General features: G+C 37.4%; 1 protein-coding gene, 5 long non-coding RNA genes and 1 pseudogene across 6 annotated transcripts in view; all 7 read right to left on the bottom strand.

The window, feature by feature from the left end:
• Positions 1 to 4,862: 4,862 nt before the first annotated feature.
• On the bottom strand, positions 4,863 to 90,475 carry LOC115012151 (nuclear GTPase SLIP-GC-like; annotated as a pseudogene).
• Positions 11,633 to 11,918, bottom strand: LOC115012165 (uncharacterized). Its single transcript, XR_003832649.1, has 2 exons — positions 11,873 to 11,918; positions 11,633 to 11,724 (listed from the first exon to the last, which is right to left on the bottom strand). It is a non-coding gene; the product is annotated as an uncharacterized LOC115012165 (long non-coding RNA).
• Positions 13,112 to 13,608, bottom strand: LOC115012164 (uncharacterized). Its single transcript, XR_003832648.1, has 2 exons — positions 13,579 to 13,608; positions 13,112 to 13,225 (listed from the first exon to the last, which is right to left on the bottom strand). It is a non-coding gene; the product is annotated as an uncharacterized LOC115012164 (long non-coding RNA).
• Positions 22,054 to 22,890, bottom strand: LOC115012159 (uncharacterized). The gene is made up of 3 exons (XR_003832643.1): positions 22,880 to 22,890; positions 22,568 to 22,691; positions 22,054 to 22,095 (listed from the first exon to the last, which is right to left on the bottom strand). It is a non-coding gene; the product is annotated as an uncharacterized LOC115012159 (long non-coding RNA).
• On the bottom strand, positions 27,908 to 28,468 carry LOC115012161 (uncharacterized). Its single transcript, XR_003832645.1, has 2 exons — positions 28,385 to 28,468; positions 27,908 to 28,021 (listed from the first exon to the last, which is right to left on the bottom strand). It is a non-coding gene; the product is annotated as an uncharacterized LOC115012161 (long non-coding RNA).
• Positions 51,780 to 52,291, bottom strand: LOC115012163 (uncharacterized). The gene is made up of 3 exons (XR_003832647.1): positions 52,200 to 52,291; positions 51,931 to 51,978; positions 51,780 to 51,809 (listed from the first exon to the last, which is right to left on the bottom strand). It is a non-coding gene; the product is annotated as an uncharacterized LOC115012163 (long non-coding RNA).
• Positions 90,476 to 102,885: 12,410 nt separating the features above from the next.
• LOC115011781 (nuclear GTPase SLIP-GC-like) overlaps positions 102,886 to 113,331 on the bottom strand; it is a 16,279-nt gene continuing 5,833 nt past the window's right edge. The window contains exons 8-21 of the mRNA XM_029437021.1: positions 108,975 to 109,191; positions 108,595 to 108,846; positions 107,821 to 108,027; positions 107,549 to 107,724; positions 107,036 to 107,129; positions 106,864 to 106,951; positions 105,489 to 105,610; positions 105,010 to 105,183; positions 104,765 to 104,919; positions 104,450 to 104,576; positions 103,867 to 103,975; positions 103,627 to 103,760; positions 103,157 to 103,238; positions 102,886 to 103,029 (exon numbers count right to left, since the gene is read on the bottom strand). Of these exons, the coding sequence (XP_029292881.1) occupies positions 102,947 to 103,029; positions 103,157 to 103,238; positions 103,627 to 103,760; positions 103,867 to 103,975; positions 104,450 to 104,576; positions 104,765 to 104,919; positions 105,010 to 105,183; positions 105,489 to 105,610; positions 106,864 to 106,951; positions 107,036 to 107,129; positions 107,549 to 107,724; positions 107,821 to 108,027; positions 108,595 to 108,846; positions 108,975 to 109,191 (2,020 nt within the window). The 3' untranslated portion in view covers positions 102,886 to 102,946. The remainder of the gene's footprint in view (positions 103,030 to 103,156; positions 103,239 to 103,626; positions 103,761 to 103,866; positions 103,976 to 104,449; positions 104,577 to 104,764; positions 104,920 to 105,009; positions 105,184 to 105,488; positions 105,611 to 106,863; positions 106,952 to 107,035; positions 107,130 to 107,548; positions 107,725 to 107,820; positions 108,028 to 108,594; positions 108,847 to 108,974; positions 109,192 to 113,331) is intronic.

The raw sequence follows: 113,331 nt of genomic DNA, 5'->3' as shown, positions 1-113,331 counted from the left end.
CTAAAGTCTATGGTCTTTGTTTGCTATGTAGTGTGTGCGGAACGTGACTCCTCCCACACTCAATTTCTCTTGTCTTAATTATTTATTTTATTCTTTCTTTTATAAAACGACTTATTATTATACTATTATTTTCAGTGTTATCTGTTTTGTAAGTTAAAGCAACATTTAAAAAAACGTTTTATTGAAGTGCTTTGAATTGCCTTTCAAAGTTCTGCAAAACAAATTTGTATTTGTATGTACTTTGTATGTATGAACAACTCATAGACATCTGAAACATAACAATCGAGGCACAGTTTCGTAACTGGACAAAAGCCAAATATGCTGGGAGCCACTGTTTGCATATCAAACCTCACATTTTTTATGAGTTTATCATGTTTTAATAAAAAAAACCTTAATCCAAAAAGTAACTAGTAGCTTTCAGAAAAGTGTGCTGGAGCAAGAAGTGCAACATTACCCTCTGTAATGTAGTGGAGTTTAAGTATAAAGTATGATTAAAAGGTAATAGTAAGTACCCTCAAAACTGTACCTAAGTGCTATACTTGAGTAAATGCACCTTTGTATGTGTGGAATTATAAGCTCAAAGAAGCATACACAATCTTTCAATTTGACTGTGATGTGAGAATGTGCTGACATACCCTTACAACTGATTATATGATGAGCTGGAGAGTTCTTGAAAAACACCATTTTATTATGTGATATATTGTCTAATGTAGGCTACTGCTAATGCAACTTCTGCAGTGTGTATTTTACCCATGGGTGTATTTGATACTGCTTTGAAGCTTGTACATGCATGGGGACTGTGGACACCATTTTTGCCCTCTGTGCTTTCTTGCTGTCAACACCAGAGGACAGTAGAAGTCAACGTGTTGCTGAACAGATGTTTTCATTTAAACCCAAAGTATGAATGTAACATTTGAACATGGAATATTCAGTGATTAAAGATATACAGTAATGTTCATAAAGATGAGAGTGCCATTGTTTGACTGTAAGGATAACATTTTCCACTTGCTAGTTTTGTTTTGTTTTCAGCACAAAGCGGCTACACTTGCTTGATAAGAGTGTGGCTCCACACAACCACATTTGCTCTTTTATAATATGGGAGTTATCTAAACAATTATAAAAATAGTTTGGGGCTGATTGCTTCAGTCATTGTGGGGATGATTGTCTTTAATAATGTCTTTAGATATGGTTCATATGAAGTTTGAAAATAATAATGAAAAACAAGCTTTATTTAACAAATCTTAAAATACAAAAAGGTATAAAGCAAAGACTGAGTGAACAAACCAGGACGGAACACCAGGATTCATTGACACAAAATGAATAACCACACCAGGTAACATGAAACAAGACGAACCGACAAGGAACAATGGGACAGTACACACACACACACACACACACACACACACACACACACACACACACACACACACACACACACACACACACACACACACACACACAGCTGGAGGAGGCAGGCAAAGAACACAAGGGCAGCAGGGTGATTGGACACAGGAGCATCAAATCAAATCAGGGCAGGGCAAACATATCACAGAAAGCGGGAAACACAGACAGGAACTAAGATTAGACCTGACACAAGGAGAGTGTACTTTACAAAATAAAACAGGAAACTGGAAAAACAAAGCCAGAATCATGATATTGAAGACAACTTCATCTATGCATCAGACCATTATGTATCTGTAAGAAAGCTTGTTGAGGACTGAGCTTTTTGACCAGTGCTCATAACAATGGTTGTAACTTGAGTTTTTAAAATTCTTTAAAGTTCTTCTCTAGCGGCTTTGAGGTCTTGAAAAATAAATAAATAATAATAATAATAATAATAATTATTATTATTATTATTATTATTATTATTATTATTATTATTATTATTATTATTATTATTATTATTATTATTATTATTATTATTATTATTATTATTATTCTGTTTTGTCTACTTTCATATTGAAATACTGCATGTAAGTGTTACAATCATAAGCTCACAAATTATTGGAGTACCATTCAAGAATGTAGTTGTTCTTTCTTCAGTAAAGCTGTGTGTGTTGGAATTGTTCCTAACTTCAGTACACATCATTTTCAACTTCCTGGTCTGAAGGGCAGCTTACTTACCAATTCAAACACACCAAAAACAGACAAACCCATGCAAAAACAATACTAACTATTTATCCTACGATCCTACTGTAATATAATTTGCGTGTGGGTGCCTGGTATCATACAACTGGTATTATTTTTCAGTCTCTCTAACGTTACTTTTCTTTCTTTTTTTCTCTAGTATAGTGACTTACATTTGATAAATGTATTACTGCTGTAGATAGTTATCTTACGCTCAAGGATAATTTTGTTTAGTTTTGTCTTCATTTTTTCATCCTTATGAAGAGTATATGAAGTATAAATCAATAAGACGTGTACCATGGAACACAATCCCCCCCCCCTCCCCCACACACACACACACACATTTTCTGTCGCCTTTCATCGTTAATCACTGAAAAGCAAAAATGTTCTACCAGTAATAGAAAACTTAAATCCCTCTGTGTGTAATTCAAAACAAGCAAACATAAAGTAAATATGAAAACAAAACTCAAAAAAGAACACAGATAAAAACTTGACAAAAATGGTTGAGACCAAAGAGATCAGTGTGCTGCAGGGACCCTCAGTGGGTTATCAGGCCTCTGCTGTTACTCTGCACTGAGCAAACCTGAATCGTCCACCAGAGAGATAAACAGAAAGGTTGTGACATATTAATGACAAAAATCATCTGTTTGGATTATCATGCTCACTAAAATAGCAGTCCCCAACCTTTTTGCAGCACGGACCGGTTTCATGCAAGACAATTTTTATATGGACCGAGAGGGTTCTTAGAAAGTTAAAAGGGATTAAATGCTCACAGCAAATTACCTTAGTTGAATACCTGAATTACCTAATTACCTGAATAAAACACAGTTAATGACCTTGTCAAATGCATGCTAAATTCTCTGAAGTTTTCCCTTATTGTCCACTGCTCAAGAATAAGGGTCAGACTCTGAATAAAATAATATTTATGTGCACAAATAATCTAACCTCATGTTAAAAGATTGGTACACCCACTTGTTCACTGCAATACCACATTGACTTGCTTGTCAGTAGTATTCAGTTTGTTGATGTTGTTTGCTGACATTGCTATACTCTCTTAAAAAAAAAGTTGTTTTGTTTGTTTTTTAAATGCCAAATTGTCATGTTTTCTATGACCAGAATAAATTCTGAAATTATTAGATTTTTCTGGACTCTGATTCACTATAAAATGGAAAGATGTTTACACTGAAACTGGCTTGGACACATTTTTTGTGGCCTTCCCTATCTTCAAAGTTGCCCATCCCTGCCTTAAGGCATACAAGATAGGCCGCTTGCTAAACACAGGGTGTTTTATTGCAACATAATTTGTGTGTGATGCCTGATATTATTGTTCTTTCTCTCTCTGATCCCAAATGTCTTTCTAACTTTTACTGTCATATTGTATCCCACATTCACGATTCCCACAAACTTGAGTGAGGAAGTCACTTCATGTATCTGAGAGCTATTAGTGAGTTTACAGAGTGATGTTACTGCTTCAGAAAATAGAAGTAAATGTACATAAGTACTAAGTGGTGATAAAAAGCTGTATTAAACAAGATGCCATGTTCCATGTTCTTGCATCAGTAAGTAACACTTTGCTAACATGAACGAGCATAAAACCTTCCATTAACATTAATCCTCAATGAAAAACACACTTCTACTGAACCTGTTGGACAAGAAGAGCAATCATTATTGCTGTCACCTGACGAGGGAATGTTTAAACAAGTACACAGAACAACTTGCATACACTTTCTAAACTCGATTTTAAGAAACAACTTTTAGGAGTTTTCAGTAAGAAGTCAAGAACAAGGCTGAAAATCATTTGTTTATCTTACAATAGAAACTGATGTAAGAGAGAACTGTAATGGTACATTTCATGATATGCTTTGCTTATACTTATATGCGTACATTGTAGATGTGTTTGTCTTAGTTTCACACGGTACCAGTTAGATACATTCCACTGTTTACTCAGGAGGTATTTCTCTTATCACTCTCTTTGGGGAGTAGAGGACTAGGGGTAATGGCATTTCATTAGGGTCATATACTTTAGGGGACCCAACCAAATGGGGCACAGGGTCTGGTCTATGTCATGTGTTTATAAGCTTTACGACTCTTCCAAACCTCCCCTTTGTTTACCTTTAAAATATATGAACACATCGATACACGTTTTCATTCTTCCTCACCCAGACTGCTTGCACTCTGTGGGACAATTGAACCTTCTTTGCAAAGAATAAAGAGCTCTAAGACTACTTATTTCCTCAGGTACCTTTATTGCAATATAAAATATTTACTTCTCACAACTCTTTAGTTTAGTTGGCATCGGCTGAATTCCACGACAGAACCTAGAGCAGCTTTTAATAATAATAATAATAATAATAATAATAATAATAATACATTTGATTTAGAGGCGCCTTTCAAGACACCCAAGGACACCGTACAAAATACAAGAAATAAAAAGAGCAGGACATTGGAAGGGAGAGCAGACAAACAAAACCAGAGATAAGGTGGAGACACATGAAGAAAGCAAGAAAGAGAAGAGGGGGAGAGGACACAGGATGATGGAGACTACAGAGAGTAGGCCAACTTGAATAAGTGAGTTTTGAGGTGGGACTTGAATGTTGTAATAGTTTTGGACTGTCAGATGTGTGGAGGGACATAATTCCAGAGCCTGTGAGCAGTGCAGCTGAAGGCCCTGGCCACCCATGGTGAGTTTTAAGTCCTATAACAAAACCATAAAGAAGACAAACTACATGTGGCACTTTGACTCAAACGTGTATTTTATTGAGGTTTATTGGACAGTACACCATATCAAATACATTGCATGCATTTAGAATCAGCGTAGATTAAAACAAAACAATTGTTGAGTAAATAACAAGAAACCAGTTAAGCCAAGTTATTACTATCATCTAGATCTCTACATTTCTCATATATGAATGAACACAAACAGAAACAATTGTGTTGCACTAAGCAACAGTTTTGTCATTGAATATGATAGATAAAAGATCAAGTTGATTCTTTCAGAAGCATAAAGTCAAATCCATCCTACAGTTTGTGCTGTCACCAAGGTTCAGCATTTAATTAGACACCCACAAAATCATTGATATTTCAGCCTATACTAACCAACCAATACCACACTAATGTAATAAAAACAGATTACAAAAAAGATTAAAAACAGATCAATCAAAAAGAAGAAAGATTGTAAGACCTGAAAGACTGAATGAAATACACCATCACCTTGTTTAAATTATGTATTTCTCTAGGTTTTAAAATAGTAGGAAACATGTTGGAGAACATAAGTACACGACTCAACACAACACATAACACAGTTCTAGTTGTTTTTAGACATATTAATGTGGAAAAGTTACATATTATATCTTTAGGTTCAGCTGTCTTTTAATATTGACAAAGACATGTTCCTTGAAACACAGTATAAACTAAGGCTTTGATCAAACTGCTTTTTTAAATGACATGAATCAGGGAGCTACATGATGTAAATGTCATTGAGGACACTCCCCTTGATAGAGCACACCTGTGTCTTATTAAATGTCTGTGTTTTCGTCCCTCAACACCCTAAAGAAGACTGTCATGTCGAAACGTTGGAAAGTTATCAAATATTTGTTTTATATCTTGGTTAAGAGTGTGTCACTATTTTCCTTCACACCTAGGACTCCTACCATGAAAACAACAATGTCCCTGGTTTGAATCAGACTGAGGAAATGTGCTGCATGTCATCCCCCTCCTCATTTTCTGTTTGCCTCTGATCTTTTATCAATTAAAAGCAAAGATGTCATACCAAAAATAGAAAATCTGAAAACTGTCTGCGTGTAATTCACAACAAACAAACACTCAAAGAGAACAGGGATAAGTACTTTGAGTCACGAGACTCTAACCAGCGTGCTTCAGGGACCCTCAGTGGGTTATGAGGCCTCCTGAAACCTGAAACGTCCACCAGAGAGATAAACAGTGAGGTTGTGACATTAAATATTAATGACAAACGGTAGATGTCATATAATCTATTCGGATCATCATATTGACTAAAACATACCTGTGCACGTCATGGACGCAGTGCAGCTGCTTGGCCGGGTGAATCAGGCCTAGTGTAATAAGAAGCACTGTTAGCGTTATTCAGAAGTGCTCATAATCAGAGCATTATGTATATTTTAACAAAGGTTTTACCAGAGAAGTGATTCTGTATCTGGGCTTCTCATCAGTTCATTGTAGTAGTTCTTCACTTCATCAAGCTCCTCTGTCACATCTAAAAAACAAAAAACATATCGTTTGAAACAAGTGCACTATTTATTACACGTTTGGAAATGTATTGACTTCTTAATGAAAAATAAATATCTACAGTATTATTTGTGATTTTGTTAGGTTCCCTTTACCTGGGATCGAGACACGCTCTGTCTTGAGCGACAGCTCGATTGATTCCATCATGGTTTTCTTCAGTGTCTCCAGGATCTTAAACTAAATTAGGATGAAAATATTTATCACTTATCACTCACACTGTCAAATATTGTGTCATAATATTCAAGATGAACTGAATCCTACATGAAATCAGTGATAAGATGTGTTCACAGGGCGGCTCAGAGTTGGCATTAAAGTTAAAAGCTATAATCCTTTGTATGTTTCTGTCTAAGATTAAAATAGTTGAATGTTTGTGAAAGTGTCTGCTGGGTTTTCAGTTGGAAAAGCAGCTTTAAGAATGAATCATATTCCCCTTCAATATAGAAAAATCCTTTATGTAAATGAAGACCTAGAATCATGGATAAAGATAAAGATGTGCAGCACAACATGTTTTACTATATCATCATCACTGCGTGACATAATATAAAATGTGACAAACCTTCAAGTCTCTGAGCTGGTTCAACATAACATCTTTAGCCAGCTCAAACATGATGTTCTTTGAATCCTGTACGTGCTTCACAATCGTGTCCCTCATGTTTTTCTGTGAGCCCACTCCACTGAATTTCTTTGCTTCTACAATAAAACAGAAAAAAATTCAATTAAAATGTTCTGCACAATCATCATGAATGTGTATTTTTATTGTGTCAGGTTTCATATGTCATGATCTTTTATCTTACTTTCATAGCATACTTCCATGGTGTTCTCGATTGTTGTCGTCAGACTCCTGTAGATAATTTTCTTATCCTCACGGATGATTTCGTTGAGTTTTGTCTTCATTTTTTCTTCCTTAGAGAGAAAATATGAAGCATAAATAAACCTATTTTAATAATAATCAAAGTAGTACAAATATGGCTCATATTTTACTTTATTTTTCTTTCCTTCCAGATTTTACGTGACAAAGCAGTACATTATTCAAAGTGACTTTAAAATGGGAGCTGTTTTCCACCATGTGGAAGTGCAGGTCAGACTACGCCTCATCTTTAACTCAATGTCTGTGCACACAGCTGTGTTCATGTCAGCCTCAAACCAAACAAAACCCCATTAGTTATTTATTCTCCAGTTCTATCTAACTTCTAACTTCTTCATTTACAGTGTATATAAATATGTTGACAGCTAAAAATATCTATTTTGTTTGCATTTAATTCTTTAATGTTCAGTCATCAGTTACCAACTTGATGTTTGTGCTCAAGTCTCCATGACCTGGACAAACAGCTTTGATAATGGACTAATGAATAGCACGGTACTGTTCTCATCTTTTACCTCTGTCCTGAGAAAGATCAGCTGCAGAATGACATCTTTGTACTCTCTCTTCTCTCTCATCCTCTTTATGCCAAGTGAAAACTTATTGATGACTCCTTTGAATGGTCCACATTTTCCTTCATTTCTGAAACATGTTAACAGGAAGAAATGTTTCATAAACATGAAGCATTGACAAGTTTGTATTTCAATCATGTAATTTAATGTATTGTAATACATCATTTGTATAACTATATAATGTAGAATCAATAATCCCCCATAATTTGTAAACTTAGCCAACACAGGGTTTTATGTCTTAGTTAAGTCATTTCTTACGGGAAGGTCTCCTTGAATTTCTCATCAATGCTGTCAGTCAGGCATGAAGTTAACTTCATGTTGAGATTTATTTGCTTCCCTTTTTTTGTTTTGTGGATGCCATTGTTCTCAACTATACGCTTCAATGTACTGTGAAAACCACGACTTTTCTTAGCCTGAAACAAAATAAACATTTTAAAGACATATTCACAGGAAGTGCAAAATCAGTAGTTTTGATGTAATAACAACTAAAGTACGTACAGGATGTATGACCGACTTCAAGACTTTTTCACATGAACTCTTAGATTTTTCAACCCCCTCACTGAGGCATTTTTCAAAAGCCTGAAAAGTCTCTTCTATTGGTTTCCTGACTTTTTCCAGCTCCTGCTTCAGCTTTTCTTCAAGGTCTTTGCACACAGCTGTCTTTATGTCAGCCTGAAACCAAACACAACACATTCAGTATTTAAAGCAATACAACTATAATGCTCCCTGATTCTGTTGGTCTCGAGTACGACCAGCCTTTAATTACTCTGGTTATGCATCTTCTCTGAAGCAACAGAAACTCATGAAATCAACTACCTTGGTGGCTAAAACGTCTGCAGGGGTGACATTACATGTAAGCGGTCTGTCTCTGACTTTCCCATGTTTACACCGTATCCTTCAGCTTACATTTTTGCCATGAAAATGATTAGACAAAGACAACATGAGAGGTTTTATTACTTGATCTTACCCCTTCTCTACGGCTCGCCCCGTGCATCAGAGAGAGAATCCCTCGAGCTCTAGACACATAGTTTAATGTCTCCTGAGTGTCGGTCATTGAGACCTTTCAGGAATTCCTGAAGTTTTGGTATTTCTGTAAAACATTTATTGATATATTGACATTACATTACATATTTGAATTTGAGCTATATATTTCTGTTATCCAGGGCTCATATATGGAGACTTCACTCACCAGTGTCATCTTGCTCTAGACGTTTCTTTTCTAGAAACTCTTTGGAGCTCACTGTGAACACTTTGAAACATTCATCACTGAAATGTTTCTGAAAAAACAAGATTGAATTCAATAGACTTGCAGTTGTAGACAATCTCTATGTTGGATTTTCTGTCAGTCTATAAAACTCACCTTAACCTTGTGTAGTTTGATGAATTCTTCCTTCACTTTTTTCTTGACTTGCGTTTTTTTAGCTATGAAAGCACGAACACCATCTGCTGAACTATAACAAAAGATTTGTATCAAGTGGAACAGCTCACAGTATTTAGTGTCTACATTGAATGTTCAATTCAAATATCTACTTTTGGCATCTTAAATCACTCACAGATCATCTGAACCTTTAATAAGATCAGATTTGGTGCAGATGAAGTGAATGTTCTGACACTCGCCACCATTTCCCATGTGGCTACTGGCATCTTTCAGGATGTCCCAGGGTTCCTTCTCTGATGCTGCTCGATTACAGTCGGTCACAATCCACACTGTAGAACAACTTTCAACAACCTGGAAGTTCATTATGATTACTGAATGTCAGAGCTTTGTCACAGTTCCCAGACAACACTAATACACAATAAGCAGAATTGAACGTGAATAAATTACCCTTTTCCACATCTGGTCTCTGCTCTTGTTACGGTCCCCATTTCCAGGCAGATCCACAAGTGTGACATGCTGGAGAAGTTTATTATTGGGTACCTTGACAGTCACGCACTTCACCAGTGGCCAATACCACCTCTTCACATCTTTAGCGTCTCCGTCTTCTGAGTCACTTCTTGTGTATTTGACTAATTCAGTAGAAAGCTTTTCAGCCTGAAATACATAATAAAGTAAGATTAAGACAATATAAGGGAATTTCATTTTGATGAACAAACAAAATAAAAAAGTCTCAATTTAATTAGTAAGTAGCAAACATTAAGTTGAAAGACATTTTCTTTGGCGATAGTGAATAATTAGGTTTTAAATTTAAACATGATAGTGCCTAGAATTATCCAGGAGCTTCTTGCAAGTAAGTTAGTAACTTGTAGACGATGTTTGTTGTGATTTTCTGATGAAGGATAAATTAGATAGATAAAGTCCTTTTTTAAGTACTTTTCACAAACTGAATTTACTTTTACATTTGTTGATCTACCGTTAATCTACACCAACCTGGAATGGCTAGAGGGAAAGCAGATTACATAAACCTTCATATTTGACAGACAAGTAAGAATGTTTTCTATGAAGTCATATAATATTTCTAGCCTCACTTACTGATTCACATGTCAGAATCTTCTTCTTGGACATGGAGAAATTCTGGAATTTCTTTGAAATGCTTGAAATCCATGAGTTCTTCAGAGGATTTGTTTTTCCATCCTTCTCCATACAGCGCTGAGAGCTTTTCCTCAGTGTCCTGATAATCATCGTCATCTTCCTGATCTTCTTCCTGATCATTTTCCTGATCTTCTTCCTGATCATTTTCCTGATCCGTTTTATGCTGAAGGAAATACCACAACTCATCTCTCCAGTCCTGAATGAAAAACATAAAAACTTAGTTCAATTAGATGGCATGTTGTGTAATTAGCACCTGCATTATTTTCTGCAGCTACATTATAACTTTTAAAATAGCTTCAAGTTAACAAACATATTCAGCTCATTTTACCTCTTTTGTGATGAAGTCAATGTGTGCCTCATACTTTGAGTTCTGCATGTTAGCCTCCACTTTAGTCATGACTGTGGTACATGCACTGATATCTCCAGAGGGCAAGAGATTCTTCTCTCCAATGACGGCATTTATCAAAGAGCTCTTTCCAGCCCCCGTTTTACCAAAGACACCGACCACCTCCCTCTTGTCTGTCTCCAAATCTTTGATTTTTTTCCTGTTGTACAAGAGGTTAAATATGGTTCATGGGTTAGTTTGAAAAATATACACCAAAATACTAAAGATTGTTTCAAAAAATACGACTAATACTATCTTCAGACTAAATTAATATAAATTCTGTTAAATTATGACTTTTTTCAAACAAAAAAAACTTGTCTGACAAAGCAACGTTATCAAACTGCTATGCTTCTGTCACTTCTGCAGAAAACATTTGCTTTCTGAAAGAGAGTTAAATAGTAACAAGGACGTTTTGCAGTGTAAATTCAGTGAAGAGTGCAACAACACAAGAATCTTCCAGAGCTTAAAATGTCATCGCAGTGCAGACCTGCTGAGATGCTGCAGCTTCATAATGTGGCAGGGCTCAGTCCTACTGTCTACTGTCAGTCAGGCTTAGGATAGTTTCTGCATGAAAACTACTGACGATGTCCTCAACAGGTTTACTACAGTCTCTAAAACTATGAACATGTTTTCTTCTTTACTTTTTATTGGTGACTCTTGTCAGCAGGTGTCACAGGCGGTTACCATGGCAACGCAGCTCTTAGTTCTGAGTCGGCCTGGAGGTAAGGTGGCTAAGTTTTTTTTTTAAAAATAAGTCAGTATGTATTTGCATTACACTAATCTAAGAGCAAAATTAAGACCTGTCTAAAATATCTAAGTGAAACTGGCCTCTGGTCAGAACTGGAACAAGGCCCATATAACAAAGAATATGGAAAGTTTAATAAACGTAATACTCACTTCAGGAAATTATTGAGCTTGTTGTCTTCGTTAGGCAGTTTCTGTTTGACACATCTCATGATGTTTTTCACATCAGACAGAATGATTTCTTCTGTCAGAGTAAAAGTAAAGAACTATTCAGGAACCATGAACCAGTGTATCCAGTAAGCTGCACAATGAAGCACTTTCTCTGCCAATGCAATTTAGGATGCCTCAGAGTGTATCATCAGACATAATTGTTTAGAAAGTAATATAAATACCTTGTATATCGTCACGTGGCTGTTGTGTTGGTGGTTGACATTGTCTGGGTTCACCCTGAAGATCCATCTTTCTCTTTCCTTATTTTATTAATTAAAAAAAGGGAAAAAGAAGTTTGTTGTATGAGCCTCTCACAATATTAAAACGTAATCTCGTTATAGTTGTCAAAGCAAGATATAACCGCCTTGAAAGAACACTACATGTAATCAATACGATGCTGTGTATCTTACCTTCATTACTTGTGTTGCTGGTGGACGGACAAACCTGAGGATGAACATGAATATTTGACTCTTAACAGTAACAGTATTTGATCAAGAAATGATATTCACACAGGCTGTGTCCATCCTGTCTAAGATGAGCCTTGCAAAATGTTATTTCATGTGATCCTTAACTGAGCATAAATAGCTTGTTCTTCATATTCCTTCATAACACTGCAGATACAACTCTGTATAATTGTAATTAACGCCTTAGATGATACATAAGTGTAGGAAACTCCTAGTGACAAAGGAAAATAATTGCAAATCTATAATAGTAAAGAATATTTTACTATTTGTCCTCTAACAGGGTTTTACATGCTTGAACATACAACTTTACAATTCTCACAGTGAAATTTGTATTTATGTTCTCAGCTAATCTGGGATGAGCCTGGAAAAACTCTGGAAAGTTTTGAAGAACGCAGAAAAGAGCCAACAAGTGATCACGGTCTTCAGTTAAAGAGGACTTTGTCTCAGGGCACTTCAGATGATTATGCATGAAGAATAGAGGCTCGTTCACTGATTACATGCCTGTTAAATTCAATGTGATCCTAACCTGAGCAGAAACATCTTCTTCTTCATACTCCTGTTTACACTGTAGATAAAAGTGATACTCTAAGTGTCCATGTAAAGTGTTTAGCAGACAATTACAAATATAATCTGTCTGATTGTAATTAATGCCTTAGATTAGATGATACATACAGTGTAGGAAACTTACTTGAGCAGAAGATTCAACTGTTTCCAGGATTTGTTGTGTTTTGTTCTTCCTAGTGACAAAAGAAAATAGTTGCAAATTCATAACAATAAAGACATTCTAATAAATGCTGTCATTAACAATGAGATATTATTTATCCTTTATTTTTAGACGTCATTAAAACTTTTCACAGAACTTTGTGTTTCTGTAAATTCTAAATATATCTACACAAATGAGATGTATGAGACTAAATACAGTATTTGTGTAAATTGTCTTCCCAGTGCAGAATATTACCTTTAACAACTTGAGTCTCTTCTTGAATTTTGACCTTGGTCCCACTGTTGGGATCAATTCAGCAATTTCTTGATCACCCAGACAGTAAAGACTTTCCTTGTCAATGCATTGATCTGTAATTAATTTTTCATGGAAAATTGAGAATTAATTTCAATAACCCAACATATGCCACAGAACAGCAGTTACTGTCAAGTTAATTAACGTGTCCCTTCTGTGTGAAAATATACAAGAACTTTACCAATAGTGCTTTTGTACTCTCTGAACACAGACACAAATTGTCAGGATTTGTCAACGCTGATCTCTCTCCATGTTCTTAAAACTATATAGTTTAAGCATTGTACTACAGAACAATGTTTGATCATTGTGTATGTGTGTATGACTAGATGCTCAAATGTTTCAGTATTGGTAGGTTATATCAACAGTGTAGAATATATGTGCTCGATGAAGAAGCATGGTAAGACTTTACCTTTGAATGTTTCTATCCAGTCGCTGAGATTCCACTCAGTTAATTTGTTGCGAACAAAATCATCCATGACCAAGAACAGCAACTGGAGGATAAACAAATAATTATGTTTAAATCAACCACTACAACTCAGGACAGTTCTGATCACTTAGGTTAATTAGAGGTTATTAAACTGATTATGGCAGACTCAAGGAAGTGTCAAAAGATATTTTTGCTCACAAGTTACGTCACAACTAACTGACTAATCTGTCATTTATTTCGCACAGATGCTGCTCTGCTGTTTACTTGCCTCCAGTGCTTGAAGTGGAAGAAAATAAATGCCGGTTGGGTTAGGGTCAGCGATATGGAGAAGTAAGGTCTTACAGTGTTCGAGTATATTATAAGCACAAATGTTTAATGTAAACATTGAAAACATAGCTTTAGCATGAGCTCTTACCAGATATAAAGTGGACGAATTGTGCTTTTTCTTCTGTTAAATCCTCACGAGTTATGTTGCTAAACCACAGCTGACGGCGTTCGGTAGACAGCAATTCATCCCTCTTTTGTGGATCGTTGTTTTTGATGATTTTAGGAAATCTAAAGAAGCGTTTCTCTGGGTCACGAGTAGCGTTATGACCAGTTATACACTGCACACACGATTGGCATTTTCTTTCAATCTTAGACGTTTAAATACAAAGAAAATTGCGAAGCGTTGCAGCAACTCCCACGTGAACGGGCGCTGTCTTGGTTGTGTATATCATCCAACATGGCTGATTTACGGGTTGGGACGTAAGCGTGACGTCACATGCACACGATCTATACCAAACCTCACTTCACCAAACTACCACAGTAAATTCCTGCTTTTAATCTAATAATAATCTAATGTTACAGTATAAAGGTAACAGTCAGAAGGGACATTTTTCTGCATTGAGCTGTCTTTGTCAATGAAGGGAGATATATCTGTATGTGTTCTATTAGTCTCAAAACCCTGCACATAAAAACCAGGCAAGTGCACGTGATGCTCGTGCACAGAACTGTATCCACGTATACAGTATTCTCGAGAGGGAGCGCTCCTGCTCTTAAAAAGCACAAAACAAGAGCATGGAAACACTTTGCCTTACAAAGTTATGTAACACCCACCACGAATAGACAAAAACAAAAGAATAGGAGTCATTCTTAAACGTACTTGTAGCGTGTTGCGCGCCTACATAGATTAATGCCCCTCCTGCAGATGAAACCCAACCCAAAAATGAAACCTAAAGTCTATGGTCTTTGTTTGCTATGTAGTGTGTGCGGAACGTGACTCCTCCCACACTCAATTTCTCTTGTCTTAATTATTTATTTTATTCTTTCTTTTATAAAACGACTTATTATTATACTATTATTTTCAGTGTTATCTGTTTTGTAAGTTAAAGCAACATTTAAAAAAACGTTTTTATTGAAGTGCTTTGAATTGCCTTTCAAAGTTCTGCAAAACAAATTTGTATTTGTATGTACTTTGTATGTATGAACAACTCATAGACATCTGAAACATAACAATCGAGGCACAGTTTCGTAACTGGACAAAAGCCAAATATGCTGGGAGCCACTGTTTGCATATCAAACCTCACATTTTTTATGAGTTTATCATGTTTTAATAAAAAAAACCTTAATCCAAAAAGTAACTAGTAGCTTTCAGAAAAGTGTGCTGGAGCAAGAAGTGCAACATTACCCTCTGTAATGTAGTGGAGTTTAAGTATAAAGTATGATTAAAAGGTAATAGTAAGTACCTCAAAACTGTACCTAAGTGCTATACTTGAGTAAATGCACCTTTGTATGTGTGGAATTATAAGCTCAAAGAAGCATACACAATCTTTCAATTTGACTGTGATGTGAGAATGTGCTGACATACCCTTACAACTGATTATATGATGAGCTGGAGAGTTCTTGAAAAACACCATTTTATTATGTGATATATTGTCTAATGTAGGCTACTGCTAATGCAACTTCTGCAGTGTGTATTTTACCCATGGGTGTATTTGATACTGCTTTGAAGCTTGTACATGCATGGGGACTGTGGACACCATTTTTGCCCTCTGTGCTTTCTTGCTGTCAACACCAGAGGACAGTAGAAGTCAACGTGTTGCTGAACAGATGTTTTCATTTAAACCCAAAGTATGAATGTAACATTTGAACATGGAATATTCAGTGATTAAAGATATACAGTAATGTTCATAAAGATGAGAGTGCCATTGTTTGACTGTAAGGATAACATTTTCCACTTGCTAGTTTTGTTTTGTTTTCAGCACAAAGCGGCTACACTTGCTTGATAAGAGTGTGGCTCCACACAACCACATTTGCTCTTTTATAATATGGGAGTTATCTAAACAATTATAAAAATAGTTTGGGGCTGATTGCTTCAGTCATTGTGGGGATGATTGTCTTTAATAATGTCTTTAGATATGGTTCATATGAAGTTTGAAAATAATAATGAAAAACAAGCTTTATTTAACAAATCTTAAAATACAAAAAGGTATAAAGCAAAGACTGAGTGAACAAACCAGGACGGAACACCAGGATTCATTGACACAAAATGAATAACCACACCAGGTAACATGAAACAAGACGAACCGACAAGGAACAATGGGACAGTACACACACACACACACACACACACACACACACACACACACACACACACACACACACACACACACACACACACACACACACACACACACACACACACACACACACACACACACAGCTGGAGGAGGCAGGCAAAGAACACAAGGGCAGCAGGGTGATTGGACACAGGAGCATCAAATCAAATCAGGGCAGGGCAAACATATCACAGAAAGCGGGAAACACAGACAGGAACTAAGATTAGACCTGACACAAGGAGAGTGTACTTTACAAAATAAAACAGGAAACTGGAAAAACAAAGCCAGAATCATGATATTGAAGACAACTTCATCTATGCATCAGACCATTATGTATCTGTAAGAAAGCTTGTTGAGGACTGAGCTTTTTGACCAGTGCTCATAACAATGGTTGTAACTTGAGTTTTTAAAATTCTTTAAAGTTCTTCTCTAGCGGCTTTGAGGTCTTGAAAAATAAATAAATAAATTCAATTTATTATTATTATTATTATTATTATTATTATTATTATTATTATTATTATTATTATTATTATTATTATTATTATTATTATTATTATGTTTTGTCTACTTTCATATTGAAATACTGCATGTAAGTGTTACAATCATAAGCTCACAAATTATTGGAGTACCATTCAAGAATGTAGTTGTTCTTTCTTCAGTAAAGCTGTGTGTGTTGGAATTGTTCCTAACTTCAGTACACATCATTTTCAGCTTCCTGGTCTGAAGGGCAGCTTACTTACCAATTCAAACACACCAAAAACAGACAAACCCATGCAAAAACAATACTAACTATTTATCCTACGATCCTACTGTAATATAATTTGCGTGTGGGTGCCTGGTATCATACAACTGGTATTATTTTTCAGTCTCTCTAACGTTAATTTTCTTTCTTTTTTTCTCTAGTATAGTGACTTACATTTGATAAATGTATTACTGCTGTAGATAGTTATCTTACGCTCAAGGATAATTTTGTTTAGTTTTGTCTTCATTTTTTCATCCTTATGAAGAGTATATGAAGTATAAATCAATAAGACGTGTACCATGGAACACAATCCCCCCCCCTCCCCCACACACACACACACACATTTTCTGTCGCCTTTCATCGTTAATCACTGAAAAGCAAAAATGTTCTACCAGTAATAGAAAACTTAAATCCCTCTGTGTGTAATTCAAAACAAGCAAACATAAAGTAAATATGAAAACAAAACTCAAAAAAGAACACAGATAAAAACTTGACAAAAATGGTTGAGACCAAAGAGATCAGTGTGCTGCAGGGACCCTCAGTGGGTTATCAGGCCTCTGCTGTTACTCTGCACTGAGCAAACCTGAATCGTCCACCAGAGAGATAAACAGAAAGGTTGTGACATATTAATGACAAAAATCATCTGTTTGGATTATCATGCTCACTAAAATAGCAGTCCCCAACCTTTTTGCAGCACGGACCGGTTTCATGCAAGACAATTTTTATATGGACCGAGAGGGTTCTTAGAAAGTTAAAAGGGATTAAATGCTCACAGCAAATTACCTTAGTTGAATACCTGAATTACCTAATTACCTGAATAAAACACAGTTAATGACCTTGTCAAATGCATGCTAAATTCTCTGAAGTTTTCCCTTATTGTCCACTGCTCAAGAATAAGGGTCAGACTCTGAATAAAATAATATTTATGTGCACAAATAATCTAACCTCATGTTAAAAGATTGGTACACCCACTTGTTCACTGCAATACCACATTGACTTGCTTGTCAGTAGTATTCAGTTTGTTGATGTTGTTTGCTGACATTGCTATACTCTCTTAAAAAAAAAGTTGTTTTGTTTGTTTTTTAAATGCCAAATTGTCATGTTTTCTATGACCAGAATAAATTCTGAAATTATTAGATTTTTCTGGACTCTGATTCACTCTAAAATGGAAAGATGTTTACACTGAAACTGGCTTGGACACATTTTTTGTGGCCTTCCCTATCGTCAAAGTTGCCCATCCCTGCCTTAAGGCATACAAGATAGGCCGCTTGCTAAACACAGAGTGTTTTATTGCAACATAATTTGTGTGTGATGCCTGATATTATTGTTCTTTCTCTCTCTGATCCCAAATGTCTTTCTAACTTTTACTGTCATATTGTATCCCACATTCACGATTCCCACAAACTTGAGTGAGGAAGTCACTTCATGTATCTGAGAGCTATTAGTGAGTTTACAGAGTGATGTTACTGCTTCAGAAAATAGAAGTAAATGTACATAAGTACTAAGTGGTGATAAAAAGCTGTATTAAACAAGATGCCATGTTCCATGTTCTTGCATCAGTAAGTAGCACTTTGCTAACATGAACGAGCATAAAACCTTCCATTAACATTAATCCTCAATGAAAAACACACTTTGGACAAGAAGAGCAATCATTATTGCTGTCACCTGACGAGGAAATGTTTAAACAAGTACACAGAACAACTTGCATACACTTTCTAAACTCGATTTTAAGAAACAACTTTTAGGAGTTTTCAGTAAGAAGTCAAGAACAAGGCTGAAAATCATTTGTTTATCTTACAATAGAAACTGATGTAAGAGAGAACTGTAATGGTACATTTCATGATATGCTTTGCTTATACTTATAGGCGTACATTGTAGATGTGTTTGTCTTAGTTTCACACGGTACCAGTTAGATACATTCCACTGTTTACTCAGGAGGTATTTCTCTTATCACTCTCTTTGGGGAGTAGAGGACTAGGGGTAATGGCATTTCATTAGGGTCATATACTTTAGGGGACCCAACCAAATGGGGCACAGGGTCTGGTCTATGTCATGTGTTTATAAGCTTTACGACTCTTCCAAACCTCCCCTTTGTTTACCTTTAAAAAATATTAACACATTGATGCATGTTTTCATTCTTCCTCACCCAGACTGCTTGCACTCTGTGGGACAATTGAACCTTCTTTGCAAAGAATAAAGAGCTCTAAGACTACTTATTTCCTCAGGTACCTTTATTTCAGTATAAAAGATTTACTTCTCACAACTCTTTAGTTTAGTTGGCATCGGCTGAATTCCACGACAGAACCTAGAGCAGCTTTAATAATAATAATAATAATAATAATAATAATAATATACATTTGATTTAGAGGCGCCTTTCAAGACACCCAAGGACACCGTACAAAATACAAGAAATAAAAAGAGCAGGACATTGGAAGGGAGAGCAGACAAACAAAACCAGAGATAAGGTGGAGACACATGAAGAAAGCAAGAAAGAGAAGATGGGGGGAGGACACAGGATGATGGAGACTACAGAGAGTAGGCCAACTTGAATAAGTGAGATTTTGAGGTGGGACTTGAATGTTGTAATAGTTTTGGACTGTCAGATGTGTGGAGGGACATAATTCCAGAGCCTGTGAGCAGTGCAGCTGAAGGCCCTGGCACCCATGGTGAGTTTTAAGTCCTATAACAAAACCATAAAGAAGACAAACTACATGTGGCACTTTGACTCAAACGTGTATTTTATTGAGGTTTATTGGACAGTACACCATATCAAATACATTGCATGCATTTAGAATCAGCGTAGATTAAAACAAAACAATTGTTGAGTAAATAACAAGAAACCAGTTAAGCCAAGTTATTACTATCATCTAGATCTCTATATTTCTCATATATGAATGAACACAAACAGAAACAATTGTGTTGCACTAAGCAACAGTTTTGTCATTGAATATGATAGATAAAAGATCAAGTTGATTCTTTCAGAAGCATAAAGTCAAATCCATCCTACAGTTTGTGCTGTCACCAAGGTTCAGCATTTAATTAGACACCCACAAAATCATTGATATTTCAGCCTATACTAACCAACCAATACCACACTAATGTAATAAAAACAGATTACAAAAAAGATTAAAAACAGATCAATCAAAAAGAAGAAAGATTGTAAGACCTGAAAGACTGAATGAAATACACCATCACCTTGTTTAAATTATGTATTTCTCTAGGTTTTAAAATAGTAGGAAACATGTTGGAGAACATAAGTACACGACTCAACACAACACATAACACAGTTCTAGTTGTTTTAGACATATTAATGTGGAAAAGTTACATATTATATCTTTAGGTTCAGCTGTCTTTTAATATTGACAAAGACATGTTCCTTGAAACACAGTATAAACTAAGGCTTTGATCAAACTGCTTTTTTAAATGACATGAATCAGGGAGCTACATGATGTAAATGTCATTGAGGACACTCCCCTTGATAGAGCACACCTGTGTCTTATTAAATGTCTGTGTTTTCGTCCCTCAACACCCTAAAGAAGACTGTCATGTCGAAACGTTGGAAAGTTATCAAATATTTGTTTTATATCTTGGTTAAGAGTGTGTCACTATTTTCCTTCACACCTAGGACTCCTACCATGAAAACAACAATGTCCCTGGTTTGAATCAGACTGAGGAAATGTGCTGCATGTCATCCCCCTCCTCATTTTCTGTTTGCCTCTGATCTTTTATCAATTAAAAGCAAAGATGTCATACCAAAAATAGAAAATCTGAAAACTGTCTGCGTGTAATTCACAACAAACAAACACTCAAAGAGAACAGGGATAAGTACTTTGAGTCACGAGACTCTAACCAGCGTGCTGCAGGGACCCTCAGTGGGTTATGAGGCCTCCTGAAACCTGAAACGTCCACCAGAGAGATAAACAGTGAGGTTGTGACATTAAATATTAATGACAAACGGTAGATGTCATATAATCTATTCGGATCATCATATTGACTAAAACGTACCTGTGCACGTCATGGACGCAGTGCAGCTACTTGGCCGGGTGAATCAGCCCTAGTGTAATAAGAAGCACTGTTAGCGTTATTCAGAAGTGCTCATAATCAGAGCATTATGTATATTTTAACAAAGGTTTTACCAGAGAAGTGATTCTGTATCTGGGCTTCCCATCAGTTCATTGTAGTAGTTCTTCACCATCTCAAGCTCCACTGTAACATCTAAAAAACAAAAAACATATTGTTTGAAACAAGTGCACTATTTATTACACGTTTGGAAATGTATTGACTTCTTAATGAAAAATAAATATCTACAGTATTATTTGTGATTTTGTTAGGTTCCCTTTACCTGGGATCGAGACACGCTCTGTCTTGAGCGACAGCTCGATTGATTCCTGCATGGTTTTCCTCCAGTTTCTGCCAGGATCTTAAACTAAATTAGGATGAAAATATTTATCACTTGTCACTGACACTGTCAAATATTGTGTCATAATATTCAAGATGAACTGAATCCTACATGAAATCAGTGATAAGATGTGTTCACAGGGCGGCTCAGAGTTGGCATTAATGTTAAAAGCTATAATCCTTTGTATGTTTCTGTCTAAGATTAATATAGTTGAATGTTTGTGAAAGTGTCTGCAGGGTTTTCAGTGGGAAAAGCAGCTTTAAGAATGAATCATATTCCCCTTCAATATAGAAAAATCCTTTATGTAAATGAAGACCTAGAATCATGGATAAAGATAAAGATGTGCAGCACAACATGTTTTACTATATCATCATCACTGTGTGACAGTATTATAAAATGTGACAAACCATTCAAGTCTCTGAGCTGCTTCAACATATCATCTTTAGCCTGCTGAAACATGATGTTCTTTGAATCATGTACGTGCTTCACAATCATGTCCCTCATGTTTTTCAGCATGTCCCGTCCTTTGATTTCTTTTGCTTCTACAATAAAACAGAAAAAAAATTCAATTAAAATGTTCTGCACAATCATCATGAATGTGTATTTTTATTGTGTCAGGTTTCATATGTCATGATCTTTTATCTTACTTCATAGCATACTTTCCATGGTGTTCTCGATTGTTGTCGTCAGACTGCCTGTAGATAATTTTCTTATCGCTCACGGATGATTTTGTTGAGTTTTGTCTTCATTTTTTCTTCCTTAGAGAAAATATGAAGCATAAATAAACCTATTTTAATAATAAATCAAAGTAGTACAAATATGGCTCATATTTTACTTTATTTCTTTCCTTCCAGATTTTACGTGACAAAGCAGTACATTATTCAAAGTGACTTTAAAATGGGAGCTGTTTTCCACCATGTGGAAGTGCAGGTCAGACTACGCCTCATCTTTAACTCAATGTCTGTGCACACAGCTGTGTTCATGTCAGCCTCAAACCAAACAAAACCCCATTAGTTATTTTTTCTCCAGTTCTATCTAACTTCTAACTTCTTCATTTACAGTGTATATAAATATGTTGACAGCTAAAAATATCTATTTTGTTTGCATTTAATTCTTGTATGTTCAGTCATCAGTTACCAACTTGATGTTTGTGCCTCAAGTCTCCATGACCTGGACAAACAGTTTTGATAATGGACTAATGAATAGCACGGTACTGTTCTCATCTTTTACCTCTGTCATGAGAAAGATCAGCTGCAGTGTGACATCTTTGTACTCTCTCTTCTCTCTCATCCTCTTTATGCCAAGTGAAAACGTATTGATGACTCCTTTGAATGGTCCACGTTTTCCTTCATTTCTGAAACATGTTAACAGGAAGAAATGTTTCATAAACATGAAGCATTGACAAGTTTGTATTTCAATCATGTAATTTAATGTATTGTAATACATCATTTGTATAACTATATAATGTAGAATCAATAATCCCCCATAATTTGTAAACTTAGCCAACACAGGGTTTTATGTCTTAGTTAAGTCATTTCTTACGGGAAGGTCTCCTTGAATTTCTCATCAATGCTGTCAGTCAGGCATGAAGTTAACTTCATGTTGAGATTTATTTGCTTCCCTTTTTTTGTTTTGTGGATGCCATAGTTCTCAACTATACGCTTCAATGTACTGTGAAAACCACGACTTTTCTTAGCCTGAAACAAAATAAACATTTTAAAGACATATTCACAGGAAGTGCAAAATCAGTAGTTTTGATGTAATAACAACTAAAGTACGTACAGGATGTATGACCGACTGCAAGACTGTTTCACATGAACTCTTAGATTTTTCAACCCCCTCACTGAGGCATTTTTCAAAAGCCTGAAAAGTCTCTTCTATTGGTTCCCTGACTTTTTCCAGCTCCTGCTTCAGCTTTTCTTCAAGGTCTTTGCACACAGCTGTCTTTATGTCAGCCTGAAACCAAACACAACACATTCAGTATTTAAAGCAATACAACTATAATGCTCCCTGATTCTGTTGGTCTCGAGTACGACCAGCCTTTAATTACTCTGGTTATGCATCTTCTCTGAAGCAACAGAAACTCATGAAATCAACTACCTTGGTGGCTAAAACGTCTGCAGGGGTGACATTACATGTAAGCGGTCTGTCTCTGACTTTCCCATGTTTACACTGAATTTGAGCGTATCCTTCAGCTTACATTTTTGCCATGAAAATGATTAGACAAAGACAACATGAGAGGTTTTATTACTTGATCTTACCCCTTCTCTACGGCTCGCCCCGTGCATCAGAGAGAGAATCCCTCGAGCTCTAGACACATAGTTTAATGTCTCTGAGTGTCGGTCATTGAGACCTTTCAGGAATTCCTGAAGTTTTGGTATTTCTGTAAAACATTTATTGATATATTGACATTACATTACATATTTGAATTTGAGCTATATATTTCTGTTATCCAGGGCTCATATATGGAGACTTCACTCACCAGTGTCATCTTGCTCTAGACGTTTCTTTTCTAGAAACTCTTTGGAGCTCACTGTGAACACTTTGAAACATTCATCACTGAAATGTTTCTGAAAAAAAAGATTGAATTCAATAGACTTGCAGTTGTAGACAATCTCTATGTTGGATTTTCTGTCAGTCTATAAAACTCACCTTAACCTTGTGTAGTTTGATGAATTCTTCCTTCACTTTTTTCTTGACTTGCGTTTTTTTATCTGTGAAAGCACGAACACCATCTGCTGAACTATAACAAAAGATTTGTATCAAGTGGAACAGCTCACAGTATTTAGTGTCTACATTGAATGTTCAATTCAAATATCTACTTTTGGCATCTTAAATCACTCACAGATCATCTGAATATATAAGATCAGATTTGGTGCAGATGAAGTGAATGTTCTGACACTCGCCACCATTTCCCATGTGGCTACTGGCATCTTTCAGGATGTCCCAGGGTTCCCTCTCTGATGCTGGTCGATTACAGTCGGTCACAATCCACACTGTAGAACAACTTCCAACAACCTGGAAGTTCATTATGATTACTGAATGTCAGAGCTTTGTCACAGTTCCCAGACAACACTAATACACAATAAGCAGAATTGAACGTGAATAAATTACCCTTTTCCACATCTGGTCTCTGCTCTTGTTACGGTCCCCATTTCCAGGCAGATCCACAAGTGTGACATGCTGGAGAAGAGTATTATTGGGCACCTTGACAGTCACGCACTTCACCAGTGGCCAATACCACCTCTTCACATCTTTAGCGTCTCCGTCTTCTGAGTCACTTCTTGTGTATTTGACTAATTCAGTAGAAAGCTTTTCAGCCTGAAATACATAATAAAGTAAGATTAAGACAATATAAGGGAATTTCATTTTGATGAACAAACAAAATAAAAAAGTCTCAATTTAATTAGTAAGTAGCAAACCTTAAGTTGAAAGACATTTTCTTTGGCGATAGTGAATAATTAGGTTTTAAATTTAAACATGATAGTGCCTAGAATTATCCAGGAGCTTCTTGCAAGTAAGTTAGTAACTTGTAGACGATGTTTGTTGTGATTTTCTGATGAAGGATAAATTAGATAGATAAAGTCCTTTTTTAAGTACTTTTCACAAACTGAATTTACTTTTACATTTGTTGATCTACCGTTAATCTACACCAACCTGGAATGGCTAGAGGGAAAGCAGATTACATAAACCTTCATATTTGACAGACAAGTAAGAATGTTTTCTATGAAGTCATATAATATTTCTAGCCTCACTTACTGATTCACATGTCAGAATCTTCTTCTTGGACTGGAGAAATTCTGGAATTTCTTTGAAATACTTGTTATCCATGAGGTCTTCAGAGGATTTGTTTTTCCATCCTTCTCCATACAGCGCTGAGAGCTTTTCCTCAGTGTCCTGATAATCATCGTCATCTTCCTGATCTTCTTCCTGATCATTTTCCTGATCTTCTTCCTGATCATTTTCCTGATCCGTTTTATGCTGAAGGAAATACCACAACTCATCTCTCCACTCCTGAATGAAAAACATAAAAACTTAGTTCAATTAGATGGCATGTTGTGTAATTAGCACCTGCATTATTTTCTGCAGCTACATTATAACTTTCAAAATAGCTTCAAGTTAACAAACATATTCAGCTCATTTTACCTCTTTAGTGATGAACTCAATGTGTGCCTCATACTTTGAGTTCTCCATGTTAGCCTCCACTTTAATCATGACTGTGGTACATGCACTGATACTTCCAGAGGGCAAGAGATTCTTCACTCCAATGACGGCATTTATCAAAGAGCTCTTTCCAGCCCCCGTTTTACCAAAGACACCGACCACCTCCCTCTTGTCTGTCTTCAAATCCTTGATTTTATTCCTGTTGTACAAGAGGTTAAATATGGTTCATGGGTTAGTTTGAAAAATATACACCAAAATACTAAAGATTGTTTCAAAAATACGACTAATACTATCTTCAGACTAAATTAATATAAATTCTGTTAAATTATGACTTTTTTCAAACAAAAAAAACTTGTCTGACAAAGCAACGTTATCAAACTGCTATGCTTCTGTCACTTCTGCAGAAAACATTTGCTTTCTGAAAGAGAGTTAAATAGTAACAAGGACGTTTTGCAGTGTAAATTCAGTGAAGAGTGCAACAACACAAGAATCTTCCAGAGCTTAAAATGTCATCGCAGTGCAGACCTGCTGAGATGCTGCAGCTTCATAATGTGGCAGGGCTCAGTCCTACTGTCTACTGTCAGTCAGGCTTAGGATAGTTTCTGCATGAAAACTACTGACGATGTCCTCAACAGGTTTACTACAGTCTCTAAAACTATGAACATGTTTTCTTCTTTACTTTTTATTGGTGACTCTTGTCAGCAGGTGTCACAGGCGGTTACCATGGCAACGCAGCTCTTAGTTCTGAGTCGGCCTGGAGGTAAGGTGGCTAAGTTTTTTTTTAAAAAATAAGTCAGTATGTATTTGCATTACACTAATCTAAGAGCAAAATTAAGACCTGTCTAAAATATCTAAGTGAAACTGGCCTCTGGTCAGAACTGGAACAAGGCCCATATAACAAAGAATATGGAAAGTTTAATAAACGTAATACTCACTTCAGGAAATTATTGAGCTTGTTGTCTTCGTTAGGCAGTTTCTGTTTGACACATCTCATGATGTTTTTCACATCAGTCAGAATGATTTCTTCTGTCAGAGTAAAAGTAAAGAACTATTCAGGAACCATGAACCAGTGTATCCAGTAAGCTGCACAATGAAGCACTTTCTCTGCCAATCCAATTTAGGATGCCTCAGAGTGTATCATCAGACATAATTGTTTAGAAAGTAATATAAATACCTTGTATATCATCACGTGGCTGTTGTGTTGGTGGTTGACATTGTCTGGGTTCACCCTGAAGATCCATCTTTCTCTTTCCTTATTTTATTAATTAAAAAAAGGGAAAAAGAAGTTTGTTGTATGAGCCTCTCACAATATTAAAACGTAATCTCGTTATAGTTGTCAAAGCAAGATATAACCGCCTTGAAAGAACACTACATGTAATCAATACGATGCTGTGTATCTTACCTTCATTACTTGTGTTGCTGGTGGACGGACAAACCTGAGGATGAACATGAATATTTGACTCTTAAAACAGTATTTGATCAAGAAATGATATTCACACAGGCTGTGTCCATCCTGTCTAAGATGAGCCTTGCAAAATGTTATTTCATGTGATCCTTACCTGAGCATAAATAGCTTGTTCTTCATATTCCTTCATAACACTGCAGATACAACTCTGTATAATTGTAATTAACGCCTTAGATGATACATAAGTGTAGGAAACTCCTAGTGACAAAGGAAAATAATTGCAAATCTATAATAGTAAAGAATATTTTACTATTTGTCCTCTAACAGGGTTTTACATGCTTGAACATACAACTTTACAATTCTCACAGTGAAATTTGTATTTATGTTCTCAGCTAATCTGGGATGAGCCTGGAAAAACTCTGGAAAGTTTTGAAGAACGCAGAAAAGAGCCAACAAGTGATCACGGTCTTCAGTTAAAGATGACTTTGTCTCAGGGCGCTTCAGATGATTATGCATGAAGAATAGAGGCTCGTTCACTGATTACATGCCTGTTAAATTCAATGTGATCCTAACCTGAACAGAAACATCTTCTTCTTCATACTCCTGTTTACACTGTAGATAAAAGTGATACTCTAAGTGTCCATGTAAAGTGTTTAGCAGACATTAAAAATATAATCTGTCTGATTGTAATTAATGCCTTAGATTAGATGATACATAAGTGTAGGAAACTTACTTGAGCAGAAGATTCAACTGTTTCCAGATTTGTTGTGTTTTGTTCTTCCTAGTGACAAAAGAAAATAGTTGCAAATTCATAACAATAAAGACATTCTAATAAATGCTGTCATTAACAATGAGATATTATTTATCCTTTATTTTTAGACGTCATTAAAACTTTTCACAGAACTTTGTGCTTCTGTAAATTCTAAATATATCTACACAAATGAGATGTATGAGACTAAATACAGTATTTGTGTAAATTGTCTTCCCAGTGCAGAACATTACCTTTAACAACTTGAGTCTCTTCTTGAATTTTGACCTTGGTCCCACTGTTGGGATCAATTCAGCAATTTCTTGATCACCCAGACAGTAAAGACTTTCCTTGTCAATGCATTGATCTGTAATTAATTTTTCATGGAAAATTGAGAATTAATTTCAATAACCCAACATATGCCACAGAACAGCAGTTACTGTCAAGTTAATTAACGTGTCCCTTCTGTGTGAAAATATACAAGGTCTTTACCAATAGTGCTTTTGTACTCTCTGAACACAGACACAAATTGTCAGGATTTGTCAACGCTGATCTCTCTCCATGTTCTTAAAACTATATAGTTTAAGCATATGTAAGCATTGTACTACAGAACAATGTTTGATCATTGTGTATGTGTGTATGACTAGATGCTCAAATGTTTCAGTATTGATAGGTCATAGCAACAGTGTAGAATATATGTGCTCGATGAAGAAGCATGGTAAGACTTTACCTTTGAATGTTTCTATCCAGTCGCTGAGATTCCACTCAGTTAATTTGTTGCGAACAAAATCATCCATGACCAAGAACAGCAACTGGAGGATAAACAAATAATTATGTTTAAATCAACCACTACAACTCAGGACAGTTCTGATCACTTAGGTTAATTAGAGGTTATTAAACTGATTATGGCAGACTCAAGAAAGTGTCAAAAGATATTTTTGCTCACAAGTTACGTCACAACTAACTGACTAATCTGTCATTTATTTCTCACAGATGCTGCTCTGCTGTTTACTTGCCTCCAGTGCTTGAAGTGGAAGAAAATAAATGCCGGTTGGGTTAGGGTCAGCGATATGGAGAAGTAAGGTCTTACAGTGTTCGGGTATATTATAAGCACAAATGCACCCATAGACTAACTTCTGCAAAATAATGCAAACCTTTTATCTTGGAGAGATACTAACCATTAAGCCAGGGATGGGCAGCCCTCACCCTCAATTTCAAGAAATCAATCTGTCAGACACATTTTTTGTGACCTTCCTTATCTTCAAAGTTGCCCATCCCTGCCTTAAGGCATACAAGATAGGCCGCTTGCTAAACACAGGGTGTTTTATTGCAACATAATTTGTGTGTGATGCCTGATATTATTGCGCTTTCTCTCTCTGATCCCAAATGTCTTTCTAACTTTTACTGTCATATTGTATCCCACATTCACGATTCCCACAAACTTGAGTGAGGAAGTCACTTCATGTATCTGAGAGCTATTAGTGAGTTTACAGAGTGATGTTACTGCTTCAGAAAATAGAAGTAAATGTACATAAGTACTAAGTGGTGATAAAAAGCTGTATTAAACAAGATGCCATGTTCCATGTTCTTGCATCAGTAAGTAGCACTTTGCTAACATGAACGAGCATAAAACCTTCCATTAACATTAATCCTCAATGAAAAACACACTTTGGACAAGAAGAGCAATCATTATTGCTGTCACCTGACGAGGGAATGTTTAAACAAGTACACAGAACAACTTGCATACACTTTCTAAACTCGATTTTAAGAAACAACTTTTAGGAGTTTTCAGTAAGAAGTGAGAACAAGGCTGAAAATCATTTGTTTATCTTACAATAGAAACTGATGTAAGAGAGAACTGTAATGGTACATTTGATGATATGCTTTGCTTATAATTATATGCGTACATTGTAGATGTGTTTGTCTTAGTTTCACACGGTACCAGTTAGATACATTCCACTGTTTACTCAGGAGGTATTTCTCTTATCACTCTCTTTGGGGAGTAGAGGACTAGGGGTAATGGCATTTCATTAGGGTCATATACTTTAGGGGACCCAACCAAATGGGGCACAGGGTCTGGTCTATGTCATGTGTTTATAAGCTTTACGACTCTTCCAAACCTCCCCTTTGTTTACCTTTAAAATATATGAACACATCGATACACGTTTTCATTCTTCCTCACCCAGACTGCTTGCACTCTGTGGGACAATTGAACCTTCTTTGCAAAGAATAAAGAGCTCTAAGACTACTTATTTCCTCAGGTACCTTTATTTCAGTATAAAAGATTTACTTCTCACAACTCTTTAGTTTAGTTGGCATCGGCTGAATTCCACGACAGAACCTAGAGCAGCTTTTAATAATAATAATAATAATAATAATACATTTGATTTAGAGGCGCCTTTCAAGACACCCAAGGACACCGTACAAAATACAAGAAATAAAAAGAGCAGGACATTGGAAGGGAGAGCAGACAAACAAAACCAGAGATAAGGTGGAGACACATGAAGAAAGCAAGAAAGAGAAGAGGGGGAGAGGACACAGGATGATGGAGACTACAGAGAGTAGGCCAACTTGAATAAGTGAGATTTGAGGTGGGACTTGAATGTTGTAATAGTTTTGGACTGTCAGATGTGTGGAGGGACATAATTCCAGAGCCTGTGAGCAGTGCAGCTGAAGGCCCTGGCACCCATGGTGAGTTTTAAGTCCTATAACAAAACCATAAAGAAGACAAACTACATGTGGCACTTTGACTCAAACGTGTATTTTATTGAGGTTTATTGGACAGTACACCATATCAAATACATTGCATGCATTTAGAATCAGCGTAGATTAAAACAAAACAATTGTTGAGTAAATAACAAGAAACCAGTTAAGCCAAGTTATTACTATCATCTAGATCTCTATATTTCTCATATATGAATGAACACAAACAGAAACAATTGTGTTGCACTAAGCAACAGTTTTGTCATTGAATATGATAGATAAAAGATCGAGTTCATTCTTTCAGAAGCATAAAGTCAAATCCATCCTACAGTTTGTGCTGTCACCAAGGTTCAGCATTTAATTAGACACCCACAAAATCATTGATATTTCAGCCTATACTAACCAACCAATACCACACTAATGTAATAAAAACAGATTACAAAAAAGATTAAAAACAGATCAATCAAAAAGAAGAAAGATTGTAAGACCTGAAAGACTGAATGAAATACACCATCACCTTGTTTAAATTATGTATTTCTCTAGGTTTTAAAATAGTAGGAAACATGTTGGAGAACATAAGTACACGACTCAACACAACACATAACACAGTTCTAGCTGTTTTTAGACATATTAATGTGGAAAAGTTACATATTATATCTTTAGGTTCAGCTGTCTTTTAATATTGACAAAGACATGTTCCTTGAAACACAGTATAAACTAAGGCTTTGATCAAACTGCTTTTTTAAATGACATGAATCAGGGAGCTACATGATGTAAATGTCATTGAGGACACTCCCCTTGATAGAGCACACCTGTGTCTTATTAAATGTCTGTGTTTTCGTCCCTCAACACCCTAAAGAAGACTGTCATGTCGAAACGTTGGAAAGTTATCAAATATTTGTTTTATATCTTGGTTAAGAGTGTGTCACTATTTTCCTTCACACCTAGGACTCCTACCATGAAAACAACAATGTCCCTGGTTTGAATCAGACTGAGGAAATGTGCTGCATGTCATCCCCCTCCTCATTTTCTGTTTGCCTCTGATCTTTAGCAATTAAAAGCAAAGATGTCATACCAAAAATAGAAAATCTGAAATCTGTCTGCGTGTAATTCACAACAAACAAACACTCAAAGAGAACAGGGATAAGTACTTTGAGTCACGAGACTCTAACCAGCGTGCTGCAGGGACCCTCAGTGGGTTATGAGGCCTCCTGAAACCTGAAACGTCCACCAGAGAGATAAACAGTGAGGTTGTGACATTAAATATTAATGACAAACGGTAGATGTCATATAATCTATTCGGATCATCATATTGACTAAAACGTACCTGTGCACGTCATGGACGCAGTGCAGCTGCTTGGCCGGGTGAATCAGGCCTAGTGTAATAAGAAGCACTGTTAGCGTTATTCAGAAGTGCTCATAATCAGAGCATTATGTATATTTTAACAAAGGTTTTACCAGAGAAGTGATTCTGTATCTGGGCTTCTCATCAGTTCATTGTAGTAGTTCTTCACCATCTCAAGCTCCACTGTAACATCTAAAAAACAAAAAACATATTGTTTGAAACAAGTGCACTATTTATTACACGTTTGGAAATGTATTGACTTCTTAATGAAAAATAAATATCTACAGTATTATTTGTGATTTTGTTAGGTTCCCTTTACCTGGGATCGAGACACCTTCTGTCTTGAGCGACAGCTCGATTGATTCCTGCATGGTTTTCTTCAGTGTCTCCAGGATCTTAAACTAAATTAGGATGAAAATATTTATCACTTATCACTCACACTGTCAAATATTGTGTCATAATATTCAAGATGAACTGAATCCTACATGAAATCAGTGTTAAGATGTGTTCACAGGGCGGCTCAGAGTTGGCATTAAGGTTAAATATATAATTTATATAATCCTTTGTATGTTTCTGTCTAAGATTAATATAGTTGAATGTTTGTGAAAGTGTCTGCTGGGTTTTCAGTGGGAAAAGCAGCTTTAAGAATGAATCATATTCCCCTTCAATATAGAAAAATCCTTTATGTAAATGAAGACCTAGAATCATGGATAAAGATAAAGATGTGCAGCACAACATGTTTTACTATATCATCATCACTGCGTGACGTAATATAAAATGTGACAAACCTTCAATTCTGTGAGATGGTTCAACATAACATCTTTAGCCTGCTCAAACATGACGTTCTTTGAATCCTGTACGTGCTTCACAATGTTTTTCTGTGAGCCCACTCCACTGAATTTCTTTGCTTCTACAATAAAACAGAAAAACATTAAATTAAAATGTTCTGCACAATCATCATGAATGTGTATTTTTATTGTGTCAGGTTTCATATGTCATGATCTTTTATCTTACCTTTATAGCATTCTTCCATGGTGTTCTCAATTGTTGTCGTCAGACTGCTGTAGATCATTTTCTTATCCTCACGGATGATTTTGTTGAGTTTTGTCTTCATTTTTTCTTCCTTAGAGAGAAAATATGAAGCATAAATAAACCTATTTTAATAATAAATCAAAGTAGTACAAATATGGCTCATATTTTACTTTCCTTCCAGATTTTACGTGACAAAGCAGTACATTATTCAAAGTGACTTTAAAATGGGAGCTGTTTTCCACCATGTGGAAGTGCAGGTCAGACTACGCCTCATCTTTAACTCAATGTCTGTGCACACAGCTGTGTTCATGTCAGCCTCAAACCAAACAAAACCCCATTAGTTATTTTTTCTCCAGTTCTATCTAACTTCTAACTTCTTCATTTACAGTGTATATAAATATGTTGACAGCTAAAAATATCTATTTTGATTGCATTTAATTCTTTAATGTTCAGTCATCAGTTACCAACTTGATGTTTGTGCTCAAGTCTCCATGACCTGGACAAACAGCTTTGATAATGGACTAATGAATAGGACGGTACTGTTCTCATCTTTTACCTCTGTCCTGAGAAAGATCAGCTGCAGATTAACATCTTTGTACTCTCTCTTCTCTCTCTTCCTCTTTATGCCAAGTGAAAACTTATTGATGACTCCTTTGAATGGTCCACGTTTTCCTTCATTTCTGAAACATGTTAACAGGAAGAAATGTTTCATAAACATGAAGCATTGACAAGTTTGTATTTCAATCATGTAATTTAATGTATTGTAATACATCATTTGTATAACTATATAATGTAGAATCAATAATTCCCCATCATTTGTAAACTTAGCCAACACAGGGTTTTATGTCTTAGTTAAGTCATTTCTTACGGGAAGGTCTCCTTGAATTTCTCATCAATGCTGTCAGTCAGGCATGAAGTTAACTTCATATTGAGATTTATTTGCTTCCCTTTTTTTGTTTTGTGGATGCCATTGTTCTCAACTATACGCTTCAATGTACTGTGAAAAGCACGACTTTTCTTAGCCTGAAACAAAATAAACATTTTAAAGACATATTCACAGGAAGTGCAAAATCAGTAGTTTTGATGTAATAACAACTAAAGTACGTACAGGAGGATGTATGACCGACTTCAAGACTTCTTCACATGAACTCTTAGATTTTTCAACCCCCTCACTGAGGCATTTTTCAAAAGCCTGAAAAGTCTCTTCTATTGGTTTCCTGACTTTTTCCAGTTCATGCTTCAGCTCTTCTTCAAGGTCTTTGCACACAGCTGTCTTTATGTCAGCCTGAAACCAAACACAACACATTCAGTATTTAAAGCAATACAACTATAATGCTCCCTGATTCTGTTGGTCTCGAGTACGACCAGCCTTTAATTACTGTGGTTATGCATCTTCTCTGAAGCAACAGAAACTCGTGAAATCAACTACCTTGGTGGCTAAAACGTCTGCAGGGGTGACATTACATGTAAGCGGTCTGTCTCTGACTTTCCCATGTTTACACTGAATTTGAGCGTATCCTTCAGCTTACATTTTTGCCATGAAAATGATTAGACAAAGACAATGTGAGAGGTTTTATTACTTAATCTTACCCCTTCTCTACGGCTCGCCCCGTGCATCAAAGAGAGAATCCCTCGAGCTCCAGACACATAGTTTAATGTCTCCGAGTGCCGGTCATTGAGACCTTTCAGGAATTCCTGAAGTTTTGGTATTTCTGTAAAACATTTATTGATATATTGACCTTACATTACATATTTGAATTTGAGCTATATATTTCTGTTATCCAGGGCTCATATATGGAGACTTCACTCACCAGTGTCATCTTGCTGTAGACGTTTCTTTTCTAGAAACTCTGTGGAGCTCACTGTGAACACTTTGAAACATTCATCACTGAAATGTTTCTGAAAAAATGAGATTTGATTTTAATACAGACTTGCAGTTGTAGACAATCTTTGTGTTGGATTTTCTTTCAGTCTATAAAACTCACCTTAACCTTGTGTAGTTTGCTGAATTCTTGCCTCATTTTTTTCTTGACTTGCGTTTTTTTAGCTATGAAAGCACGAACACCAGCTGCTGAACTATAACAAAAGATTTGTATCAAGTGGAACAGCTCACAGTATTTAGTGTCTACATTGAATGTTCAATTCAAATATCTACTTTTGGCATCTTACATCACTTACCGATCATCTGAACCTTTAATAAGATCAGATTTGGTGCAGATGAAGTGAATGTTCTGACACTCGCCACCATTTCCCATGTGGCTACTGGCATCTTCCAGGATGTCCCAGGGTTCCTTCTCTGATGCTGCTCGATTAATGTCGGTCACAATCCACACTGTAAAACAACTTCCAACAACCGGGAAGTTCATTATGATCACTGAATGTCAGAGCTTTGTCACAGTTCCCAGACAACACCAATACACAATCGGGAGAATTAAATGAGAACAAATTACCGTTTTCCACATCTGGTCTCTGCTCTTGTTACGGTCCCCATTTCCAGGCAGATCCACAAGTGTGACATGCTGGAGAAGTTTATTATTGGGCACCTTGACAGTCACGCACTTCACCAGTGGCCAAATACCACCTCTTCACATCTTTATCTTCTCCGTCTTTTGAGTCACTTCTTGTGTATTTGACTAATTCAGTAGAAAGCTTTTCAGCCTGAAATACATAATAAAGTAAGATTAAGACAATATAAGGGAATTTCATTTTGATGAACAAACAAAATAAAAAAGTCTCAATTTAATTAGTAAGTAGCAAACCTTAAGTTGAAAGACATTTTCTTTGGCGATAGTGAATAATTAGGTTTTAAATTTAAACAGGATAGTGCCTAGAATTATCCAGGAGCTTCTTGCAAGTAAGTTAGTAACTTGTAGACGATGTTTGTTGTGATTTTCTGATGAAGGATAAATTAGATAGATAAAGTCCTTTTTTAAGTACTTTTCACAAACTGAATTTACTTTTACATTTGTTGATCTACCGTTAATCTACACCAACCTGGAATGGCTAGAGGGAAAGCAGATTACATAAACCTCCATATTTGTCAGACAAGCAAGAATGTTTTCTATGAAGTCATAAAATATTTCTAGCCTCACTTACTGATTCACATGTCAGAATCTTCTTCTTGGACTTGAGAAATTCTGGAATTTCTTTGAAATGCTCGTCATCCATGAGTTCTTCTTCTTTAGGGGATTTGTTTTCCCATCCTTCTCCATACAGCGCTGAGAGCTTTTCCTCAGTGTCCTGATAATCATCGTCTTCTTCCTGATCTTCTTCCTGATAATCTTCCTGATCCATTTTATGCTGAAGGAAATACCACAACTCATCTCTCCACTCCTGAATGAAAAACATAAAAACTTAGTTCAATTAGATGGCATGTTGTGTAATTAGCACCTGCATTATTTTCTGCAGCTATATTATAACTTTTATACTGAAATAAAGGTACCTGAGGAAATAAGTAGTCTTAGAGCTCTTTATTCTTTGCATATATTTTAAAGGTAAACAAAGGGGAGGTTTGGAAGAGTCGTAAAGCTTATAAACCCATGACATAGACCAGACCATGTGCCCCATTTGGTTGGGTCCCCTAAAGTATATGACCCTAATGAAATGCCATTACCCCTAGTCCTCTACTCCCCAAAGAGAGTGATAAGAGAAATACCTCCTGAGTAAACAGTGGAATGTATCTAACTGGTACCGTGTGAAACTAAGACAAACACATCTACAATGTACGCATATAAGTATAAGCAAAGCATATCATGAAATGTACCATTGCAGTTCTCTCTCACATCAGTTTCTATTGTAAGATAAACAAATGATTTTCAGCCTTGTTCTTGACTTCTTACTGAAAACTCCTAAAAGTTGTTTCTTAAAATCGAGTTTAGAAAGTGTATGCAAGTTGTTCTGTGTACTTGTTTAAACATTCCCTCGTCAGGTGACAGCAATAATGATTGCTCTTCTTGTCCAAACAGGTTCAGTAGAAGTGTGTTTTTCATTGAGGATTAATGTTAATGGAAGGTTTTATGCTCGTTCATGTTAGCAAAGTGCTACTTACTGATGCAAGAACATGGAACATGGCATCTTGTTTAATACAGCTTTTTATCACCACTTAGTACTTATGTACATTTACTTCTATTTTCTGAAGCAGTAACATCACTCAGTAAACTCACTAATAGCTCTCAGATACATGAAGTGACTTCCTCACTCAAGTTTGTGGGAATCGTGAATGTGGGATACAATATGACAGTAAAAGTTAGAAAGACATTTGGGATCAGAGAGAGAAAGCGCAATAATATCAGGCATCACACACAAATTATGTTGCAATAAAACACCCTGTGTTTAGCAAGCGGCCTATCTTGTATGCCTTAAGGCAGGGATGGGCAACTTTGAAGATAGGGAAGGTCAAAAAAAATGTGTCTGACAGATTGATTTCTTGAAACTGAGGGTGAGGGCTGCCCATCCCTGTCTTAAGGGTTAGTATCTCTCCAGGATAAACGGTTTGCATTATTTTGCAGAAGTTAGTCTATGGGTGTGTGCAATGGTGAGTAAGCTGCTTTTGGTTCCAGTTATACATGTCCACACCAAAATTACACATAAAACTAAGGCTTTCTTATCTTAAACAGACTTCCCTTTGAAACCACATGCAATGTGTTTCTAAAATCATGAAAACAATTGAGCGCAAATAGGTTGAACATTAATCTACATGCATGTTCTTGATGTAGATTAATGTGCTTTAAAGGCACAAAACTTAATTTAAAAGATTAAATTATATTATTACCTACAGCACTGCATCATGCAATCTTTTACCATAATTTATTCCCTTGCATGGCTTGTTGAGTCAAGCCAGTTTCAGTATAAACATCTTTCCATTTTATAGTGAATCAGAGTCCAGAAAAATCAAATAATTTCAGAATTTATTCTGGTCATAGAAAACATGACAATTTGGCATTTAAAAAACAAACAAAAAAACTTTTTTTTAAGAGAGTATAGCAATGTCAGCAAACAACATCAACAAACTGAATACTACTGACAATCAAGTCAATGTGATATTGCAGTGAACAAGTGGGTGTACCAATCTTTTAACATGAGGTTAGATTATTTGTGCACATAAATATTATTTTATTCAGAGTCTGACCCTTATTCTTGAGCAGTGGACAATAAGGGAAAACTTCAGGGAATTTAGCATGCATTTGACAAGGTCATTAACTGTGTTTTATTCAGGACAGTTCTGATCAATTAGGTTAATTAGAGGTTATTAAACTGATTATGGCAGACTCAAGAAAGTGTCAAAAGATATTTTTGCTCACAAGTTACATCACAACTAACTGACTAATCTGTCATTTCTTTCTCACAGATGCTGCGCTGCTGTTTCATTGCTTCCAGTGCTTGAAGTGGAAGAAAATAAGTGCCAGTCGGCTTATCCCCTTATTCACATGTTGGTGTGTGTATCGGTCGGTATCAGCAAATCATTAAAACATTTAGAATTTCTACAGTAAATAAAAGATACTTGGATATATTGCTGATGTTCACAACATAAATAAAGGCCCCCGAATTTACTTTACGCCCCTTTCCCACCCAACTCTTTCTCTGATTGGCTCACCACGGAGGCTGAGGCCTGTGTTCACTTTGTCATAAAAGAGAGATTAAGACAGAATCTCACTTCTTACAAAACTGTAAAAAAAACCTTTTATGGGGTTGATTTTGTAAAGATAGATAATATGTATCCTAAGTTCATCGATCTCCCCGATGCTAAAACTCTATCTATGTTGTAACAGTACGATCAAGACGGAAGGGAGGTGGGAATCAATTGCACGACACAGAGGCAGATAAATGTTGAATGGGAATTGTCTTTACTGAAAGCTTTGCAGTTGCTATGGTACACACATAGACAGTTGATCATACAAAGTATCAAGGGGTAATCCAGGAGCAGAGTCGGGTCATGGAAACAGGTTTGGTACACGGGCAGATACTCAGCGTAGCAGTACAGCAGACAAGGATCAGGCAAGGGCAGAATCGAGTCACGGAAACAAGGTCAAGGAAGCCGGGGAATCAAACGCTTGGGAAACAGGAAACAGGAAGACGGGACTAATGCTGGAACTCTTGACATCGAAGTACGAAGACGAACTGGCAACAAGAGACAAACAAAACAGACTCTATATACACACCAAGAAGTGAGAGGGAACGAAACACAGGTGAGGACACTAACGAACAGATTGGGAACACCTGGGGGTAGGAAGTAGAAACAACAGAGAACAGGTAATTAACAAAATAAAACAGGAAGTACAAACACAACACAAAACAACGAACAGGCCAAGACCTAATAGTACCCCTCCCCCCCCCTCTAGGGACGGCACCTGACATCCCAGGTGAAAATCCTGGATCAGAGTATGGTCCACAATGTTCTTGGTAGCCACCCACTGTCTCTCCTCAGGACCATACCCCTCCCAATCCACCAGGTATTGACGACCCCTGCCCCTCTCTCACCGCCGTGTAGACGTTCCCCCCTCGAAGAACCGGGGGGAGGTGGGGGTTTGGTTGTGGGAACCAAATTACTCTCCTTCACAGGTTTTATTCTAGACACATGAAAGGTGGGTTGTACTCTCATGGACCGTGGTAATTGCAGCCTCACTGCTACAGGGTTGATGACCCTGGAGATCGGGAATGGGCCCACAAACCGTGGAGCCAATTTGCGTGACTCCACCCGTAGAGGAAGGTCCTTGGTGGACAACCACACCCTCTGTCCTGGAGCATAACTGGGTGCAGGGATTCTCCTCTTATCAGCTGCCCTTTTATAGGTGGCGGAGCTGCGGAGGAGAGCTTGTTTTGCCCGACTCCACATCTGACGACAACGAAGAACCATAGCTTGGGCTGAAGGAACACTGGCCTCCAATTCCTGGTCCGGAAACAGAGGTGGCTGATATCCATACGCACACTGGAAAGGGGACAAACCAGAAGAAGAGACAGGTAAGGTATTATGGGCATACTCAACCCAGATTAGGTGCTTGCTCCAGGTTGTGGGGTTCTGGGAGATGAGACACCGTAGACAAGTCTCTAACTCCTGGTTCATCCTTTCAGACTGTCCGTTCGACTGGGGATGGTACCCAGATGTAAGGCTAACCTTGGCTCCCAAAAGTTCACAAAAATCCTTCCAAAAAAGCGAAACAAATTGAGGACCCCGATCGGAAACCACATCCCTCTGGAAACCATGGATCCGGAACACCTGAGAGAGAAGTACCTCCGCCGTCTCTTTCGCCAACGGAAGTTTGGGCAATGCAATGAAATGTGCCATTTTACTGTCAACCACGGTTAGGATAGTGGATTGTCCCTTTGAAATGGGTAGTCCAGTGACTAAATCCATAGAAATCTCTGACCAAGGACGATGTGGCACTTGAAGGGGTCGTAGAAGACCCGATGGCGGTTGACGTGAGGACTTGTTGCGTGCACATACCGAACAGGCAGCCACGTACTCCCTGACCGCCCTCTCCATGAACGGTCACCAGAACCGCTGCCGAATGACGAACAGGGTCCTCCGAACCCCGGGATGACAGGAAACGAGAGATGTATGGGCCCAATGAATCACCTGTGGGCACAACTGCTCTGGCACCAACAGACGATTATCAGACCCCCCCTCAGGAATCTGAATGTCTATATTGGCATTTCTTACTTTCTCCTCAATTCCCCGGTTACCGCTCCCACAACACGAGAAGGCGGCAACACGAATGAAGGGAGTCTGGGGGTCGGGTTGGGATCAAAAAGGCGGGATAGTGCGTCCGCCTTTATGTTCTTAGACCCCGGCCGATAGGTTAGTGTGAACTTGAAGCGGGTGAAAAACAAAGCCCATCGGGCTTGCCGGGAATTCAGTCTCTTCGCCGACTGAATGTACTGCAAGTTCTTGTGGTCCATAAGAACCAGGAATGGCTGCTCTGCTGCTTCGAGCCAGTGTCGCCACTCCTCGAGCGCCACCTTAATGGCAAGTAACTCCCTGTTGCCGACATCGTGATTTCTTTCTGCTGGTGACAGCTTCTTGGAAAAAAATGCACATGGGTGCAATTTATTGTCCGAAACTGATCGTTGGGACAGAACTGCTCCCAACCCCACATCTGACGCGTCCACCTCCACCACAAACAGTCTCTGGGGGTCTGGCAAGTTCAGGATGAGAGCAAAAACGAAGCTTGTCTTCAGTCGTTGAAATGCCTTCTCAGCCCCCTCATTCCAATAGAACTTGACAGAAAGCGAGGTCAAGGCATGTAGAGGCGCTGCGACAGTGCTGTAATTCCTAATGAATCTTCGATAAAAGTTTGAAAACCCCAGGAATCTTTGCACCAGCTTCCGACTGGTGGGGGTAGGCCACTGAGTGACTGCACTGACCTTCGCCTCATCCATTCGAATGCTATCCTCAGCGATGATAAATCCCAGAAACGAAACAGTCTTGACGTGGAACTCACATTTCTCCGCCTTGACAAGCAGCAGGTTGTCGAGAAGGCGTCGTAACACTTAACCGACGTGCTGTATGTGGGTCTCCTCATCTGATGAAAAAATGAGGATGTCATCCAGATACACGAACACAAATCGATTAAGCATATCCCGGAGAACGTCATTAACACCGCCTCCCTAGGGAGGTGTTCCAGGCACGTCCAGCTGGGAGGAGACCCCGGGGAAGACCCAGGACTCGGTGGAGAGATGATATCTCCTCACTGGCCTGGGAACGCCTCAGGATCCCCCAGTCGGAGCTGGAGGATGTGGCCCGGAGAAGGGAAGATTGGGGTTCCTTACTGGAGCTGCTGCCCCCGCGACCCGATCCCGGATAAGCGGTAGACGATGGATGGATGGATGGATAAAACACAATAATAATAAGAAAAAGACGAAGACGAAGACGAAGACGAAGACGAAGAAGAAGAAGAAGTTGTAATGCTTTCCTTGTGGATTTTGTTATGTGATGTATAATATATTGTAGCGTCAGTCAGTGTCTGTGAATTACTTGGGGTTATTACTGGGGTAATCATGTAATAATAATAATAATAATAATAATAATAATAATAATAATAATAATAATAATAATAAATTATATTTATAGGCGCATTTTTCATTTGCGTAAACAGAACTCAAAGTGCTAATGTAATAACGAGGTAGTATTTATGTTTTTATTGCATCATGCAATAAGTACAAGTATCCAGCCGACATGGACATCCAGATTCAGTGCTAAAACATTTGACATAAATGAACATAACCTCTTGGTCTTGGTCTTCGGTCCCAGACTGGACAAATAAAATCTGCCAAATGTTCCCTTCCTAAAACACATTAAAAACATTTCTAAACATAAGAACTCATCAGAAATGAAGGACATTTTACTAAAAAAAGTGTAGCCTCTAATTTAGCAAATAATTAACAAATTAAACATGAAATTAACTTAATCTCCAATCTCACCTAAATCTCGTAAAGTATTTGTTCCCTCAGTAAGACTATTAACTTTCCTGTTCCTATAGCTAATGGTCATTTGGATAGTAACACCTTGGTCTAACCTGTGTAACGACAGAAACAGAAAGTTTGTCAATTAATAGGGGAATCGGGGTCGTCCCCCTCCCGGGATACAAGCCCCAGAGCTGGGGTAGATGTTTCTAAAGTCAAGCTAACCGCCAACTGCTAACAGAAGCTCCGTCATCACCTCTTGAAGTCACACTTTTCAGGATGCTGCTATATACAGTATAGTGCAACAACACCTCTTTGACACTATATGTCAATATTAAAGAAGTATGTATTTTACTGTATTGGATTGCAGTGGATGTAGCTAACTGTACCAAATATACTGGTGACTCTGCAAATGAGTCCCTTTTCACCTGCCTCCAGTGCCAAGCCCAGCTGACCAGACCTTTCCATGACCCTGCTCAGTGGTGACAGCTGCACCCAGTCTCTGTGGAACAGCACACCATCCCAGAACTGGCCAAACAACGGCTCCTTCAAGACAGACAGGGTCTTGAGCAGCACCTGACTCGGCAAATTGTCAACCTACAGCCTGCAAACAGTTTACTCCTGCCTAGGTACATCGTGTATGCACTTTGTGTATGTACCTGTGTGTCTATGTGAAATGTGTAGCCACTTCATCTGCCCAGAAAGGGTCATTTTGAGGGCATGGTCATTAAGGTGCACTGTAAGCAGTATGAAACGAAACTTGGCATTAATTGAGACTTTTATCTAGTTAAAAATGTGTATTATTATCGCCTCATACACCACTAGACTTGTAATTAGAACCACCACACCTTAACTAATGCTACTGCATTCATCATCACCTATAAAGTATACTTCTCAAAGTCTCACCAACAGTACACCAGAGATATGAACACACTCACCACATTCATAAACTAGTTTACTAAAGCATGTGAGTTACAGTATTGTATTGACTTCCAGTTTTTGTGCTAAGACACGGGTCGGGAACCTATGGCTCGAGAGTCGCATTCAAGCGCATGTTAGGAGTTCTAGGTATTGCTCTCAAAAGTTGCCCAACCCAACCGAAAAAAAGAAACCTAAAGTCTTGTGGGTTTGTTTCCTATAGGGGCGCGTAAAGTTACTGCTCACGTACTAAATGTCGCCTGTGTAGTTATTGATTTATTTAAATATTTATTTTATAAATAGTCTTATTAATATGCTCTTACGCACGCACACACACACAAATGTATAGCGAAAGAAATAAGCAAAATATATACACAAGATTCTGCCCGTCTGTGTGTCCACATGTTCCAATTTTTCCATTCTTTGAGAAGCCTAAAGTCTGTGTAAAATCCATCCTACAGGTGGAGTTGACATGGGAGTTGTGTGTCATGGGTGTGTCTGCCTCCCTCTACAGCTCCACCTGCACACCTGGTCCTCGTTGCTATCAGCTCACCTGCCTCCTATCTAATCAGCCACTCAGCTGTATATCTCCTTCGGTTTCCCTCCACTCATCGTCAGATTGTTGTTTCCACTGCAAGTGGTAGTTGCCTTCAGACCGCTCTCACGCTATCTTTGTAGCTCTGTGTTTTTGGCCAGTTCTAACCTTTTGTCTTTGTGTGGTCAGAACCAGCCTTCTGCCTGCCTGCCAGCTCGCCTGCCTGCTTATCCCCTTCATTCTCCAGCACCTCTCACATCCCTGTCTTACTGCTATAAAATCCTCATAATTCTCATTGAATCTCTTTGTCTGTGTTCTGCGCCTGGGTCCGCTCTGTACTACCGTAATACTTTGATCTATAACAATGGTTCTGACTTGAATTGTTCAATAAGTGCTTATTACTAAATTTGCAAGCGTCCTTCTGTACAGTACACAGTATAAATACATTCTGTAAGAGTTACAAATGCAAGATCACACGTAAGTAAAAATATTTGTGTATTGTAATGTAGATTTGTTTCAGAAAACTTAATTTTAGGTAAGAAGTTTTAGGATTGTTTTAATGAAGGTTTAGACAAGAACAAGGCTGGAGAATCATCTGTTTATGTTACAATAGAAACGGATTAAAAGAGAGAACCTTTGACATGAATCTTTTAATTTATTCTTTTTCTTGGACATTAATAAGAAAGGAACCGTGAAGGATGAAAAGCAGTATTAAAATAAAATTCAGATGATACCTGTCCACATTTATGGCCCGTCTGTGTCCACATGTTCCATTCTTTCCATTCTATGAAAATTTTAAAGTCTATGTCAAATCTATCCTACAGTTTGTGCTGTAACCAAGGTTCATCATTAAAGTTAGACATCCATCAAATCATTGACATTTCAGCACGCTCATTTATAAAGTAAAATAACAAATGAAAAACATGAAAATATATTCAAGAAGAAGAAATAAATTGTTAAATCAATAAAACAAAAAGTATCTGGGACATCTTAGTGGAGTGGTGGCTAAGACCCGTACAATACAAACCACAATGTCCCTCATTTAAATCCGAGTAAGGAACCCCCCCCCCCTCACATTTTCTACCTGCCTCTAATCACTTAATAGCAAAAGTGTTCTACCAATAATAGAAATCTAAAATCTCTTTGCGTGTAATTCACAACAAGCAAACACAAAGTACACATCAAAACAACACTCAAAGAGTACACGGATAAAAACTTGACAAAAATGGTTGAGATCAAACCCAGAGGCCTAACGTCTCTAATCATCTAATCCCTGATGAGCGTTATTCAGAAGCGCTCATCATCAGAGCATTATGTATATTTTAACAAAGGTTTTACCAGAGAAGTGATTCTGTATCTGGACTTCCCATCAGCTCATTGTAGTAGTTCTTCACCATCTCAAGCTCCACTGTAACATCTAAAAAACAAAAAACATATTGTTTGAAACAAGTGCACTATTTATTACACGTTTGGAAATGTATTGACTTCTTAATTTCAGTAAAGTATCTACAGTATTTTTTGTGATTTTGTTACATTCCCTTTACCTGGGATCGAGACACCTTCTGTCTTGAGCGACAGCTCGATTGATTCCTGCATGGTTTCCTCCAGTTTCTGCAGGATCTTAAACTAAATTAGGATGAAAATATTTCTCACTTGTCACTCACACTGTCAAATATTGTGTCATAATATTCAAGATGAACTGAATCCTACATGAAATCAGTGTTAAGATGTGTTCACAGGGCTGCTCAGAGTTGGCATTAAAGTTAAAAGCTATAATCCTTTGTATGTTTCTGTCTAAGCTTAATATAGTTGAATGTTTGTGAAAGTGTCTGCTGGGTTTTCAGTGGGAAAAGCAGCTTTAAGAATGAATCATATTCCCCTTCAATATAGAAAAATCCTTTATGTAAATGAAGACCTAGAATCATGGATAAAGATAAAGATGTGCAGCACAACATGTTTTACTATATCATCATCACTGCCTGACGTAATATAAAATGTGACAAACCTTCAATTTTTTTAGCTTCTTCAACATATCATCTTTAGCCTGCTGAAACATGATGTTCTTTGAATCATGTACGTGTTTCACAATAATGTCCCTCATGTTTTTCAGCGAGTCCCGTCCTTTGATTTCTTTTGCTTCTATAATAAAACAGAAAAAACATTCAATTAAAATGTTCTGCACAATCATCATGAATATGTATTTTTATTGTGTCAGGATTTATATGTCATGATCTTTTATCTTACCTTCATAGCATTCTTTCATGAAATCAACTACCTTGGTGGCTAAAACGTCTGCAGGGGTGACATTACATGTAAGCGGTCTGTCTCTGACTTTCCCATGTTTACACTGAATTTGAGCGTATCCTTCAGCTTACATTTTTGCCATGAAAATGATTAGACAAAGACAATGTGAGAGGTTTTATTACTTGATCTTACCCCTTCTCTACGGCTCGCCCCGTGCATCAGAGAGAGAATCCCATGAGCTCTAGACACATAGTTTAATGTCTCCGAGTGCCGGTCATTGAGACCTTTCAGGAATTCCTGAAGTTTTGGTATTTCTGTAAAACATTTATTGATATATTGACATTACATATATATATATTAAAATGTCTTTTATTAGTGATTAAAGTAAACAAAATATGTATTGGAGCTATTATGGAGCTACATCCAGGCCAAAAGTTTTGATCATTGGTAAAAAAGAAAAGTTCAAGTTTTGATCTTGAACTTTCAAAAACGTTCAAATATATATATTATTTTGATTCAGTTCTGTTATTTTTTGTAATAAATATATTTTCATTTTGATTTGAGTTTTTTTCATTTGCAAATTCAATTTTTTCAGATTCAGATAGAAAAGAATTTGTCTTGAGATCGTACTTTTAGCTTCAGACTTTTGGCGCTGATCTGGTGTGGCTTCAACTGAGAGGGGTGTTGAAATGTGATTGACAGCAAAAGAAAGAAGGCTGAGGACTTTCCTCAATCACGTTGCCTTCAGGAAATGTAGGTACAAGTATGATTCAACACTTTCTATACACCATATTCCCGTGATTGGCAGTAAAATAAATCCATTAAGATCCGTGAAGCAAGCAGTCTAACTAAAACTTGAGCTGGACACTGTAAAAAGTGTAAAATTCACTAACACTATAGCAAACAGCATAAAGCTAGTTCATGCGTCCACACTGCTAAGTGGAAGTGGGAAACTTCAATCCCTGAAGTGTGACTGTTGAACTGCACAATCTGTCACTTTATTGATCTTGTACTGCTATTGGTACCGAATACGGTCTAAGACAACTTGCTTAACAGAACTTTGTGACGGCGTCAGTTTTTTTTACTGCCAATCACAGAAATATGGTGTATAGAAAGTGTTGAATCGTACTTCTCACTATACCTATGTTTCCTGAAGGCAACATGATTGAGGAAGGTCCTCAGCCTTTGTTTTGCCGTCACTCACATTTAAACACCTCTCAGTTAAAGCCAAGCCCCCCCACATCAGATCAGGACCAAAAGTCTGAAACTGAATAAAATATGATCTGAAAATAAAAAAGATCTGAAACCCCAAAAATTTGATTTGCATCTGAAAACATTTGCAAATGAAAATTTCAGCTCCATAAGTTATATACTGTATTTCTGTTATCCAGGGCTCATGCATGGAGACTTCACTCACCAGTGTCATCTTGCTGTAGACATTTCTTTCTTAGAAACTCTTTGGAGCTCACTGTGAACACTTCTAAACATTTATCACCGAAATGTTTCTGAAAAAACAAGATTTGATTTTAATACAGACTTGCAGTTGTCGACAATCTTTATGTTTATGTTATGTAGTGTATACAACTCACCTTAACCTGGTGTAGTTCGCTGAATTCTTGCCTCACTTCTTTCTTGGCTTGCTCGTTTTCCTTAAGTATGAAAGCACGAACACCATCTGCTGAACTATAAGAAAAGATTTGTGTCAAGTGGAACAGCTCACAGTATTTGGAGCAGAAAACTCAAATTCCAACATTCTTTGCATACAGTCGTCTTCTCTCCTCTTAAAATAAAAGCCAAAGTTATCTTTTGTTAAATCCATACCTGTTACTAATAACTATTTTAGTCTAGTTAGTTGTGTTAAGTTTATAATTAGTTTCTTAAGGAGTTCTCAAGTCAGCTGCGCTCAGTATGTGTGTTTCATGTGCACCTGTACTCTGGTTATGATCGGGCCATATCCTTGTTTCATGAACCTGGATATGACAGCTTCAGGACTCTGGTAAGAACCGGGATACTTACTCACTCAGGTTTCTGATCATTCTCTGCTATGTTGCAGGTGTGACATGAACTCAAATAATGTAGAATTTAATCAGAAAAACATGATGATGTAATATAATTATGATAAACAAGCTGAAATAAAAGGGAAAGTCTTACTTCTGTACTACAATGCAAATTATTTCTTATATGTATTTTCGCTATTGCTTTCCATCAACAGTGATCACATGGAGAAGCTAAATCCAGCATAGTTCAGACAGCCAGAGAACAAAATGTGTTGAGGCAACAACAATGGGACAGATATGAATGACAGAGATGTTGAGGGATCAAGACACACCTGTATGCAGACAATCATAAACTTAGATACTGTTATGATCATGTTAACAGGGACATGATACACCTGGTGTCTCATGTTTCATGTATATATCCTGAATATGATCAAAACCAGGATACTAACGTAACCAATGTTTCCAGAGATTCTCCTCTTGGCCGCCAAACTAAGCGTCTAAACTGAATGTTCAATTCAAATATCTACTTTTGGCATCTTAAATCACTCACAGATCATCTGAATCTTCAATAAGATCAGATTTGGTGCAGATGAAGTGAATGTTCTGACACTCGCCACCATTTCCCATGTGGCTACTGGCATCTCTCAGGATGTCCCAGGGTTCCCTCTCTGATGCTGCCCGATTAATGTCGGTCACAATCCACACTGTAGAACAACTTTCAACAACCTGGAAGTTCATTATGATTACTGAATGTCAGAGCTTTGTCACAGTTCCCAGACAACACTAATACACAATAAGGAGAATTGAACGTGAATAAATTACCCTTTTCCACATCTGGTCTCTGCTCTTGTTACGGTCCCCATTTCCAGGCAGATCCACAAGTGTGACATGCTGGAGAAGTTTATTATTGGGCACCTTGACAGTCACGCACTTCACCAGTGGCCAATACCACCTCTTCACATCTTTATCTTCTCCGTCTTTTGAGTCACTTCTTGTGTATTTGACTAATTTAGCAGAAAGCTCTTTAGCCTAAAATAAATAATAAAGTAACATTAAGACAATGCAAGGGAATTTCATTTTTATGAACAAACTCCAACTTTAAATTGCCTTCAAAAGTTGCGTAAAAGAGTTAGAACAGGATGAGATTAAAAAAGGAGATGCATTTAAGAAACCCAATCATTGAAACAACAAAAGCAAAAAGTCAAAATTATTATTTTTTGGCAATAGTGAACAATTAGGTTTTACATTTAAATTTAAACATGATCGTGCCTAGAATTATCCAGGAGCTTCTTGCAAGTAAGTTAGTAACTTGTAGACGATGTTTGTTGTGATTTTCCGATGAAGGATAAATTAGATAGATAAAGTCCTTTTTTAAGTACTTTTCACAAACTGAATTTACTTTTACATTTGTTGATCTACCGTTAATCTACACCAACCTGGAATGGCTAAACGGAAAGCAGATTACATAAACCTCCATATTTGACAGACAAGTAAGAATGTTTTCTATGAAGTCATATAATATTTCTAGCCTCACTTACTGATTCACATGTCAGAATCTTCTTCTTGGACTGGAGAAATTCTGGAATTTCTTTGAAATGCTTGAAATTCACGAGGTCTTCAAGGGATTTGTTTTTCCATGTTTCTCCATACAGCGCTGAGAGCTTTTCCTCAGTGTCCTGATAACCATCGTCATCTTCCTGATCTTCTTCCTGATCTTCTTCCTGATCTTCTTCCTGATCATTTTCCTGATCCACATTATGCTGAAGGAAATTAAACAAGGACCACATCTCATCTCTCCACTCCTGAATGAAAAACATAAAAACTTAGTTCAATTAGATGGCATGTTGTGTAATTAGCACCTGCATTATTTTCTGCAGCTACATTATAACTTTCAAAATAGCTTCAAGTGAACAAACATATTCAGCTCATTTTACCTCTTTTGTGATGAACTCAATGTGTGCCTCATACTTTGAGTTCTGCATGTTAGCCTCCACTTTAATCATGACTGTGGTACATGCACTGATATCTCCAGAGGGCAAGAGATCCTTCTCTCCAATGACGGCATTTATCAAAGAGCTCTTTCCAGCCCCCGTTTTACCAAAGACACCGACCACCTCCCTCTTGTCTGTCTCCAAATCTCTGATTTTATCCCTGTTGTACAAGAGGTTAAATATGGTTCATGGGTTAGTTTGAAAAATATACACCAATATACTAAAGATTGTGTTAAAAATCAGGAAGAAATCCATCAACGAACAGCCTACTCAAGCATAATACTATCTTCAGACTAAAATAATATAAATTCTGGGTAAATTATGACTTAAAAAAATAAATAAAACTTGTCTGACAAAGCAACGTTATCAAACTGCTATGCTTCTGTCACTTCTGCAGAAAACATTTGCTTTCTGAAAGAGAGTTAAATAGTAACAAGGACGTTTTGCAGTGTAAATTCAGTGAAGAGTGCAACAACACAAGAATCTTCCAGAGCTTAAAATGTCATCGCAGTGCAGACCTGCTGAGATGCTGCAGCTTCATAATGTGGCAGGGCTCAGTCCTACTGTCTACTGTCAGTCAGGCTTAGGATAGTTTCTGCATGAAAACTATTGACGATGTCCTCAACAGGTTTACTACAGTCTCTAAAACTATGAACATGTTTTCTTCTTTACTTTTTATTGGTGACTCTTGTCAGCAGGTGTCACAGATGGTTACCATGGCAACACAGCTCTTAGTTCTGAGTCGGCCAGGAGGTAAGGTGGTTAAGTTTTTATTTAAAAAATAAGTCAGTATGTATTTGTATTACACTAATCTAAGAGCAAAATTAAGACCAGTCTAAAATATAAAACAAGGCCCATATAACAAAGAATATGGAAAGTTTAATAAACGTAATACTCACTTCAGGAACTTATTGAGCTTGTTGTCTTCGTTAGGCAGTTTCTGTTTGACACATCTCATGATGTTTTTCACATCAGACAGAATGTTTTCTTCTGTCAGAGTAAAAGTAAAGAACTATTCAGGAACCATGAACCAGTGTATCCAGTAAGCTGCACAATGAAGCACTTTCTCTGCCAATCCAATTTAGGATGCCTCAGAGTGTATCATCAGACATATAATTGTTTAGAAAGTAATATAAATACCTTGTATATCATCACGTGGCTGTTGTGTTGGTGGTTGACATTGTCTGGGTTCACCCTGAAGATCCATCTTTCTCTTTCCTTATTTTATTAATTAAAAAAAGGGAAAAAGAAGTTTGTTGTATGAGCCTCTCACAATATTAAAACGTAGTCTCGTTATAGTTGCTATGTCAAAGCAAGATATAACCGCCTTGAAAGAACACTACATGTAATCAATACGATGCTGTGTATCTCACCTTCATTACTTGTGTTGCTGGTGGACGGACAAACCTGAGGATGAACATGAATATTTGACTCTTAAAACAGTATTTGATCAAGAAATGATATTCACACAGGCTGTGTCCATCCTGTCTAAGATGAGCCTTGCAAAATTTTATTTCATGTGATCCTTACCTGAGCATAAATAGCTTGTTCTTCATATTCCTTCATAACACTGCAGATACAACTCTGTATAATTGTAATTAACGCCTTAGATGATACATAAGTGTAGGAAACTCCTAGTGACAAAGGAAAATAATTGCAAATCTATAATAGTAAAGAATATTTTACTATTTGTCCTCTAACAGGGTTTTACATGCTTGAACATACAACTTTACAATTCTCATAGTGAAATTTGTATTTATGTTCTCAGCTAATCTGGGATGAGCCTGGAAAAACTCTGGAAAGTTTTGAAGAACGCAGAAAAGAGCCAACAAGTGATCACGGTCTTCAGTTAAAGAGGACTTTGTCTCAGGGCGCTTCAGATGATTATGCATGAAGAATAGAGGCTCGTTCACTGATTACATGCCTGTTAAAGTCAATGTGATCCTAACCTGAACAGAAACATCTTCTTCTTCATACTCCTGTTTACACTGTAGATAAAAGTGATACTCTAAGTGTCCATGTAAAGTGTTTAGCAGACAATACAAATATAATCTGTCTGATTGTAATTAATGCCTTAGATTAGATGATACATACATTTAGGAAACTTACTTGAGCAGAAGATTCAACTGTTTCCGGATTTGTTGTGTTTTGTTCTTCCTAGTGACAAAAGAAAATAGTTGCAAATTCATAACAATAAAGACATTCTAATAAATGCTGTCATTAACAATGAGATATTATTTATCCTTTATTTTTAGACGTCATTAAAACTTTTCACAGAACTTTGTGTTTCTGTAAATTCTAAATATATCTACACAAATGAGATGTATGAGACCAAATACAGTATTTGTGTAAATTGTCTTCCCAGTGCAGAATATTACCTTTAACAACTTGAGTCTCTTCTTGAATTTTGACCTTGGTCCCACTGTTGGGATCAATTCAGCAATTTCTTGATCACCCAGACAGTAAAGACTTTCCTTGTCAATGCATTGATCTGTAATTAATTTTTCATGGAAAATTGAGAATTAATTTCAATAACCCAACATATGCCACAGAACAGCAGTTACTGTCAAGTTAATTAACGTGTCCCTTCTGTGTGAAAATATACAAGAACTTTACCAATAGTGCTTTTGTACTCTCTGAACACAGACACAAATTGTCAGGATTTGTCAACGCTGATCTCTCTCCATGTTCTTAAAACTATATAGTTTAAGCATTGTACTACAGAACAATGTTTGATCATTGTGTATGTGTGTATGACTAGATGCTCAAATGTTTCAGTATTGGTAGGTTATATCAACAGTGTAGAATATATGTGCTCGATGAAGAAGCATGGTAAGACTTTACCTTTGAATGTTTCTATCCAGTCGCTGAGATTCCACTCAGTTAATTTGTTGCGAACAAAATCATCCATGACCAAGAACAGCAACTGGAGGATAAACAAATAATTATGTTTAAATCAACCACTACAACTCAGGACAGTTCTGATCACTTAGGTTAATTAGAGGTTATTAAACTGATTATGGCAGACTCAAGGAAGTGTCAAAAGATATTTTTGCTCACAAGTTACGTCACAACTAACTGACTAATCTGTCATTTATTTCGCACAGATGCTGCTCTGCTGTTTACTTGCCTCCAGTGCTTGAAGTGGAAGAAAATAAATGCCGGTTGGGTTAGGGTCAGCGATATGGAGAAGTAAGGTCTTACAGTGTTCGAGTATATTATAAGCACAAATGTTTAATGTAAACATTGAAAACATAGCTTTAGCATGAGCTCTTACCAGATATAAAGTGGACGAATTGTGCTTTTTCTTCTGTTAAATCCTCACGAGTTATGTTGCTAAACCACAGCTGATGGCGTTCGGTAGACAGCAATTCATCCCTCTTTTGTGGATCGTTGTTTTTGATGATTTTAGGAAATCTAAAGAAGCGTTTCTCTGGGTCACGAGTAGCGTTATGACCAGTTATACACTGCACACACGATTGGCATTTTCTTTCAATCTTAGACGTTTAAATACAAAGAAAATTGCGAAGCGTTGCAGCAACTCCCACGTGAACGGGCGCTGTCTTGGTTGTGTATATCATCCAACATGGCTGATTTACGGGTTGGGACGTAAGCGTGACGTCACATGCACACGATCTATACCAAACCTCACTTCACCAAACTACCACAGTAAATTCCTGCTTTTAATCTAATAATAATCTAATGTTACAGTATAAAGGTAACAGTCAGAAGGGACATTTTTCTGCATTGAGCTGTCTTTGTCAATGAAGGGAGATATATCTGTATGTGTTCTATTAGTCTCAAAACCCTGCACATAAAAACCAGGCAAGTGCACGTGATGCTCGTGCACAGAACTGTATCCACGTATACAGTATTCTCGAGAGGGAGCGCTCCTGCTCTTAAAAAGCACAAAACAAGAGCATGGAAACACTTTGCCTTACAAAGTTATGTAACACCCACCACGAATAGACAAAAACAAAAGAATAGGAGTCATTCTTAAACGTACTTGTAGCGTGTTGCGCGCCTACATAGATTAATGCCCCTCCTGCAGATGAAACCCAACCCAAAAATGAAACCTAAAGTCTATGGTCTTTGTTTGCTATGTAGTGTGTGCGGAACGTGACTCCTCCCACACTCAATTTCTCTTGTCTTAATTATTTATTTTATTCTTTCTTTTATAAAACGACTTATTATTATACTATTATTTTCAGTGTTATCTGTTTTGTAAGTTAAAGCAACATTTAAAAAAACGTTTTTATTGAAGTGCTTTGAATTGCCTTTCAAAGTTCTGCAAAACAAATTTGTATTTGTATGTACTTTGTATGTATGAACAACTCATAGACATCTGAAACATAACAATCGAGGCACAGTTTCGTAACTGGACAAAAGCCAAATATGCTGGGAGCCACTGTTTGCATATCAAACCTCACATTTTTTATGAGTTTATCATGTTTTAATAAAAAAAACCTTAATCCAAAAAGTAACTAGTAGCTTTCAGAAAAGTGTGCTGGAGCAAGAAGTGCAACATTACCCTCTGTAATGTAGTGGAGTTTAAGTATAAAGTATGATTAAAAGGTAATAGTAAGTACCTCAAAACTGTACCTAAGTGCTATACTTGAGTAAATGCACCTTTGTATGTGTGGAATTATAAGCTCAAAGAAGCATACACAATCTTTCAATTTGACTGTGATGTGAGAATGTGCTGACATACCCTTACAACTGATTATATGATGAGCTGGAGAGTTCTTGAAAAACACCATTTTATTATGTGATATATTGTCTAATGTAGGCTACTGCTAATGCAACTTCTGCAGTGTGTATTTTACCCATGGGTGTATTTGATACTGCTTTGAAGCTTGTACATGCATGGGGACTGTGGACACCATTTTTGCCCTCTGTGCTTTCTTGCTGTCAACACCAGAGGACAGTAGAAGTCAACGTGTTGCTGAACAGATGTTTTCATTTAAACCCAAAGTATGAATGTAACATTTGAACATGGAATATTCAGTGATTAAAGATATACAGTAATGTTCATAAAGATGAGAGTGCCATTGTTTGACTGTAAGGATAACATTTTCCACTTGCTAGTTTTGTTTTGTTTTCAGCACAAAGCGGCTACACTTGCTTGATAAGAGTGTGGCTCCACACAACCACATTTGCTCTTTTATAATATGGGAGGTATCTAAACAATTATAAAAATAGTTTGGGGCTGATTGCTTCAGTCATTGTGGGGATGATTGTCTTTAATAATGTCTTTAGATATGGTTCATATGAAGTTTGAAAATAATAATGAAAAACAAGCTTTATTTAACAAATCTTAAAATACAAAAAGGTATAAAGCAAAGACTGAGTGAACAAACCAGGACGGAACACCAGGATTCATTGACACAAAATGAATAACCACACCAGGTAACATGAAACAAGACGAACCGACAAGGAACAATGGGACAGTACACACACACACACACACACACACACACACACACACACACACACACACACACACACACACACACACACACACACACACACACACACACACACACACACACACACACAGCTGGAGGAGGCAGGCAAAGAACACAAGGGCAGCAGGGTGATTGGACACAGGAGCATCAAATCAAATCAGGGCAGGGCAAACATATCACAGAAAGCGGGAAACACAGACAGGAACTAAGATTAGACCTGACACAAGGAGAGTGTACTTTACAAAATAAAACAGGAAACTGGAAAAACAAAGCCAGAATCATGATATTGAAGACAACTTCATCTATGCATCAGACCATTATGTATCTGTAAGAAAGCTTGTTGAGGACTGAGCTTTTTGACCAGTGCTCATAACAATGGTTGTAACTTGAGTTTTTAAAATTCTTTAAAGTTCTTCTCTAGCGGCTTTGAGGTCTTGAAAAATAAATAAATAAATATCAATTATATATAATAATTATTATTATTATTATTATTATTATTATTATTATTATTATTATTATTATTATTATTATTATTATTATTATTATTATTATTATTATTATTATTCTGTTTTGTCTACTTTCATATTGAAATACTGCATGTAAGTGTTACAATCATAAGCTCACAAATTATTGGAGTACCATTCAAGAATGTAGTTGTTCTTTCTTCAGTAAAGCTGTGTGTGTTGGAATTGTTCCTAACTTCAGTACACATCATTTTCAACTTCCTGGTCTGAAGGGCAGCTTACTTACCAATTCAAACACACCAAAAACAGACAAACCCATGCAAAAACAATACTAACTATTTATCCTACGATCCTACTGTAATATAATTTGCGTGTGGGTGCCTGGTATCATACAACTGGTATTATTTTTCAGTCTCTCTAACGTTACTTTTCTTTCTTTTTTTCTCTAGTATAGTGACTTACATTTGATAAATGTATTACTGCTGTAGATAGTTATCTTACGCTCAAGGATAATTTTGTTTAGTTTTGTCTTCATTTTTTCATCCTTATGAAGAGTATATGAAGTATAAATCAATAAGACGTGTACCATGGAACACAATCCCCCCCCCTCCCCCACACACACACACACACATTTTCTGTCGCCTTTCATCGTTAATCACTGAAAAGCAAAAATGTTCTACCAGTAATAGAAAACTTAAATCCCTCTGTGTGTAATTCAAAACAAGCAAACATAAAGTAAATATGAAAACAAAACTCAAAAAAGAACACAGATAAAAACTTGACAAAAATGGTTGAGACCAAAGAGATCAGTGTGCTGCAGGGACCCTCAGTGGGTTATCAGGCCTCTGCTGTTACTCTGCACTGAGCAAACCTGAATCGTCCACCAGAGAGATAAACAGAAAGGTTGTGACATATTAATGACAAAAATCATCTGTTTGGATTATCATGCTCACTAAAATAGCAGTCCCCAACCTTTTTGCAGCACGGACCGGTTTCATGCAAGACAATTTTTATATGGACCGAGAGGGTTCTTAGAAAGTTAAAAGGGATTAAATGCTCACAGCAAATTACCTTAGTTGAATACCTGAATTACCTAATTACCTGAATAAAACACAGTTAATGACCTTGTCAAATGCATGCTAAATTCTCTGAAGTTTTCCCTTATTGTCCACTGCTCAAGAATAAGGGTCAGACTCTGAATAAAATAATATTTATGTGCACAAATAATCTAACCTCATGTTAAAAGATTGGTACACCCACTTGTTCACTGCAATACCACATTGACTTGCTTGTCAGTAGTATTCAGTTTGTTGATGTTGTTTGCTGACATTGCTATACTCTCTTAAAAAAAAGTTGTTTTGTTTGTTTTTTAAATGCCAAATTGTCATGTTTTCTATGACCAGAATAAATTCTGAAATTATTAGATTTTTCTGGACTCTGATTCACTCTAAAATGGAAAGATGTTTACACTGAAACTGGCTTGGACACATTTTTTGTGGCCTTCCCTATCGTCAAAGTTGCCCATCCCTGCCTTAAGGCATACAAGATAGGCCGCTTGCTAAACACAGAGTGTTTTATTGCAACATAATTTGTGTGTGATGCCTGATATTATTGTTCTTTCTCTCTCTGATCCCAAATGTCTTTCTAACTTTTACTCTCATATTGTATCCCACATTCACGATTCCCACAAACTTGAGTGAGGAAGTCACTTCATGTATCTGAGAGCTATTAGTGAGTTTACAGAGTGATGTTACTGCTTCAGAAAATAGAAGTAAATGTACATAAGTACTAAGTGGTGATAAAAAGCTGTATTAAACAAGATGCCATGTTCCATGTTCTTGCATCAGTAAGTAGCACTTTGCTAACATGAACGAGCATAAAACCTTCCATTAACATTAATCCTCAATGAAAAACACACTTATTGAACTGTTTGGACAAGAAGAGCAATCATTATTGCTGTCACCTGACGAGGGAAATGTTTAAACAAGTACACAGAACAACTTGCATACACTTTCTAAACTCGATTTTAAGAAACAACTTTTAGGAGTTTTCAGTAAGAAGTCAAGAACAAGGCTGAAAATCATTTGTTTATCTTACAATAGAAACTGATGTGAGAGAGAACTGTAATGGTACATTTCATGATATGCTTTGCTTATACTTATATGCGTACATTGTAGATGTGTTTGTCTTAGTTTCACACGGTACCAGTTAGATACATTCCACTGTTTACTCAGGAGGTATTTCTCTTATCACTCTCTTTGGGGAGTAGAGGACTAGGGGTAATGGCATTTCATTAGGGTCATATACTTTAGGGGACCCAACCAAATGGGGCACAGGGTCTGGTCTATGTCATGTGTTTATAAGCTTTACGACTCTTCCAAACCTCCCCTTTGTTTACCTTTAAAATATATGAACACATTGATACATGTTTTCATTCTTCCTCACCCAGACTGCTTGCACTCTGTGGGACAATTGAACCTTCTTTGCAAAGAATAAAGAGCTCTAAGACTACTTATTTCCTCAGGTACCTTTATTGCAGTATAAAAGATTTACTTCTCACAACTCTTTAGTTTAGTTGGCATCGGCTGAATTCCACGACAGAACCTAGAGCAGCTTTTAATAATAATAATAATAATAATAATAATAATAATAATAATAATAATAATAATAATAATAATACATTTGATTTAGAGGCGCCTTTCAAGACACCCAAGGACACCGTACAAAATACAAGAAATAAAAAGAGCAGGACATTGGAAGGGAGAGCAGACAAACAAAACCAGAGATAAGGTGGAGACACATGAAGAAAGCAAGAAAGAGAAGAGGGGGAGAGGACACAGGATGATGGAGACTACAGAGAGTAGGCCAACTTGAATAAGTGAGTTTTGAGGTGGGACTTGAATGTTGTAATAGTTTTGGACTGTCAGATGTGTGGAGGGACATAATTCCAGAGCCTGTGAGCAGTGCAGCTGAAGGCCCTGGCACCCATGGTGAGTTTTAAGTCCTATAACAAAACCATAAAGAAGACAAACTACATGTGGCACTTTGACTCAAACGTGTATTTTATTGAGGTTTATTGGACAGTATACCATATCAAATACATTGCATGCATTTAGAATCAGCGTAGATTAAAACAAAACAATTGTTGAGTAAATAACAAGAAACCAGTTAAGCCAAGTTATTACTATCATCTAGATCTCTACATTTCTCATATATGAATGAACACAAACAGAAACAATTGTGTTGCACTAAGCAACAGTTTTGTCATTGAATATGATAGATAAAAGATCAAGTTGATTCTTTCAGAAGCATAAAGTCAAATCCATCCTACAGTTTGTGCTGTCACCAAGGTTCAGCATTTAATTAGACACCCACAAAATCATTGATATTTCAGCCTATACTAACCAACCAATACCACACTAATGTAATAAAAACAGATTACAAAAAAGATTAAAAACAGATCAATCAAAAAGAAGAAAGATTGTAAGACCTGAAAGACTGAATGAAATACACCATCACCTTGTTTAAATTATGTATTTCTCTAGGTTTTAAAATAGTAGGAAACATGTTGGAGAACATAAGTACACGACTCAACACAACACATAACACAGTTCTAGTTGTTTTTAGACATATTAATGTGGAAAGGTTACATATTATATCTTTAGGTTCAGCTGTGTTTATATTGACAAAGACATGTTCCTTGATACACAGTATAAACTAAGGCTTTGATCAAACTGCTTTTTTAAATGACATGAATCAGGGAGCTACATGATGTAAATGTCATTGAGGACACTCCCCTTGATAGAGCACACCTGTGTCTTATTAAATGTCTGTGTTTTCGTCCCTCAACACCCTAAAGAAGACTGTCATGTCGAAACGTTGGAAAGTTATCAAATATTTGTTTTATATCTTGGTTAAGAGTGTGTCACTATTTTCCTTCACACCTAGGACTCCTACCATGAAAACAACAATGTCCCTGGTTTGAATCAGACTGAGGAAATGTGCTGCATGTCATCCCCCTCCTCATTTTCTGTTTGCCTCTGATCTTTTAGCAATTAAAAGCAAAGATGTCATACCAAAAATAGAAAATCTGAAATCTGTCTGCGTGTAATTCACAACAAACAAACACTCAAAGAGAACAGGGATAAGTACTTTGAGTCACGAGACTCTAACCAGCGTGCTGCAGGGACCCTCAGTGGGTTATGAGGCCTCCTGAAACCTGAAACGTCCACCAGAGAGATAAACAGTGAGGTTGTGACATTAAATATTAATGACAAACGGTAGATGTCATATAATCTATTCGGATCATCATATTGACTAAAACATACCTGTGCACGTCATGGACGCAGTGCAGCTGCTTGGCCGGGTGAATCAGGCCTAGTGTAATAAGAAGCACTGTTAGCGTTATTCAGAAGTGCTCATAATCAGAGCATTATGTATATTTTAACAAAGGTTTTACCAGAGAAGTGATTCTGTATCTGGGCTTCTCATCAGTTCATTGTAGTAGTTCTTCACTTCATCAAGCTCCTCTGTCACATCTAAAAAACAAAAAACATATCGTTTGAAACAAGTGCACTATTTATTACACGTTTGGAAATGTATTGACTTCTTAATGAAAAATAAATATCTACAGTATTATTTGTGATTTTGTTAGGTTCCCTTTACCTGGGATCGAGACACGCTCTGTCTTGAGCGACAGCTCGATTGATTCCATGCATGGTTTTCTTCAGTGTCTCCAGGATCTTAAACTAAATTAGGATGAAAATATTTATCACTTATCACTCACACTGTCAAATATTGTGTCATAATATTCAAGATGAACTGAATCCTACATGAAATCAGTGATAAGATGTGTTCACAGGGCGGCTCAGAGTTGGCATTAAAGTTAAAAGCTATAATCCTTTGTATGTTTCTGTCTAAGATTAAATAGTTGAATGTTTGTGAAAGTGTCTGCTGGGTTTTCAGTTGGAAAAGCAGCTTTAAGAATGAATCATATTCCCCTTCAATATAGAAAAATCCTTTATGTAAATGAAGACCTAGAATCATGGATAAAGATAAAGATGTGCAGCACAACATGTTTTACTATATCATCATCACTGCCTGACGTAATATAAAATGTGACAAACCTTCAAGTCTCTGAGCTGGTTCAACATAACATCTTTAGCCAGCTCAAACATGATGTTCTTTGAATCCTGTACGTGCTTCACAATCGTGTCCCTCATGTTTTTCTGTGAGCCCACTCCACTGAATTTCTTTGCTTCTACAATAAAACAGAAAAAAATTCAATTAAAATGTTCTGCACAATCATCATGAATGTGTATTTTTATTGTGTCAGGATTTATATGTCATGATCTTTTATCTTAACTTTATAGCATACTTCCATGGTGTACTCGATTGTTGTCGTCAGACTCCTGTAGATAACTTTTTTATCCTCACGGATGATTTCGTTGAGTTTTGTCATCATTTTTTCTTCCTTAGAGAGAAAATATGAAGCATAAATAAACCTATTTTAATAATAATCAAAGTAGTACAAATATGGCTCATATTTTACTTTATTTTTCTTTCCTTCCAGATTTTACGTGACAAAGCAGTACATTATTCAAAGTGACTTTAAAATGGGAGCTGTTTTCCACCATGTGGAAGTGCAGGTCAGACTACGCCTCATCTTTAACTCAATGTCTGTGCACACAGTTGTGTTCATGTCAGCCTCAAACCAAACAAAACCCCATTAGTTATTTTTTCTCCAGTTCTATCTAACTTCTAACTTCTTCATTTACAGTGTATATAAATATGTTGACAGCTAAAAATATCTATTTTGTTTGCATTTAATTCTTTAATGTTCAGTCATCAGTTACCAACTTGATGTTTGTGCTCAAGTCTCCATGACCTGGACAAACAGTTTTGATAATGGACTAATGAATAGCACGGTACTGTTCTCATCTTTTACCTCTGTCATGAGAAAGATCAGCTGCAGTGTGACATCTTTGTACTCTCTCTTCTCTCTCATCATCTCTTTATGCCAAGTGAAAACATATTGATGACTCCTTTGAATGGTCCACGTTTTCCTTCATTTCTAAAACATGTTAACAGGAAGAAATGTTTCATAAACATGAAGCATTGACAAGTTTGTATTTCAATCATGTAATTTAATGTATTGTAATACATCATTTGTATAACTATATAATGTAGAATCAATAATCCCCCATAATTTGTAAACTTAGCCAACACAGGGTTTTATGTCTTAGTTAAGTCATTTCTTACGGGAAGGTCTCCTTGAATTTCTCATCAATGCTGTCAGTCAGGCATGAAGTTAACTTCATGTTGAGATTTATTTGCTTCCCTTTTTTTGTTTTGTGGATGCCATTGTTCTCAACTATACGCTTCAATGTACTGTGAAAACCACGACTTTTCTTAACCTGAAACAAAATAAACATTTTAAAGACATATTCACAGGAAGTGCAAAATCAGTAGTTTTGATGTAATAACAACTAAAGTACGTACAGGATGTATGACCGACTTCAAGACTTTTTCACATGAACTCTTAGATTTTTCAACCCCCTCACTGAGGCATTTTTCAAAAGCCTGAAAAGTCTCTTCTATTGGTTTCCTGACTTTTTCCAGCTCCTGCTTCAGCTTTTCTTCAAGGTCTTTGCACACAGCTGTCTTTATGTCAGCCTGAAACCAAACACAACACATTCAGTATTTAAAGCAATACAACTATAATGCTCCCTGATTCTGTTGGTCTCGAGTACGACCAGCCTTTAATTACTCTGGTTATGCATCTTCTCTGAAGCAACAGAAACTCATGAAATCAACTACCTTGGTGGCTAAAACGTCTGCAGGGGTGACATTACATGTAAGCGGTCTGTCTCTGACTTTCCCATGTTTACACTGAATTTGAGCGTATCCTTCAGCTTACATTTTTGCCATGAAAATGATTAGACAAAGACAACATGAGAGGTTTTATTACTTGATCTTACCCCTTCTCTACGGCTCGCCCCGTGCATCAGAGAGAGAATCCCTCGAGCTCTAGACACATAGTTTAATGTCTCCGAGTGCCGGTCATTGAGACCTTTCAGGAATTCCTGAAGTTTTGGTATTTCTGTAAAACATTTATTGATATATTGACATTACATTACATATTTGAATTTGAGCTATATATTTCTGTTATCCAGGGCTCATATATGGAGACTTCACTCACCAGTGTCATCTTGCTCTAGACGTTTCTTTTCTAGAAACTCTTTGGAGCTCACTGTGAACACTTTGAAACATTCATCACTGAAATGTTTCTGAAAAAACAAGATTGAATTCAATAGACTTGCAGTTGTAGACAATCTCTATGTTGGATTTTCTGTCAGTCTATAAAACTCACCTTAACCTTGTTTAGTTTGATGAATTCTTCCTTCACTTTTTTTTTGACTTTCGTTTTTTTTTCTATGAAAGCACGAACACCAGCTGCTGAACTATAACAAAAGATTTGTATCAAGTGGAACAGCTCACAGTATTTAGTGTCTACATTGAATGTTCAATTCAAATATCTACTTTTGGCATCTTAATCACTTACAGATCATCTGAATCTTCAATAAGATCAGATTTGGTGCAGATGAAGTGAATTTTCTGACACTCGCCACCATTTCCCATGTGGCTACTGGCATCTTTCAGGATGTCCCATGGTTCTTTCTCTGCTGCTGCTCGATTAATGTCGGTCACAATCCACACTGTAGAACAACTTCCAATAACCTGGAAGTTCATTATGATTACTGAATGTCAGAGCTTTGTCACAGTTCCCAGACAACACTAATACACAATAAGCAGAATTGAACGTGAATAAATTACCCTTTTCCACATCTGGTCTCTGCTCTTGTTACGGTCCCCATTTCCAGGCAGATCCACAAGTGTGACATGCTGGAGAAGAGTATTATTGGGCACCTTGACAGTCACGCACTTCACCAGTGGCCAATACCACCTCTTCACATCTTTAGCTTCTCCACTTCTTGTGTATTTGACACATTTATCAGAAAGCTCTTTAGCCTGAAATAAATAATAAAGTAAGATTAAGACAATGCAAGGGAATTTTAAGAACAAACTCCAACTTTAAATTGCTTTCAAAAGTTGCATAAAAGAGTTAGAACAGGATAAGATCAAAAAAGGAGATGCATTTAAGAAACCCTATCATTGAAATAACAACAGCAAAAAGTCAAAATTAAATTAGTAAGTAGCAAACCTGAAGTTGAAAGACTTTTTATTAGGCGATAGTGAATAATTAGGTATTCAATTTAAATTTGAATGTAAACATGATCGTGCCTAGAATTATCTAGGAAGTTCTTGCAAGAAAATTAGTAACTGGTAGATGATGTTTGTTATGATTTTCATATGAAGGATAAATTAGATATGTGTTTGTACTTATTGAGCACAGATAGATCAAGATACTTTAAGTACTTTTCACAAACTGAATATACTTTTACATTTGTTGGTCTTCCGTTAATCTACACCAACCTTGAATGGCTAGAGGGAAAGCAGATTACATAAACCTCCATATTTGACTCTGTCAGACAAGTAAGAATGTTTTCTATGAAGTCATATAATATTTCTAGCCTCACTTACTGATTCACATGTCAGAATCTTCTTCTTGGACTGGAGAAATTCTGGAATTTCTTTGAAATACTTGAAATCCATGAGGTCTTCTTCTGAGGATTTGTTTTTCCATCCTTCTCCATACAGCGCTGAGAACTTTTCCTCAGTGTCCTGATAACCATCGTCATCTTCCTGATCTTCTTCCTGATCTTCTTCCTGATCTTCTTCCTGATAATCTTCCTGATCCCTTTTATGCCGAAGGAAATACCACAACTCATCTCTCCAGTCCTGAATGAAAAACATAAAAACTTAGTTCAATTAGATGGCATGTTGTGTAATTAGCACCTGCATTATTTTCTGCAGCTACATTATAACTTTCAAAATAGCTTCAAGTTAACAAACATATTCAGCTCATTTTACCTCTTTAGTGATGAACTCAATGTGTGCCTCATACTTTGAGTTCTCCATGTTAGCCTCCACTTTAATCATGACTGTGGTACATGCACTGATATCTCCAGAGGGCAAGAGATCCTTCTCTCCAATGACGGCATTTATCAAAGAGCTCTTTCCAGCCCCCGTTTTACCAAAGACACCGACCACCTCCCTCTTGTCTGTCTTCAAATCCTTGATTTTATTCCTGTTGTACAAGAGGTTAAATATGGTTCATGGGTTAGTTTGAAAAATATACACCAATATACTAAAGATTGTGTTAATAATCAGGAAGAAATCCATCAATGAACAGCCTACTCAAGCATAATACTATCTTCAGACTAAAATAATATAAATTCTGGGTAAATTATGACTGAGTTTCTGCATGAACACTACTGACGATGTCCTCAACAGGTTTACTACAGTCTCTAAAACTATGAACATGTTTTCTTCTTTATTTTTTATTGGTGCCTCTGTCAGCAGGTCAGATGGTTACCATGGAAACACAGCTCTTAGTTCTGAGTCGGCCTGGAGGTAAGGTGGTTAAGTTTTTATTTAAAAAATAAGTCAGTATGTATTTGTATTACACTAATCTAAGAGCAAAATTAAGACCAGTCTAAAATATAAAACAAGGCCCATATAACAAAGAATATGGAAAGTTTAATAAACGTAATACTCACTTCAGGAACTTATTGAGCTTGTTGTCTTCGTTAGGCAGTTTCTGTTGACACATCTCATGATGTTTTTCACATCAGACAGAATGATTTCTTCTGTCAGAGTAAAAGTAAAGAACTATTCAGGAACCATGAACCAGTGTATCCAGTAAGCTGCACAATGAAGCACTTTCTCTGCCAATCCAATTTAGGATGCCTCAGAGTGTATCATCAGACATATAATTGTTTAGAAAGTAATATAAATACCTTGTATATCGTCACGTGGCTGTTTTGTTGGTGGTTGACGTTGTTTGGGTTCACCCTGAAGATCCAATCTTTCTCTTTCCTTATTTTATTAATTAAAAAAAAGGGAACAAGAAGTTTGTTGTATGAGCCTCTCACAATATTAAAACGTAGTCTCGTTATAGTTGCTATGTCAAAGCAAGATATAACCGCCTTGAAAGAACACTACATGTAGTCAATACGATGCTGTGTATCTCACCTTCATTACTTGTGTTGCTGGTGGACGGACAAACCTGAGGATGAACATGAATATTTGACTCTTAAAACAGTATTTGATCAAGAAATGATATTCACACAGGCTGTGTCCATCCTGTCTAAGATGAGCCTTGCAAATTTTATTTAATGTGATCCTTACCTGAGCATAAATAGCTTGTTCTTCATATTCCTTCATAACACTGCAGATACAACTCTGTATAATTGTAATTAACGAGATGATACATAAGTGTAGGAAACTCCTAGTGACAAAAGAAAATAATTGCAAATCTATAATATTAAAGAATATTTTACTATTTGTCCTCTAACAGGGTTTTACATGCTTGAACACACAACTTTACAATTCTCATAGTGAAATTTGTATTTATGTTCTCAGCTAATCTGGGATGAGCCTGGAAAAACTCTGTAAAGTTTTGAAGAACGCAGAAAAGAGCCAACAAGTGATCACGGTCTTCAGTTAAAGATGACTTTGTCTCAGGGCACTTCAGATGATTATGCATGAAGAATAGAGGCTCGTTCACTGATTACATGCCTGTTAAATTCAATGTGATCCTAACCTGAGCAGAAACAGCTTCTTCTTCATACTCCTGTTTACACTGTAGATAAAAGTGATACTCTAAGTGTCCATGTAAAGTGTTTAGCAGACAATACAAATATAATCTGTCTGATTGTAATTAATGCCTTAGATTAGATGATACATACAGTGTAGGAAACTTACTTGAGTCAGAAGATTCAACTGTTTCCGGATTTGTTGTGTTTTGTTCTTCCTAGTGACAAAAGAAAATAGTTGCAAATTCATAATAATAAAGACATTCTAGTAAATGCTGTTATTAACAATGAGATATTATTTATCTTTTATTTTTAGACGTCATTAAAACTTTTAACAGAAGTTTGTGCTTCTGTAAATTAGAAATATATCTACACAAGTGAGGTGTATGAGACTAAATACATATATACAGAACATTACTTTTAACAACTTGAGTCTCTTCCTGAATTTTGACCTTGGTCCCAATATTGGGATCAATTCAGCAAGTTCTCGATCCTCCAGACAGTAAAGACTTTCCTCGTCAATGCGTTGATCTGTAAATTAAAAAAAGATTAATTCATGGAAAAATTTAAACCAATTTTTATTTCTGTCGAATATTTCAGCACTGTACTGCAGAATGATGTTGCAGCACTTTGTCTCTATTAGTAGATGCTTAGATGTTTCAGTATTGGTAGGTCATATCAACAGTGTATAATATATGTGGCCAACAAAGAAGCATGGTAATACTTTACCTTTAAAATTTCCAATCCATTCGCTGAGACCCCATTCAGTTAATTTGTTGAGAACAAAATCATCCATGACCAAGAACAGCAACTGGAGAATAAACAAATAATTATGTTTAAATCAACCACTACAACTCAGGACAGTTCTGATCAATTAGGTTAATTAGAGGTTATTAAACTGATTATGGCAGACTCTAAGTGTCAAAAGATATTTTTGCTCACAAGTTACGTCACAACTAACTGATTAATCTGTCATTTATTTCTCACAGATGCTGCTCTGCTGTTTACTTGCCTCCAGTGCTTGAAGTGGAAGAAAATAAGTGCCTGTCGGCTTATCCCCTTATTCACATGTTCTTGTGTGTATCGGTCGGTATCAGCAAATCATTAAAACATTGTGAATATGACATTTCGGGCTCTTTCATCTGACCAGCATCCTGTTTTGTCTTCCTTCTGTTATTGCCATTTATCAGTTAGCATCAGTGCCCATTTAGAGGTGTGTGCTGCGATGTCACTTCCCTTTTATCCCAACCGCTTGTGAAACGTGGGTCTATTGTTTATTTCCTCCATGCTGACGTCTGTGAGGGTTTCTATGTGGTTTTATGTGAGGAACTGTGATTTTGCATGTTTGCAAATGCAGATGTAGTGATGTTTATAGCGTACTTCTGTATATGTGTACGTGTGTGTGGGTGTGTGAGTTGGCTCTGTCGACTTGATTTTCCAGAGAATCCAGACTGTACACACCTTATTGCAACACATCACATTGTGACACCCAGTGCTAGGTATGGTACACGCCATGCTCACCCAGCTCTCTCCTTCCCTTTTACACTTCCCTCTTCTCTTCAACTGAGAACTTTCTTCTGTTGCTCAACACACACTTTTTTGTAGGAGGCTGCATTTTATTGGAACAACTTTCTTGAGGTGGTGTTCTTTTGCCGCAAAGCCTCAGTTTTATTTTAGGTTCTTTTTATTTTCTAGAACACAGCAAAAGGGTAATAATTTTTCCTGGTCATAAAAGCAAAATCCTTGGATAACACTGGAATGGCTCGCTGGCTTAGAGAGTGTTTTTCTTGGCAGTTTCAGGATGTCCTGTTCCATAAGGGAGCCCCCTTTTGGCATGCCTTTCTGAATGTGTGGGTGCATTTGTCTAGAAATTCTGTTTATATTTCGATGTGTAAGTGCCTTTATTTCCTGTCTAATTAATTGCTGTACCTGAGTTATTTTAAAAGTATGTATGTAGTGTTTCTTTTCATGTGCTTTCAAATATAAATAAAGTCTGTTGAAAACATTGTGAATTTCTACAGTAAATAAAAGATACTTGGATATTTTGCTGATGTTCACAACCTTAAATAAAGGCCCCCCCATTTTACTTTATGACACTTTCCCGCCCTACTCTGTCTCTGATTGGCTCACCACGGAGGCTGAAGCCTGTGTTCACTTTGTCATAAGATAGAGGTTAAGAATGAATCTCACTTCTTACTATACTGTAAAAAAAATACAAAGATTTTTTAATTGGTTCATTTTGAAAGAATTGATAATATGTATCCTGAGTTCATCGATCTCCCCGATGCTAAAACTCTCTATCTATGTGGGGAGAAAACTCAGTGCACTGTTATCATACACTGATACAAACAAGGTGTGTAGCAAATGTCCGTCTGTTTGTCACATCTCATCTGTCTATCCATCCATCTAAATTAAATTATGCTTTATTGACATGAATGCATGACACATCAGGCACCTATATTGCTAAAGCAGTACAGAAAACGACAGGTGATTAGTACTCAAATATAAACAGGCTTACAATAATATGCAAATATATTAAATACATACATCAAATACAGGATATATATTGTTTATGTTTTCAAAGAAAAACTATCTCTAATATTTCTCACAGTATAGTTAGATTCTGTATCAACCTTTTATGACAAAGTAACCTCAGCCTGGCCTCCTGCCCAGGAATGCACATTAACCTATACAACCTGCTTAAACACTATGCTTTTCTAGTAATTATTTACAGTGTATTATATTGTCTGTAAGACAGTAACTAATGCAGAGATATCTTGGATCATAGCCTATTCACCATTACCTCAGCCAGAAATGTTGGGCGTATGATCAGGGATTTAGCACGGCAACAGGTGGGTGGAAATCCACAAACACAATCTACAACAGTAAACTAATCGACAAGCTCATAACTAATTCACTAGTAGGCTAGTTTGACACTTAACCCACACAGGGTCCCTCAACTGAAGTTGCCTCCTCATCTCACATCCTAAATTCATCATAGCACACAACTACTGCAATTTATAGACCTTGTTCTTAAGGGTTGGGTTACACCTTGAAAAGAAATAAGGGTCACACAGAAATGCACAAGTTCTATTCCCAGTCAGTAATCGAAAAACAAAGACAGCGCAAGTAGACATATCTCCTTTATTAATGGACCACTTCAGGGATTTTCAAGCATGTATTATGTATTAAAATATTTGTTCAGGGTTTCTTTAGAGAACAAACGTACTGCCTGAACTGTGTAGAAACAGCCAGTATGCTACTAATATGCATTCTAATAAGCATAGTTCATGATGAATATCTGCACAGTAATATAATGTGTTGCAAGATATATTTATCCTCCTCATAATTAAGCACTTTTCCAAATTAACTTCAAATCCATAGTTCAGATACTAATAACTGGATTTTATTGACAAAACATTGTAAATCACACCAACAGGGAAAGTAAATGCCACTGCAAGATTTACAGCAGATTAAAAAAGACTCATAGTGTTTTTAGTTTAGCAGAATTTTTAACAATTCTGTAGTTTTAGAAAATGAGTCAACAAGGACAAGCTTGACCAAAGGGCAATTTGAGTTGTTGTCATATTAATATATGGTTCAAAGTTAAGGAGGTAATCGTTTTATCACAACTGACAAGTCTTGTTGAACTGAAAGCAATCCTATCACTCTTAAACCTTTCTTTTGTTATAAAGAAGAGAAGAGGGTTAATATTTACAGACACTGTGGATTAAGAAGATTTGCTAAATCAACAAAGAAAACAAATAAATAATACATCTATCTTATAAATGTCTGGGTTATAAATACAAAATAGTGACACAATAGCACAGTAGGCTTCTACATATTATCTTATTGTTTAACTTAGTGTCTCAGTGGACAGTCAAAGTGTACTTACATTTTGTCTGTTGCTCTTTAATGCACGAACATGACTCCTCTAGTGCTTATCTGAATTAAGCTCTTTCTTTTAAATGCTGTTATCTCCACCTCTTACCAGCATACTCTCTTCAAAGCCCATAGAGCAGGTTCAGCAAGATACATTCAAATTTGAACACGTTGCAGAAACTTGTTTTTGATTTGAATGTTCACCTAACAAATAAACACGCATAGCAATAAACACGCCTAGCATTGTTTAAAAGGCACTGATGGAAGAAAAATTTGGAATTATATTATTATATAATAATAATAATAATAATAATAATAATAATAATAATAATAATAATAATACATTAGACTTGTATAGCGCTTTTCAAGTAACTCAAAGATGCTAAACAGAGAGAGTGACACAAAAATAAATGTACAAACGAACAAACGAGAAAAAAAAAGGTAAGGTAATAACGAGGTAGTATTTATGTTTTTATTGCATCATGCAATAAGTACAAGTATCCAGCCGACATGGACATCCAGATTCAGTGCTAAAACATTTGACATACATGAACATAACCTCTTGGTCTTGGTCTTCGGTCCCAGACTGGACAAATAAAATCTGCCAAATGTTCCCTTCCTAAAACACATTAAAAACATTTCTTAACATCTAAACATAAGAACTCATCAGAAATTAAGGAAATTTTACTAAAAAAAAGTGTAGCCTCTAATTCAGCAAATAATGAACAAATTAAACATGAAATTAACTTAATCTCCAATCTCACCTAAATCCCGTAAAGTATTTGTTCCCTCAGTAAGACTATTAACTTTCCTGTTCCTATAGCTAATGGTTATTTGGATAGTAACACCTTGGTCTAACCTGTGTAACGACAGAAACAGAAAGTTTATCAATTAATAGGGGAATCGGGGTCGTCCCCCTCCCGGGATACGAGCCCCAGAGCTGGGGTAGATCTTTCTAAAGTTGAGCTAACCGCCAACTGCTAATAGAAGCTCCGTCATCACCTCTTGAAGTCACACTTTTCAGGATGCTGCTATATACAGTATAGTGCAACAGCGCCACAGAATAAAGCCCCACATATAACCATAGAATCAAATCAACACCTCTTTGACACTATATGTCAATATTAAAGAAGTATGTATTTTACTGTATTGGATTGCAGTGGATGTAGCTAACTGTACCAAATATACTGGTGACTCTGCAAATGAGTCCCTGTTCACCTGCCTCCAGTGCCAAGCCCAGCTGACCAGACCTTTCCATGACCCTGCTCAGTGGTGACAGCTGCACCCAGTCTCTGTGGAACAGCACACCATCCCAGAACTGGCCAAACAACGGCTCCTTCAAGACAGACAGGGTCTTGAGCAGCACCTGACTCGGCAAATTCTCAATCTGCAGCCTGCAAACAGTTTACTCCTGCCTAGGTACATCGTGTATGTACTTTGTGTATGTACCTGTGTGTCTATGTGAAATGTGTAGCCACTTCATCTGCCCATAAAGGGTCATTTTGAGGGCATGGTCATTAAGGGGCACTGTAAGCAGTACGAAACGACACTTGGCATTAATTTAGACTTTTATCTAGTTAAAACTTTGTATTATTATCGCCTCATACACCACTAGACTTGTAATTAGAACCACCACACCTTAACTAATGCTACTGCATTTATCATCACCTATAAAGTATACTTCTCAAAGTCTCACCAACAGTACACCAGAGATATGAACACACTCACCACATTCTTGTGGCTTTGTTTCCTATAGGGGCGTGAAAAGTTACTGCTCACATACTAAATGTCGCCTGTTTAATTATTGATTTATTTAAATATTTATTTTATAAATAGTCTTATTAATATGCTTTTACGCACACACACACACACACGCACACAAATGTAGAGCGAAAGAAATAAGCAAAACATATATACAAGATATAACAAGGGAGGCAATGTTATGTTAAGGGGATGAAAGCTAAAAAGGCTGGAAACCACTGGTTTAATCTTTAACAACGATTTATGAGTTTATCATACGCCTAAGTTTTAATATAAAGTCTGAAAAGTAACTAGTAACTGTCAAATAAGTGTGCTGGAGTAAGAAGTACATTATTCCCCTCTGCAATGTAGTGGAGTTGAAGTATAAGGTAACATAAAAAGGAAATAGTAAGTGCCTCAAAAATGTATGATTACTTCACATACACCTGGAGAAGAGGGCGGTGTTTCTAGTTTTGTTTTGTTTTTAGCACAAAGCAGTGACACTTGTTTGATAAGAGTGTGGCTCCACACAACCACACCTTTATAATATGAGAGTTACCAAAACAATTATAACATTTGTTTTGGGCTTATTGCTTCAGTCATCGATAAACAGGTTAGTGGACAGTACACCATATCAAATACATTGCATGTATTTAGAATCAGCGTAGATTAAAACAAAACAATTGTCAAGTCAAACTGAAGCTGTCCAGATAGTAATGGGACAAACCGGATGTGACCAATCTGCCTGAGTGTTTCCCATTTAAAAGAGCGCCGTTATGTGATGTATATATATTACAGTTTTGTTTAGTTTTCAGCACAAAGTGACTTGTTTGGTAAGAGTGTGGCTCCACACAACCTCACTTGCTCTTTTATAATATGGGAATTAAATAAACATGTATGATCAGTCAAGGGAGCCTTTTTTCTTTGGAGTACCGAGTACTTTGTGACTCTGAAGCACATTTAGCTGATAGTTTTTCTGTATTTCTACTTGAGAAGGATTTGAAATGCAGGACTTTTACTTGTAATGGAATATTCTGGAATATCATATATGTTTAACATTGTGGTAAAGCTAATAGGTATAATCCAGAGTGATGATTACCTCACCTACACCTGGAGAAGAGGGCGGTGTTTCTAGTTTTGTTTAGTTTTTAGCACAAAGCAGTGACACTTGTTTGATAAGAGTGTGGCTCCACACAACCACACCTTTATAATATGAGAGTTACTAAAACAATTATAACATTTGTTTTGGGCTTATTGCTTCAGTCATTGATAAACATGTTAGACATGGTTCATATAAAGTTGGCAATGATCTGAAATATGTTGTGACATTTAAACTGCCTGAGAGAGCTTCCAGCGATGACAAACTCATCTATCCGTCAGACCATTATGTATCTGTAAGAAAACTTGAGTTTGTGGATTCAGTTTTTCAGAACAATGGTTCTGACTTGAATTCACACTTTTTACAAAATAGATTATGGAAATACTACATTTAACAGTTACACTCACAAGATCAAACATTCCCGGAGGACATATCAAGAAGCTTTAGTTTAGTTTTTGTTTCTTTCAGTAAAGCTGTTTGTGTGTTAAAATTGTTCCTATCGTGTCTACACATCACTTTTACCTTCCTGGCATCAACAACAGCTGACTCATGTTGTGGAATTTTTCCTGCAAGACACACCAACGCACACACCCAAAACAGACAAATTCATGCAAAAATAATTCTAAACGTTTATCTGAAAGAGAAACCAAATCTGAAAGTTGCATCGTAACGTACCTGCACTGAAAACACTGCACCATATTATAAAAATGTGGTTGTGTGGAGCCACACTCTTATCAAACAAGTGTCGCTGTTTTGTGCTAAAAACAATGAAAAAACTGCCCCCTGTCCCATGCCCGTCTGTGTGTCCACATGTTCCATTTTTAGTGTTTTAGTGGGAACAATTGTTTTGTTTGAATCTACGCTGATTCTAAATACATGCAATGTATTTGATATGGGCAAATACAAATAAGTAATATTTGTAATACTTCCGCCTAAGTTTTAATATAAAGTCTGAAAAGTAACTAGTAACTGTCAAATAAGTGTGATGGAGTAAGAAGTACATTATTCCCCTCTGCAATGTAGTGGAGTTGAAGTATAAGGTAACATAAAAAGGAAATAGTAAGTGCCTCAAAAATGTACCTAACTTCTGTACTTGAGTAAATGTACTAGTACATGCGAGGTCTGCCACTTGGTTAACAATCACTTGTGTGTGGTTGCCTGATATCATACCACTGATCTCATTGTTCTTTTTCTCTGTGATCCAACTTTTCTTTCTATTTGTTTTAGTTTGTATAGTGACATGAATCTTTTGAATGTATTCTTTTTCTTGGACATTAATAAGAAAGGAACCGTTAAGAATGGTGATAAGCGTCCGGACTGAAAGGCAGTATTAAAATAAAATTAAAATGATGCCTGTCCACATTTATGGCCCGTCTTTGTGTCCACATGTTCCATTATTTCCATTCTTTGAGAATCCTAAAGTTTATGTAAAATCCAGCCTACAGGTAGAGTTGACATTGATCCATAACAAAGGTTTAGAAAAGAACAAGGCTGGAGAATCATCTGTGTATCTTACAATAGAAACAGATTAAAAGAGAGAACCTTTGAGCAGCTTTCAGGTCCTTTAATAACAAAATAAACCATAAAGAAGACAAACTACATGTGGCACTTTGACTCAAACGTGTATTTTATTGAGGTTTATTGGACAGTACACCATATAAAATACATTGCATGTATTTAGAATCAGCGTAGATTAAAACAAAACAATTGTTCAGTAAACAACTAGAAACCAGATAAGTTGAGTTATTACTATCATCTAGATCTCTATATTTCTCATATATGAATGAACACACACAGAAACAATTACTTTGCACTAAGCAACAGTTTTGTCATTGAAAATGATAGAATAAAGATCAAGTTAATTCTTTCAGATGCATAAAGTCAAATCCATCCTACAGTTTGTGCTGTCACCAAGGTTCAGCATTTAATTAGACACCCACAAAATCATTGATATTTCAGCCTATACTAACCAACCAATACCAAACTAATGTAATAAAAACAGATGAAAAAAGTTTTTTTTCTATACTAAGTTTATCATAAAAATATTATAATAATGTAATAATGTAATGAACCGTGAAGAATGGTGATAACCTCCGGACTGAAAAGCAGTATTAAAATAAAATTCAGATGATACCTGTCCACATTTATGGCCCGTCTGTGTCCACATGTTCCATTCTTTCCATCCTATGAGAATCTTAAAGTCTATGTCAAATCTATCCTACAGTTTGTGCTGTAACCAAGGTTCATCATTAAAGTTAAACATCCATCAAATCATTGACATTTCAGCACGCTCATTTATAAAGTAAAATAACAAATGAAAAACATGAAAATATATTCAAGAAGAAGAAATAAATTGTTAAATCAATAAAAAAAAAAGTATCTGGGACATCTTAGTGGAGTGGTGGCTAAGACCCGTACAATACAAACCACAATGTCCCTCATTTAAATCCGAGTAAGGAACCCCCCCCCCCCTTCACATTTTCTACCTGCCTCTAATCACTTAATAGCAAAAATGTCCTACCAATAATAGAAATCTAAAATCTCTTTGCGTGTAATTCACAACAAGCAAACACAAAGTACACATCAAAACAACACTCAAAGAGTACACGGATAAAAACTTGACAAAAATGGTTGAGATCAAACCCAGAGGCCTAACGTCTCTAATCAGCCTGATGAGCGTTATTCAGAAGTGCTCATCATCAGAGCATTATGTATATTTTAACAAAGGTTTTACCAGAGAAGTCATTCTGTATCTGGGCTTCGTTTCAGTCCATTGTAGTAGTTCTTCACCATCTCAAGCTCCACTGTAACATCTAAAAAACAAAAAACATATTGTTTGAAACAAGTGCACTATTTATTACACGTTTGGAAATGTATTGACTTCTTAATTTCAGTAAAGTATCTACAGTATTTTTTGTGATTTTGTTAGGTTCCCTTTACCTGGGATCGAGACACCTTCTGTCTTGAGCGACAGCTCGATTGATTCCTGCATGGTTTCCTCCAGTTTCTGCAGGATCTTAAACTAAATTAGGATGAAAATATTTATCACTTATCACTCACACTGTCAAATATTGTGTCATAATATTCAAGATGAACTGAATCCTACATGAAATCAGTGATAAGATGTGTTCACAGGGCTGCTCAGAGTTGGCATTAAAGTTAAAAGCTATAATCCTTTGTATGTTTCTGTCTAAGCTTAATATAGTTGAATGTTTGTGAAAGTGTCTGCTGGGTTTTCAGTGGGAAAAGCAGCTTTAAGAATGAATCATATTCCCCTTCAATATAGAAATATCCTTTATGTAAATGAAGACCTAGAATCATGGATAAAGATAAAGATGTGCAGCACAACATGTTTTACTATATCATCATCACTGCGTGACGTATTATAAAATGTGACAAACCTTCAATTTTTTTAGCTTCTTCAACATAATCATCTTTAGCCTGCTCAAACATGATGTTCTTTGAATCATGTACGTGTTTCACAATCGTGTCCCTCATGTTTTTCAGCGAGTCCCGTCCTTTGATTTCTTTTGCTTCTATAATAAAATAGAAAAAACATTCAATTAAAATGTTCTGCACAATCATCATGAATATGTATTTTTATTGTGTCAGGATTTATATGTCATGATCTTTTATCTTACTTTCGTAGCATTCTTTCATGGTGTTCTCGATTGTTGTCGTCAGACTCCTGTAGATAATTTTCTTATCCTCACGGATGATTTTGTTGAGTTTTGTCTTTATATTTTGTTCCTTAGAGAGAAAATATGAAGCATAAATAAACCTATTTTAATAATAAATCAAAGTAGTACAAATATGGCTCATATTTTACTTTATTTTTCTTTCCTTCCAGATTTTACGTGACAAAGCAGTACATTATTCAAAGTGACTTTAAAATGGGAGCTGTTTTCCACCATGTGGAAGTGCAGGTCAGACTACGCCTCATCTTTAACTCAATGTCTGTGCACACAGCTGTGTTCATGTCAGCCTCAAACCAAACAAAACCCCATTAGTTATTTTTTCTCCAGTTCTATCTAACTTCTAACTTCTTCATTTACAGTGTATATAAATATGTTGACAGCTGAAAATATCTATTTTGTTTGCATTTAATTCTTGAATGTTCAGTCATCAGTTACCAACTTGATGTTTGCGCTCAAGTCTCCATGACCTGGACAAACAGTTTTGATAATGGACTAATGAATAGGACGGTACTGTTCTCATCTTTTACCTCTGTCCTGAGAAAGATCAGCTGCAGAATGACATCTTTGTACTCTCTCTTCTCTCTCATCATCCTCTTTATGCCAAGTGAAAACTTATTGATGACTCCTTTGAATGGTCCACGTTTTCCTTCATTTCTGAAACATGTTAACAGGAAGAAATGTTTCATAAACATGAAGCATTGACAAGTTTGTATTTCAATAATGTAATTTAATGTATTGTAATACATCATTTGTATAACTATATAATGTAGAATCAATAATTCCCCATATTTGGTAAACTTAGCCAACACAGGGTTTTATGTCTTAGTTAAGTCATTTCTTACGGGAAGGTCTCCTTGAATTTCTCATCAATGCTGTCAGTCAGGCATGAAGTTAACTTCATATTGAGATTTATTTGCTTCCCTTTTTTTGTTTTGTGGATGCCATTGTTCTCAACTATACACTTCAATGTACTGTGAAAACCACGACTTTTCTTAGCCTGAAACAAAATAAACATTTTAAAGACATATTCACAGGAAGTGCACAATCAGTAGTTTTGATGTAATAACAACTAAAGTACGTACAGGATGTATGACCGACTTCAAGATCTTTTTCACATGAACTCTTAGATTTTTCAACCCCCTCACTGAGGCATTTTTCAAAAGCCTGAAAAGTCTCTTCTATTGGTTTCCTGACTTTATCAAGCTCCTGCTTCAGCTCTTCTTCAAGGTCTTTGCACACAGCTGTCTTTATGTCAGCCTGAAACCAAACACAACACATTCAGTATTTAAAGCAATACAACTATAATGCTCCCTGATTCTGTTGGTCTCGAGTACGACCAGCCTTTAATTACTCTGGTTATGCATCTTCTCTGAAGCAACAGAAACTCATGAAATCAACTACCTTGGTGGCTAAAACGTCTGCAGGGGTGACATTACATGTAAGCGGTCTGTCTCTGACTTTCCCATGTTTACACTGAATTTGAGCGTATCCTTCAGCTTACATTTTTTCCATGAAAATGATTAGACGGACAATGTGAGAGGTTTTATTACTTGATCTTACCCCTTCTCTACGGCTCGCCCCGTGCATCAGAGAGAGAATCCCATGAGCTCTAGACACATAGTTTAATGTCTCTGAGTGTTGGTCATTGAGACCTTTCAGGAATTCCTGAAGTTTTGGTATTTCTGTAAAACATTTATTGACATATTGACATTACATTACATATTTGAAAATTGAGCTATATATTTCTGTTATCCAGGGCTCATATATGGAGACTTCACTCACCAGTCTCATCTTGCTGTAGATGTTTCTTTCTTAGAAACTCTTTAGAGCTCACTGTGAACACTTTGAAACATTCATCACTGAAATGTTTCTGAAAAAACAAGATTGAATTCAATAGACTTGCACTTGTAGACAATCTCTATGTTGGATTTTCTGTCAGTCTATAAAACTCACCTTAACCTTGTGTAGTTTGATGAATTCTTCCTTCACTTTTTTTTTGACTTGCGTTTTTTTAGCTATGAAAGCACGAACATCAGCTGCTGAACTATAACAAAAGATTTGTATCAAGTGGAACAGCTCACAGTATTTAGTGTCTACATTGAATGTTCAATTCAAATATCTACTTTTGGTTTCTTAAATCACTCACAGATCATCTGAATATATAAGATCAGATTTGGTGCAGATGAAGTGAATGTTCTGACACTCGCCACCATTTCCCATGTGGCTACTGGCATCTTTCAGGATGTCCCATGGTTCTTTCTCTGCTGCTGCTCGATTAATGTCGGTCACAATCCACACTGTAGAACAACTTCCAATAACCTGGAAGTTCATTATGATTACTGAATGTCAGAGCTTTGTCACAGTTCCCAGACAACACTAATACACAATAAGCAGAATTGAACGTGACTAAATTACCCTTTTCCACATCTGGTCTCTGCTCTTGTTACGGTCCCCATTTCCAGGCAGATCCACAAGTGTGACATGCTGGAGAAGTTTATTATTGGGCACCTTGACAGTCACGCACTTCACCAGTGGCCAATACCACCTCTTCACATCTTTAGCTTCTACACTTCTTGTATATTTGACACATTTATCAGAAAGCTCTTTAGCCTGAAATAAATAATAAAGTAAGATTAAGACAATGCAAGGGAATTTTAAGAACAAACTCCAACTTTAAATTGCTTTCAAAAATTGCATAAAGGAGTTAGAACAGGATAAGATCAAAAAAGGAGATGCATTTAAGAAACCCTATCATTGAAACAACAAAAGCAAAAAGTCAAAATTAAATTAGTAAGTAGCAAACCTGAAGTTGAAAGACTTTTTATTAGGCGATAGTGAATAATTAGGTATTCAATTTAAATTTGAATGTAAACATGATCGTGCCTAGAATTATCCAGGAAGTTCTTGCAAGAAAATTAGTAACTGGTAGATGATGTTTGTTATGATTTTCATATGAAGGATAAATTAGATATGTGTTTGTAGTTATTGAGCACAGATAGATCAAGATACTTTAAGTACTTTTCACAAACTGAATATACTTTTACATTTGTTGGTCTTACCATTAATCTATACCAACCTTGAATGGCTAGAGGGAAAGCAGATTACATAAACCTCCATATTTAACTCTGTCAGACAAGTAAGAATGTTTTCTATGAAGTCATATAATATTTCTAGCCTTACTTACTGATTCACATGTCAGAATCTTCTTCTTGGACAGGAGAAATTCTGGAATTTCTTTGAAATATCTGTTATCCATGAGTTCTTCAGAGGATTTGTTTTTCCATCCTTCTCCATACAGCGCTGAGAGCTTTTCCTCAGTGTCCTCATAACCATCGTCATCTTCCTGTTCTTCTTCCTGATCTTCTTCCTGATCATTTTCCTCATCCACATTATGCTGAAGGAAATTAAACAAGGACCACATCTCATCTCTCCACTCCTGAATGAAAAACATAAAAGCTTAGTTCAATTAGATGGCATGTTGTGTAATTAGCACCTGCATTATTTTCTGCAGCTACATTATAACTTTTAAAATAGCTTCAAGTTAACAAACATATTCAGCTCATTTTACCTCTTTTGTAATGAACTCAATGTGTGCCTCATACTTTGAGTTCTGCATGTTAGCCTCCACTTTAATCATGACTGTGGTACATGCACTGATACTTCCAGAGGGCAAGAGATTCTTCACTCCAATGACAGGCATTTATCAAAGAGCTCTTTCCAGCCCCCGTTTTACCAAAGACACCGACCACCTCCCTCTTGTCTATCTCCAAATCTCTGATTTTATACCTGTTGTACAAGAGGTTAAATATGGTTCATGGGTTAGTTTGAAAAATATACGCCAATATACTAAATATTGTGTTAATAATTAGGAAGAAATCCATCAATGAACAGCTTACTCAAGCAGAATACTATCTTCAGACTAAATTGCTCACTTCACTTCTGCAGAAAACATTTGCTTTCTGAAAGAAAGGTAAATAGTAACAAGGACGTTTTGCAGAGAAAATTCAGTGAAGAGTGCAACAATACAAGAATCTCCCAGAGCTTAAAATCTCATCGCAGTGCAGAACTCCTGAGATGCTGCAGCTTCATAATGTGGCAGGTCTCAGTCCTACTGTCTACTGGTCAGTCAGGTTTAGGATAGTTTCTGCATGGTTCTGCGCCTTAATCCTCTTCCTTGTTTACGGTAAACGCGTCATTTCCAGTTGTTAATGTTTCTGTGTTGCTGGTAGCATACTTCGGCAGCTCCAGCTTGACCCAGTTAATGTTGTTATATTCTTGATCACATCGGCTAATTACCTGTCATCTATCTAAACCTATACTTGTACTTCCTAAGCACTTTCAACTCTCTCGTTATCCTCCTTCTCTTAGCGACTCTCGCTAAATCCTCAATTCTTTATGCTCCTTTCGGCTCTGCTAACGTTAGCTGCTGTAGCTCGGCATCTAGCGATGACATCTTCCTCTTCCTGTTATGCTCTCTCCTGCTCGGTGTGTTTCATGTTTAGCTATTGCTCTGCCTCATTTAGTGATAATGGTACGTCTATTAAATGTAGTTTATACGCAGAGTTGGAGGCGAGTTTTAGAGGGATAGATGAGCGGCTCCGCACCATGGTTAGTCAGCGGTTAGCAACTGTAGCTGTTAGCAAGCCCCCTATAGCCGGTGCGTGCAGACCAGTGGTATCTCCTGTTAGCTGTCCCCCGGCAGGGCCTGAGCAGCCGGGAGACTAGGTGACTGTCCGAAAGAAGTGTTATCAGAAGCCCACGGTTCACCACCAACCGCTTGCTGTTTCTAACAAATTCTCCCCACTCAGTGACACACCAGCTGAGAAGCCAACTCTGAATATCGGTAGCTCAATTTTGAGATATGTTCATGTTGAGACACCAGCGACGACAGTCACGTGCATTCCTGGGGCCAGAGCGGGCGACATAGAAACACATTTGAAACTGCTGGCTAAGGCTAAACGTAAATACAGTAAGATTGTTATTCACGTCGGCGGTAATGACACGCGATTGCGTCAATCGGAGTGTACTAAAGTTAATGTGGAGTCGGTGTGTACATTTGCCAAAACAATGTCGGACTCCGTAGTTTTATCTGGTCCTCTGCCAAATCTTTTGAATGATGACATGTTTAGCCGCATGTCATCATTCCGTCGCTGGCTCTCATGGTGGTGTCCAGATAATGATGTGGGCTTCGTAGACAATTGGCGGACTTTCTGGGGAAGACCTGGTCTGATTAGGAGTGACGGCATCCTACTTTGGCTGGAGCAGATCTCATATCCAATAATATTACAAAGTTTATTAGTAGACCTAATCCATGACAACCCAGAGTTGAGACCAGGAGAAAGAGTTGCAGTCTTACACACTTTCCGGGCAGTCACCCACTCAAATCCCCATAGTGACTGTGTCTGCCCCACGACCACTGTAATTAATCAAATCTATGGTTAACAGAAGAGGAGTTATACATGAAAACCTAATTAAAATAAACACCACCGCTGCAAAAGTGCAACTAAATCGAAAAATTAAATGTGGGCTCTTAAACATCAGATCTTTATCAACAAAAGCTGGATTGGTAAATGATTTAATATCAGATAATAAGATTGATTTATTTTGTCTCACTGAAACCTGGCTGAGACATGAAGAATATGTCAGTCTAAATGAATCCACTTCACCTGGTCATATTAATACTCACATTCCTCGAGGTACTGGCCGAGGAGGTGGAGTTGCGGCCATATTTGACTCAAACCTCTTGATCAATCCTAAGCCTAAACTAAACTATAACTCTTTTGAAAGCCTTGTTCTTACGCTCTCAAACCCAACATGGAAAACAATAAAGCCAGTTTTATTTTTTACTGTGTACCACCCTCCTGGTCCGTATTCTGAATTTCTATCTGAATTCTCAGAATTTTATCAAGTTTAGTCCTTAAAACAAATAAAATAATTATTGTAGGTGACTTTAATATTCATGTGGATGTTGATAGTGACAGCCTTAATAATGCATTTATCTCAATGTTAGATTCAATTGGGTTCAGTCAAAATGTACATGAACCAACTCACTGTTTAAACCACACTCTGGACCTTGTTCTGGGATATGGTGTTGAAATTGAAAGTTTATCAGTGTGTCCACATAATCCTCTTTTATCAGACCATTTTCTAATAACTTTTGAAGTCCTGTTACTGGACTACAAGCCAGTAGGCAAAATGACTTACGCTCGATGTCTATTTGAAAGTGCTGTGACTAAATTTAAGGAAGTGATTCCATCAACACTTATTCAATACCAGGACTCAATATCAATATAATGGAGGACTCCAATGTTAACTTTAGTCCCTCCAAAATTAATCATCTTGTTGATAGCGCTGCAGCCTCACTGCGAATAACACTCAACTCTGTCGCTCCTCTAAAGAAAAAGATCATAAAACAGAAAAAGAAAGCTCCATGGCTTAATTTACAAATCCGCAAACTAAAACAAAAGTCGAGAAATCTTGAAAGTAAATGGCGTTCCGTAATGCCAGAGCAGCTTATTACTCTTCCTTAATAGAAGAAAATAAGAACAACCCCAGGTTTTTTTTCAGCACTGTAGCCAGGCTGACAGAGAGCCACAGCTCTACAGAGCCTTCTATTCCTATATCTCTCAGTAGTGATGACTTCATGAGCTTCTTTAACGATAAAATTATAATTATTAGAGACAAAATGAATCTCCTACTGACCTCAATTGGTAATGACTTAACTTCAACCTCCGGAATTTTAAAAACATTTGTAACTCCTGAAATATATCTAGACTGTTTAACCAACTAACTTCAACAATCTCATCGTCTAAGCCATCAACCTGTCTTTTAGACCCAATTCCAACTAAACTGTTTAAAGAAGTTTTACCCTTAATGAACACCTCGTTATTAAATATGATCAACCTGTCTCTATTATCTGGCTACGTACCACAATCCTTTAAAGTAGCTGTAATAAAACCACTTCTTAAAAAGCCTAATCTTGATCCAGAGGTTTTAGCCAACTATAGGCCAATATCTAACCTTCCCTTTCTCGCTAAGATCCTTGAGAAAGCAGTCGCAAAACAGTTGTGTGACTTTTTACATAATAATAGTTTATTTGAGGTTTTTCAATCTGGATTTAGAGTTCATCATAGCACAGAGACGGCACTGGTGAAAGTTACTAATGACCTTCTATTGGCATCAGACAAAGGACTTGTCTCTGTTCTTGTCTTCTTAGACCTCAGTGCTGCTTTCGACACTGTTGATCATGACATTCTACTACAGAGACTGGAACATTGTGTTGGCATAAAAGTAACCGCATTAAGCTGGTTCAAGTCCTATTTATCTGAGCGATCTCAATTTGTACGTGTTAACGATAAATCCTCCATGACAGCCAAAGTCAGTCTTGGAGTTCCGCAGGGTTCTGTACTTGGACCGATTGTATTCACCTTATATATGCTTCCTTTGGGCAATATTATAAGGAACCACTCTATAAACTTTCATTGCTATGCGGATGATACCCAATTATATCTATCAATTAAACCAGATGAAACCAATCAATTGGCTAAACTTCAAGCATGCTTTAAGGACATAAAAACTTGGATGTTTAGCAACTTCTTGATGTTAAACACAGACAAAACTGAAGTTTTATTAGTTTATTATACTTGGCCCTAAATGCCTCCGAAACACATTTTCTAATGACATAGAAGCTCTGGATGGCATTAATTTGGCCTCTAGCACCACTGTAAGGAATCTTGGCGTCATCTTTGATCAAGATCTGTCGTTTAACTCCCACATAAAACAAATCTCAAGGATTGCCTTCTTTCATCTACGTAACATTGCAAAAATAAGACACATCCTGTCTCAAAATGACGCAGAAAAACTAGTCCATGTATTTGTTACTTCAAGGCTGGATTACTGCAACTCATTGTTATCAGGTTGTCCCAAAAAGTCGCTTAAGACTCTTCAGTTGTTCCAAAATGCAACGGCACGTGTATTGACAAGAACAAGGAAACGGGATCATATTACTCCTGTATTAGCTGCTCTGCACTGGCTCCCGGTAAAATACAGAATATAATTCAAAATCCTTCTCCTGACTTACAAAGCAATTAATGGTCAGGCTCCAGCATATCTTAAAGATCTCATAGTACCTTATAAACCAACTAGAGCATTGCGCTCCCAGACTGCAGGGCTACTTGTAGTTCCTAGAGTCTCTAAGAGTACAATGGGAGCCAGAGCCTTCAGCTATCAAGCTCCTCTCCAGTGGAACCAGCTTCCAGTTTGTGTTCGGGAGGCAGACACACTCTCCACATTTAAGAGTAGGCTAAAGACTTTCCTTTTTGATAAAGCTTATAGTTAGGGCTTGCTCAGGTTTGCCCTGGATCAGCCCCTAGTTATGCTGCTATAGGCTTAGACTGCCGGGGGACACCTCCCTGCTCTCTTCCTTCTCTTCCTCTCTCCTCCCCTCCCTCTCTTCTTCTCCCTCTCTATCTGTATGCATTTATGTAAATGTATGTTACTAACTCCTCATCCGGGGTATCATCCCCGGAGTTTCTGTGTCTCATGTGGCAGGTTGCCACTGATAAAGTTTATGTCAGGATCAGGAATCGTGGCTGCGCCTGCTGCCCTGGTCCTGCTGGACACCGGGAAGCCTTTTTGACATTTTCCTGGATTCATCCAAACTTTCTCTTTTTCAACACAACATAATTTTCTGTCAAATGTTGTATTTGTACTATATTGTTTATCCTGTACATACAACATCTATTGCACGTCTGTCCGTCCTGGGAGAGGGATCCCTCCTCAGTTACTCTCCCTGAGGTTTCTTCCATTTGTTCCCCTTTAATTTTGGGGTTTCTTTTAGGAAGTTTTTCCTTGTGCGATGCGAGGGTCTAAGGACAGAGGGTGTCGTAACCTGTACAGTCTGTAAAGCACACTGAGACAAATGTATCATTTGTGATATTGGGCTATACCAATAAATTTGTTTTGATTTGATTTGATGAAAACTACTGACAATGTACTCAACAGGTTTACTACAGTCTCTAAAACTATGAACATATTTTCTTCTTTGTTTTTTATTGTTGCCTCTTGTCAGCAGGTTTCACATACGGTTACCATGGAAACACAGCTGTTAGTTCTGAGTCGGCCTGGAGGTAAGGTGGCTAACTTTTTATTTAAAAAATAAGTCAGTATGTATTTGCATTACACTAATCTAAGAGCAAAATTAAGACCAGTCTAAAATATCTTAGTGAAACGGGCCGCTGGTCAGAACTGGAACAAGGCCCATATAACAAAGAATATGGAAAGTTTAATAAACGTAATACTCACTTCAGGAAATTATTGAGCTTGTTGTCTTCGTTAGGCAGTTTCTGTTTGACACATCTCATGATGTTTTTCACATCAGACAGAATGATTTCTTCTGTCAGAGTAAAAGTAAAGAACTATTCAGGAACCATGAACCAGTGTATCCAGTAAGCTGCACAATGAAGCACTTTCTCTGCCAATCCAATTTAGGATGCTTCTGACTGTATCATCAGACATATACTATTGCAACATAGTGAAAATGTTGCCCGGGTTTAAAACACCTTCCAGTTAAAGGCCATGGTTAATATGCATTAATGTGATATATAACATGAATGCTGTTGACTGTTTGAGGTGTCCTGATAAGGTTTTAACATACAGCCAATAAGATAGTATTTTTTGTGGCCCAGATATAGCAACAGACATGATACAAAATAAAAATGTAATTACATAGAAGTTTTAACCCTATAGTAGATTGTAATTGTTTAGAAAATAATATAAATACCTGAGTATGATCCTGGTATATCGTCATGTGGTCGTTTTCTTGCTGGTGATTGGCTGGATTCATCCTGAAGATCCAACTTTCTCTTTACTTAAAAAAGTGAAAAAGAAGAGTTTGTTGCATCAGACTCTCACAATATTAAAACATGTTCTCAATACAGTTTAGTCAAAGCAAGATATTACTGTCCATAAAACATCAACACACATACGTGTAATCAATAAGATGCTGTGTATCTCACCTTTATCACTTGTGTCGCTGGTGGACGGACAAACCTGAGGATGAATATTATTTGAATAATAATGAATATTGAATAATATTTGACTATTTGTGATCTAACAGGGTTTGACATGCTTCTCATCCAATATGGGATGAGCCTGGCAAAACCCTGAAGAACACAGAAAAGAGCTAACAAGTGATCACCGTCCGCATCCTTTTCTTCCTCAGTAAACAACACTGATCCAACGAGACAATTCTTCAGTTAAAGATGACTTTGTCTCAGGGCACTTCAGATGCTTATGCATGAAGAATAGAGGCTCGTTCACTGATTACATGCCTGTTAAAGTCAATGTGATTCTCACCTGAGCAGAAACATCTTCTTCATACTCCTGTTGACACTGTAGATGAAAGTAATATTCTAAGTGTCCATGTAAAGTGTTTAGCAGACAATAAAAATATAATCTGTCTGATTGTAATTAATGCCTTAGATTAGATAATACATACATTTAGGAAACTTACTTGAGCAGAAGATTCAACTGTTTCCAGATTTGTTGTGTTTTGTTCCTTCTAGTGACAAAAGAAAATAGTTGCAAATTCATAACAATAAAGACATTCTAATAAATGCTGTCATTAACAATGAGATATTATTTATCCTTTATTTTTAGACGTCATTAAAACTTTTCACAGAACTTTGTGCTTCTGTAAATTCTAAATATATCTACACAAATGAGATGTATGAGACTAAATACAGTATTTGTGTAAATTGTCTTCCCAGTGCAGAACATTACCTTTAACAACTTGAGTCTCTTCTTGAATTTTGACCTTGGTCCCACTGTTGGGATCAATTCAGCAATTTCTTGATCACCCAGACAGTAAAGACTTTCCTTGTCAATGCGTTGATCTGTAATTAATTGGAATTAATTTTTCATGGAAAATTGAGAAATTATTTCAATAACCCAACATATGCCACAGAACAGCAGTTACTGTCAAGTTAATTAACGTGTCCCTTCTGTGTGAAAATATACAAGGTCTTTACCAATAGTGCTTTTGTACTCTCTGAACACAGACACAAATTGTCAGGATTTGTCAACGCTGATCTCTCTCCATGTTCTTAAAACTATATATTTTAAGCATATGTAAGCATTGTACTACAGAACAATGTTTGATCATTGTGTATGTGTGTATGACTAGATGCTCAAATGTTTCAGTATTGGTAGGTTATATCAACAGTGTATAATATATGTGCTCGATGAAGAAGCATGGTAAGACTTTACCTTTGAATGTTTCTATCCACTTGCTGAGATTCCACTCAGTTAATTTGTTGCGAACAAAATCATCCATGACCAAGAACAGCAACTGGAGGATAAACAAATAATTATCTTTAAATCAACCACTACAACTCAGGACAGTTCTGATCAATTAAGTTAATTAGAGGTTATTAAATTGATTATGGCAGACTCAAGGAAGTGTCAAAAGATATTTTTGCTCACAAGTTACGTCACAACTAACTGACTAATCTGTCATTTATTTCTCACAGATGCAAGTGCAAGAAAATAAATGCCAGTAGGCTTATCCCCTTATTCACATGTTGGTGCGTGTATCGGTCGGTATCAGCAAATCATTAAAACATTGTGAATTTCTACAGTAAATAAAACATACTTGGATATTTTGCTGATGTTCACAGCATAAATAAAGGCCCCCCCATTTTACTTTATGACACTTTCCCGCCATACTCTGTCTCTGATTGGCTCACCGCGGAGGCTGAGGCCTGTGTTCACTTTGTCATAAAAGAGAGGTTAAGACAGAATCTCACTTCTTACTAAACTGTAAAAAAAAATACAAAGATTTTGGTTCATTTTGAAAGAATTGATAATATGTATCCTGAGTTCATCGATCTCCCCGATACTAAAACTCTCTATAAATGTGGGGAGAAAACTCTGTGCACTGTTATCATACACTGATACAAACAAGGTGTGTAGCAAATGTCCGTCTGTTTGTCACATCTCATCTGTCTATCCATCCATCTAAATTAAATTACGCTTTATTGACATGAATGCATGACACATCAGACACCTATATTGCTAAAGCAGTACAGAAAACGACAGGTGATTAGTACTCAAATATAAACAGGCTTACAATAATATGCAAATATATTAAATACATACATCAAATACAGGATACATATTGTTTATGTTTTCAAAGAAAAACTATCTCTAATATTTCTCACAGTATAGTTAGAAGTGAGATTCTGTATCAACCTTTTATGACGCAGTAACCTCAGCCTGGCCTCCTGCCCAGGAATGCACATTAACCTGTACAACCTGCTTAAACACTATGCTTTTCTAGTAATTATTTACAGTGTATTATATTGTCTGTAAGACAGTAACTAATGCAGAGATATCTTGGATCATAGCCTATTCACCATTACCTCAGTCAGAAATGTTGGGCGTATGATCAGGGATTTAGCACGGCAACAGGTGGGTGGAAATCTACAAACACAATCTACAACAGTAAACTAATCGACAAGCTCATAACTAATTCACTAGTAGGCTAGTTTGACACTTAACCCACACAGGGTCCCTCAACTGAAGTTGCCTCCTCATCTCACATCCTAAATTCATCATAGCACACAACTACTGCAATTTATAGACCTTGTTCTTAAGGGTTGGGTTACACCTTGAAAAGAAATAAGGGTCACACAGAAATGCACAAGTTCTATTCCCAGTCAGTGATCGAAAAACAAAGACAGCGCAAGTAGACATATCTCCTTTATTAATGGACCACTTCAGGGATTTTCAAACATGTATTATGTATTAAAATATTTGTTCAGGTTTCTTTAGAGAACAAACGTACTGCCTGAACTGTGTAGAAACAGCCAGTATGCTACTAATATGCATTCTAATAAGCATAGTTCATGATGAATATCTGCACAGTAATATAATGTGTTGCCAGATATATTTATCCTCCTCATAATTAAGCACTTTTCCAAATTAACTTCAAATCCATAGTTCAGATACTAATAACTGGATTTTATTGACAAACCATTGTAAATCACACCAACAGGGAAAGTAAATGCCACTGCAAGATTTACAGCAGATTAAAAAAGACTCATAGTATTTTTAGTTTAGCAGAATATTTAACAATTCTGTAGTTTTAGAAAATGAGTCAACAAGGACAAGCTTGACCAAAGGGCAATTTGAGTTGTTGTCATATTAATATATGGTTCAAAGTTAAGGAGGCAATCGTTTTATCACAACTGACAAGTCTTGTTGAACTGAAAGCAATCCTATCACTCTTAAACCTTTCTTTTGTTATAAAGAAGAGAAGAGGGTTAAGATTTACAGACACTGTGGATTAAGAAGATTTGCTAAATTAACAAAGAAAACAAATAAATAATACATCTATCTCATAAATGTCTGGGTTATAAATACAAAATTTAGTAGGCTTCTACATATTATCTTATTGTTTAACTTAGTGTCTCAGTGGACAGTCGAAGTGTACTTACATTTTGTCTGTTCCTCTTTAATGCACGAACATGACTCCTCTAGTGCTTATCTGAATTAAGCGCTTTCTTTTAAATGCTGTTATCTCCACCTCTTACCAGCATGCTCTCTTCAAAGCCCATAGAGCAGGTTCAGCAAGATACATTCAAATTTGAACACGTTGCAGAAACTTGTTTTTGATTTGAATGTTCACCTAACAAATAAACACGCCCAGCAATGAACACACCTAGCAATGAACACGCCTACCATTGTTTAAAAGGCACTGATGGAAGACACATTTGGAATTATATTATTTTATAATAATAATAATAATAATAACAATAATAATAATAATAATAATAATAATAATAATAATAATAATAATAATAATAATAATAACAATAATAATAATAATACATTAGACTTGTGTAGCGCTTTTCAAGTAACTCAAAGATGCTAAACAGAGAGAGTGACACAAAAATAAATGTACAAACGAACAAACGAGAAAAAAAAAGAAAAAAGCTCTTGACAACATTAAGTAGTTTGCAGAATAAGGTTTTTATAATCCAAGCTGAAGTAGAATCACTGTCCTTCAACTGCATCCTATTGTTGGTGCACTGTCGACTCCTACTGGTTGTTCGGGGTACTGCACACGGGGTGTGGTGGACAGCAGGACCTTCCCACTCTTTACACCCTCCCTGCTAATTTTGTCTTTAATTACATATTTTCTATAGTTGCTATATGTATCGTAGTAAAACACAATACAAAGAAGAAGAAGAAGAAGAAGAAGAAGAAGAAGAAGAAGAAGAAGAAGAAGAAGAAGAAGAAGAAGAAGAAGAAGTAGTAACGCTTTCCTTGTGGATTTTGTTATGTGATGTATAATATATTGTCTACACTTTTGCTTAATGTATTTTACCTAGGGTATGACTGTGAGGCTTGTGTTTTTTTATAATTAAAATTATTTGTGGTGTATCTATCAGCATGCTCGAAAAAATAAAAGCGCAATTACATTTATTTTCTTCTGCTTTTCTTTTGCTGTGAACACTAGGTCAGTAGAAGTCAAGGTTTTGCTTTATCCCCTCAGTAGATATATAGATAGATCTGTATGTATGTAACGTTTGAACATGTAGCGTCACAGTCAGTGTCTGTGAATTACTTGGGGTTATTACTGGGGTAATCATGTAATAATAATAATAATAATAATAATAATAATAATAATAAATTATATTTGTAGGCGCCCTTTTCATTTGCTTAAACAGAACTCAAAGAACTCAAGTAATGTAATAACGAGGTAGTATTTATGTTTTTATTGCATCATGCAATAAGTACAAGTATCCAGCCGACATGGACATCCAGATTCAGTGCTAAAACATTTGACATAGATGAACATAACCTCTTGGTCTTGGACTTCGGTCCCAGACTGGACAAATAAAATCTGCCAAATGTTCCCTTCCTAAAACACATTAAAAACATTTCTTAACATCTAAACATAAGAACTCATCAGAAATGAAGAACATTTTACTAAAAAAAGTGAAGCCTCTAATTCAGCAAATAATGAACAAATTAAACATGAAATTAACTTAATCTCCAATCTCACCTAAATCCCGTAAAGTATTTGTTCCCTCAGTAAGACTACCGGTATTAACTTTCCTGTTCCTATAGCTAATGGCCATTTGGATAGTAACACCTTGGTCTAACCTGTGTAACGACAGAAACAGAAAGTTTGTCAATTAATAGGGGAATCGGGGTCGTCCCCCTCCCGGGATACGAGCCCCAGGGCTGGTGTAGATCTTTCTAAAGTCGAGCTAACCGCCAACTGCTAACAGAAGCTCCGTCATCACCTCTTGAAGTCACACTTTTTAGGATGCTGCTATATACAGTATAGTGCAACCGCGCCACAGAATAAAGCCCCACATATAACCATAGAATTAAATCAACACCTCTTTGACACTATATGTAAATATTAAAGAAGTATGTATTTTACTGTATTGGATTGCAGTGGATGTAGCTAACTGTACCAAATATACTGGTGACTCTGCAAATGAGTCCCTGTTCACCTGCCTCCAGTGCCAAGCCCAGCTGACCAGACCTTTCCATGACCCTGCTCAGTGGTGACAGCTGCACCCAGTCTCTGTGGAGCACACCATCCCAGAACTGGCCAAACAACGGCTCCTTCAAGACAGACAAGGTCTTGAGCAGCACCTGACTCGGCAAATTGTCAACCTGCAGCCTGCAAACAGTTTACTCCTGCCTAGGCACATCGTGTATGTACTTTGTGTATGTACCTGTGTGTCTATGTGAAATGTGTAGCCACTTCATCTGCCCAGAAAGGGTCATTTTGAGAGCATGGTCATTAGGGGGCACTGTAAGCAGTACAAAACGAAACTTGGCATTAATTTAGACTTTTATCTAGTTAAAACTTTGTATTATTATCGCCTCATACACCACTAGACTTGTAATTAGAACCACCACACGTTAACTAATGCTATGGCATTTATCATGACCTATAAAGTATACTTCTCAAAGTCTCACCAACAGTACACCAGAGATATGAACACACTCACCACATTCATAAACTAGTTTACTAAAGCATGTGAGTTACAGTATTGTATTGTCTTCCAGTCTTTGTGCTAAGACAGGGGTCGGGAACCTATGGCTTGAGAGTTGCATTCAAGCGCGTGTTAGGAGTTCTAGGTATTGTCACAGTCTGCTCCAGTACTTCTTACCTCAGCCCAGTACTTTTCCACACCCCGCCTCCTTCTCACCTCACCAGCCAGCCACTCCCACCTCATCACCTCACCTTGGGCTCAGGCTGCTGCCAATTAATCAAGCCCTTATTTAAGCCTCTCCCAGTCACTCACTCAGTGCCAGATTGTACTCTGTATCATGCAAGTCTTTCCAGCACTCTTCCCCAAACAGATCTCTCGTTGCCGACCCTGCCTGCCCCTGACCTGCCTGCTTTGCCTGTTTCCCGACCAAGCCTGTTTTGGACCTGTCTGCCTTGCCTCTGTCCCGACCCTCCGCCCGACCCCGATTTACCCCTTGCCTGCTACCTATTGGTTGGTCTTTGTGGATTATTATCATCCCGCTGTGGATCAGTGTACTTGGCTATAACCTGCTCCTGACTACTAATAAAGGTCATTACCAATTGTCCTTTGTTTCCTGTGTGCTGCACTTGGGTCCACCCTCGACTTGTTGTGACAGAACAATCTGGCCTCTCATGGACCCAGCACACACAGCGCCACCTCTGAACCGGATGGAGCAGGTGGAGAACGCCATCCAGCATCACGAGGCGAGGCTCGCCTCGATGACGAACGAGCTACGGCAGTAGGCCATTACCCAGGAGCAAGTGATGGCTACGTTAGTTGCCCAGGTTCAGCAGCTAACGCTAGCTATAAGATCTGCAACTAGTCCTGGGCCTCCTCCAGCTCCGCTGCCGCCAGTTTCAGCTCCATGACCAGCACCGGAGCCACAGGTGGGGACCCCGGAGCGCTATGCCGGTGATACTGAGGGCTGCAACCCGTTCATTACAAACTTTTCTCTCCTGTTCGCCTTTAAGCCAGACACCTTCAATTCGGAGGGGCGCAAGGTGGCTTTCGTGATCACCCACCTGACGGGGTCGGCCGACCTACGCAAGGTCTTTGGCGGAGTTTCCATGGGCCCAGACGCTACCGGAGGTCTGATGAGTCTAAAGCAGGGAGACCGGACGGTAACTGATTATGCGATTGACTTTCGGACCAGAGCTCGCCAGAGTGATTGGAATTCTGCGGCTCAAAGTGACGCCTACCTGCTAGGGCTAGCGGATTATCTTAAAGATGAGCTGGTATCTTTTGAGTTACCATCCTCGCTAGATGGATTAATCGACGGTGCGATTGAGCTACACCCCGGCATGTCCCCTCCTCGTGGTCGCCTGTATTCCCTGTCGGCACCCGAGAGGGAGGCCATGGAAAGTTACATTAATGACTCTCTGGCTGCCGGGATTATCCGTCCCTCGTCCTCATCGGCAGGGGCGGGATTCTTCTTTGTGGAAAAGAAGGACAAGACTCTGAGGCCGTGTATTGAACCTCACTGACATCACGGTAAATAACTGATATCCTCTTCCCCTCATCTCCTCCGCTTTTGAGTTATTGCAGGGGGCTACCATCTTTACAAAGTTGGACCTTCACAATGCCTACCACTTAGTTTGGATCCGGGAGGGCCTCACAAACGCCCCAGCGGTATTCCAGGCATTGGTAAATGATGTTCTTAGAGACATGTTGAACAAGCAGGTGTTCGTATACCTAGACGACATCTTGATCTACTCCCGTACCAAGGTGGAACATGTGCATCATGTCCAGGCCGTCCTTCAATGCCAGCTTGAGAACTCGATGTTTGTAAAAACCGAGAAATGTGAGTTCCATACCACCTCTGTCTCGTTTCTGGGATACATCGTGGGACGGGGGAGCATGCAGATGGACCATGCCAAAGTCTCCGCGGTCACCTCCTGGCCGGTTCCTGTAAGCAGTTACAGCGGTTCCTGGGGTTCACAAACTTTTACCGAAGGTTCATCCACGGCTACAGCACGGTGGCTGCCCCACTCACGGCCCTCACCTCTTCAAAGGTGCTGTATCAGTGGTCATCCTTGGCTGAGGGGGCTTTCCAGAACCTCAGGTCCCGTTTCACCTCTGCTCCCATCCTGCGAGTTCCGGACCCGGAGAGACAGTTCGTGGTGGAGGTGGATGCCTCTAACGTAGGGGTAGGGGCCATCTTGTTGCAGAGGGCGGCCGATGACCAGAAGCTTCACCCCTGTGCCTTCATCTCTAAGAAATTTTCGCCGGCAGAGAGGAATTACGACATCAAGAACCGGGAGTTATTGGCCGTTAAGCTGGCGCTGGAGGAATGGCGTCACTGGCTCGAGGACTGACCACAAGAATTTGGCGTACATCCAATCAGCCAAGAGACTGAACTCCCGGCAGGCCAGGTGGTCCCTATTCTTCACCAGGTTCAAATTTTCTCTGTCCTACCGGCTTGGTTCCCACACATTAAACCAGACGCCCTGTCCCGTCTGTTTGTGAAAGGGGAGGACTCCATCACCGAGCCGGATCCCATCCTTCCAGTTCCTGCCTGCCGGACCGCCTGTTTGTTCCTCTGGATCTTAGATCTGACGTCATTCAATGGGCCCACAGTTCCCGGCCCACCTCCCACTCTGGGATCCAATGGACTAAGGAGATTCTTCTACGGAGATTCTGGTGGGCCACCCTGGAGGAGGACACTCGTGGGTTCGTCAATGCGTGTCTCATTTGTAGTCAGCACAAGCTGTCTCCTGCCGGTCTTCTGCTACCTCTACCAGTGCCCCATCGTCCCTGGTCCCACATCTCTCTAGACTTTGTAACCGGCCTATCTATGTCCAATGGTCATACCACCATCCTGACTATAGTTGACCGGTTCAGCAAGATGGCCAACTTCGTGTCGCTGCCCAAGCTCCCGTCGGCCAAGGAGACTGCGGAACTGGTTCTGCTGCATGTCTTTCGACTCCATGGACTCCCTACCGATGTGGTCTCCGACCAAGGACCCCAGTTCACGTCCATATTCTGGAGGGAGTTTTGTTTGCTCCTGGGGGCCACCGTCAGCCTATCTTCCGGATTCCACCCACAATCAAATGGGCAGACAGAACGGAAAAATCAGGAGATGGAGACAGCGCTTCGGCGCACGATTTCCAAACATCCCTCGGCCTGGCTCAGCAGCTCCTGTGGGTGGAATATGCCCACAATACCCTGGTCAGCTCAGCCACTGGACTGTCCCCATTTCAGTGTTCCTACGGGTTCCAGCCGCCACTGTTCCCCGCATTGGAGAAAGAGGTCTCCTGTCCTTCCGTCCAGGCTTTCATTAACTGCTGCCACCGAACCTGGACCCAGGCTAGAGCTACTCTCCTCCGTTCGACAATACCTGGTCGACTGGGAAGGTTATGGTCCTGAGGAAAGGTGTTGGTTCCTGCGCGACACGTCCTGGATGCCCGGTTGATCAGGGAGTTTCACGGTCCACCCTCGACTTGTTGTGACAGGTATTGCTCAAAGTTGCCCAACCCAACCGAAAAAAAGAAACCTAAAGTCTTGTGGCTTTGTTTTCTATAGGGGCGCGAAAGGTTACTGCTCATGTACTAAATGTCTCCTGTTTTAATTATTGATTTATTTAAATATTTATTTTATAAATAGTCTTATTAATATGCTCTTACGCGCACGCAAACAAATGCATAGCGAAAGAAATAAGCAAAACATATATACAAGATAGAACAAGGGAGGCAATGTTATGTTAAGGGGATGAAAGCCAGAAAGGCTGGAAACCACTGGTTTAATCTTTAACAATGATTTATGAGTTAATCATACGCCTAAGTTTTAATATAAAGTCTGAAAAGTAACTAACTGTCAAATAAGTATGCTGGAGTAAGAAGTACATTATTCCCCTCTGCAATGTAGTGGAGTTGAAGTATAAGGTAACATAAAAAGGAAATGGTAAGTGCCTCAAATGTACCTAACTTCTGTACTTGAGTAAATGTACTAGTTACCTTCCATTGGTGTTACAAAGGATAGCTCAAGAGGGGAGAGTTCTCGTCATTGTAGGTGCACTTGTGACTCCTACTGGTTGTTTGATAAATAATAAGAAATACAAAAATCTTTAAAAAGGTAATGCAAATGGAAAAGGTTTTGCGTGCCTGCACCTACAATGCCAGGTGAGACAATAACAGAAATCCACACCTGTTATCCTGCACTAAATCTGTTAAAGCAGTTTGGTTAAATGCACCTGTAGGTACTACTGTAAATATTATTTTCCTTCATCTAGAATACTTGTATCTTCTCTTGTATCCAATTAATTATCCCATAACTCCAAACTGTATATAAAGTAGTTAAAACAAGCTACACATCAAACCACTACAACAGTAAAATGCTACTTACACACCATTAAATAAATATAATATAATTATGTATATATTACAGTTTTGTTTAGTTTTCAGCATAAAGTGACTTGTTTGGTAAGAGTGTGGCTCCACACAACCTCACTTGCTCTTTTATAATATGGGAATTAAATAAACATGTATAATCAGTCAAAGGAGCCTTTTTTCACCTACACCTGGAGAAGAGGGCAGTGTTTCTAGTTTTGTTTTGTTTTTAGCACAAAGCAGTGACACTTGTTTGATAAGAGTGTGGCTCCACACAACCACACCTTTATAATATGAGAGTTACCAAAACAATTCTAACATTTGTTTTGGGCTTATTGCTTCAGTCATTGATAAACATGTTAGACATGGTTCATATAAAGTAGGCAATGATCTGAAATATGTTGTGACATTTAAACTGCCTGAGAGAGCTTCCAGCGATGACAAACTCATCTATCCGTCAGACCATTATGTATCTGTAAGAAAACTTGAGTTTGGGGATTCAGTTTTTTGATCAGTGCTCATAACGATGGTTCTGACTTGAATTTTTTAATTCACACTTTTTACAAAATGGATTATGGAAATACACTTACAGTATATCTCAAAAGTGAGTACACCCTTTAGATTTTTGCAAATATTCTGTTATATCCTTTCAGGGGATAACATTATCCTACTGAAACTTTGATATAACTTAAAGTAGTCAGTGTGCTGCTTGAATAACAGTATAGATTTATTGTCCTTTGAAAATTACTCAGTACACAGCTGTTAATGTCTAAACAGCTGGCAACAAAAGTGAGTACACCCCATAGTGAACATGTCCTAATTGTGCCCAATGATGTTGTTTTCCCGCCCTGGTGTCATGTGACTTGTTAGTGTTACAAGGATTCAGGTGTAAATGATAAGCAGGGCTGTTAAATTTGGTGTTTTGGGCACAATTCTCTCTGAATGCTGGACAACATGGCACCTCATGGCAAGGAACTCTCTGAGCGGCTGAAAAAAAGGATTATTGCGCTTCACAAAGATGGCCTTGGCTATAAGAAGATTGCCAACACCATGAAAATGAGTTGCAGCACAGTGGCTAAGATCATACAGCGGTTTTCCAGGACAGGTTCCACTCGGAACAGGCCTCGCCAGGGTCGACCAAAGAAGTTGAGTCCACGTGCTCAGCGTCATATCCAGAGGTTGGTTTCCAAAAATAGACGTGCAAGTGCTTCCAGCATTGCTGCAGAGGTTGCAGAAGTGGGATGTCAGCCTGTCAGTGCCCAGACCATACGCCGCACACTGCATCAAATCGGTTTGTATGGCCGTCGCCCCAGACAGAAGCCCCTTCTGAAACCGATGCATAAGAAAGCCCGCAAACAGTTTGCTGAAGACAATGAATCCAAGAACATGAGTTACTGGAACCATGTCCTGTGGTCTGATGAGACCAAAATAAACCTGTTTGGGTCAGATGGTGTCCGGCGTGTGTGGCGGCACCCTGGTGAGGAGTACCAAGACAAATGTGTTTTGCCTACAGTCAAGCATGGTGGTGGCAGCATCATGGTCTGGGGCTGCATGAGTGCTGCCGGCACTGGGGAGCTGCATTTCATTGAGGGACACATGAATTCCAATATATACTGTGACATCCTGCAGCAGAGCATGATCCCCTCTCTTCGGAAACTGGGCCGTAGGGCAGTTTTCCAACATGATAATGACCCTAAACACACCTCCAAGATGACAACGGCCTTGCTGAAGAAGCTGAAGGTTAAGGTGATGGACTGGCCAAGTATGTCTCCAGACCTAAACCCAATTGAGCACATGTGGGGCATCCTCAAGAGGAAGGTGGAGGAGTGCAAGGTGTCCAACATCCGTGCGCTCCGTGATGTCGTCGTGGAGGAGTGGAAGAAGATTCCAGAAGCAACCTGTGCAGCTCTGGTGAATTCCATGCCCAGGAGGGTTAAAGCAGTGCTAGATAACAATGGTGGTCACACAAAATATTGACACTTTGGGCACAATTTAGACATGTTCACTATGGGGTGTACTCACTTTTGTTGCCAGCTGTTTAGACATTAACAGCTGTGTACTGAGTAATTTTCAAAGGACAATAAATCTATACTGTTATTCAAGCAGCACACTGACTACTTTAAGTTATATCAAAGTTTCAGTAGGATAATGTTATCCCCTGAAAGGATATAACAGAATATTTGCAAAAATCTAAAGGGTGTACTCACTTTTGAGATATACTGTATATACAATGTAACAGTTACACTCACAAGATCAAACATTCCCTGAGGACATATTGTCACAACCCCGGCTCTAGGGCAGGACAAACAGACGATAAGGACACGAAATGCCAAAGTGTATATAAGGGATTTATCGGTAAACAAAGGACATAACTTTCGCAGCAAGGTATGCAAACAAAAGACAATGCCAAAAACCCGTGGTTTCCTGACTCAGGCAGGGAGAGAGAGCAGCATCGCGGATGCTGGCCTTTTATGGTCGTGAGATGCGCTGCCCCCAGGTTCTCCAGATCAGACTGACACTGCCATCAGCTCCACTGACACCTTAAAGACATACAACACAGTGACTGACACAAGACAGGTTAAGCAGGGGCCGTCACAATATCAAGAAGCTTTAGTTTAGTTTTTGTTTCAGTGAAGCTGTTTGTGTGTTAAAATTGTTCCTATTGTGTCTACACATCACTTATACCTTCCTGGCATCAACAACAGCTTACTCACCAATGCACACACCCACAAACAGACAAATTCATGCAAAAATAATTCTAAACGTTTATCTGAAAGAGAAACTAACCCTCATGGCATGCGAGGTCTGCCACTTGGTTGCCTGATATCATACCACTGATGTCATTGTTCTTTTTCTCTGTGATCCAACTTTTCTTTCTATTTGTTTTAGTTTGTATAGTGACATGAATCTTTTGAATGTATTCTTTTTCTTGGACATTAATAAGAAAGGAACCGTTAAGAATGGTGATAAGCGTCTGGACTGAAAAGCAGTAATAAAATTCAAATGATGCCCCCTGTCCCATGCCCGTCTGTGTGTCCACATGTTCCATTTTTTCCATTCTTTGAGAAGCCTAAAGTCTGTGTAAAATCCATCCTACAGGTGGAGTTGACATAGTGTTACGGCCAGAGCCGTACCTCAGTACATGTATTGTTGTCCTTCTCCTTTTGTGCCCTCTGTTTGTGTGTCTGAGGCATGGGTGTGTGTGTGTCATGGGTGTGTCTGCCTCCCTCTACAGCTCCACCTGCACACCTGGTCCTCGTTGCTATCAGCCCACCTGCCTCCTATCTAATCAGCCACTCAGCTGTATATCTCCTCCGGTTTCCCTCCACTCATCGTCAGATTGTTGTTTCCACTGCAAGTGGTAGTTGCCTTCAGACCGCTCTCACGCTATCTTTGTAGCTCTGTGTTTTTGGCCAGTTCTAACCTTTTGTCTTTGTATAGTCAGAACCAGCCTTCTGCCTGCCTGCCAGCTCGCCTGCCTGCTTATCCCCTTAATTCTCCAGCACCTCTCACATCCCTGTCTTACTGCTTTAAAATCCTCAATTCTCATTGAATCTCTTTGTCTGTGTTCTGCACCTGGGTCCACTCTGTACTACTGTAACACTTTGATCTATAACAATGGTTCTGACTTGAATTGTTTATTAAGTGCTTATTACCAAATTTGCAAGCGTTTTTCTGTACAGTACACAGTATAAATACATTCTGTAAGAGTTACAAATGCAAGATCACATGTGAGTAAAAATATTTGTGTATTGTAATGTAGATTTGTTTCAGGAAACTTAATTTTAGGTAAGAAGTTTTAGGATTGTTTTAATGAAGGTTTAGACAAGAACAAGGCTGGATAATCATCTGTTTATCTTACAATAGAAACGGATTAAAAGAGAGAACCTTTGAGCAGCTTTCAGGTCCTTTAATAACAACATAAACCATAAAGAAGACAAACTACATGTGGCACTTTGACTCAAACGTGTATTTGATTGAGGTTTGTTGGACAGTACACCATATCAAATACATTGCATGTATTTAGAATCAGCGTAGATTAAAACAAAACAATTGTTCAGTAAACAACAAGAAACCAGATAAATTGAGTTATTACTATCATCTAGATCTCTATATTTCTCATATATGAATGAACACACACAGAAACAATTACTTTGCACTAAGCAACAGTTTTGTCATTGAAAATGATAGAATAAAGATCAAGTTGATTCTTTCAGATGCATAAAGTCAAATCTATCCTACAGTTTGTTTATGATAATATATCAGTCAAAGGAGCATTCTTTCTTTGGAATGAGTACTTTTACATTTGTGACTTTGAAGTACATTTAGCTGATAGTATTTCTGTATTTCAACATAAGAAGGATTTAATTATAATTATATTATATTTAATAGGTATAATCCAGAGTGATGATCACTTCACCTACACCTGGAGAAGAGGATGATGTTTCTAGTTTTGTTTTGCTTTCAGCACAAAGCAGATACACTTGGTCTTATATAATATGGGAGTCAGTTTTTTTTACCATTGCTCATAACGATGGTTCTGACTCTGAATTCACACTTTTTACAAAATAGATTCTGGAAATACTTCATGCAACAGTTACACTCACAAGATCAAACATTCCCAGAGGACATATCAAGAAGCTTTAGTTTTTGTTTCTTTCAGTAAAGCTGTTTGTGTGTTAAAATTGTTCCTATTGTGTCTACACATCACTTATACCTTCCTGGCATCAACAACAGCTGACTCACCAATGCACACACCCAAAACAGACAAATTCATGCAAAAATAATTCTAAACGTTTATCTGAAAGAGAAACTAACCCTCATGGCATGCGAGGTCTGCCACTTGGTTAACAATCACTTGTGTGTGGTTGCCTGATATCATACCACTGATGTCATTGTTCTTTTTCTCTGTGATCCAACTTTTCTTTCTATTTGTTTTAGTTTGTATAGTGACTATATTTTTTTATATTTTTTTTATTCTTTTTCTTGGACATTAATAAGAAAGGAAACGTTAAGAATGGTGATAAGCGTTCATACTGAAAAGCAGTATTAAAATAAAATTCAGATGATACCTGTCCACATTTATGGCCCGTCTGTGTCCACATGTTCCATTCTTTCCATTCTATGAGAATCTTAAAGTCTATGTCAAATCTATCCTACAGTTTGTGCTATAACCAAGGTTCAGCATTAAAGTTAGACATCCATCAAATCATTGACATTTCAGCACGCTCATTTATAAAGTAAAATAACAAATGAAAAACATGAAAATATATTCAAGAAGAAGAAATAAATTGTTAAATCAATAAAAACAAAAAGTGTCTGGGACATCTTAGTGGAGTGGTGGCTAAGACCCGTACAATATAAACCACAATGTCCCTCATTTAAATCCGAGTAAGGAACCCCCCCCTCACATTTTCTACCTGCCTCTAATCACTTAATAGCAAAAGTGTTCTACCAATAATAGAAATCTAAAATCTCTTTGCGTGTAATTCACAACAAGCAAACACAAAGTACACATCAAAACAACACTCAAAGAGTACACGGATAAAAACTTGACAAAAATGGTTGAGATCAAACCCAGAGGCCTAACGTCTCTAATCAGCCTGATGAGCGTTATTCAGAAGTGCTCATCATCAGAGCATTATGTATATTTTAACAAAGGTTTTACCAGAGAAGTGATTCTGTATCTGGACTTCCCATCAGTTCATTGTAGTAGTTCTTCACCATCTCAAGCTCCACTGTAACATCTAAAAAACAAAAAACATATTGTTTAAAACAAGTGCACTATTTATGACACGTTTGGAAATGTATTGACTTCTTAATTTCAGTAAAGTATCTACAGTATTTTTTGTGATTTTGTTACATTCCCTTTACCTGGGATCGAGACACCTTCTGTCTTCAGCGACAGCTCGATTGATTCCTGCATGGTTTCCTCCAGTGTCTCCAGGATCTCCAACTAAATTAGGATGAAAATATTCATCACTTATCACTCACACTGTCAAATATTATGTCAAAAATATTCAAGATGAACTGAATCCTACATGAAATCAGTGTTAAGATGTGTTCACAGGGCTGCTCAGAGTTGGCATTAAGGTTAAATATATAATATATATAATCCTTTGTATGTTTCTGTCTAAGATTAAAATAGTTGAATGTTTGTGAAAGTGTCTGCTGGGTTTTCAGTGGGAAAAGCAGCTTTAAGAATGAATCACATTCCCCTTCAATATAGAAAAATCCTTTATGTAAATGAAGACCTAGAATCATGGATAAAGATAAAGATGTGCAGCACAACATGTTTTACTATATCATCATCACTGCGTGACGTATTATAAAATGTGACAAACCATCAAGTCTCTGAGCTGGTTCAACATATCATCTTTAGCCTGCTCAAACATGATGTTCTTTGAATCATGTACGTGCTTCACAATCGTGTCCCTCATGTTTTTCAGCGAGTCCCGTCCTTTGATTTCTTTTGCTTCTACAATAAAACAGAAAAGAAATTCAATTAAAATGTTCTGCACAATCATCATGAATGTGTATTTTTTATTGTTTCAGGTTTCATATGTCATGATCTTTTATCTTACCTTCATAGCATTCTTTCATGGTGTTCTCGATTGTTGTCGTCAGACTGCTGTAGATCATTTTCTTACGCTCACGGATGATTTCGTTGAGTTTTGTCTTTATTTTTTCTTCCTTAGAGAGAAAATATGAAGCATAAATAAACCTATTTATAAAATAAATCAAGTAAGTACAAATATGGCTCATATTTTACTTTATTTTTCTTTCCTTCCAGATTTTACATGACAAAGCAGTACATTATTCAAACTGACTTTAAAATGGGAGCTGTTTTCCACCATGTGGAAGTGCAGGTCAGACTACGCCTCATCTTTAACTCAATGTCTGTGCACACAGCTGTGTTCATGTCAGCCTCAAACCAAACAAAACCCCATTAGTTATTTTTTCTCCAGTTCTATCTAACTTCTAACTTCTTCATTTACAGTGTATATAAATATGTTGACAGCTAAAAATATCTATTTTTTTGCATTTAATTCTTGAATGTTCAGTCATCAGTTACCAACTTGATGTTTGTGCTCAAGTCTCCATGACCTGGACAAACAGTTTTGATAATGGACTAATGAATAGGACGGTACTGTTCTCATCTTTTACCTCTATCCTGAGAAAGATCAGCTGCAGTGTGACATCTTTGTACTCTCTCTTCTCTCTAATCATCTTCTCTATGCCAAGTGAAAACATATTGATGACTCCTTTGAATGGTCCACGTTTTCCTTCATTTCTAAAACATGTTAACAGGAAGAAATGTTTCATAAACATGAAGCATTGACAAGTTTGTATTTCAATAATGTAATTTAATGTATTGTAATATATCATTTGTATAACTATATAATGTAGAATCAATAATTCCCCATATTTTGTAAACTTAGCCAACACAGGGTTTTATGTCTTAGTTAAGTCATTTCTTACGGGAAGGTCTCCTTGAATTTCTCATCAATGCTGTCAGTCAGGCATGAAGTTAACTTCATATTGAGATTTATTTGCGTCCCTTTTTGTGTTTTGTGGATGCCATTGTTCACAACTATACACTTCAATATACTGTGAAAAGCACTACCCGACTTATTCTGAAACAAAACAGAAACATTTTAAAGACATATTCACAGGAAGTGAAAAATCAGTATCAGTTTTGATGGAATAACAACTAAAGTACATACAGGATGTATGACCGACTTCAAGTCTTTTTCACATGAACTCTTAGATTTTTCAACCCCCTCACTGAGGCATTTTTCAAAAGCCTGAAAAGTCTCTTCTATTGGTTTCCTGACTTTATCAAGCTCCTGCTTCAGCTCTTCTTCAAGGTCTTTGCACACATCTGTCTTTATGTCAGCCTGAAACCAAACACAACACATTCAGTATTTAAAGCAATACAACTATAATGCTCCCTGATTCTGTTGGTCTCGAGTACGACCAGCCTTTAATTACTCTGGTTATGCATCTTCTCTGAAGCAACAGAAACTCATGAAATCAACTACCTTGGTGACTAAAACGTCTGCAGGGGTGACATTACATGTAAGCGGTCTGTCTCTGACTTTCCCATGTTTACACTGAATTTGAGCGTATCCTTCAGCTTACATTTTTGCCATGAAAATGATTAGACAAAGACAATGTGAGAGGTTTTATTACTTGATCTTACCCCTTCTCTACGGCTCGCCCCGTGCATCAGAGAGAGAATCCCTCGAGCTCTAGACACATAGTTTAATGTCTCCGAGTGCCAGTCATTGAGATCTTGCAGGAATTCCTGAAGTTTTGGTATTTCTGTAAAACATTTAAATTATATATTGACATTACATATATAAATTAAAATTAATTTGATTCGTGATTAAAGTAAACAAAATAATGTATTGGAGTTATTACGGAGCTAAATCTAAAGCTAAACCAAAAGTTTTGATCATTGGAAAAAAGGAAAGCTTTCAAAAACTTTCAAATATATATATTATTTTGATTCAGTTCTGTTATTTTGATTTGAGTTTTTTTAATTTGCAAATTCTATTTTTTCAGATTCAGATATAAAATAAATTGCTTTCAGTTTCAGACTTTTGGCCCTGATCTGGTGTGGCTTCAACTGAGCGGGGCGTTGAAATGTGACTGACAGCAAAGCAAAGAAGGCTGAGGACTTTCCTCAATCACGTTGCCTTCAGGAAACGTAGGTACAAGTATGATTCAACACTTTCTATACACCATATTCCCGTGATTGGCAGTAAAATAAATCCATTAAGATCCGTTAAGCAATCAGTCATGGACCGTAGGCTACTCAGTACCAATATCAGTATAAGAGCAATAAAATAACTAAAACTTGAGCTGGACACTGTAAAGAGTGTAAAACTCATTAACACTATAGCTAACAGCATAAAACTAGTTCATGCAATGTGTATTTTCCATGTATGTCCCTATGTTACAAAAATGACCCATTATCATAATATTTTGGATATTTACCCTGAATATCTGTTAAAAATAGCGAGCAGGTTCTCCTGGTGGAGCAGTCACAAGCGCCGAGCGAATACTACGCTGCGTCCACACTGCTAAGTGGAAGTGGGAAACTTCAATCCCTGAAGTGTGACTGTTGAACTGCACAATCTGTCAGTTTATTGATCTTGTACTGCTATTGGTACCGAATACGGTCTAAGACAACTTGCTTAACAGAACTTTGTGACGGGCGTCAGTTTATTTACTGCCAATCACAGAAATATGGTGTATAGAAAGTGTTGAATTGTACTTCTCATGATACCTATGTTTCCTGAAGGCAACATGATTGAGGAAGGTCCTCAGACTTCTTTGTTTTGCTGTCACTCACATTTAAACACCTCTCAGTTAAAGCCAAGCCCCCCCACATCAGATCAGGACCAAAAGTCTCAAACTGAATAAAATATGATCTGAAAGTAAAAAAGATCTGAAACCCCAAAAATTGATTTGAAACTGAAAAAATAACATTTGCAAATGAAAATTTCAGCTCCATAAGTTATAGACTGTATTTCTGTTATCCAGGGCTCATGCATGGAGACTTCACTCACCAGTGTCATCTTGCTGTAGACGTTTCTTTCTTAGAAACTCTTTGGAGCTCACTGTGAACACTTTGAAACATTCATCACTGAAATGTTTCTGGAAAAACATGATTTGATTTTAATACAGACTTGCAGTTGTAGACAATCTTTATGTTTATGTTATGTAGTCTATACAACTCACCTTAACCTGGTTTAGTTTGCTGAATTCTTGCCTCACTTTTTTCTTTGCTTGCTCGTTTTTTTTAAGTATGAAAGCACGAACACCAGCTGCTGAACTATAAGAAAAGATTTGTATCAAGTGGAACAGCTCACAGTATTTGGAGCACAAAGCTCAAATGTACCTGTACTCTGGTTATGATCGGGCATTGTTTCATAAATCTGGATATGACAGCTTCAGGACTCTGGTAAGAACAGGGATACTTACTCCGGTTTCTGATCATTCTCTGCTATGTTGCAGGTGTGACATGAACTCAAATAATGTAGAATTTAATCAGAAAAACATGAAATTTGATGATGTAATATAATTATGATAAACAAGCTGAAATAATGTGAAAGTCTTACTTCTGTATTACAATGTAAATTATTTCTTATATGTATTCTCGCTCTTGCTTTTCATCACCAGTGATCACAATGAGAAGTGTCTAAACTGAATGTTCAATTCAAATATCTACTTTTGGTATCTTAAATCACTCACAGATCATCTGAATCTTCAATAAGATCAGATTTGGTGCAAATGAAGTGAATGTTCTGACACTCGCCACCATTTCCCATGTGGCTACTGGCATCTCTCAGGATGTCCCATGGTTCCTTCTCTGATGCTGCTCGATTAATGTCGGTCACAATCCACACTGTAGAACAACTTTCAACAACCTGGAAGTTCATTATGATTACTGAATGTCAGAGCTTTGTCACAGTTCCCAGACAACACTAATACACAATAAGGAGAATTGAACGTGAATAAATTACCCTTTTCCACATCTGGTCTCTGCTCTTGTTACGGTCCCCATTTCCAGGCAGATCCACAAGTGTGACATGCTGGAGAAGTTTATTATTGGGTACCTTGACAGTCACGCACTTCACCAGTGGCCAATACCACCTCTTCACATCTTTAGCGTCTTCGTCTTCTGAGTCACTTCTTGTGTATTTGACACATTTAGCAGAAAGCTCTTTAGCCTGAAATAAATAATAAAGTAAGATTAGACAATGCAAGGGAATTTCATTTTTAAGAACAAACTCCAACTTTAAATTGCTTTCAAAAGTTGCTTAAAATAGTTAGAACAGGATAAGATTAAAAAAGAAGAATGCATTTAAGAAACCCAATCATTGAAACAACAAAAGCAAAAAGTAGTAAGTAGCAAACCTGAAGTTGAAAGACTTTTTATTAGGCGATAGTGAATAATTAGGTATTCAATTTAAATTTGAATGTAAACATGATCGTGCCTAGAATTATCCAGGAAGTTCTTGCAAGAAAATTAGTAACTGGTAGATGATGTTTGTTATGATTTTCATATGAAGGATAAATTAGATATGTGTTTGTACTTATTGAGCACAGATAGATCAAGATACTTTAAGTACTTTTCACAAACTGAATATACTTTTACATTTGTTAGTCTACCATTAATCTACACCAACCTTGAATGGCTAGAGGGAAAGCAGATTACATAAACCTCCATATTTAACTCTGTCAGAGAAGTAAGAATGTTTTCTATGAAGTCATATAATATTTCTAGCCTTACTTACTGATTCACATGTCAGAATCTTCTTCTTGGACTGGAGAAATTCTGGAATTTCTTTGAAATATCTGTTATCCATGAGGTTTTCAGAGGATTTGTTTTTCCATCCTTCTCCATACAGCGCTGAGAGCTTTTCCTCAGTGTCCTCACAACCATCGTCATCTTCCTGATCTTCTTCCTGATCTTCTTCCTGATCATTTTCCTCATCCACATTACGTTGAAGGAAATTAAACAAGGACCACATCTCATCTCTCCACTCCTGAATGAAAAACATAAAAGCTTAGTTCAATTAGATGGCATGTTGTGTAATTAACACCTGCATTATTTTCTGCAGCTACATTATAACTTTTTAGCTTCAAGTTAACAAACATATTCAGCTCATTTTACCTCTTTTGTAATGAACTCAATGTGTGCCTCATACTTTGAGTTATGCATGTTAGCCTCCACTTTAATCATGACTGTGGTACATGCACTGATACTTCCAGAGGGCAAGAGGTTCTTCACTCCAATGACGGCATTTATCAAAGAGCTCTTTCCAGCCCCCGTTTTGCCAAAGACACCGACCACCTCCCTCTTGTCTGTCTCCAAATGCCTGATATTATACCTGTTGTACAAGAGGTTAAATATGGTTCATGGGTTAGTTTGAAAAATATACACCAATATACTAAAGATTATGTCAAAAATCAGGAAGAAATCCATCAATGAACAGCCTACTCAAGCATAATACTATCTTCAGACTAAATTGCTCACTTCACTTCTGCAGAAAACATTTGCTTTCTGAAAGAAAGGTAAATAGTAACAAGGACGTTTTGCAGAGAAAATTTAGTGAAGAGTGCAACAATACAAGAATCTCACAGAGCTTAAAATCTCATCGCAGTGCAGACCTGCTGAGATGCTGCAGCTTCATAATGTGGCAGGTCTCAGTCCTACTGTCTACTGGTCAGTCAGGCTTAGGATAGTTTCTGCATGGTTCTGCGCCTTAATCCTCTTCCGTGATTACGGTAAGCGCGTCATTTCCGGTTGTTAATGTTTCTGTGTTGCTGGTAGCATACTTCGGCTGCTCCAGCTTGACCCAGTTAATTTTGTTATATTCTGGATCACATCGGCTAATTACCTGTCATCTATCTAAACCTATACTTGTACTTCCTAAGCACTTACAACTCTCTCGTTATCCTCCTTCTCTTAGCGACTCTCGCTAAATCCTCAATTCTTTACGCTCCTTTCGGCTCTGCTAACGTTAGCTGCTGTAGCTCGGCAGCTAGCGATGACATCTTCCTCTTCCTGTTATGCTCTCTCCTGCTCGGTGTGTTTCATGTTTAGCTATTGCTCTGCCTCCTTTAGTGATAATGGTACGTCTATTAAATGTAGTTTATACGCAGGGTTGGAGGCGAGTTTTAGAGGGATAGATGAGCGGCTCCGCACCATGGTTAGTCAGCGGTTAGCAACTGTAGCTGTTAGCAAGCCCCCTATAGCCAGTGCGGGCCAACCAGTGGTATCTCCTGTTAGCTGTCCCCCGGCGGGGCCCGAGCAGCCGGGAGACTGGGTGACTGTCCGAAAGAAGTGTTATCAGAAGCCCACGGTTCACCACCAACCGCTTGCTGTTTTTAACAAATTCTCCCCACTCAGTGACACACCAGCTGAGAAGCCAACTCTGGTTATCGGTAGCTCAATTTTGAGATATGTTCATTTTGAGACACCAGCGACGACAGTCACGTGCATTCCTGGGGCCAGAGCGGGCGACATAGAAGCACATTTGAAACTGCTGGCTAAGGCTAAACGTAAATACAGTAAGATTGTTATTCACGTCGGCGGTAATGACACGCGATTGCGTCAATCGGAGTGTACTAAAGTTAATGTGGAGTCGGTGTGTACATTTGCCAAAACAATGTCGGACTCCGTAGTTTTATCTGGTCCTCTGCCAAATCTTTTGAATGATGACATGTTTAGCCGCATGTCATCATTCCGTCGCTGGCTCTCATGGTGGTGTCCAGATAATGATGTGGGCTTCGTAGACAATTGGCGGACTTTCTGGGGAAGACCTGGTCTGATTAGGAGTGATGGCATCCATCCTACTTTGGCTGGAGCAGATCTCATATCCAATAATATTACAAAGTTTATTAGTAGACCTAATCCATGACAACCCAGAGTTGAGACCAGGAGAAAGAGTTGCAGTCTTACACACTTTCCGGGCAGTCACCCACTCAAATCCCCATAGTGACTGTGTCTGCCCCATGACCAAATCTATGGTTAACAGAAGAGGAGTTATACATGAAAATCTAATTAAAATAAACACCACCGCTGCAAAAGTGCAACTAAATCGAAAAATTAAATGTGGGCTATTAAACATCAGATCTTTATCAACGAAAGCTGGATTGGTAAATTATTTAATATCAGATAATAAGATTGATTTATTTTGTCTCACTGAAACCTGGCTGAGACATGAAGAATATGTCAGTCTATATTAATACTCATATTCCTCGAGGTACTGGCCGAGGAGGTGGAGTTGCGGCCATATTTGACTCAAACCTCTTGATCAATCCTAAGCCTAAACTAAACTATAACTCTTTTGAAAGCCTTGTTCTTACGCTCTCAAACCCAACATGGAAAACAATAAAGCCAGTTTTATTTGTTACTGTGTACCGCCCTCCTGGTCCGTATTCTGAATTTCTATCTGAATTCTCAGAATTGTTATCAAGTTTAGTCCTTAAAACAGATAAAGTAATTATTGTAGGTGACTTTAATATTCATGTAGATATTGATAGTGACAGCCTTAATAATGCATTTATCTCAATATTAGATTCAATTGGGTTCAGTCAAAATGTACATGAACCAACTCACTGTTTAAACCACACTCTGGACCTTGTTCTGGGATATGGTGTTGAAATTGAAAGTTTATCAGTGTGTCCACATAATCCTCTTTTATCAGACCATTTTCTAATAACTTTTGAAGTCCTATTACTGGACTACAAGCCAGTAGACAAAATATCCTACGCTCGATGTCTATCTGAAAGTGCTGTGACTAATTTTAAGGAAGTGATTCCATCAGCACTTAATTCAATACCAGGACTCAATATCAATATAACAGAGGACTCCAATGCTAACTTTAGTTTCTCCCAAATTAATCATCTTGTTGATAGCGCTGCAGCCTCACTGCGAATAACACTCAACTCTGTCGCTCCTCTAAAGAAAAAGAAAGCTCCATGGCTTAATTTACAAAGTTGCAAACTAAAACAAAAGTCGAGAAATCTTGAAAGTAAATGGCGTTCCGTAATGCCAGAGCAGCTTATTACTCTTCCTTAATAGAAGAAAATAAGAACAACCCCAGGTTTCTTTTCAGCACTGTTGCCAGGCTGACAGAGAGCCACAGCTCTACAGAGCCTTCTATTCCTATATCTCTCAGTAGTGACGACTTCATGAGCTTCTTTAACGATAAAATTATAATTATTAGAGACAAAATTAATCTCCTCCTGACCTCAATTGGTAATGACTTAACGTCAACCTCCGGAATTTTAAAAACATTAGTAACTCCTGAAATATATCTAGACTGTTTTACTCCAATCAACCTTAACCAACTAACTTCAACAATCTCATCGTCTAAGCATCAACCTGTCTTTTAGACCCGATTCCAACTAAACTGTTTAAAGAAGTTTTACCCTTAATGAACACCTCGTTATTAAATATGATCAACCTGTCTCTATTATCTGGCTACGTACCACAATCCTTTAAAGTAGCTGTAATAAAACCACTTCTTAAAAAGCCTAATCTTGATCCAGAGGTTTTAGCCAACTATAGGCCGATATCTAACCTTCCCTTTCTCGATCCTTGAGAAAGCAGTTGCAAAACAGTTATGTGATTTTTTTACATAATAATAGTTTATTTGAGGTTTTTCAATCTGGATTTAGAGTTCATCATAGCAAAGAGACGGCACTGGTGAAAGTTACCAATGACCTTCTATTGGCATCAGACAAAGGACTTGTCTCTGTTCTTGTCTTGTTAGACCTCTGTGCTGCTTTCGACACTGTTGATCATGACATTCTACTACAGAGACTGGAAGATTGTGTTGGCATAAAAGTAACCGCATTAAGCTGGTTCAAGTCCTATTTATCTGAGCGATCTCAATTTGTACGTGTTAACGATAAATCCTCCATGATAGCCAAAGTCAGTCTTGGAGTTCCGTAGGGTTTTGTACTTGGACCGATTCTATTCACCTTATATATGCTTCCTTTGGGCAATATTATAAGGAACCACTCTATAAACTTTCATTGCTATGCGGATGATGCCCAATTATATCTATCAATTAAACCAGATGAAACCAATCACTTGGCTAAACTTCAAGCATGCCTTAAGGACATAAAAACTTGGATGTTTAGCAACTTATTGATGTTAAACACAGACAAAACTGAAGTTTTATTAGTTTATTATACTTGGCCCTAAATGCCTCTGAAACACATTTTCTAATGACATAGAAGCTCTGGATGGCATTAATTTGGCCTCTAGCACCACTGTAAGGAATCTTGGCGTCATCTTTGATCAAGATCTGTCGTTTAACTCCCACATAAAACAAATCTCAAGGATTGCCTTCTTTCATCTACGTAACATTGCAAAAATAAGACACATCCTGTCTCAAAATGACTGCAGAAAAACTAGTCCATGCATTTGTTACTTCAAGGCTGGATTACTGCAACTCATTGTTATCAGGTTGTCCCAAAAAGTCGCTTAAGACTCTTCAGTTGATCCGAAATGC

Source organism: Cottoperca gobio, chromosome 8, assembly GCF_900634415.1.
Source record: "Cottoperca gobio chromosome 8, fCotGob3.1, whole genome shotgun sequence".
Taxonomy (NCBI): Eukaryota; Metazoa; Chordata; class Actinopteri; order Perciformes; family Bovichtidae; genus Cottoperca; species Cottoperca gobio.
Note: the sequence above shows the minus strand (reverse complement) of the source record. Positions and strands in the feature narration are given on the sequence as shown.